The sequence below is a fragment of the Dipodomys spectabilis genome, unplaced genomic scaffold (genome assembly GCF_019054845.1).
Source record: "Dipodomys spectabilis isolate Male_0828 unplaced genomic scaffold, ASM1905484v1 ptg000003l, whole genome shotgun sequence".
NCBI lineage: Eukaryota > Metazoa > Chordata > Mammalia > Rodentia > Heteromyidae > Dipodomys > Dipodomys spectabilis.
This window is the reverse complement of record NW_024870680.1, coordinates 4,092,820-4,215,377: the sequence shown is the minus strand read 5'-3', so window position 1 is coordinate 4,215,377 and position 122,558 is coordinate 4,092,820. Positions and strand designations below refer to the sequence as shown.

General features: G+C 38.1%; 1 protein-coding gene and 2 pseudogenes across 11 annotated transcripts; all 3 read right to left on the bottom strand.

The window, feature by feature from the left end:
* Window positions 1–12,036: 12,036 nt before the first annotated feature.
* Picalm (phosphatidylinositol binding clathrin assembly protein) lies at window positions 12,037–111,104 on the bottom strand. Of its 11 annotated transcripts, none has more exons than XM_042689807.1 (21): window positions 110,612–111,104; window positions 76,668–76,810; window positions 74,824–74,899; window positions 71,473–71,575; window positions 68,185–68,278; window positions 64,604–64,715; window positions 62,511–62,617; window positions 59,874–59,915; window positions 57,509–57,594; window positions 55,114–55,237; window positions 54,725–54,861; window positions 53,658–53,761; window positions 47,087–47,236; window positions 38,599–38,706; window positions 36,474–36,605; window positions 36,350–36,383; window positions 36,096–36,195; window positions 32,979–33,002; window positions 31,286–31,345; window positions 27,349–27,453; window positions 12,037–13,516 (listed from the first exon to the last, which is right to left on the bottom strand). In XM_042689807.1, the coding sequence occupies exons 1-21, from the start codon at window positions 110,739–110,741 to the stop codon at window positions 13,502–13,504; spliced, it is 1,986 nt and encodes a 661-aa protein (XP_042545741.1). In that variant the 5' UTR covers window positions 110,742–111,104; the 3' UTR covers window positions 12,037–13,501. The 11 variants fall into 11 exon arrangements, with proteins under 11 accessions (XP_042545741.1, XP_042545746.1, XP_042545755.1 ...); XM_042689812.1 differs by having other exon boundaries at window positions 36,474–36,590; XM_042689821.1 differs by having other exon boundaries at window positions 47,087–47,215; window positions 110,612–110,829.
* On the bottom strand, window positions 45,125–45,869 carry LOC122116222 (annotated as a pseudogene).
* Window positions 111,105–115,005: 3,901 nt separating the features above from the next.
* On the bottom strand, window positions 115,006–121,665 carry LOC122113622 (annotated as a pseudogene).
* Window positions 121,666–122,558: the final 893 nt, after the last annotated feature.

Genomic DNA, 122,558 nt, shown 5'->3' with positions numbered 1-122,558 from the left:
TCCATTTAACCAGCAAAAAGCTTGAGGTAGAGCTGTGGCTAAAGTGATAGACCACCAGCCTTGAGTGAAAAAGCTAAAGAACAGCACTCAGGCCCCAAGTTCAAGCCCCAGTTCTAGCAGACATAAAAAAGTTTCTAAAGAAAATTTAAGTTTGCCTAGCATTTGCTATACTAATCTTCCCCTTTTATGATACAGAATGGTTTCCTGTTCTTCAACCTAACCCCATTAATAACTAGCAAAAAAAAAAAAAAAAAAACAAATTTAAGATTCTGACTTGTTATATAACTACAACAAAGTGAGGGAGACTCTTCACATCTATGCTCTGAATCCCCTTGTGAGGTACATTTCCCCCTTCCAAGTTGTTGTTGTTCTTTTCTTCTTCGTCATCATCGTTGTCTCTTTTTTGGCCAATCCTGGAGCTTGAACTCAGGGCCTTCTTTTGCTCAGGGCTAGCACTCTACCCTTGAGCCACAGCCCCATTTTTGGCTTTTTATGTGGTACTGAGGAATCAAACCCAGGGTTTCATGCATGCTAGGCAGGCACTCTACCACTAAGCCACATTCCCAGTCCCTTCTAAGTACTCCTTTGGGTCCTTAGGACTAGATCACACACCATTTGTCCTGTTTCTGTAATTCTCAATGATGGTCTTTTGTGTAGGGACAATTCTACAGTACTGTCTTGGGCCTTGTAGGATGTTACCCTTCCTACTCATTCCCTCAAGTCTCAAATGCTGCTAACATCACACTCTCCAGTCACACTCCTTGCCAGAGTAGTGCCACCACTAACTGAACACCTTTCTATTCCTTCCTATTCTCTCCCAAACCTCGCAAGCATGCCCAGGAAACAACCACCCACAAATGCCCCTATTGGGAGTTTCCTTTCCTCTCTAGTTTTGACAGGCACCAGCCTTGATTGGTTCTTCCTCACCTTCTCCTTAGCCCCACCCCCCCACCCCCCTTCAACTGCTTCTCCTGTTTGCAATGTTTTCAAGGGCCCAAATGCCTTCACCACATCAGTGCCTCTTCCAGGTTACTATTACTTCAGAAAACAAATCTCAAAACTACACACTCCTTTGAAGGTTGTACATATGTTACCCTCTACAACAATCATGGGAGTGACCCTCCTTGTCACTGCTCTCTATGAGCTTTCATTTGGTTCCTGGTTCACAAGATTCCTTTCCCCTCCACGCCTGACCATATACACCCAGTGATGTATTGGCAGTACACAAGCAGAAAATTACGGGACATATGAATTTTTTTATTCTACTATTCCAGAACAACTCTAATCCTTTTGCGTCACAAAGGGTCACCTTTATGGACTACATCTATTGCTCGCTCTTGCTTTGACTTCTAATAGGGCTGTGTCTTTTTCCCCAGGGGCAAGGGTTCTCGCAGGAAACCAACAAAAGTGAGAAGAGTGAGATTTTGTTCCCCAACTCCTTTCCTCGCTCGTCATGTGAGCTAGTTGGCTCCCACAACCAAAGGCCATAGGGCTGTTGTGAGGCTCACCTAGAACACCCTTTGTCCATTGGAGTGGAAAGTTTCCATATATTGTTATCCCAAGGGAGTTTCCATCATCTCATTTAGTTTCCCTTAATCCTATCAGTAACTTCTATATATTTCCTTTGTTATAAGTACCTGGTTTGAATGTACCCTTTGTCTCCTATGGGGAGAGGCCTAGACTGGAGATAAAGATCTGGGAATTAACCCACTGAATTTAAAGCCAGGAAAGTTTAGACATTACTTAGAGGCTGAGTGTCAAGAGAGAGAAAAGCCAGGATACACCTGGGATATTCTTTCTATTATTCACTAAAGGGACCTTAAAAAGGCATCAATCTCCATGTAATTAAAAGAGATAGACTAAGTCTAAGTAAAACTGCACACTAGCCCTAGCTCAACTCAATTCCTGATTGGTGTAAGATGTTTTGTTTCTTACCCAATATAATAAAATGTAAAGATAGTAAATTTATTTTAGTGACTATCTTCCCTTTAGATACAATTTTCAGCACACAAAACATACGCATATATAAAAATAAAAGATACAGTAAAACTAAAGATCTGAAGAGCCAAACATAGTAGACCTACAGATGATCTAGGTAGACAAGTCAATAGACTATGACTTTAAAAATACATGACGGAAAATGAAGGAGAAAATTTAAAAAATGGAGAATTTCAACAGAACTAGACTTAATGTATATTATATGATACATTATAATTTATATATGTATGCATGTGCATATATATATATATATATATATATATATATATACATATAAAATCTCAGCGAGGAGTGGGGGAACATGTAGGAAGAAGAGCCATAAATTCAAGACTAGCTTAATCCTATCTCAAAAAATAACACAACCAGAACTACCCTCAAATATCCTCTATGTGGAAATACACAAAATCTGAAAATGTTTTAATAACTGGATGGGTTTAACGCCAGACTGGATACAGAAGCAACAAGGTTTAGTGAAATTTGGAATAAGTCAATATCCCCAAATAGTCAAACACAATTCCAGAGTGAAAAAGAACAGTGTTGGTCTAGGAGTGTGGCTTAGTGGGAGAGTGCTTACCTAGCATGCATGAAGCCCCTGGGTTTGATTCCTCAGTACCACATACACAGAAAAAGTGGGAAGTGGTGCCATGGCTCAGGTGGTAGAGTGCTAGCCTTCAGCAAAAGCATCTCAGGGACAGTGCCCAGACCCTGAGTTCAAGCCCCAGGGGAGAGGGAGAGGGGGAGAGAGAGAGAGAGAGAGAGAGAGGGAGAGAGAGAGAGAGAGAGAACTCTGGGCCTGGGTACTGTCCCTCAGCTCTTCAGCTCAAGGCTAGTGCTCTACCACTTGAGCCACAGCGCCACTTCCGGCTTTTTTTCTTTTTGCTTATGTGGTGCTGAGGAATCAAACCCAGGGCCTCAGGCATGCAAGGCAAGCGCTCTACCACTGAGCCACTTTCCCAGCCCAGAAATGGTAACTTTCAAGGAAGCAACATTAAGACTTTAAGGCAGATCTTTCAGCTGAAATTATGGAAGAAAGAAGGCAATAGAAAATACCTTTGCAAAGCCCGGTGCCCATGGCTCATGCCTGTAATCCTAGCTACTCAGGAGGCTGAGATCTGAGGATTGTGGCTCAAAGCCAGCCCACACAGGAAAGTCCGTGAAAGTCTTATCTCCAAGAAACCATGCAGAAAACCAGAAGTGGCGCTGTGGCTAAAGTGGTATAGCACTCACCTTGATCTGAAGAGCTGAGGAACAATGCCCAGACCCAGAGTTCAAGCCCCACGACCGACAAAAAACAAAAACAAACAAAAAAAACCAACCTTTGCAGCACTGAAAGGGTGGGAAAGCCAACCTAGAATTCACACAGCAAAAAAATATTTTACAAACCATAGTTGAAATGATGGCAAACCTGAACTATACAAAGTATTGAAACATGAAAGAAATGAAGGGCAGAAGAAAAGGAAATATTTTAGTAAATTTTCACAATAATGAATGTTTAAATCTATTAACATATTGTGGAACTGAATACAAGGAAGGAAACTAAAGGGCAGCTGAAAGTGGTTAGAATGTTTGGAAAATAGTAAAAATGCTAGTTGGAGGATGTATGATTGCAGGGTAAGCAATAAAAAATGCAGGTAAAGTTACAAGGTGATGAGGTTAAATGGAATAGTAAAAAAAAAAATTAATTTCATGATTATCCTATCTCAGCCTCCTGATGGCTGGGGTTATAGGCGTACACCACCATGCCGAGCCAACACCACAAGTGGTTTAAAAAGTACTTGCTTTGTGCTTTGGGAAAAGAAGGCGGAGAAGCTGGAGTAAGGGGTCTAACAGAGAACATGAATAGAAAAGTATATAATGCTTGTAATACCAGCACTTGGGAAGCTGAGGCAGAGGGATTAGCATTTGGAGTCAGCCTGAGCTGCAAAGTGAGACCCTGACTCAAAAAGGTCAAAACAAAACCACACAAGAAAAAAAAATTCAAATAACAAGATGGCATTTAAATAGTATCAGTAATTCCACTATGTATAAATAGAGTATACATGTAGCTCCAATTAAAAGACAAAGGTTGTAATGCATATCTCAGTACTGACACACGCGCACGCGTGCACATACACACACACACTATATTTTAAAATAAGCAATATTTATAAAGCTCACAACCATAAAATAAGCCCAGGCAGCCCTGGTACCAGACTATCTGGTAGTACAAGCAACAGGAGAAAGCCACAGTTCTCATTGCCTTTAAACACTGTGGGGATTTGGTCTGACAACGACGCCTCTTACAAGGCAGGCAAAAATGGAGAAGAAATCCATTGCATAGTTAAGTGTTATAACCAAGTGCTACCTTGACATGGGGCCTATTGTTTGAAACTGAGCTACTTTGACCTGAAAACAAAGACCAAACACAAGTGCTGAAGCCTGCAGATACTGGCAGTTGACTGGGCAAGCGATGATCATGAGAAAGTCATAGACATGAGGAGAGTTGAATGCAAACCTGCTGAGAAGTTTGTAAAGCAGTGAACTCAGTGTGCAGAGCAATCAGTGGTCAGTGTACCACCCTCTAGGGCAAAGAGCAAGCCCTGTTGATTTTTGTGGAGACAGAGCTCTGAGCTCAACACTTCCAGAAAGTCTTCCCTCCTGCATGTCTGTTTACTGCAGAGCAGGATCTGAAAGTGCTGAGCCAGGCAGGCAGTGCCAGGTTGTGTCCCTTTTTCCCTTCCAGCTAGAACTTGGTGCTGCTTGGGAAGTCATTCAGGGGGCAGCCCTTGGCTTGGACATTTGTGGCCCCTGGGTGCACAAACAGGGAGGCTTCTCAAGTGAATGGGAACCTGCCTGGCCCACTGGCTGCAAGTTCATTGAGGGCAGCAGTGGCTACCAGTACTTCTACTGGCTACAGGGAACCTCTCAAGTGAGAGCAGGGGCTGGAGCTCTACCACTGGAGCCACATCTCCCATTCCAGCTTTTTGCTGGAATCTCACACATCTGTCTGCCTGGACTGCCTCTGAACCTGGATCCTCAGATCTGTTTCCTGAGTGGCTAGAATTATAGGTATGAGCCACTGGCACCCTGAAAAATAAGCAACAATTCAAACTAGAGGTGAAAAACCTCTAAAAAGAGAAGCCGAAAACGACTTGAAGATATTAGAAGATGGAAGGACCTCTCATATTCATGGATCTGAATTTATATTGCTAAAATGACAAAATTCCAATGATGTGCTTCACAAATAGAAAAACCAATCCAAAAGCTCACTGGGAAGCACAAAAGATACCAAATCACCAAGGCATGTCAGAGGAAAAAGAACAATGTTGGAGGAATCACAATACTTGGTTTCAAACTATACTCAGATGGTAACAAAAACAGTATGGTTCTGGCACAAAAACAGATACCTAGGCCAGTGAAATAAGAGTACCCATAACTAATCTCATGCAATTTCAGCCATGTGATTCTTGACAGATGCCAGAAATATATGCTGTAGATCAGTCTCTTCAATAAATGGTACTGAGAAAACTGAATCCACATGGAGAACTATTGTAAAAACAAGCAAACAAAAAGAACCAAAGTACATAATCCCAGATGATCAAAGACCTTAACGTAAGACACCAAACTTTGAAATGACAGCAGGGAAACACAGAGAAAACAACATACTGGCATAGGCAAGGATTCCATAGTTCCAGAAATAATGAGAACAAACAGATTGCATCACATTGTTTCTGCACAGCAAAGGAAACAGCGTATAGAATGAAAGGAAAGCTTTATGAACTATTCCTCTAACAAGGGATTCATAACAAGAAAATATGAGACAAGGGCTGGGAAGGTGGCTCAGTGGTAGAGTGCTTGCCTTGCATGCATGAGGCCTTGGGTTTGATTCCTCAGCATCACATAAGCAGGAAAAAAAAAGCCGTAAGTGGCGCTGTGGCTCAAGTGGTAGCGGGCTAGCCTTGAGCTGAAGAGCTGAGGGACAGCACCCAGGCCCAGAGTTCAGGCCCCACAACCGGACCCCCAAAAACAAAACAAAACGAAAATATGAATCAAAATATTAAACAATAAAAGAATAAAGAACAAGTAGTTGAACCCAAAGAAAAATGGTCCAATAAATACATGAAAGAACATTCACCATCTGTAGTTTTTGGGCTTCCCGTGGAAGTGCGTTTTAAAAGAGAAGATGGGAGGGAGAACTGGAGGGAGGGATGAAGAAAAGGAGGGAAATACAAAAGGGGATTGTTGAAGAGGAAGGTGTCAGAGGGAGAAGGGGAGGACAAGGGAGGGTAATGAGGGAATATGGCATGCACACACTCACACAGAGTATGAAAGCATGAAACCCAATACTAATGTTTTCATGTGTGTGTATGAATGAGTACTGGGGTTGTAACTCAGGGCCTTAAGCTCTTGCTTAGCATTTGTGCTCAAGGCTAGCACGCTATCATTTGAGCCACACCTCCACTTCAAGCTTCTTACTGGTTAACTGGAGATAACAGTCTCACAGACTTTCCTGCCTGGGCTGGCTTCCAACCTTTATCCTCGGATCTCTGCAGCCTAATGAGCTAGGATTATAGACAGAGCTACCAGCTCTAGAAAGGAGTTTAAAAAAAATTTTTTTTTAATTGTAAACATACTGTACAGAGGGGTTAGTTACATGAGTAAGGTAATGAGTACATTTCCTATTGAGCCCAAAGGAAGTTTTTTTATACCAGCATGGAGGGTGAATTCAGGGCCCAATGCTCTCACTTCTCACTCTCACCACATGAGCCACAGCCTTATGTTTTTCATCAAAGGGTATGTACACACTGGCAGGACCAATTCAGCCCCCACTTGGGGAGGTCACCTGGTTGGTAGCTCTAGGAGGATCCACCAATTTCCTATCCTGGATGTGCTGATGGAGTCTAGTACTAAAGCTAGATCCAAAGTGCTTATGTGTGTGAAGAAACAGGACTCTTAAGCATATTTGTTTCTAAACCCCGCAGTCAAGACACTGGAGTGATTCAGGGAATAGTGAGGTTAGGGCATTTTTGTGGCAATAAAGGATTGTTTGTTAAGTCTCCTTGGTCTCTGCTAATTTCACTAGGCCTCAACAACAGTTCTCTGTGTTCTTGGAATAAACAGGCTTTAGCGCTAAAAGCAAGGAAACATGCCCTCAAGCAGCAGAGGCTTTCTAAATATTAGTGACTTTAACTTGAATAAGTATTTCCATTTCCCACTCGTTAGGGCTTCAGAATCCCAGAAGAAAGGCTACTTTTTTCACCAAGATTTTTACATGGCTACTTTTTGGATCATGCTGTTCTTAATGAGGTAAGTGCTAAAAAAAAAAAAAACCTTTCAGATTCTTAAAAAAATGTCTATAAATGGCAAGATTTTCAGACTTTTAACCTAGCAAATGAGTTTTACAGTGACTGCAAATTCAGATTCTGCCACCGATTGTTACAAGGTTTTGTCAGCATTTCCTTCCTCTAATCCTGTAGTGAACTTGCTGACCTCTTGCCTTCTTGAGTTAGTGCCATCTTTTTTGTTTTTTTTGTAGTCTCAGCTATAAAAACATGTTAGCTCTGGCCACCTTCTCCTCCTAAGAGGGGTGGAAATTAACTGTGTTAGAATTGCCTCTCCACAGCTATTCCAAGTATGGTGAGGCACTTCACCTTAAAATTCTGACACCAAGGATTGTACATTCCAGGCACACCTGCTGCCCTAGTTCAAAGGCATAATTAACTTTGGACCTATGATACTCTGTTACACTCGATTTTTACATGTCGTTTTCTCCTAGCCACTTGAAAAAGGGTCTTATGTAAAAATATCAATGAGGGATACAACTTCCAGCTGGATCTAAAATCTGGTGAAAAGATACCTACCCAGTCCTAATAGTTAAACCAGGCACCACTGGCTCACACACGTAATCCTAGCTACTCAGGAGGCTGAGATCAGAGGATCACAATTTGAAGCCAACTCGGGAAATAAAAGATCAAGACTGTATCTCCAATTAACTGGCAAAGAGCTGTACTGAAGGGATGGCTCAAGTGGTAGGGGGCCAACAGGGAAAGCCCTGGTACCAGAGTTGAAAAAAAAATCAATTAATAAAAAGCTAAAAGCTCCAAACCACAAACCCGGCAAGCCTCCCAACAAAAATTGCCCCTTGTTCTGTACCAATACATTCATTTAGCTGTCTCAGCTCATTATGTGGTCATCCAACCCTCTCAAAAAAAAAAAAAAAAAAAAAAAGCAAGGAAGGGCTAGGGTGTGGCTCAAGAGGCAGAGCTCTTGATTCCCTGGCATGTGAGGCCGTGAGTTCAATTTGGGGAGGGGCCCAATACTACTCCCCCACTGAAGGCTTGAACTAAATTCAAAAGTATCTCTGGGTTTTTAAAAACTACTGTCTTAAACATAAGTGTTGGCCTGGTAGGCGCTTTTTTTGTTTTTGGTCTGGTTGTGGGGCCTGAACTCTGGGCCTGGGCGCTGTCCCTCAGCTCTTCAGCTCAAGGCGAGCGATCTACTGCTTGAGCCACAGTGCTACTCTGGTAGGTGCTTTTTACTCTTTTAAAAGTAACCAAAGTACAGTTCGCAAGTTTGCTCAGAGGTTGGGAATGTAGGGGATGTAGCAGCCTTGCCTAGCATGTACAAAACCTGGGTCCCATTCCCAGCACCAAAAAACCCAAGTTGGAAAAAACAAAAACAAAACAAAAAACACCAAAGTTGTCTTAGGACCAGGGGCTTAGGTGGCACAGGGCATATGAAATCTGGGATTCTGTGTAGAAGCCAACTGTTATATGTGCCAAGAGAAGGGGGTTCCAAAGAACTTTGAAAAGATTCTTGGTACTAACAGTAAACCCTTAAATGTGCCTTCTAGCAGGCCTTTCTCAATCCTATTATGTAATCCTCTGAAGAAATGTCTACCACTCTCCCCACTTTAGATAAACAGACTGAAGGAAATCGAGACACTTTCCCAATACCGTCCAGCTAGTCAGTGGAGCCAGGATTTGAACACAGGTTGTGAATCACTCTTCTATATCCCTCTTAAATGCAATGATGTCCTGAAGCTTTCTTGTGCATCAGGCTGTTTGTTTCCATTTATTAAATCTTTCTAACATTCCTATGTGGTGGGCTTCTCATGTCCTCTTTATAGTTGGAAGAAAAGTCCATGATGCTTTACGTTCTGTACTGTCATAAAGCAGTTGCTTCTGTCTGTGTGATATCCTGTCAACTGTCCCCTCTGTATTCCAGGCTCTCCATTTGCCTTTCTTCAATCTCTTCCAGCTCTAACCACTTAAGTATTTCCTTGTCTCACTGACACAGACTATCTGATCCACTTCTATCTCTAACCAGTACTTCCCACACAAGGGACATTCTGAAACCTGACTATTGTCAATGTTCATCCAAAAAGAACTTCCCTTTCTCTCCGATCAACCTTAGATAAAATTAAAATTTGGTACATTTCTGTGTACCAACTTTCACATTCACCCACAAAAGCACTCGTGGTATTCTGTATACCAGTATGCTATAGGGTGATTATGAGTTAGACCATCCGTTAAGTCCCAAAGTTCAACAAGTAAGACCACATATGATAGTGCACACTTGTGTTGGTTGTCACACCTGTAATCTCAGCTACTTTAGAGACAGTGTGGAAAGATTGTGGTCTGAGGACAGCATACCTAACAGTGGAACAGTCTCAAAAAATAAAAATAAAAAAACCCCACCCAGTCAGTTGTTAAAGGTCAACAACATAATCTAAGGCTGTTTTCTCAACCATAAAAAAATGCATTAGCAACGTGTCTTTTGCTTTATGAAAAGGTTGGAGTGGAAATAAGAACAGACTGGCAACTCCTGAAAACATTAACGTAGGGATTCAGAAATTACTTCAGCCAGGCACTGGTGGCTCACACCTGTAATCCTAGCTACTCAGATCTAAGGATTGCTGTTCAAAGCCAGCCCTGAGAGGAAAGATGGTAAAACTCTTACCTCCAATAAACTACTCAAAAATGCCAGAAGTGGTGCTGTCACTCAAGCGGTAGAGTTAGCCTTGAGCAAAAAAAGCTCAGGGACAGCACCCAGGCCGAGTTCAAGCTCCAGGACCAACAAAAGTTAAGATTATGTTTGCATAGTTTATTAAATGAAGAGTATGTATAAGGTGTTACGAATGGAACACAGGACTTTAGGCACTACTGAACTACAATGCTCAGCCTGTATGCTTCCCTAACACATATTTTAACACCTGTAAATTAGGTTTACTGTCCTATAATGTTCCTGATTTAGGTCTGTTACAAGTTTCAATTCACTGTGCTTTTCTGATAAGACAAAGGACTCTCATTCTTTAATTTCTATTTTTGACACATTTGCAATGTAAATCCTGCCCACAATGGATTTAAAGTTCAGTAGTTGTGCTACAAGATTAGTTCCTGATGACAACTGACAGAAGAAAAACCAAACAATTCTGGGGAGGCAGGCCACACCTGGAATTCTAACAGGAGATTGAGACCTGATGATCAAGGATGGAAGCCAGCCTAGGCAAGAAAAGCCTGTGATATTTTATCTCCAATAAATTACAAAAAAAAAAAAAAAAAAGCCAGGCTGTGGCTTGTAGAAGATGCAGTGAGCGAAGGCAACTCAGGTCCCCAGTTCAAGCTCCAATTACCCTCCTCCCCCCCCCCAATGATACAGCTGTCCTAATCAGACCAGACTCCTAGTTCCTGATGCTGTTGCTCTTCAGTAAGTCCTTAAATGGGAATGAAGAGCTGTTCAGTTTCTATTTTACCAAGATGAAGATCAGAGATGAGATTTCATTTTGTGCCATCTAAGACAGACACACCTGTAAGACAGACACTAAGCTAGCAGTGCCGGTGTGGCATGCTTGATGCTTCCAGTAGTGTTCTTGAAAGGCTAAGGAGACCAATCTCCTGAACAGCTTTGAGTCCAGATGAATGTTGAGTAGGAGGAGAAGACTTACACCTGGATCCTTCCTTACCTGTACCTTCCTTTGAGGGCGGAATTCAAGGCCTACCACTAAGAGCCCCAGGCTAAAAGGGAGGGAGGCAGGAAAAGTGCCAGACAGGGAAAGGATCAATGTGTCCAGTGTTAATTTGACAAGTTAATCTCAGTCCTTTCAAAATTAACATTAAAAAATTAGCTTCTGGGGGTAGGAGGTATGGCTCAGGTGGTAAAGCACCAGCCAATGAGTAAAAGAATCAGATATAGAGGTCCAGGTCCCAATCTGAGCTAGGAGTGTACCTCAGTAGTAAAAAACATATCATAATGAATTTTTATCATGCCTAAAGCCCTAGGTTTGATCCCCTATACCAACCAAAATTTTAAACGCCAGAGAACAATGGCACCTCACTCTCCCACCTGGCTTGTTTGGGCAGGATCCTTTTCCGATTTCTATCTATCTGTAAAGTAGAATGTAGGTAATTCCTACCCAACAGAGTCCAAAAGATGCTTGAATAATAAAGGGCAAGCACTCAGAGGCTTACCATATCAAAAGAAGTAAAAAGCAAATCACAATCCTTAAAACAGCCCAAACACTGGAAGACACAAATCAAAATTTACATTAAAGAAGCTAACTTATAAAAAAAAGTACAATGTTCCAATTTATATGAAAATGGTTTAATGGTACTGAAACTTAAATCAGAAAAATTATTTTTAATAAAAAGTAAAAAAGACAGAGCAGTAAAATGAAACAAAGCACACTGGCTAATAGTTATTCAGACTTATCAATGCCAAACTTCAAATTTCTTTATCACATACTCCAAATTCTACTGATTATTCAACATGCAATATGGTACACAGATTTCTTTTTGTGGCTGCTGTTTGTTTTAGGACAGGATCTCTCATGTACCCAGACTAGCCTGCAACTCACACTCTTACTGCCTCCCAAGTGGAAATACCATATGTACCAGAAAGCCTTACACTTACCTTTATGAAGGCATCTGAACAGAAAACCAAAAAAATAAATAAAAAATAAAAAAGAAGAAAAAAAAGGACAATTATGTAGTTCACTTCGTCAGTAAGAGTCTAGAAAGTAACAAAACTCGCAAAGATAAAGCTTTTTGGAAATTTAAATAAAGCAAATTTTACATTTTATTAAATCAGCAAATATAATCACCTGGGTATAATTTTATTAGAAAAAATGATTAAAAAAGAAAAAGAAAAAACAAAATGCACCTCAGACTAGAATACCATAACAAAAGTTTTGTGGAAGCTGCATTTTATTTGAAAATCCACCCATTTTGCTAACATACATTTTAATATTGTAAACAAAAATATAATCTGCAGAGACAATGCAACAAGTATGCTTAAACTCATGTACAGAATTGCTTTCCTACAATGAACTGTCCTCCTTAAGGCCCCTCTCAACCCAAACGTATGATGTATTTACACAAAGCACCGATCAACAGTGCAGTTTAATTCTTCAATAACTAAACTCTTGGCTAGACATTAACTTTAAAGATACTATTTCCCCTTATTTAAAAGGTACATGATCATAACATGGCACAAGCCAAATAAAAAGTTCAAGAATTTTGTTTCCCTCCCCTCCCCAATAACATCTCCTAGAGTTTTACTGAAAAGAAGGAAAGTCTTGAAGTGAAAGCAATTCCTCACATTCATTTTGGAAAGGCCCTAATGTCAAATGGAAAATAATGACATGCCAAGCACAAAGCAGTAAAGATCCTTCCCAATGCACTAATGCTGAATTTTATATGTAGTGCTTTTCTTAGTCAGTGAACTGTTCCCTTGCAAAATCCCAGGCACAGAATTGACTATAAGGATTAATGCATTTATAATGCTTCCCTAAATCCCATAGAGACTGAGAATTCTTAGGATATCCAGGTCTATGGATTTGCCTTAAAATATTTAGTGCTCTGTATGTCAGCTAAAAAGCATTCTGAATCAGATTCATTCTTGTGGATAAAAATCAAACATACTGTGTACATCCATACTCATTTTCATAAGGAGGTTTGATACAATATTAATGTTACGTAAAACTGATAATCATAAATAAATACAAATACTTAAGGAATGTCTACTGCAAACTGAATATAAAATTTTTAAAGGAAATGTTAATTTCAGTTATGGTTTCGGTGTCTGTGAGGACTTGAGAAAACAAAGATAATGCATAATTAAGAATTATGATTTTGATCCCCCAACAAGTCCTGTTGAATACAGTAAAGGACACAGCTCTTCTCTCCAGGCAGCATTTCCAAATACAAATTTCACACTTTCCAAATAAGGGCTTTTCTTGGTAGGTTACTGGTTATGGGTATTAATAGGAGTTGAAAGAACTGAAAGGTTAGTCACCAAAAAGACAGATCTTAGTCTTAAATCATGGCAATTCTTGGCTTTATAAATTGTATTGATAACTTTCTCCTATAAACTAGTCCCAATTTCCTTCATGGGCCTTCACTGGGTACTGTAGCATTCTAATGGAAGAAGAATTTAAGAGACAGCAGTTTAAATTTTGCTGGAAGTAAGGATTCGCCACTTGAGCACTTGTCTTTTTGGAATAACTCCATTCTCTTCCATCTAGTTACATAAATTGTATCTGGAAAAAAAAAAGTATGTGTTTAATTAATTCACGGTACTGTAGGATGTGTTCTCACAAATAAAAACGCCTTGTAGCCATATAACTGGACCGGAAGTATGAGCAACATGCTTATCACAAACCCTGATTACAAGTCAGTATTATCAGCTTCTTACATGCCACAACTCAGTACTGTGAAGCAGTTATAGAAACTTCCTTAAAATGTTTTTATTATTGTCTTTAAGTAGTTGTACAAGGGAGTTGCCATTTAACAAAGTAGTTTATGAACACAATTCATCTTGCTCAATGTCAGAACTTTCAATACTTTTCTAAGGACTAAAAACCAACAAGTAGCTTAGGGATAAGTGAAGAAAGATTTATTTTTTTCCATGAGAGGTTCAAAACATCTATTCCGAAACAGAAATATTCCATGTGACATTTCATTTGGAAAAACAAAATGCAGACTATTATTTCCATATGATATAAAATTAGAGGTAACAGAAGAGTAATCTTAACATGGACTAATTTCTTTACTAATAAAAATTAAAAATCTGAAAGATCTACGAAGAAAAACTGTACAGTTGGGAGTCACTATATTCTTCACTCATGATTCCTCTTCAAATGCCTATCTAAAGATTAATTACTGAGCCAGATGTGTTAACAAATAAGAAGAGTTGTTGCCCAATAAGAAGAGTACATACTCCCAAAGATCTAGAAGGCAAATGTAAATTGGGAACTAGAGCATCAAGAAGAACAAATTATAGTGATTCTAAGCAAACAAAGGCAGCATGGATCATATGCAGAATCCTTCAAGCCAAAGTCTTAAGTATTCATTTCCCTTAACTAAAAAACAAAAAACAACAAAAAAAAAAACTTTCTTAAAATGTTAACTATTTTAAATGAAAAGAAACGCAAAAACATTTCTTTCCCAATCAGGCTCTGATGCAGTGAGTAAAACTGGGGAGCTCTCTACAATTCTTTGAAGAATGACTCAAACAGTTTTCACGGGTGGTATTTTTTTCATCCACCTGTTGTAAACAGTGGATGCCATGCTTTTATATGTAAGATGATCCTATAATTTCACACTTCTATTTCTGCCTTACAAAAGTTATTTCTCCCTATGTCCTAGCTTAACCTGTTTTTATTCCTCACCCAAAGAACAAAGGAGGAGAAGCGGAGGGAAACCAGACTCCTTTAAAGAAACAAAGAAGAGTGAATTTTGCTTAATAATGCCCAGTAATTTTAAAGTAAGTATTTAGTCCCCATATTCCCCAACAAGCAGCAATACCTAAAGTGATTTATAAGAAATCCTCCAAAGAAATCTCTGCAAAAGGATCCTTTCCTGAAGCTCTGTGAGGACTGTGACTGGAGGGGCTGGATGCTGCCGACAGCTGGGGGAAAAGAAGACAGAGAGAGGGAAAGAAAAAAGATCTCAGAATGACAGAACATGAAAGCAGAAAATGTAATGAAAAGAAGAAGTGGTTTTTGTTTTGTCACCTTTAATAAATATAAAGGCAGCCTTTGTAGGAATGAAATTATTAAAACAAATGTGTTATTACATGTCAAGTTTATTCAAAGGCATATGTTTTTCAGAAAACAAATCTGTGTTTCTGAAACTCAAAAGGAAGTCTTTTATCCAAAAAGGTCGCTATAAGCTGACCCTTGGTTAAGACTTTTGGTATGTCAGATAGAAAAAAGGGGTGGGAGAGAATGCATAATTTTTGAAAAAAACTGGTGAAAATGGCTGTGTCCAAGCTATTGGCCAACAATTGTGCAAATTGATCTCAGTTCAGATCCCAAATAATCTAGATGTAATTTTCTTTCCTTCCTGCTTCCTAAGGGGTATCGAGTCCTATCTTTAGTTCCCACGCTCTTCATGCAGAGTTGCCTAACTGTCCACGTGGCACATGCAGAAGCTGCTGCATATACTGTAGGAAGAAAAAGAACACAGGGATCACTTAGTCTAACTATCCACAGAATGCTTTGGGATCTCTTATTCTATTTCCTCTGAATGTATTTGTTTATATTTTACAATCTGCGCCTATAATTTAATTTGAATATAAGGTCGGTAAACCACTGAACTCAATAACGTATCCTTGAGAGTAGTCTCCCAAGGAAAGAAAATTTTAATGAACCAAGATGTCAGTTTTTATATATATTATTCTATGGCACTAAGCTAACTTATGAACTTTAAAATCTCACAAAAGCTATTTTGCTTAGAACAAACTTTATTCTCCCTCAGTACAGGATTATAAATCATGCAAGCATGGCCATTATGAGATATTCTGTTTAGGGATGTTCAACTAAGAGCATATCAAAGTCTGACTAAGTGGAAACAGTTCAATTCATGCTTCCAACATACTATTTGAAGTCCCCTCCCCCCCAAAAAACATCCTCTGCTAATGTAATCTCATTTTTCCTATTATTTTTATTGACTTATTAGATCCATGAGTTTCAGCAAATATTTTATTACTAGTGTAAACAATTAGTTATCCGGGATACTTAAGATTAATATAAAAGCTTAGAAATTACCATCAGTCATATTGGTGGTCAAGTATACTGTTTAAGAAATATATGCCCCTCCAAAAAAATATATGCCCAAAGACAATAGGAAGAGACAATGAAAAAGATCATGGAACTACATAGGTAGCTCTAACGGAAAGAACAGGGGAGCACATGTCAGGTCTTTAAACACAATTCATGAAACAGATGAAGGTGTAGCTCCACCACGAAGATGCTCTACACCCCTGTTCAGCCCAAACAGGGCATGCAGAAGTAGGATGATTTAGATTAATAATTAGTCACCTCACTGGAAAGAATCCAACATTTGCACTTATCTTCACTATTAACTGGGCTTCTCTCGCACACAGCTTTTGTACTCAAAGTTAAAACAATAATTTGGATGATACATAGACTGCATCCAAAATGGTGAGTTTCTATGAAAGCCCCAAGCTTTCCACAAGGACAGTAGCCTGTCAACCCAATTACCCTCACCCCCTCCCAAAGATGCTTATGAAGACAAAGAAAGCACTATTATTTCCCTAAGACATAAGCATGCTGCTACATAATCCAAAAGCCTTATGGTGTTAAAAAGGACCAATTTCCCTTGGGGGAAAAAAAGTAGTTTAGCTAAAACTTCTACCAGCCTCTTAAACTTGTCACTTCTGTCACATCTATAAATAATTAGCAAACTAGAATATATTTGATGCCACCAATGAGAAAACTGTACCTGCAATTAAGTTTCTTATCCTATGGATATGCAGTGCGTGCAACCACAGCTCATGTGGCTGCTACAAAGCTCCCAGGACTGAGCCAGCCAGTACTCTTTACCACCTGGTCCTATCTATTCTCGGCACCATTACCAAACATGAACATACACACACTGATGAAAATGCAGCCAGCTGAGAGGAAGGAAGGAAAGATAAGGAAAATTTGCTGTCCATGTTACTGTTTAAGGAAAGCAGACGGAGACCTGATGGGATCCTGATGAATGAATGAAGCAGTAGGAATTTTTTGGGGTAGTGGTGAGGGGCCAGTATTGGGCCTTGAACTCAGGGACCTTAGACTTTCACTCGGCTTTTTTTTTTTTTTGGGGTCCGGTCGTGGAGCCTGAACTCTGGGCCTGGGTGCTGTCCTTCACCGCTGGAGCTCAAGCCTACCGCTTGAGCTACAGTGCCACTTCTGGCTTTTTTCTTTTTGCTTATGTGGTGCTGAGGAATTGAACCCAGGGCCTCAGGCATGCAAGGCAAGCGCTCTACCACTGAGCCACTTTCCCAGCCCCTCTCTCAGCTTTTTTGCTCAGATCTAGTGCTCTACAACTAGAACTGTATTTCCACTTCCAGGTTTTTGCAAAGTCTTGGGTTTACCTGCTGAGGCTGGCTTGTAACTGATTCTCAGCCTCCAAAGTAACAGGGTTACAAGCGTGAACCACTGATTTCAGCCTGAAAATGTCTCCTGAAATAAGAGTGCCACCCCTCCTTTACTTTTTATTCCATTGAGTAAATTAAAGAACATGGCATAATAGTAGAAAGCAAAGATGTTGGGTACTGGGGGTTTATGACTGTCATCTTAGCTACTCAGAAGATGAGATCTGCAAGATGCATTCTGAGGCCAGCCAGGGCAGAAAAGTTCACTAAACTCTACTGCCAAAAGAACCAGCAAAAAATTTTGCTGGGCAGGAAGTTTAAGGCCTGAGTTCAAATCCCATTACAGACAGAAGAAAATGAAAAGAAAAAAAAGAGGGAAAGAGAGGGAGAGAGAAGGAAGGATGGAAGGAGGGAGGGAGAGAGGAAGGGAGGAAAGGAAAGGAGGGGGAGGGAGGGAGAGAGAAAGTAAGTTTATGAGAAAATAAAAACAAAGGAAATTTTGTTTTTGCAGAGTGTGTGGCGTAATACTAGGGCTTGAACTCAGGGCCTTGCACTTACTATATGCGTGCTCTATCATTAGCCCTTTCCAGGGTAAATGTTCTAATTTGATTTTGTATTTAAGATTTGTAGCAACACAACTGTGCCCTATCTTTACATTTAAATTCTTCAATCACCCAAAAGACCAACTAGCAAATAGCAATGCTATAAATTCACTTCACCATCACTGAAGAAGCGAATACAGTATCTTGACAGTTTTATGGAATGATAGAACTGAATAGAATCCTGACTCTAGGAGTGACATATAAACATTCTAAACTGTGTTAAATTAAATGTTTCTGGTGATTAAACAAGCACTGTATAAGAATGACCTCTGAGCTGGGCACCAGTGGCTCATGCCTGTAATCTTAGCTACTCAGGAGACTGAGATCTGAGATCATGGTTCTAAGTCAACCCAGGCGGAAAAAGTCCATGAGACTCGTATCTCCAATAAAGTACCCAGAAAACCAGAAGTGATGCTGTGGCTCCTCAAGTGATAAAATGCTAGCCTTGTGCACAAAGAGGCTCAGGAACTGTGCCCAGGCTGAGTTCAAAAGCCTTAGGACAACAACAAAAAAAAAAAAAGGAAAAAGAAAGAAAGAAGAAAGAAGCAAAGGGGGAAAAAGAAAAGGAGAGGGGTGAGGAAGAATGTCTGATCTCTTATTTCAAATTTTTAAATTTTAATATTAACTATTTTAAAAACTTATGTTTTTTAATATACTTAATGTTACTTACAATGTTTATAACTTTGCCCTTGGCTGTGTCCTTTCCTACTCTGGGCTGTTCTGTTCTTGCAGAACAAACAAACTACATACAGCAATGCTTAAAACATGTTTTCCTAATGCTGCTATGGAATCAAAGTATCTAGACACACAGTGCTACTTAACAGGAGTCCACAGATAGCAGATTTCAAGGTTGGTCACAGAAAAAGTAAATTCTTTTGGGGGTAATGTTTAGTACACAGCCAGGCCACCAGAGGTAAGTCTCTTGTACAGAAACATAAATACAGTGTTCCAGTCCACTTGTTTTATATTAAAGATAATGCTATTATGCTCACACTCTGTGAGCAGCAAAAGGCAAAAACACACCCTCTTCTAGAAGGTGATTGAGAGTGAGGATGGCCTTGCTGACTGCTTCATTTCAAATGTGCAGCCTCTAGAACTGATAGCAACTTAACTTCAGCCTGTGATACTATATTACAGCCTTAGGAAACTAGTAGATTCTTATGTATGCCTGCTGACTTGAAGGCTATATATATATTTTTTTCCTCTTTAAAATGTGCTATTCCTATTATTTTAAACTTAGGTAAAATTTGTGGCTATATTTAACTTATAGGAAGAAGTTAAAGTAATATTAGAAAAGTCTTTTCTTTTTAGAGCTGGTCATCCAGGGCTGAATTTAGGGCCTGAGCTTTTTTGCTCAGTTAGTCATCTTGAGCAATAGCTACACTTCTGGTCTTCTGTGATTAATTGGAGATAAAAGTTTCATTTCCTGCCTGGGCTGGCTTGAACCTAGATCCTCAGATCTCAGCCTTCTGAGTAGCTGGATTACGGGTGTGAGCCACTGGTGCTTGGCAGAAGTCAATTTCTAAAAGGGATGTTTGTAGTAAACACAGTCAATAATTTGTGTGCTCTTGATACACACTAATCTTCATTATGAAGATTACATAGAACTTCAGTCATCCAAGGTTTTATGGACACTTTCCGGTTTTGTTTATTGGGACGGGAAATTTAATTGTTACCTTTCTGGAAGGATTTGAAACACAACCGCTTCCTCTACTTGCTGTCTTAGTTAACAACAGCTGACAGAGGAAGGGATGCCTGACCTTTTTGTCACTGCTGACTCAGGTCCACAGTGAGACCCAGAGAGCCAGTTTTTCATCTAGGGCACTAAACCCCAATTGTCAGTGTAAATTTTCTCATGAGCACAACACACGACTTGCTGGCAAGGCAAAAAGCGTTCTTTACAAAAATTCAGCTGGACAGATCAGCTGATAGAAGCTGTACTACCAACATCCCCAATTAATACATCCAGTTTTTGAAAAAAAAAAAAATCACTAAGCCTAAAAGTAACAGGCCATTAGTTCTTGCACACAAAAAAGTCATTAAAAAGGCCATTTTTTTGTAAGACTTGAATTATTCCAATATCTAAAGCCAACAAGGTCCCTATTTAGAAGAGCACAAAGCACCCACAACAAGCCAGTGTTTCCTTTCAGACAATTAACTGATGTCAGACTTACTTAAAACTGGCTAGTGCAAACAAATACCAGCAACCACTTTGTATCTTTAGCCATATCGTCCGTAAGCAAAACTGTAAGCAGAAAGAATGCACAATACCACAAACTTTTACTATGCTTATTTTAAAATTAAATGATCACACTACAGTTTTCATACAGTTTTTGCTAAAGCAGACAGGAAAGTTAATATGAGTTTTTCATCAATAAAGTAAAAAGAACATGATAAACATAACAACCTTCCCCACACCCAAAGAGCTTCAAACAATACCTAAAACAGACACAAACATTCATTGAGTTACTTCATATTACAGTTGCTTTCAGAAGAAAACTGAAACTAAGTCAACTGCCTTCACACTTAACCCAATAGCTATATACTGCAAACACGGAGTTCTCAAAGGACATTCCAATTTATATTAAACATATGTAATATTTATACATTAGTAGCAGAGCACCAGTGGCTCAAGCCTGTAATCCTAGCTACTCAGGAGGCTGAGATCTGAGGATTGTGGTTCAAAGCCAGCCTGGCCAAGAAAGTCCATGAGACTCTTATCTCCAATAAACCACTCAGAAAAATGGAAGTGGCACTGTGGCTCAAGCACTAGCCTTGAGCTAAAGAGCTGAGGGACAGCGCCCAAGCCCAGAGTTCAAGCCCCATGACTGACACCCCTTCCCCCTTACTCTTTCTCCCAATTTGTCCCAGCTCTCCCTACTCACAAATTGTAAAGTTAATTTTCAACACAATGTCTACCAATGCTGCATTTGTTCACCCTTTCTCCCACCATTTCTGTGCTCCATTCTTATACTTCCAAAGATAAATAAATGAACAAACAAGACAAAAAGAAAAAAAACCTAATTTCCATTTCCTGTAGTTCCTTATGATAAATATTATTTATTTTATTTTTTTGGTTGGTTGAGGGGCTTGAACTCTGGGCCTGGGTGCTGTCCCTCAGCTCTTCAGCTCAAGGTAAGCACTCTACCACTTGAGCCACAGTGGCACTTCCAGTTTTCTTGTGGTTAATTGGAAATAAGAGTCTCACAGATTTTGCTGCCCAGGTTGGCTCTGAATCATGATCCTCAGATCTCAGCCTCCTGAATAGTTAGGATTACAGGTATGAGCCACCGGTGCCCAGCGATAAATATTATTTTATCTGATCAGAGGCAATGCACCTTTGTGTTCTCTTCTTGGGTAGCCTTCCTTTGGTCTCACTGTGTGTGGATACCTAGAGTCCTGTAAAGTTATCATGGCCCGATGTATTTTAGATCTAGTTTCCAAATATGAGAAAAAACATGAATTTGTCTCTCTGAGCTTGGCTTACCTCGCACCTCACTTAACATGATTTGTTCTAAGTCCATCCATTTCTCAGAATAAGCACTAGCTCTGAGCTGAAGAGCTGAGGGAAGTGCCCAGGCCCAGAGTTCAGGCCCCCCCAAAAGACAAACAAACAAACAAACAAAAAACCCCACCACAACCATTTCTCAGAATATAACAATGCTCTTCTAAAGTCTGTGTAAAATTTCCTTGTGTATAGGTGCCACATTTTTGGGGATCCACTCATGCTGTTTCCGTAACTTGGTTATTATGAACAGTGCAGGAATGAACATAGATGTGCAAGTATCTTTATGGTATTGTAGCTTGTGATTGTTCTTGGTTGATGCCCAGGTGTGGAATGGCTAGATCATAGGGAAGATCTATGTTTGAGGACCTCTAGACTGCTGTCCTGAATTTTTGTTGGTAGTTTAGTTGGGATAAGAGTCTCAAGAGATTTTCAAATCATGATTCTCAGATCTCAGACTCTCGAGTAGCTAGAATTACAGGCAGTGAGCCACCAGAGCCTGGCTAAAATATCTTTAGAAAAATAGCCAGTGCCAAAACAAAGTTTGTGGGAGTGAAGTGGGAGCACCGGGACTAGGGATGTATTCTAGTAGAAACCAAGAAGAGGATGCTCATTATGGCAGAAGGAATATGTATTGGGAGGTATAATCTCAAAGCTATAGCACAGCCTACCTGTTGTTAAGCTGTCATGAGGACAAAAAACCCAACAAACAAAAAACAACAAAGTCTGAGCTTATAGTCAAATGGAATTAGCTGCTTTTTCACTGTCAAGCACTAATGCAAAACTTAAGAGTAAGAGAAATATAATGTAAAACACATTGTTTGGCTGTCTTACCTAACAGCCAAATAAGAAAACATTATCTGTAAAAATAGGATGCTCAAGGGATTAATTTGATTTGATAGTAATCAGAAAAAAGACCATGAGCTCAGAAGTATACTTGGGATGGTTAATGACTCCCCAAAGAAATATTTAAAAAAAACAAGGAAGGCTTTTAGGTAACAGCTGTGGAATGTGATTTAATTAAAAGATTCTATTATGATTAAAATTTCACTTTTCATTTAAACTATTTACAAACATACAGAAATAAGTCAAAGACCTTTGTATCCTCATTTGAAAAAAAGGAGAACAAACAAAGGAATACAATACAAAGGAATGGATGAGAACCATTAAACATTAAAGCAAGAGAGAAATCTCACCTATTTCAAAGATGAGTAGCTTAAAATTTATATTATCCAATTTATTTATTTATTTATTTTTACTTATTTATTTTGGTCAGTCATGGGGCTTGAACTCTGGGCCAGGGCCCTATCCTTGAGCTCTTCAGCTCAAGGTGAGTGCTCTACCACTAGAGCCACAGCATTCCAGTTTTCTAAAATTATTTTTTATATTATTAAAATATGGTCTGAAGTATAAGCCAAAAAAATCAAATTAGTTGGGGCTGGGAAGGTGGCTCAGTGGTAGAGCGCTTGCCTTGCATGCCTGAGGCCCTGGGTTTGATTCCTCAGCACCACATAAGCAAAAAGAAAAAAGCCAGAAGTGGCACTGTGGCTCAAGTGGTAGAGCGCTAGCCTTGAGCTGAAGAGCTGAGGGACAGTGCCCAGGCCCAGAGTTCAGGCCCCATGACTGGACCCCCCCCCCAAAAAAAAATCAAATTAGTTTTGAACATTACCATAAACTACCAATGTAATAATCACATGAAATGAGAGACTAAAGAGGCATATGTAGATACATAATAAAAAAGGTTTTATAAGATTCATTTGATAATTAATAGCTCCAAACAATTACATGTCAGGCACTATCCTAGGAATAGGAATGGGAGATACTGAGGTAAGAGTGCAGTTTATGGCATACTACCCAGTAAATGGAATCTTGTTAGACTGGGTAGATGAATGGATAGATGGATGTTAAGTAGTCATAAAGGTCCATATGAAAAATAATAATAGAACTGCAGATTTCATAAGGACTCGAAAGAGATGACCCAAAAAATGGGGTAAATATCCACACTATGAGGGACTAAAGATTTTTTTGGAAAGGACAAGCAGTAACAGAACTCGGCACTATATACTTACTGAAAGTTATAAGTGCATGGGAATTAAGTTAAATATTATGTTTACTCATTAGTACTTGTACAAAAAGGGAGTCTTCAAGAAGTAGAGTTAAGAAAAAGAAAGCCAAAAGGATCCCTTAAATGCTCAAAAATATTTAGATTCATCTGTTTAGACTTTTGAGTATGAAAATAAGATACTAAAATAAGATACTACCTAGTATCACCATAATGGATTACATCAGACAAAAAAACCGGAAAACAAGGTAAGCTCTAAGCTGGCAAAGGCTATAGAATACAAGAGTAGATGGTTAATAGTAAAGAACAATTAGTGCCACTTTTGAGATTGGACAACTGGAAAACAAATTGGGGAAATAAAGAGTCACATTAAGCTGGGGCTGGGTGAAGTGGCTCATGTCTGAGATTCTAGCTTCTTGAGAGGCTGAGATCAGGAGGATTATGATCCATGATGGTCCAGGGGAAAAAATGGAGACCCTACTTTAAAAATAACAAAAGCACAAAGGGTTGGGGGGTATTGTTCAAGGGATACAGTGCCTGCCTAGCAAGCCATGACGCCCACAGTTCAAAACCCTGATACTACCAGAATAACAGCAGCAACAACAATAATGTTAATCTGGGCATGGTGGTGCAGGCATGTAGTCCCAGCACTTGGGAGGCTGAAGCAGAAGATAGAAAATTCACCATCACCTTAGGATATAAAATGAGAACCTGTCTCAGGGAAAAAGATTCTGACTTTCAAATGACCTAGGAGGAGATAATAGTTTCCTTGAGCAACTTCACAACTGTTCAGTTTTCTCTTTGAGTTCCTGATTTGTTTCCTTCAGGTGATTTTATCAGTCAAGTACTTACTTTTTAATTAGAAATCTATTACCCTAATAATCTCTCACTCACTTCTTTTCTGACATAAAGTAGTTATAAACAAAAAATGTGGCACTTTTTTGGTGTTCAGTGAAAAGGTTATCGGGTTTTAGTGTGTAACAAGATATAAAACCTAGGTTAAGAGGGGATAGTAGAGGACTAGAAATTTTTAAAATTTTTACTTTCTTCCCCTAACATAAAGATATGTATATCCAATGTTTTAGCTTGAAAGTATTGTCCAAAATTGCAGAGGGTATTCTTGACAACTACAGTAGCCCAAATGTAAAAATGTGATTTATAATCTAAACAAACAAGAAAATCCAAGGGATTTTTTTTGTCAGGGTGAGTAACTGTTGACAGAGAAATTAGGGTTACTTCTGTGGTGGAAGTAGAAGTATGGTAAAAATGAACAGTGACTCAAGGACACCTGGGGATAAGTTGTATTAGACCACATACAAAACTGAAACTTTCCAAAACTGAAAACCTTTCCAAGTCTCTCTCTCCTTCATCAATGAAATATGAGGTCATGAGACAGGGAAATCACCTATCTTAAATATATTATTTTGAGAAGTGGTAAAAGCCACTATCCAAGCTTGATTTACTCTAACATTAGCCCACAAGACAAGATGTCCACTGTGATGTGCACATCAAGGAAAAATTTCTGTAGACTAGGTTCCTAATAAACTTGAGCTACAGCCTTTCAAATACACAAACACACACACACACACACACACACACACACACACTCTCTCTCTCTCTTAAAATATACTTAGGTTCTTATTACTTAGATCTTTACATGACTAAGAAAACTAAATTACTTATTTTAAATAAATGCTAATATATTTGAGGTTAAAACTATGACTAACAAAGGAAGGAAAAAACCCTTAAGTAATAGTATAACCTAAGCAAATGTCTCCATAAAAGGTAAGAAAATTATTAATATACTTTTTTAAAAGTTATCAAAATCTTGAATGTTTCTTTAAAAAGTTAAGCCAACAGTTAAAACTACCTAGTAAAATACATAATATAGTCATAGTACATGTCATAAATGCATAAAATGACTTCTAAAGGTAGTAACTGCATATATCAATTACTCTGGTCCAAAGCTATCTTCACTGTAAAAAATTAACTGATTAAGAAATAGGACAGAAAAAAAATCACCATAATATGGACAAGGGAGGAGGGCGGGTGGAGACAGGAAGTGGAGATATAGAATGCTTGTTTAGGATACATTAAGTCTAGGTTTAATCCCAGCATTGCAAACCACTCCTCAACCTCCACCCCACAAACAGAAAACAACCTTACAAGAGGTAAATATATAAATACATTATAGCCAACAGAATTTTATCAGAACTCTGTATACCACCCATTTCCAGTTATCATTTGATAAATGTCGTTTTCGACATAAATGATTTCAACACTCAAAAAGGTTAAATAGGGGCTGGGAAGGTTGCTCAGTTGGTAGAGTGCTTGCCTTATATGCATGGAACCTTGGGTTCAATTCCTCAGTACCATATAAATAGAAAAAGCTGGAAGTGGTAGGGTACTATGGCTCAAGTGGTAGAGTGCTAGCCTTGAGCAAAAAAAGAAGCTCAGAGACAGTGCCTAGTCCCTGAGTTCAAGCCCCAGGACAGACAAAAAAAAAAAAAAAGCTAAATATATCATCTCATACTTCACCACTGTATGAAATACAAAGGAGAATTTCAAAGTGGATCAGTGTAAACTAATTTTAGCAACACAAGATGTATGTTTTGGCAAATGTAACAGGTATATTCATTCAAGTCTACTACCAGTATTTATTTTCAAATAAGCGAGAAGTAATATGTCATTCCATTGGAATGGAAATCATTTAAAGAAATGAGAAAGCATGGCCAAGCATTGGTAGCTCACACCTACAAGTCTACACAGGAGGCTGAGATCTAAGATCAAGTTCAAAGCCAGCCCAGGCAGGAAAGTCAGGAGATTCTTAGCTACAATGAACCAACAAAAAGCTGGAAATGACCTGTGGCTCAAGTGCTAGAGCCTTGAGCACAAAAGCTCAGCAACAGTGACTAGGCCCTGAGTTGAAGCTCCAGGACCCGCATGAAAAAAAAACAAACGAATAGAGTACTTAAATATTTCATATGATGAATTATTTCTACTGTTAAACAAACACCATGAGCAGAACCACAGAACACAGAATAAGCCACCCTTACCAACTCATAAAGGATTTATTCATGTATGCCACCCTCAAAGAAAGTAAATAGCAAGAAAATTTTCTTCCCCTCTCAGAATAATAAGTACAATTTTTAGGGGGAAAATGTTCAGATTTCTCTAAAAGGTACCAACAATAATGGGATGAATAATAAAGGCTGAATAGTTGAGTAAATTTTCAGAAAGGGGAAGCAGCACAATAAATATTTGAAGAAGAAAGTGTTGCACTAAAAAAATTAATGAACTGCATGGGATTTCAAAAGTTTCTTCACCCATCTGGGTTTGTTTTTTAATACAATCTTCAGTGCCAAAGGGTTATCTGATAAAAAATAAAATTCTAAACATTTCAAAGATTGGTCAAAAGTTTTATCTGCCTCTCAAGGGCATCACTATGGAAGCACCAATCACATCAACAGCTAAGATGTGTACTCTGAGTTAAGGGTTTCAAAAGTTCATAATGGACAGAATTAAAAAAATCACCAAGAAAAATAAGTCCTAAACCTTAGAAAAATGGGCATCTAGATCTACCAACTATAAGTTATAAAAATTTTCATCTTTGGTATTTATAATCTACTTGTCCTTTATATCTAAATAATCAGCATTCTTAAAAGCTTTTATATGAAAAATATAAAGCAAGTGACATCCATCACAAAGGGTAAAAACACAAATACCTATTTATTTCTTAAGCCACATGACAGGATTTTTAAGTGTTATACAGTTCTTCCCACTCAAGAATATTACAAGATACATATAGAATATAATACCTGTGCTCCTGATACAGGGCCAAAGGGGTTTGGTGGTCTCATGACAGGCTGGCTGTATATTAAGGTTGGCTGTGTCATTACAGGTACATTTCCCATTTGAGGAGGCTACATAACAGAAGAATATCAAGTTAAGGTTTTCCTTATTATTAATAAGTTAACAAGAATGATAATAATAAAAGGTATCACTAAATTTTTGAACTAGAAGGGCAAGTTACTTTGCACATAACTCATTCTAACTATAAATTTTTAGAAAGTATTTTCTGTATGGAAAGTACCATGTTCATTAAAAAAAGGTAGTAAAGAAAGACATGTTTTTCTATTCAATGAAGTTGGGAAATTTAAACTTTTAAGTAAATACCTTTGTTCATGAAGCCACAGTTTTTTATATTATGAAAGTAATCACCAGGGAAGACAGTTTGTTTTTTTTTTTAATGAAGTTTACTTTCTATAGTTCTTAAATTTTATTTTAGACAAAAAATCAAGACAGGCTTAACTTACATACAAAAAAATTAATTAAACTTGTAAGTAAATGAAAAGCAGAATCTTCACAGGGCTTAGGAGACTAAGGTAGGAAGAATGACAGTTTGATATCAGCCTATGTTATATAGCAGAAACCCACCTCAAGACTTTCCATCACCTTGTTCTTGTTGTTGTTATTTAATAATGCATACACACCACTCTCTTATTTTGGTTAAAATGTAATGATTTCCAATCTTCAATTTCAAAAAGTTCTATTTAACCTTCCAAACAGATTACTGCTTACATCCAGAGCTTCATTTCAAGTTTATGGCTACCACACTTTTTCAAACATATAAAGGGAGCTAATTTCTTTTTTTTTTTTTTTTATTGTGAAAATACTGTTCAGAGGGGTTACAATTACATGAGCAAGATAATGAGTACATTTCTTATCAAGCATTGTAGCCTCCTCCTTTGTTTCCCCTTCCCATCCCATCCTCCCCTCACTCCCCAACCTACCCCCCCCCCACCAAAGTTGTAAAGTTCGTTTTCGACATAACGACTTGTACGTCTCATTGTTGCAATGGGTTCACCTATATCCCTATTTAAATAATTTGTTTTTTCCCTTCCCCTCCACAAATGATAACAACATCAAATACAGTGAAAGCAGGGGTTATACCGTGGGGGAGGGACATACAAAGCAACAAAGAAATAATCTTATAAATGTGTTAGAAACAATCGCATGAAAGAAAAAAATCTGAATATATATCTTAGGGTTCATATCACTAACATCAACTTATCTGACCTTTTCTGCTTGTCTCAGACACATACTAGTTATTGCAAATGAGGGAAACCATAGGGAAACCTATGTTTCTTTGGGCCTGGCTTACTTCACTTAATATAATCTTTTCCAAGTCTTTCCATTTCCTAACAAATGAGGCAATGTCATTCTTTCTGATGGAGGCATAGAATTCCATTGTGTATATATACCACATTTTCTTGATCCATTCATCTACTGAGGAGCATCTGGGTTGGTTCCATACCTTAGCTATGGTAAATAATGCTGCAATAAACATAGTCGTGTGGTAGCTTTAGTGTGGTCTTGTTTGTGAACATTTGGGTAAATGCCCAAAAGTGGGATTGCTGGGTCATAGGGGAGCTCTATGTGGAGTCTTTTGAGGAACCTCCATACTATTTTCCAAAGTGGTTGAACAAGTTTACACTCCCACCAACAATGCAGTAAGGTTCCCTTCTGTCCACATCCCCTCCAGCATCTGTTGTTATTAGAGTTCTTTTTTTTTGGGGGGGGGGGGGGGGGGGGGGGAGGGTCCGGTCGTGGACTTGAACTCTGGGCCTGGGCACTGTCTCTCAGCTCTTCAGCTCAAAGCTAGCACTCTACCAGTTGAGCCACAGCGCCACTTCCGGCTTTTTGCTTATGTGGTGCTGAGGAATCGAACCCAGGGCCTCATGCGTGCAAGGCAAGCGCTCTACCACTGAGCCACCTTCCCAGCCCATTGAGTTCTTGATTATAGCCATTCTAACTGGGGTGAGGTGGTATCTGAATGTTGTTTTGATTTGCATTTCTTTTATGGCTAGGGAGGTTGAGCATTTCTTCATGTGTCTATTGGCCATCCTTATTTTCTCTTCAAAGAAGTTTCTCTTTAAGTCTTTAGCCCACTTATTTATTGGGCAGTTGTTTCTTTGAAGATTTGTTGTTAGGGGATTTAATTTTTTGAGTTCCAAGTATATTTTAGATATGAGACCCTTGTCCGTTGTATGGCTAGTGAAGATCTTCTCTAAATTCATGGGCTTTCTATGGATCTTGCTAGTTATGTCCTTTGCCATGCAGAAGCTCTGCAATTTCATGCAATCCCATTTGTCCAACCTTTCTTTGATTTGTTGTGTTTCTGGGTCTCTATTAAGAAAATTTCGGCCTGTGCCAAGGAGACCTAGGGTTTCTCCTATTCCATCCTGTAATGTTTTCAGAGTGTCTGCTTTGACTACGAGGTCTTTGATCCATTTGGAGTTGATTCTGGTGCAGGGTGATATATAAGGATCTAGCTTTAGTTTTCTACAAGTAGTTAACCAATTTTGCCAGTACATTTACTGAAGAGGCTGTCTTTCTTCCACTCTATTTTTTTAGCTTGCTTATCGAAGATTAGATGGCTATAGGTCTGTAGGTTCATTTCTGGGTTTTCAATTCTATTCCATTGTTCCTGAGGTCTGTTCTTATGCCAGTACCAAGCTGTTTTGATTACTATGGCTTTGTAGTAGTTTGAAATTTGGTATTGATATTCTTCCAGCACTGTTCTTCCTGTTCAGGATTGCTTTTGCTATTCGGGGTCTTTCATTGTTCCATATGAATTTTTGGATTGCCTCTTCTATTTCCTTGAAGAATGAGGTTGGAATATTGATAGGTATCACATTGAATTTGTAGACAGCTTTAGGAAGTATTGCCATTTTCACGATGTTGATCTTTCCAATCCAGGAGCATGGGAGTTTTTGCCACTTTCTGAGTTCTGTTTTGATTTCCTTTTTCAAGTTTTTAAAGTTTTCATCATAGAGGTCCTTCACTTCTTTGGTTAATTCCTAGGTATTTTATTTTTGTGGGGCTATTATGAATGGAGTTGCTTTTCTAATTTCAGCCACACTTTTCTTATTGTTGGCATACAGAAAACCATTGATTTTTGAGGGTTAATTTTATAAAGGGAGCTAATTTCATACCATACACATGCTTTAGCACAGTGTTAACAATGAGAGACACAATGCTGCCACCTATCAGCATCAGTTTCTCAAAAATATGAGAGTGAGTTAAAGTTACAATTGACAATCCTTATTTAAGTCTATACTGAGAGGGTTAGAGGAGGAAGGGTGACATGACATATAGATTATAGAGAGTTTAAAGACTTTTTGTGCTTTAACAATCTTTTTTTATAGGAAAATCTCTCTGGTCTATACCAGACAAAATTTATCCTATGCAATTAAAAAAATATTAATTACAGCTGGGCACTGGTGGCTCACAACTAATCCTAGCTACTCAGGAGGCTGAGCTCTGAGGATTGTGGTTCAAAAACCGACTGGGAAGGAAAGTCTGTGAGACTCTTATCTCCAATTAATCACTCAAAAGCTGGAAGTGGGGCTGTGGCTCAAGTGGCAAAGCCCTAGCTTTGAGCAAAAAAGTTCCGGGACAGTGCCCAAACCCTGACTTCAGCACTAAACAAATAAATATTGATTCCCTTCCTTCCTCTACAATATGAGAGGCAATATGCTAGGTAAGTACAAGGCCCTGCTTAAAAAACAAACAAAAAACAAGCAAGCAAACCACACAGTCTGTAATAAAAAAACATGATCAGAAGAGTTAAGAGGGGGAAAAATAATACTCTAACAAAGCTATATTAGGGTATCACTGTGTTAGGCACTAGACCTAGGAATGAACAAGGCACTATTCTTCTAGTTTAGTTGTATCTGCAAATATACTTACGATTCCATATCCTATCATGCCTGTTGGTGTAGTAGCAGGATAGGCCATTACTGGGGGTGCCTAACATGGTGAAAGGAAAAAATAAGGAAATATAACTCATGTTTATCCAAGAATAGGTATAGTTCCACTAAGAGAAAAAGAATTGTTAAGACAGCTGTAATTAAGTGACATTTTGATCAATAACTGTCAATTAATGCTCAGTGAAAAAGTGAAAAAGCAAAATTGTTAAAAAGAAAAAAATCATTTAAACTTAAGACAAAACCGTGTTTTCAGATTTCAACATACTTTTATAGCTTTAAAATCTTTGCTAGAGCACATGCCTAGTATGTGTAATACCTTGGGTTTCATCCCCATCATATCCTCAAAAAAGTTTCAAAAGCTTAAAAATATTAAACTAAAATTTAGTCATTCACTTTATAAAAATGTCTGCCAAAACAAGTTTATTTCTTAAGAACTGGAAGAAAAAATTTCTAAAGATTTCTAATCAACTAATAAATTGATCTTCAAAAAATATTTATTTTCTAAGGACCTCATTCATTGTTATTGAAGAACTCCAATAAAAGATTACAAATCACTACTAAGTATGATTATCTCTACAAAACACAGTTCTTACATAAAGAGTATGTACGCTAACTTTCTAATTTATTCCAAACATTATTAAAAATTATTCCTTCAAGGAATGAACTTTTTTTTTTTTTGGTCAGTTGTGGGGCTTGAACTCTAGGCCTGGGTGCTGTCCCTCAGCTCTTCAGCTCAAGGCTAGCACTCTACCACTTGAGCCACAGTACCAGTTCCGGTTTCTGGTAGTTTATTGGAGATAAGAGTCTCAAGGACATTACTGCCTGGGCTGGCTTTGAACTGTGATCCTAAGATCTCAGCCTCCTGAGAAGCTAGGATTACAGGTGTGAGCCTCTGCCACCCAGCTTAGAAATAAACATTTTTAACTCAGTTTATATTTTAATAATTAAAGAATCATTGACAACTAAGATATTTAAGTTCTTGTAAATAAACAATTGGTAACAGAATTATTATTGATACAATGGCTGTCTTAACATTCCCTGTGTGTTTCTTACAATAAAGACTAAAACTGAGTACTGGAGAAAGACCAATAACACTGCTGAAACAAACAAACAAACAAAAAAAAAAGGTGGGGGCGTGGAATTATATGGCAATTGGAACATATGCATGGAGAAGTTAAATGAAGCAAACATTTTTTAAAAAGTAATATTAAAGTGAATAGTTAAAAGTTAGGGTTTGGGTAAGCATGTAGGGCTTATTGGTCTCTCCCTACTGAAAAATCAAAATCTACAAGAGCAGTGAGACAAACTGCCAAGTATAGCAGAAGCCTGTAAGATTACATGCAGTTGTTATCTTAAACATTACCACAATCAACATTTCCCTTCATTCAGAAGTCATCAAGTGCAGAGTGGCAGCACAGACACACAGACACCCAGCCATCTGGCAGCAAATGGCGGAATATTAAGCAAGAAAAGAAAAATTGGTGGTTCCCATGCCATCATCAGAATCAATTCTGCAACACACCCATGAAATCAGTAGATGCTAGGAGGAATTTTTGAAACATTGAAAATCTGAATGTGAAAACAATAGCTGGAAGGTTATGAGATTCTGCTGCAGCAGTGGTTAATAGCATGCCAATTTATTGCAAAAAAAAGTCTAGTTTTTGGTCACTTACGTATTGTGGAAAATGCATGCCATTCTGTTTTTCCCAGGGAGAACAATTACATAATGCAATAACATTGGATTAGAACAAGTACTTACACAACAAAATACACAGAGCATTTTAGTTAACATGTACATTCACTAATTACCTAAAACCCCTTGCATCTCCAATATCTAATGAAAGGACATCTTTACCAAAACAATATCAAGGTTGACAAGGGAAGCTGAAAATTTTACTTCATTTTTCTGTATATAGATACAATAGGTCAATGATGACAAAGGTCATTAAGACAACATGGGTAACTACAGTCAATAGTGCAGAATTCAGCACATCCCATAAAGGGCTGCATCAGATGTCTACCACAAAAGGTTTTTAAATGCACCATTGAAAAGAATTTGTAGTGTAACATAGACTTTAATAAATTTCTAATTTGTTTTAAATTTATTTATAAACCTTGACAGTGCTTTTTAAGGATTAAAAGGTTAGAAATATAAACAAACATCATGAGCAGCAGTTTATCTTAAAGTTGTAAATCACAACATTATTAGTTCTATATGTTAGCCTAAAAAGAAACTATAAAACCCATCAATATTGAACAAAACTTCTGTAAGAGATTACATATAATCCCACACACCCGACAGCAACATAAGCATTCCTATGGAATTATAACTGGCAAATTCTGAATGGTTAATACCTCTAATTCTACTGACCAATCCTAAAAGCCAAAGTGCTATCTAAACACAAAATATTTTAGTTTTATATGGATTTAATATAACGTAAGCAAATACTCACTGCACTTTAATATAAGGGTTAATATTTATATGATTTAAAATATGTGGAAGTGAAACTGTGGTGCAAAGCGGTAGTGCCCTATCCTTGAGCACAAAAAGCTCAGGGATAGCATCCAGGTCCTAAGTTCAAGCCCTGGACTGACAAAAAAAATAAAGTAAAAATTAAAAATATTGTGTATAACTCATACCTGACTATAAAACCCACTAGCTAGTAAAGCCTGTGGTAGTGAGAGAAACATGGATTCTGAATCAAGAGTTCGATTTAAATTTACACCCCTGGTTCAAGTGCTTTGAAGGTGAAAGAAAATCATAGTTTTATACTTAAGATAGGGACAATGCTCAAACTTTCCAAAGAGAATATTACTTAAAAGATAAAGTTAAACCATGTACACATGTGCATGTAAAAAATAATGAAAATGAAAGGTTTTACTATTAGTGATGGCAGTGATAAGTACCTATAGGAAAATGTCATCTTAAAAAGGTGGCTAAAACTGTGAGCCAGTGGATCATGTCTATCATCTTAGTTACTCAAAAGACTAAGACAGGAGGATCATGGTTTGAAGCCAGCTTGGGAAGGTTAGTCCATGAGACTCTTATTCCAATTAACCACAAAAAAGCCAGAAGTGGAGTTGTGGTTCAAATGGTTGAGTACCATCCTTGAACAAAAAAAGCTCAAAGATAGCACTTAGGTCCTGAGTTCATGTCCCAGTATCAGCAACCCCAACTCTTGCCTCCCCCCAAAAAAGTAGCTAAATTTCAGTGCTATTTTCATGTTATTTTTACTTCAGCCCTATTGTGTTGTGTGTGTGTGTGTGTGTGTATGTGTGTGATTCTAAATAAAGAGGACAATATCCCAGAAGGGACTTGATGATGAGAATTTGCTCCATCAAAGATAGTCAAAATCTCTAATTGCCTATGTAATCAAAGCCCACTGACCCATTGTTAGAAAACAAGAACTCAAAATTTTCAACTAGGACTATCTTTTTTCTCTTATTGGCAAGGCAGCAGCAGGCCAAGGACAGGGAAATAACCACAAAGCTATTCTGGACCTAACAAGTTAAGAGTAATTAAAACACTGCTAGAACCTTCTTCAGTACTAGATGCTATTTAATATGTACTGAGGATTAATAGCTGATCCCGATTATTTTGGATTTCCTATTTGCAAATCTATCTATGTGCTAAATCTTATAACCTCAATATCACTACTTGTGGTCATTGATGCACATGTGCAGAGGAGTAAAAACACTGAGTTACCAAATACAGCTCACTTCCAGCTAAGGTATAACAGGGAAAGTTGGGGAGGAGGGAGGTATTATAGTGATTTGCAAGAAGTTCTGGGGCCAGATAATCCAGGTTAAAATTCAAATGCTGGCATTGGTTAGTGGAATGGCCTTATTTTCTTTTGTAAAATAAGGAAATCAGAATCTAGTGGAATGAAGTTAAGGATTTAAAATACAGTATGTGAGATATATGAATATATGTACATATTTTCCCTAGTAATGGGTTAGTTACTAGTCTCCTGTGAGTTTAAATTATTACTATCAGAATAAAGCTCAACTCATTAAAAAAAAATCATATTAACAAGAACTAAGAAAATACAAAGACTAAAAAAATAATAATGGTACCAGAGCTGGTGGCTCATGCCAATTATCCTTGCTACTCAGAAGGCTGATATCTGAGGATCATGGTTCAAAGCCAGCCAGCGCAGCAAAGTCCATGAGACTCCTATCTCCAAAAAAGCTGGAAGTGGATTATGGCTCAAGTGATAGAGCACTAGCCTTGAGCAAAAGAAGTTCAAGGGCAAAGGCCAGACCCAGAATACAAGCCACAGGACCAGGCAAAAAAAGTGTGATATGAACAAAACTCAGATTTTATATTACAACAAGTAATACATTTGGAGCAACGATATATAGTAGTGATTAAGAGCACAGCTCCCAACATCCTGAGTTCTAAAACAGCACAGTCACCTAAGAGCTTTGTGATGTAGGGCATACTTCTTAACTGTGCCTCTATTTCCTCATCTATAAATTCCAGAGATTAATAGTTCCTACCCCACAGGGTTCACTCCTATAAGGATTATACCAAATAAGATCGTATATTATTTATTAAAATGATGCAAAAAATGCTCAGCATTAAGTATGTTTTAAATATGTTAGGTACTGAAATGTACCTGGAAAACAGTCAACAACTTAAAAAAAGGAATTAACAATTCAATGCTAAAACTCTCAATGGTCTTTCTATTTTGTGATTACTTTACATTTTTCAAGCTATATACATGATTAAATATTCAGGTGTTACTATATATCAAGTAGTATATAATTAGCATATACCAACTCACCATTGTCGCAGCATTCCAAGCAGTTGTTGGAGCAACCTTTGGTTGCCAGTTAGACCCTCCAGTTAACTTCTTTTCACCTGGCTGGCTCCAATTTACATCACTTTAAATAAACATAAGTAAGGATATTAAAAGACACATCATAAAATTTTGTATAGTACTTAGAGTAAACAGAACATTTATGATGTAGACTCAGAGATAAAAGCCAAATCAACTTCAAAACAACACATAGGAAAGAATACAAAGAAAATACTTACTTCTTAGTAGTGGTTCCATTTCCAATGCCAAGATCTAGGAAAGGAGAAAAAGAAAACATTTTAAAACTAGATTCAATTTAATAAAACAACTTAAAGATGAGCAAAGAATCCAAACTCTACTTACTTCCCACAAGGTTGGCTAAAGACGAATCCAAGTCATCAGACACTAATTTGTTAGGTGGAAGTTTGGCAACAGGAAGACTCTGATTCTGAGAGGCCACTGTTGGTTTGAGAAGTCCACCTAGTTCATCAAAGCCTTAAAGTTACAAACAGACGAAATAGGATTTGTAAGGAACTTTATAGTGCTACAGCTTTCTAAAAGAGGTCCTTCCTTTTCTCCTTGTTTACTGGAAAAGTTCTCCCCAAAAAACCAACATAACAAAACCAGGGCATTAGTAAATATCCTTGATGGACACTTTACCCCTCAAAGTGAACTGATTGAGAAAGCTGCACTTGCTTTGACAGACCATTTAACAAAATTATAGTAAGGGGAAGGAAATGAAACCGAATTCTTCCCCTGGCCTCAGAATACTCCGTTATGCATAAAGCAATGTAAGTAGAAAATAGGTATCTGCAAATTTGCAAAGTTTGTTTTGAGAAATCATATTTGTGGAACTGTTTCATACTCTTCAAAGTACAAAGTATATAAATTAACCTCAATAATAGAACTAATAGCATAAACTCACCTAAAAGTATTTCTTGAAAATGGAAATCAAATTCTTAAGGTTCTTAACCAAAGGGTAAATGATAAATGCAAATTCCACCAAATAAAAGTACTCAGGCACTTAATGGTATAATAAAATGTTATGTGGTAAAATAAAAAATATATGATTAGCAGGGTGCCGGTGGCTCAAGCCTGTAATCCTAGCTACTCAGGAGGCTGAGATCTGAGGATCACGGTTCAAAGCCAGCCCGGGCAGCAAAGTCCATGAGACTCTTATCTCCAATAAAAAACACTAGAAAACCAGAAGTGGCACTCTAGCTCAAGCGTTAGAGCGCTCGCCTTGAGCTGAAGAGCCGAGGGATAGTGCCCAAGCCCAGAGGTCAAGACTCCTCCCCCACAAAAAAAGATTATAAAACAATTATAGTGAATAAAAATAAGTTCTTGGGCTAGAGAGGTGACTGAAGTAGTACAGTACTAACAAGTACAAACCCCAGTACCACCAAAAGAACCTATATATACATTTAACACATATTCTACACATTTAAATGTGTTTCTTCTATGGACAACTATATGTCATACAAGTAAGAATATAAGTTATTATTTTTTTTGAGAAGTTCGGGGCCTCAAACTTGTAGGCAGGCACTTATACCAGCCAACATCCCTAATTCATAAGCTAAATTTTAATTACCAGGCCAAAGTCAATGGTCGTCTCATAAGAAGTATGTGGTCTAAAAAATTTGATAAAAACTTTATAAATTTTAAATTACTAGAAGCACAAAGTACAAATTTTTCCCTACAGTCAAGACGTTCTTTTAAGACAAATGAATAAACACGATATAGTAACAATCACTCTTAACAATAAGAGCTCCTACAAGTGGTAGAGCGCTAGCTTTGAGCTGAAGAGCTGAGGGACAGCACCCAGGCCCAGAGTTCAGGCCCCACGACCGGACCCAGAAAAAACCCAAAACACAATAAGAGCTCCTATACCCACAGACCTTGTATATTCTAGCTATATACAGATTATCAAATAAGCCACGATATACATTTATATCTACCAGCTCAAAAGCAGCCAATTTCATACAGTAAGACATACAAATTATTATTCATTATGACTAAGAAGGCACAGCATTCTATAGTCATTAGCTACTTAGCATACTATTAAAATCTGTTTTGCTCTCTTACTTTTTTGTGGTACAAAATCTTTCCCAATCTAAAACTATCACCAAGAATACATCCTTGCCAGGTGCTAGTGGCTCACACCTGTCATCCTAGCTTCTCAAGAGGCTAAGATTTGAGGATCATGGTTCAAAGCCAGTCTGCTAAGAATATGATCTCTAATTAACTTAAAAAAAAAAAAAAAGCCAAAAACAGAGCTGTGACTCAGGAATAGCATCTACTCTCTAGTTCAAACCTCAGCAATGGCAGAAAAATAAGTCCTTGAGGTTCTAATCTAGTAGCCTGGGGAAAGGTAGCCAATTTCATTGGCTACTTCAATTTAATCTACTTAGAAATGCTAAAAGTAGCTCTACCTGTCCTTATACAGAATGTACACTATGGTACATTTCATAAAAAATTGTTTTCTTACCGCCAGAATCCACAATAATGTTTGTAGACTTATTTCCAAACACAGATTCAAAGTCAACATTAAGGCCAGTTGAAGGATGTGGCTGTGCAACTGGAGAAGGAGTAAATCCTGAAAAAAATCAAAATGTAAAAAAGCTCAATTCTTTACTCATTAAATGTATATATATATTTAATAATTGGCTAACAGGTGAAAAAGTAAATTCTCTAGTCAAAAAAAATCAATGCCATATTTTTATGGTGATTACTTTTTTCCTAACAAAATCATCTACCAAGAAAACAACAAACTGACATCAAATTACTGGTTTGCTTCATTATAGGAATAAACTTTTGCCTATCTTTTACCTTAATTTTGTATGTTGTAATCTTTTATAAATCAAAGCTATCTGAACTCTAGGATTTCCCATGAAGCAAAACATATATGCAATGCAAGTAAATCAATCGAGAATAAAAAATAAGTATTCTCTATAATACTTAAAAAATATGAATCTTAGTGTTCTCAAGATATTTTAATTCCTCCTGTCTACACTCTTATCTTCTTTTTTCCCTTCTTTTTCCTGGAGAGTTAACTAAACACCACACAGTTTAAATTCATTGGAGAAGCTGTGGGATTCTACCACTGAGCCACCTTCCCAGACCTGAAGCTGTGGGATTCTAAAAGTTGCAGTCCACTAATCTCAACGTCTGTCTGTGTCCAACTGCTTTTAGAACAGTAGAACAAAAACTCCAAACCACTCTCTAATTTCCAAGAACTGGGCCAAGAAATATATAATCTAATGTGCTTTTACTTAGTCTGATTTGAAACATCAACTCATAAGCAGTACACTTATATATCTTTTCTTGCTATGGTAATTATACTGGCACCAGTAGTATGAGGCAAGCAAACACCAAGCTAAAGTCTTTGAGACTCATTCATCCTGGGCTAAAAAGCTTTTTCACATGTGAGGTACATTACTGAAAGTGAGGTTCTCAAATTATAGAAGCTAACAAGAACAATAAAAACCAACTAAAACTATTAGGTTTGTCATATGACTATATACCAGCTAACTTTTCAGATAAGTACCAGTCTATCTAACCAAAAGTTCTTTCACCTGGCAGAAGGTTGTTAAATAGCTCACTAAGGTCTTTTTCATCTAAAAGTTCTATTTCTGCTGAATTACCTTTAATCAGAACTTCACTGTAAATTCTACATGTAATTTACTAGGATATATATAAGTACAAGGATAAAATAACTGTACTAGAAAAGACAGATTTTAAAGAAAATTGTAAGACGACTTGTTAGAAAGTCCAAGAAAGGTCTTCAAAGACACAAAAAGCCAGAAAATGATCATTATTACCAGTAGTGTCTAAATGTGAACAACAAGTAAGCCAGTAACTGTGGTTCAAGACTGTAATATTAGCTATTAAGGAAGCTGAGATCCGAAGATTTGTCTTTTGAAGCTATCTCACAAAGGAGAAGTCTAAGAGACTCTTATCTCCAATAACCAGAAGAGCCAAAAGTGGAGCCGTGGTTCAAGTGGTAGAGCAAAAAAGGTAAAAGGACAGCACCCAGGACCTGAGTTAAACCCACAGTACTAGCACAAACAAACAAACAATGACTAATAACACAATGGTATTACTTTAAAGGTAGCATTTTGGATCATAAAATGAATATTCTGTAGAGCGGTAGGGTACATTTTAAAAACTAACATACAAGAATAATCATGGTCCAATCCTACTTTATGTTTGTGTTGGTACTGGGGCTTCAACTCAAGAGGCTGGGTGCTGTCTGTCCCTTACCTTTAAAAAAAATTTTTCCTTAAAGATTTGTTTATTTTTATTTTTTGCCAGTCCTGGGGCCTGAATTCAGGGTCTGGGCACTGTCCCTGATGTTCTTTTCCTCAAAGCTAGCTTCTACCACTTGAACTACAGTGCCACTTCCAGCTTTTTCTGTGGTACTGAGGAAATCAACCCAGGGCTTCATGCATGCTAAGCAAGCACTCTACCATTAAGCCATATTCCCTTACCTTTTCTGATCAAGACTGGTGTTCTACTACCAGAGTCACACAGCTTCACTTTCAGCCTTTTTGGTGGTTAGCTAGGGGTAAGTCTCACAGACTTTTCTTCCTCAGTTGGCTTCAAATCAAGATCCTTAGATCTCTGCCTTCTTAGCTAAGATTACAATGAGCCACCAGTGCCTGGCTCTTAAACTACTCTTAATTCAAAGATACTGCCTTTATGAAGAGAACAGAAACATTACCAAAACACAAAATTATTTCATACATAAATCTCTTGATCATCAAAAGTATTTGGAAGAGCAAATACTGGCATTATATTCAACAGAAAAATGAAATAAGGTATTAGCTGGACTCTGGTGTCATATCCGTAATCCCAGCCAGTTAGGATTATAGTTTGAAGCCAGTCTGAGTAAGAAACTTTGTAAGACTCTTACCTCCAATTAAACACAATGAAGCTGGAAGCAGAACTGTTACTCAAGTAGAATACTACCCTTGAGCAAAAAAAAAAAAAAAACCCAAAAAACAAAAAAACACAACAACAACAACAGCAACAACTATTTAGGGACAGTGCCCACAAGCTTGAGTTCAAGCCCCAGGACCAACACCAAAAACAAAGAAAGAACAGGGGTATGGGGGGAAAGGGGGAAGCATGGAGGGAAGAAAGAAAGGAAAAGGGAGGGAGGGAGAAAGAAAAGAAAGGAAGAAAGAGAGAAGGGGAGGGAGGGAAGGACAGAGAGAAAGAAAAGGAGAGAGAGAGAAGGAAAGGGGAAGAAAAATGATATTTAAAAATTCTAAGCTAGGCACTGGTGGCGCATGATTGTAATACTAACTACTCAGGAGGCTAAGATCTGAGGATCACAGTTTGAAGCAAGCCTGGGCAGGAAAGTCCCTGGAACTCTTATCTTCAATTCTGCCAGACAGTTGGAAGTGGTGTTGTGTCTCAAAATGGTAGAGCACTAGTCTTGAGCAAAAGAGCTTAAGGATAGTGACCAGGCCCTTAAGTTCAAGCCCCATGACTGACAAAAAATAAAAAATAAAAATAAATAAAAAATTCTAGATTTATCAATTTACTAACATTAAGTGTACAATTTTTAATTACATCACAGACTTTGGTTCTCACAGCTCCTTAAATTAAGATCCAATGATAAAGATTTATCTTATTTATGTGCCCATTCTACTACCAACACAGAAGATGTATCTAATACTGTTCTTCAGCTGGGCTCTGGTGGCTCACACCTGTAATTCTAGTTCCTCAGAAGGCTAAGATCTGAAGATCAAAGTGCAAATACAGCCTGGGTAGTAAAGTCCTTAAGATTCTTATTGCCAATTTTCCTTCCCCTTCTCCCTCCCACAGACAAAGCATATATACTGATCTTTAAAGATTTCTGGAGATTATATTACAAACTGAATCTTGCATTACACATGAAACAACTTGTAATTAGACCAAATACATCAAATTCTTATCTTTTCCTGCTATATATCATCTCAGCCAGCCTATTAAAATCACTAGTTCCTATTTACCTGCATGGGGAGAAGGAAATGTTCTCTTTTTCTATTTCTCCCTAATTTAATTCTTTTTTGGGGGGGGGGGGGGGTCCAGTTGTGAGGCCTGAACTCTGGGCCTGGGCGCTGTCCCTCAGCTCTTCAGCTCAAGGCTAGCGCTCTACCACTTGAGCCACAGCTCCACTTCCGGCTTTTTTCTTTTTTTTGCTTATGTGGTGCTGAGGAATTGAACCCAGGGCCTCAGGCATGCAAGGCAAGCGCTCTACCACCGAGCCACCTTCCCAGCCCCTCCCTAATTTAATTCTATTATACTAAAATCCTTAAAGAAAGAAAGAGAATAAGAAGCAAGCAAGCAAAGAAAGAAGGAAGGAATCCTACTTATTGTAATACAAAACAACTTTTATTTACTTAAAGAGGGGAGATTTCTCTTAAGTCCCCCAAGGTGTCAATTGATGAAATTAAAGTATTACCTAACAGTAGGTTAAAAAAGATACATAAGTGCAAAGCATGTACTTCAAGTCTGAACAATCTGTGTGGACAGGGGAAAAAGTGAAATTTTAAATAAATTGTACTAGCTATTGCAGAAGCAAGCAGTGTATGTCTAAGGGAACAATCCTGTGTGTTGTATGTGTGTTAAAAAGTCATATTTGTAACTGACAATTTGCAAGATAATCTATTTTTAAATGGTACTTGTTTAAAAAATCATACAGCTTACAAAGGACTGAAATTCAAACTCAAATTTACTAGATTTCAAACATATTTTCTTCTCTCAAATGCACTCACAATTCTATTTTAAAATATATTTAGCCATGCCCAATTCTTACTACCAGCCAATAACCTTATTTCTTCTGTTGTACTGTATACTTAAAAAATAATTTATTGTTATTATAAAGGTAATGTCATCCCTTCCCTCACTCTCTCCCAGTATATACACTTTGTTTCTCCCCATCGGTGGTGGGGCTTGAACTCTGGGTCTGGGTGCTGTCCCTTCGCTCTAACACTTGAGCCACAGCACCACTTCGGGTTTTCTGTGGTTAATTGGAGATAAGAGTCTCAGGGACTTTTCTGCCCGACTGGCTTTGAACCACAATCCTTAGATCTCAGCCTCTTGAGCAGCTAGGCTTACAGGCGTGAGCCACCAGCACCCAGCTAAGTACATACCCTTTTAATTGTTAACTTAAACCAAGAAAATCTAGTAACAAACTTTAACAAAGTTAAGTATCAACTGGACATTGATGTTTTACTACTTCTGCAATGGCAATGACTGTATTTGGAAAGAGATACATGAATGCAAAAAGAGCTTTAAACTTCACAAGCTTATGACATTTAAATGTCATATACTCCAGAATATTTACAAGTCCAGAGTATGTACTAAAGTGAAAACATAACAGGCATGTATTCACAAAATCAGTGTGTTTAACTAAGTAAAGCAAAATCAGACATCTTGTTCTCCCTAAGCAAAGTCGTTTTCCTCAAAAAAAAATTGAGAAAATTTTAAGAAAACTTTCCTGTATAAATCAGTAAATTTAAAGAGATTATTGTTAATATACATTCAAATAAGTAACTACTATAGAAAGACACATGACATATAAGAGTAATATTAGGATAAATTTGAGTGCTAAGAAAATTCTGACAAGAAGGGCAGAGAGAGGAAGAGAAAGGGAGGGAGAAAAAAAAAGAAAAGAGACAGTGAAGGGTGTAATGAACTGAAAAGAATTACTTAAAAAATATGTGGGTCCAAAAGCACTTAGTATTCTTCAAGTTACAGTTCACCAAAAAAGAACATAAAGCTCTAATAAGTGTTCCATTAAGTGATATATAGATATATATATACTACATATATCATATTTTAAAGGAATACAAAAAGCTGTCATTAAGAAAAGAAATAAAAGCAGTTGGCTTTTCAGATAATACTAACCTGTCTTCTAATGTCTAGCTTTACTAGTTCACACAGTCAATTCATGGCATAAGAACTACAACAGACTCTTTTTGACTTAAATTAGAGCTCTTATAGCTTTAATGAGGAAAATTACATAAAAGATTGAACATTTATTATGACACAAGCATCTTCCTCTGGCAGGGTAGAGGATATGTAGACACACAGCTCTTCTCGAATCATCCTGGATTAAATCTACAGAACAGGGCTGATAAATCTGTATTACAATCACAAGAAGGAATCATTTAAATCAACAATTGGACTTTGGATATACTAGAATGTCTGACTTGGGACTTTCTCTAATTAATGTCTTCAATACACTTGTTTTCTAGTTCCTTTCCTTTCTTCCTTTCTTTCAAATTTACCTAAGAAGACTAGATGTAGCTACATGATCTGTTTAGGATATACAAAGAACATTCTGCTTGTTGTTTTAACCAAAACTTAAGTTCATGGGGTGCCAGTGACTCTTATCTGTAATCCTAGCTACTCTAGAGGATGAAATCTGAGGATCTCAATTTGAAGCCAGTCCAAGCAGGAAAAGCAATGAGACTCTTATTTCCAACAAACTATCAAAAACGCTGAAAGCAGAGCTGTGGCTCAAGTGGCAAAGTGCTACCCTTGAGCAAAAAAAACCCTCTGAGATAGTGCCTAGGCCCTGAGTTTAAGCCCTAGGACCAGCACCAAAAGAACAAAGAAAAACAAACCAAAAAACCCTTAAATTTGCAGTACCTCAAGCTGTTTTTCTGAACAAAATGAAAGCAGTTCTACATTTTTATTTTATTTCATTTTATTTTTTTAGTCATGGTACTTGAACTCTGGACCTGGGTGCTGTCCTTCAGCTCAAAGCTAGCACTCCACCACTTGAGCCACAGAGCCACTTCCTGTTTTCTGGTGCTTTATTGGAGATAAGAGTTTCACAGACTTTCCTGCCTGGCTGGCTTTGAACTGCAATCCTCAAGATCTCAGCCTCCTGAATAGCTAGGAATACAGGCATGAGCCACCAGCACCCAGCAAGTAGTTCTACATTGAAAAAAAAAAAAAAGATTTTTAATTGTAAAAGGTGACATAGAGGGACTGCAGTGATATAAGTCAGTTGCAGATATGTAAGTACATTTCTTTTTTTAATATATGTATTTTTCACACATTAAAAAATCCTTTATTTACAATAGAAAATTTACACAGATAATACTGGTTCTAGTTTGTGCACTTCCACGGTCTCTTTATCAAATGAAGTGGTAGCAGGTGGGGAAGCAAAGACCAAGAGCCAAAACATCATCCAGGGCAAGGGACGACCTGAATCAGTCTTCATCAAGACTGCATCTCCCCACACTGTGAGATTACCACAGGCAACTTGTTGAGGCCTGTGGGAACACTCTTAATCTTTCTCATCACTAGAAGTCCATCAATGATTTTGCCAAATACCACATGCTTCCCATCCAGCCAATCACGCTTAGAGCAGGTGATAAAGAACTGACAGCCATTTGTACTAGGACCACTACTTGCCAGAGAAAGTGGGCCTGGAGCAGAGTGTCTAAGTTTAGAATTTTTCATCTGCAAATGGCCCCCGGTAAATACTGGCAACTCCTGTACCATATCCATTAACAAAATCTCCACACTGAATCATGAAATCCTTTATAATCCTGTGGAAAGTGCTCCCTCGGTATCCTATTGGAACTCCATCTTTTCTGAATTCTCCAGTGCAGAACTGCCTTAAGTTCTCAGCTGTCTTAGGCACAACATCTGCAAATAGCTCAATCTTACACATCCAACCTCTTGACCACCAATGCTAACATCAAAGAACACAATGGGGTTGACGGGGCTTGAATTTGCCACCACCATGGCTCCAACCTGAAATATATATTTTTTTATTGTAAAGATACTGTACAGAGGGATTACAGTTACATGAGTATGGCAATGAGTCCATTTCCTATGGAGCACTGTTAATCCCTCCTTTGTTTTTCCCTATCACCCCTTCGCTCCCCACCTCCCCAACTCCTCCCTGCACACTACGTTTCTTTTTTAGTAGTGCCACCTCTTCCCTTGGTTTTACACTTTTTAAGGAGGTAAGAGCTGAATGAGAGGTGAAGACTTAGCATTCCTGGTCTTGAGTTCTAGGTCAACCTAGGCTACAGAGTGACGTCTCAAAAAGGGGAAGCGGTTATGCTATTAGCATAGACTAAGAACATATTGCTTTGCTTAAGTATATACTAATATACTAGAATTGTACAGTGCTGATGTACAATTTTGCCTTTTATATTCCAGTGGTAGGTTAGTTACGCTAAACTGCTTTTCAACTTCACTAATTAAAATAGGACGCATACTTCCTAATTAGCACAATAAAGTGAAACCCTTAAGAATGAGAGTACTTAAAGAATATTAGACAATATAAAGTTAAAAAAATAAAAACAGATTAAGATTCACTACTAAGAATGACAACCAATGTTTTGCCCAAACACAGTGGAAAATAATATAAGCACCTGTAAACATCTAAGTTTAAAAGTATGTTACTTTGTGTGTGTGCACACATGCATCCATGCACACATGAATGGGTCCTAGGGGTTGAACTCAGGGCCTGGGTACTGTCCTTGAGTTTTTGAGCCACAGCTCCACTTCCATTTCTATTTATTTTGATATTCTGAGATTAGAGTCTCATGAACTTTCCTGCCCTGACTGGCTTCAAACCAAGATACACAGCTTCCTGAGTGGCTAGGATTATAGGCTGAGCCACCAGTACCAGGCTTAAGAATGTCACTTTTTAACCAACTTTGTAAACTAATAAACACTAAATAACAGAGGAGTACCACATTAGATACTAATAAAACACTAAAAAGTTGAACATTAAAGGAAATTTTCTGTCTTAAATCTGTTTTAAATAAGGAATATTAGTTATCAATTTAAAAATCTCACTACATGACTAATCTTTCCAATTTATTTCTAAGTTTGATGCTCAAATACAAATTAATTAACGAACTACTTTAAAAGTAATTAATGGGTATGTAAGAAATACTTAGGCAGTATAAATAGTAATTGGAAAAAAATGTTAAATGGTACTTTACCAACAAACATTTCATGAGTAGGTGTCCTAGTAGTAAAAGTGGATACATCTGAAGAAATGGGAAGGTGAACATCACCACTACTTTTTGTGAGGAAAGGATTTAAGCTTGGAATGGCATCATCAACAGCATCTATAGTAGCAGAGAAAGGATCTGTGCGGTCCGAGTGAATTACAGCAGAATGAAGAAAGAAGTAAATAAATTAGTATGGTAATTAGTCAAAAGATGTAAAGTGAAAAGTAGTAGTTATATTATTGTTTATTATAAGTGCAAATACATCTAATACATTTAATCGTTGGGGTAGGGGAACCATTGGGTTCATTAACAACAATAGCATGTTAAGGAGAGATTTTTCTCTCCAACATTAGAAAGCTAACAGTTAGTTAAAAAAGAGAAAAATAACCAAGATGTTTTTATAAAAGATCACTCACCTTATGCCCATCCTCCCTGACCTAGATGGGAGTGTAATGACTGATGACACAGCTGTGTTTACTCAAATAAAGGGTGGAGGGGGGGAAAAACACTTGACAAATGTTCACTACAAGTAAACTGGCAAAGAAGAGGGGTAATCTCAAATTAGAAGAGACTGTGTGTAGCTACCCCCTACTTAGGTTCAAAGGCAGTAAATACAAAATAAAGATGAAGGAAAGATTTAAGGATAGGCAAAGGGAACTTAAGACATTTAAGAAGAGAGATGAAAGACTATTCTTTAGTACACTGAAATGACCGAAAGGTTAAGATTAAGTCTCTGAGTGATTCTTCTGAAGAATAACAAAAATTAATTCCCTATTATAAAATTACCATATGCTTTTCATCAATGCCTACATCTAAAGTTACCTTAGAACCAGATACACACTGACCCCACATGTCAGTCAAGATAAAGTAATACTAAAAGCCATTTCTTGAGATTCAGAGTTAGCAGAATACAGGAAGAAATAAAAATAAGAGTAGCAAAAACACAGCATCATATTTTCTTTTCTTTGTAACACAATCAAAAGAAGATAGCCAGCCATCATGGCACAAACCTGTAATTCCAGCACTCAGAAGGTAGAGGCAGCAAGGGAAGTCTGAGGTCAGCTTAGTTCACATAGTTGAGGTAGTTCTTAATTTTTGTGTTTTTGTTTTTCTGCCTGCCCTTGGGTTTTTAACTCTGGGCCTGGGCACTGTCCCTGAGCTTCTTTTGATCAAGGCAAGCCATAGCGCCACTTCCAATTTTTTTTAGTACTTTATTGGAGATGAGTCTTATGGACTTTCCTGACTGGGCTGGTTTAGAACCTCGATCTTTACATCTCAGCCTCTTGAATAGCTAGGATTATAGGTGTGAGCCACTGGCACCCAGCTATAGTGAGTTTTTGAGATTTTTGTCTCAAAAAAAACAAAAAAATCCCCCCCCCCCCCCCGAAACCAAACCCCAAAAAGAAAAGTTCAAGAGATACCTTTATACTTCCAATCAGCAGTCTCTTGTCTAGTTCTATCTTTAACGAAGTATACTACAGTACCATTAGTATTAGGTACACTGTTGTACTTTTAAGACTGTATAACTGAACAATAAGAGTAGCAATGACCTAAAGGACTAGCTCATTTGCTATGTAATAGGCAAGGTTCACATAAAGTCGATAAACTCAAAGCAAGGGCTCTCTAATCCCAAACACTGTTTGAAAATGGGAAGTATAAAGAAAATAATAAACCAGGGGTTTAAGTATAGCTTTGCTGTTGTTGTTTTCCTGGGACTAGAGATTTAACTAGCCTCAAACTCAATGGGCTTGTGCTTGATTGTGGCTAGAGCTCTACCACTTGATCGATATACCTCTAGCCTACCATTTCGCTAGTTAAATGAAGATGGAGTTTTAGGGACTTCCTTCCCCAGGCTGGCTTTGAACCCTGATGCTCCAGGTATTAGCCACCTAGATAGCATTACAGAAATGAACCACAGGTGGCTGGTTTCACAATAATTCTTTTAGTAAAACTCTAACTTTCGTATCATGAGTATTTTTCTAGGAATTATTAAGCATTCCTATGGAACATCACACTTGAAAATAAAGTCCTATAAAATGATCGTAATATCCTGATTATAATACTCAAACCCAAAAAACTTTTTCCTCTTATGCATTCTTACCAAATGGAATGAGAAAAAAAAAGAATCAGAAAACAGTGACTCAGAAATAAACTATAGAAGGGCTGGGAAGATGGCTCAGTGGTAGAGGGCTTGCCTTGCATGCATGAAGCCCTGGGTTCGATTCCACAGCACCACATAAGCAAAAAGAAAAAAAGCCGGAAGTGGTGCTGGGGCTCAAGTGGTAGAGCGCTAGCCTTGAGCTGAAGGGCTGAGGGACAGCTCCCAGGCCCCACAACCGGACCCAGAAAAAAAAAAAAAAGAAAGAAAGAAACTATAGAAAACAGAGCTGGGAATGTGGCTTAGTGGTAGAGTGCTTGCCTCCCATGTATGAAGCCCTGGGTTTGATTCCTCAGTACCACGTATACAGAAAAGGCTAGAACTGTGGTGATGTGGCTCAAGTAGTAGAGTGCTAGCCTTGAGCAAAAGAAGCTCAGAGACAATACCCAGGCCCAGAGTCAAGCCCCAGGATTGGCAAAAAAAAAAAAAATTGGAATTTTTTTTGAACTGGAAAAAGATATCATGTTATCTACTCCAACTCTATGTGTATGAAAGAAACTGCATTAAGGTTAGAGTTCACTAATGGGTCAAAATATTCTTAGAACTTGACAGTAGAAAGAACCTTAAAATTATATTATACTTCATCTTATAACCAAAAAAAACCTACTCTAGCCATCTATGACAAAAAACCAAAACAAACAGAACAAGAAATAAAAGGGGGGAAAAAAGCCATGAGAGAAAGAGTAAGAAAAAAAGACATTTTTTAGTAGATCCCTAGGCTCTGGGAAAAAGACATTCAAGAATGATTGCTACTCATCTGCTATACTGCTGACATTTTTATCCAAGTGAAACTAATTTCAATCACATCCCATTAAATGACACAGCCTTGTGAAGAATACACAAACTCATGTGGAAAATGTACTTTCTTTATATCGATATGATAATAAAGAAAAACAACTTCTAAACCATGATAAATCACAAGACAGCTGATTAATATGTTAATCTATTAACAGATATTATATCATAATAACACCAACTCATCAAAATAAGGTGATGTTCTAAACATTCCACTAGAATTTACTAGACTGATAATTTTCTTAAACTTGTAAAAAACAATTTGTCCATGATTTTTATTGTTAATGTAAGATTTTATTTCATTCTGCATATTTAATTTTCTCATTCTAGAGTTATAAAAAAGTCCAAAAATAATTACAAGTACTAAAATAACACCAGTCTTATAAGTCTTCATATTTAAACAAATGACATTATTTAAACACAGAAAACTAAATTTTTTCAGGTTGTATTTCATCCCAGCTAAGGGTAAAGCAAATTTAAATTTCAAATGGTCTTACATTTAAATTTTGAAATCTTGCTTCAAATAATATTGGGTCTGTACTAATAATAGTATTTATTTTTCAGATAGGTGTAACTAAGTTTTCAAGGTAATAAAAACCTACGTCTTCTCACAAATCAATATTTAACATCAAGGGCTCAGACTCCAGACAATTTCCTAAAGAAACCAGAGGTTCAAAAATAATGAAATGAGAGGAACAGAAGAGCTTATGTGTTTCCTCTTGTGTCTCCTTTCCTTTCCCTCTTCTCTTTCTCTTACTCTCCCACATTTTTTAGAATCTTAAATACCTTTTATGTAAACACACGAATACCTTATCACTAATCTTTCACTAGGAATACCAGTCATTCTTTGATGTTAATTTAAAAACCAAATTAAATACTAGGTCTCTTATTAGCATCCATATCTAGCTAACAAAAGGAAAAGAAATAATAAGAGACTAAAACAAGATGCCAGAGACCCATGCCTATAATCAGGAGACTGAGATCTGAAGATCACAGTTCAAAGCCAATTGGGGCAGGCAAGTCCATGAGCCTTTTATGTCCAATGAACCACCAAAACATGAAGTGGAGCTGTGGCTCAAGCACTAGCCTTTAGCAAAAAAAGTTCAGTGACAGTGCCCAGTCTTTGAGTTCAAGTCACAAAACCAGCACAAAAAAGTCCAAATATATGTAAAAAAAAAAAAATACATTTAAAGTGTCTAGAGGTAAAGTTACTTTCAAAAGCTATAGGCTGAAGAAGCAGTTCAGCTGTACAGCAATTGACTTAGCATATGGAAGGCTCTGGACTTGAATCCTAGCACTGAAAAATAAACACAAAAAAACAGTTTTAACAAAACTAATTTACTGCCATGATGAAAATTTTTCCTATCTTATACTTAAGTCTGAATTTTAAAAATAAAATGCATATAAATAGTGACTGGATAATGAAGTATTAAAAGTTGAGCTCAGTGTTGCCTAGTAAGTACATGGGCCTGAGTATAAATCCAATCCAATTACGCCCCCCCTCAAAAAAATACATGCACTGTAACTCTTAAAATAATGTTCAGCTTTCTAATCACTCAGACATAACCCTGAAATTATCACCAACTCAGAAGCCAAACATCTCTCAATATGAAAAGGTTTTAATTTTGCTGCAATTGAAGGGCCCTTTACCAACTTAAAAAAAAAAAATAGCTCAATTTCTATGACCCCTGCTCTTACTGCACGTGACTGCACTTGATTTGTACTTTTAATGGTCTCACTACTTATATATAGCAAAGCTAGATGTTAGAATGAGTGGGAATTTTATGAAAATAGCAAAATAATCCAACAGAAAAATAAGACATAAATATATTATAACATTGTATCTACATGCATACTGTTAGGGAATAATCTGTCCTAAGAACACAGAACACAAATAATACAGAATGAAATTACTTAAAATTATTTTCCAACAGTAATGGTTCTACTTGCTTTCATAGCAGTTCAACCACTTCAAGCAGATTAGCTTCTCATTATTAAAAGAATTAACTAAACATGATAAGCCCAATTAAGAATTCTGTAGTTCTATTTCTTTTATTATTTTTTTTTTGGGGGGGGGGGGGGTCAGTCATAGGGCCTGAACTCTGGGCCTGGGTGCTGTCCCTCAGCTCTTCAGCTCAAGGCTAGCACTCTACCAACTTGAGCACCACTTCCGGTTTTTTCTGTTTATGTGGTGCTGAGGAATCCAACTGAGGACCTCATGCATGCAAGGCACTCTACCACTGAGCCACCTTCCCAGCCCTGTAGTTCTATTTCTTTGAAATGTTATATATACTATAGAGAATGCATACTAAAGAAAGTAAATTTTAAAAAAACAAAGTAAATGTTATATGAACCTTCTATCTCAAAAGTGCTCAGTCACTGGGGATACAGCTTTGAGCAGATCATTTAAGAACACTTGAACCTGGTATACTCATTTGTAAACCTGACAAACTATTTACTGTAAAGCTCAGGTCTTTTTCTAACTAATAATCCTGATCAGTATCCCATTTCAGAAATGTGAATGCATTTATCCAACACCTCTCTGAACTTCATTGATATTATATATTACTTCCCTAATAATTAAAAAAATCCTTAGTTCTAAAGCAAAAAAAGAGAAAAGGAAAAAAAAGAATGCTTTGACTTCACAGAGTTTATATTCCAGTAGGCATTAAAGAAATGGATATTTTTTTAAAAAATCCAAAATCTAGCTGGGTGTCAGTGGCTCATACTTGTAATCTTAGCTACTGAGAAGGCTGAGATCTGAGTATCAAGGTTTGAAGCCAGCCCACGCAGGAAAGTCCATGAGACTCTTATTTCCAATCAACTACTAAAAAAGCTAGAAGCAGGGAGAGCTAGCCTTGAGCAAAAGAAGTTCATGGACAGCACCTACACCCTGAGTTCAAGCCCCAGGACCAGCACACACAAAAAGTCCAAAAATCATTCTTAATTCACACCATTAAATAAAAAAAGTACTAGTTTGTATGTTTTAAAACTAGAATAATTTATCTTTCCTTTTAGAGATAGGACTACCAATTCAGATATTACATCTGAGCCAAATTTTAAGGTATCTTGCCATTCTCTATTTAGTATTCTTTCTCAAATTTTATTTTCCCTTCCAAGTGATGTTTTAGCAACTGTTATATAAAATATCTATTTTTTAATCTAAAAAAAGCTAAAGTAAATGATTTAAAAACTGTATGTACACACTATAAAAACTGACCTGGACCAGCATTTTGCTTCAAAGACCATAGTCCTAGGTCACAATCCTTACGTGATCACCTTATAATCAAGGCTGCCACACCATACTTCACTGCCTGATATAATACTGAGTTTTTCTAGAACCTTACCCATACTTACACAAATGGGAGCCTTTATCCCCTGTAGGTAGAAATTTTCTATACCAAATACGATTACTATATATTTTCTAATAATGGAATTAAAATTCACATTACAAGAATGGTCCTTCCTTTTATATTTAATTTTACCTTCCTTAACCCTTATAATTTAAACACAAATTCTAAAACTGCATTTATAATAAATGAAAATGTGGAGACGTAATGGAAAGACACGTATACAACATCTAAAACAGAATTTATTAATGCTTACCTCCCCATGTACTTGCTACCTGAGAAGCAGTTGACATAGAATGTACAGATGGATGGAAAGTTGGCTGTTGCAAATCAAGCAGGTCATTTGGCAGCTTTGATGTGCTAAAAAAATTTTTGGAAATATGTTTAATGAATTTTGCTACATTACATACCTCTCACATAGCATAAAAAAATTAAGAAGACAAGTAAAAATAAAAATTTCAATAATTTCAATTTCAAAAGAAGGAACAGTTTCAGCAAGGTAACAGCTGCATATTAACAGCAAATTCCTGGAAAAATAATTCTAACACAGCATAGTCAGCTCATATAGGATTCAAGTAACAAATTATTTTCTAGAAAGACTTAGTGACTTCCCAGGAAAATACTTGTTTCTGTAAACTAATTCCATAAAATATAAATTAGTAATTTGGCCATCATACCTTTCTCATATGCAAAATAAACTTTCACTTTATATTAAAACATTATACCAATTATATCATTTACTACCACCTCTACTGTAAGAATTTATGAATAACCCTTAAAAGATCTGCAAAACTCGGGCTGGGAAGGTGGCTCAGTGGTAGAGCACTTGCCTTGCAAGCATGAGGCCCTGGGTTCGATTCCTCAGCACCACATAAACAAAAAGAAAAAAGCCGGAAAGTGGCACTGTGGCTCAAGTGGTAGAGCGCTTAGCCTTGAGCTGAAGAGCTGAGGGACAGTGCCCAGACCCAGAGTTCAGGCCCCACAACCAGACCCAAAAAAGAGCTGCAAAACTTCTATTAAGACGTTTATTTAAAAGTTACCCAAAAATGCCAGGCATCAATGGTTCACGCTTGTAATCCTAGCTACTCAGGAAGTGAGATCTAAGATTCGTAGTTCAAAGTCAGCCCAGGCAAAAACTCCCTGTGACACCCTTATCTCCAATTAACCACTCAAAATCTGGAAGTGGCACTGTGGCTCAAGTGGTAGAGCACTAGCCTTGAGCACAAAGAGGTTCAGGGACAACACCCAGGCCCTGAGTTCAAGCCCCACAACCAACAGAAAAAATAAGAGTTATGTAAAAGTAACTTTAATCTCTCTCCATACCTGTTAGAAGAACTAGGGGTAGAAAATATGTCGATGGCTGGTGCAGTCATTAACCCCCCTGTTGAGGTGGACACAGGAGAGGCTGCAGTTGTTAAAGAGGTATGAGGTTTCTTTGCAAGTTCTTTTAGGCGCTGTTCCTGTTAAGAAAGGGAAATATAAGGAATCTAGAAACTAGTTCTATGTGTAAGGCCTCTGAAAAAAAGCACTTTCTAATTTTTTTCAGTAGCTAAAAGGCATTCTCTTACTCTTTTCACTAGCTACTATGTCAAGATGAAAATCCATACTGAGTTATCAGTGTATTTAGTAATTACATATGAAAAACTGAAGTCTGTGCAGAGGTCTCATTTATTTTATGATCACCTTACTTGATGTGAAGTAAATGCACTTACCTTTAAAGCTTTTAAACGAGCCTGTTCTTCTTCTAATGCTGCTTGCTTTTCCCTTTCATCCACTTTGGTCAGAGATAGGCCAGTGCTTGCCAAGGAGGAAACTGCATTGGAAAGTGTTGTGGCTCTAGGATAATTAGACAAAGGTAATTTGGCTTTGTGTCAATAACTTTATATCCAACTCACAAAGTGATCTGTCAACTCTGCCACCAATAGGGTGTAACTGCAAACTTAACTTCTGACTCAAACTAGTACATATGAAATATTCTCATCAATGACCTAGATGATTATAGCAATTATAACACTGTTGATTGACATACATATTCACTGCAGGCTCACAAGAGTGGCATGGAGAGAGGGTAGGTGAGGAGGTGGTGGGAGGGAAGGGATGGTAGGGGAACAACAGAGGCGGCGGCAACAATGCTGAATCAGAAATGTACTCGTGGGCTGGGAAGGTGGCTCAGTGGTAGAGTGCTTGCCTTGCATGCATGAGGCCCTGGGTTTGATTCCTCAGCACCACATAAGCAAAAAGAAAAAAGATGGAAGTGGCGCTGTGGCTCAAGTGGTAGAGCGCTAGCCTTGAGCTGAAGAGCTGAGGGACAGCGCGCAGGCCCAGAGTTCAGGCCCCACGACCGGACCCAAAAAAATAAATAAATAAATGTACTCATTACCTTGCTCATGTAATTGTAACCCTCTGTACAGTATTTTCACAATAGAAAATTTTTTAAAAATAGAGACTGGATTGAATTTTTTTTTTCTCAAATAACCTAAAGTCTTCCAGTCATAAGTCCACATGACTCCTTACTGTAAAAGTTTCTCTTTGGTGAAAGTATTATTTTTTTTTCAATATTATACATGCAAATACACCCTCTCTTACTAGCCTCCTCCTTTCCATAATACCAGGTTTTTATCCATACCAGACCATAAACTTCATCATTAAATTCTAGGATGAATATAAACATGCTAAAGAATTGTAACAAGAACTATGCTGACCTTTATTAATTTTTCTTTATACCATAAACTAAACATCATCAATTTCTACTGTTAGTACATAAACTGGCAAAAACTAAAAATACAATCTGGAAGATCAAGAGTTAATATGTGTTTGTGTGTCTGTTGTGTGTGTTAGAAATTTAAGAAGCCCAACAGATTTTTATGATAAATATTTGAGGCAAACAGATTTTTATGATAAATATTTGTTCCAATCTATGGAACAATAATTGTTCATTATTTTCTCAATCAACTGAGCCATAACATTTTGGTTATTATAGTACTAAGAAACTTAAGTTCCAGTATGAAATTAAAAATAAGTACTAAAATTAGTCAAAGGTTTTCTTGTTTGGAAATTGTTACATTTTTTGTTTCTTTATGATAGAGTCTCACTATGTAACCCAGGTTGGCCTCAAATGTGAAATCCTCCTGCCTCAGCTTCCTAGAGTACTGGGACTGTAGGTATGTATCACAAATACCTACAGGGTTTAAATTTTTATTATTAAAGAAAAAAAAAGAAAAAAGATGGGGCTGGGAATGTGGCTCAGTAGTAGAGTGCTTGCCTTTCATGCATGAGGCCCTGGGTTCGAGTCCTCAGCACCACATAAGCAGAAAAAGCCAGAAGTGGTGCTGTAGTTCAAGCGGTAGACCACTAGCCTTGAGCTGAAGAGCTGAGGGACAGCACCCAGGCCCAGAGTTCAGTCTACACGACTGACAAAAAAAAATAAATGAAAGATCAACAGGAGATGATTTTGTGCTATTGCTAGATTAACTGCAACATTAGATCAATAGACTGTAATTAAAATAGAACATATCATGGGCTGGGAATGTGGTTTAGTGATAAAGTGCTTGCCTCATATGCATAAAGCCCTGGGTTCCATTCCTCAGTACCACATAAACAGAAAAAAAACACAAGTGGCACTGTGGCTCAAGTGGTAGAGTACTAGCCTTGAGCAAAAGAAGGTCAGGACAGTGCCCAGGCCCTGAGTTCAAGCCCAGGAATGGCAGAAAATAAAAAATAAATAAAAGAACATATCAAAAGTCAACCTCACAAACTGTCACTAGAAAAAGACTGAAATTTGATGGTAGAAACTGAGTTCTAACATTATTATAACATATTTTATAGGGCTACTATGAAGACTGTGATGATCAAGTACCACATAAACCAATGTATTATCTCTTTATGGGAAAGTTGAACATTATAGACAGAATTCTGATTCATTACGATTATCACTCAGGAATTATTCTAATAATTTATATGTATTAACGCATTTCATCCATAAGACTAACACTATAATTAAACTCATCTTAAATCAAGGTAGAGAAAAGCTAACCAACTTGTCACTTGAGTTGGATTCTTAATGCTCCCTTACAAAATTCATACTGTCATTACCCTACATATATGTACCTGCTTGCAGCTGTAGAATCTTTGATTTTCTTTCCTTCCAAGGAAGCTAAATGTTGTTCCAAAGCATCAAGAAGACTGCTGGGGGCCTGAAATTATACATAAATATTGAAAATTTCATGATAATTAGGCCACTGGCCAAAATAAGTCAAAAAAATTATGTAATTTTTTTGGCTATTTTTTTCAACTGAAGACTAGTTTAAAACTTATGGGCTACAGGTCAAATGTCCCTTTAATATAAAGAATTACTTGCGTTAAAAATGAAAACTTTCCAGTGTGAAGAACTTCTGTTCTTTTTTAAATGATGTAAATGCATCGGTGACATTTAGTTACCCCAAATATGCTTTTGTGTACATGTGTGTGTGCTCACAGTCTGAACCTTGTTGTCCTTTAGCTTTTGTGCACAAGGACAGTGAGCTATCATTTGAGCCAAAGCTCCACTTCAGGATTTTGGTGGTCAACTGGAGAAAAGAGTCTCATGGCTTTCATTCCAGCAAAGGTTTGACCTGCAATAGTCAGATCTCAGTTTCCTTAGTCAGGATTACAGGCACTGAGTCACTAGTATTCAGCTTCTTCTTTCCATGGTTCTGCAGCACTGAAGTTCTGCACGCTTGAGTGGCTCTACCACTTGAGCCATATCTCCAGTCCTTTTGCTTTTTTTAATTTGCTTTTAATTTTTTAAATTTGCTTTACAGACAGGGCGTCTGTTAAGTTTATCCAGATTGCCTTTGAATGGATTTCTGACATTCATCTGCCCACCTCTCAAATATCCCTTAAGATGTGAGACATAGTCTTAGATTACAAAATCTAAAAACATAAAACGTAACACCTACTTTCCCTATTATGATTTTAACAATTTCATTCATATGCTCAATCTTAAGCAAATCAACTTATCTTAAGTAGAACTACACATAAGTACTTCACTTACATATAACCCATAACTAGATCATTTGTATAGTTTTAAGAGTAGCTTTGATATCAGAGGGATAAACCAGAACACTTACGATTAATACAAAAGGAAAGCATTAACCAAAAAGTGCTATTAAAAAAAACCAAAAACACAAGAAAAACAAAAAAATCTGGGTTAGGTGCTGGTGGCTCACACTTATAATCCTAGCTTCCTAAGCAAACTAAGATCTGAGGTTCATGGCTCAAAGCCAGCCCAGGAAAGAAAGTCTGTGAGACTCTTATCTCTAATCTAATCTCTGTCAGACTCTAATCTCTAATCTTCCAAAAGGTTGGAAATGGAGTTATGGCTCAAGTGACACTGCATTAGCCATGAGCAAAAAAGCTCAGGTACAGTGCTCAGAGTTCAAGTCTCCCAAGTGACACACACACACAAAAAAATAACCTAGAAAGTTCAAAACAAGATAAAAGAGACTGCCTATTAGCCAGCCCGGGCAGGAAAGTCCAATAAACTCCCCCACTCCCCCCCCCCCCCCCCCCCCCCCCGCTAGAAAACCAGAAGTGGTGCTGTGGCTGGCTCAAGCGGTAGAGCACTTGCCTTGAGCTGAAAAGCACAAGGACAGTACCCAAGCCCAGAGTTCAAGCCCCACGACAAAAAAAAAAAAAAAGAGACTGCCTATTAAGGAAAAAGCTGACACAAGCTTTGCAAGAAAGTCTTTCCAAACAATGTTTTGAAGATGGTGATAAAGAGCTATTTTAATTGAATGCTGAATGCTATATATTTTATTGCCTCATTTAATCATCAAAATACCATATTAAGTAGCTATTGTGCTACCCTTATTTTACAGATGACCAAAGTGAAGCACATCACAGGGCCAGCTGACTGAAGCAAGAGCCCCAAACTTAGTACTACCCTGAAGCTTGTTCTCTTAACTCTACATTTTCAGGTTTATTCCTATTTATGAGTCCCATCTCAGTCAAATAGCCAAAGGGAAAGGTTTAAATAAATCCTGCCTAAAACAATTCTCTATAGCTAGTAAAGTGAAAATTTTATATATCATTCAGCTCCCAGACTTGTTCTTCTATTGTTTGTTTGCTTTTTGTTGTTGTTGTTTGGTTATGACAATGGGAGAGGAGAAAGAAATGATACAGTAGTGAGTAGGGTCACGAAAAGTTGAATATTTGGAAGTGGAGATGTGGCTCAAGTGGTAGAGTGCTAGCCTTGAGCTGAAGAGTTGAGGGACAGCACCCAGACCAGTGTTCAAGCCCCATATTGACAAAGAACAAAAAACAAAAAAAGAAAAGTTGAATATTTTATGCAATCATAATGGTACAAAAAATTTTAGCAATATATGAAAATGTGAAAATCTGCCAAAACATTATATGGACCTTCACACTAGTGGTGACAGTTACTCAACTTCAATATACAAAAGATGAATTGATATTTTAATGGTATACTTACCTGTGAAAGATCTGGTATATCACCTCTGTCAATTCCAACTTGCTGTAAGAAGAAATATTGAATAAAGATTTTTTTGTAAATAAAAACATGGAAAATAATATTGTAAATAGTTTTTTAAAATCAGAAAATATTAGATCCCAAAAGGTATTATTAGATAGCTGTAATAGAATAACAGTTTAGAAACTAGAGTTGGAAATTCAATGTCTATGCAAAGCTATACTTTCATATCTTCTAAATACCTACATCAGCTACCTTGCCATAACCTGAAAAATTCATTTCTTCATTTGACACATGACACAATCATTTGACACCTGAAAAAATCATTTTTTCAGGTGTCAAATGTTAATAATACTGGCAAGAATGAGAAAATGCTAACCATGAACAAGTTCCTTGGGGTATAAAAAGAAGAAACAACCCTGAGGACATCTTTGTTTTTTTTGTCTTTCTCTGTGAAATAGGCTTTTCCATAAACATTGCTTTTCTTTTAAAGCCATCTATGTTCATTTGTGTAGGCTAGTTTTTTGTTTTGGCCAGGCCTGGGTGCTGTTCCTGAGTCTCTGTTCTCAGGGCTAGCGTTCAACCACTTAAGCCACAGTGCCATGTCCAGCTACTTCTGAGTGGTTTATTGGAGATAAGAGCCTCACTTTTCTGCCTGGGCTGGCTTCGAACCTCGATCCTTGGATCTCAGCCTCCTAAGTAGCTAGCATGAGCCACCAGCAACCAGCTTGAATTTTTTTTTAAAAAAAGAAATGTCAAATGATAGCTAATCAGGATATCACTGCATCCAATAAAAAAAAAATCCCAATACACTTTTCATGATGTTCAAGCATTAACCAATTTCCAGCAAAAACCAAAAAGGTAATTAATTCCTTTAACACCCCAAACTATATTCTCAATGGTAGCTATTCTTCATCTTATAATCACCCTTTTATTTTTCTCAATCTCTCTGGTTCTCAGAATAGAATATACAAATAGAAATATATAATAGAAATATACAATAGAAAATACAAAAATTTAACTCATCCTAAGATATTAATAGTTAATTAGTGCCTAAGATCTATTCCCTTTAAATATAGTCCAAGAAGCTACTCTTGCCTTTACTCCAAAAAGTAAGGTCTCCTAACACATTGCAAGCCCAAAGACAGTATCATGACAGAATTGTTTTAGATTGAGAAATTTACATTTCTTAGGTCAAATATCCTATTCAGTCAAACCAATAGTTCAGAGATAAAGAGATAAAATTTATGTTAGTAACTGTAACTACCAAATACAAAGAACATAGGAGGCCAAAGCCTAATGTCAATAGACATTTTTTTGACATAGAGTGAGTCTAGCTATGAAGACAAGGCTGGCCTTGCTGAAATCACAATTCCGCTTCAGCATCCTGAGTACTGGAATAATAAGTATGAGCCACTGCACCTGGCTTAATAAGTTAAAATTTATTCAAAAATTTTACTGGAATCAAAGCATAAATCGTACCTTATAGTTTTAGTATGTGACTGATCCTAAAGAAATGGAAAAGTAATCACTATTTTTTTCCTTAAAAAAAAAAATCTTTAAATCCAAAACAAATTTTCAGTGGGCATCATAGAATACCTTATTAACAAGGATATTTTTTCCCCAATGTCTTATCATCCTGTTTACCCTTTTGAATCTGATACAGAACAAAATATCACTACAGAAATAAAGCCTAAAATCACTAACTTGCTAAAGAGTAATGACTTTGACAAAACTGATCAAAATATCCTAGGGACACATTTCTTACAGTGAGGGATACAGTATTAAAAAAAAATAAACAGAAAACCTTAAAAAAAAAAGGAGCTCTTTGTTAAGGAGATAATTACTGCAATCATTACCACACTGCCTTCTATGACAATTTCAGAAAATTATTTTTAAGGTCATTTTACAAAATTACAAAATTCTGTCTCTATCTCTCCCCTTTTCTTCTCTTTCTCCTCTCTCTCTCTTTGTGCTAGTCCTCTGGTTTAAACTCAAGGTGCTGTCCCTGAACTTTTTTGCCCAAGGCTAGTGTCTACCACTTAAGCCACAACTCCACTTCCAGCTTTGCGGTGACTAACTGGAGGTAAGAGTTTCAGACTTTCCTGCACCAGCTGGTTTCAAACAGAGATCCTCAAATCTCAGCCTCCTGAGAAGCTAGAATTACAGATATGAGCAACTAGCAACTTATTCATGATTTTGTTTTGTTGTTTTTAAATCAATTATTAGTATACAAAATTTACTTCTGTAGAAAAACAAAAACATTTTGAAGCATGTGACTCAGCTGCAGGTCTCCTTGAAAAAAAAGAACGTGCACTGACATTGAATACTTACTACCATCATTACACTAAAATAAGCCTTCTAAAATGAATGGCCAATTCCAAATATAACAATATAACATCTGTCTTATTTTGTAGAGTAAGAAAACTATTTTTCAATATTCTGTAGTAAACAATATATAATTTATTCAGTATTTTAACATTCTTACCATATTACAGAATCCAATATAGCATATTAGCATAATTGGACATGTCCTTTACTATACGGAATATTCAGTTGGATAATCATTTCTTTACAATCTATACACAGGGACAAAAATAAAAGCAAGTTAAGAGACATAGAACCTTACAGACAACTTACCTCTGCAACTTTGAGGAACTCTGAGATTCTTGTCATCCTAGTCAAGAATTTTTTATAGATATCTAGACCTTCTTTGCACTGGTTCTTTTTCATATCAAAATATTTTTCTGCAAAAAACATTAAAATACTTTTAGTCACAACAAAATGGCACAAACAAGCAATAATATTAATGGTTACAAAAATACTGCAATAGTTCTCTCAAAAGACATACAAAACATTTGCATTAAATTTAGATATTTGAAGCAAATTAGAATTGAGGTATTAAAAATAATTGTTTGACTTTATTCATTTACAAATTTGCTCCACAATATTCCTTCACAATTTCCTTAAATATATACATATGTTTGCATGAACACACCTCGTACTAGGGGAAAGAGGGTAGGGAGACTGGTAAGAGGGGATGATATTGATTGGAATACATTGTAAAATGTGTGGAACGATAACAATAAAATGTAAGTTAAAAAAACAGCTCTTCCCCCCAAAACCCATTTAATACATACTTTAATCCTATTAAAGCATGCTAGAGGTATGGCTCTGTACTGAGTCGAAACTCTAGTATTGGCAATAAACAACACAACATCTACTTTGTAGTAATATTCACTAAATACATTAGCCTGTCAATGACAACCCTGTTCAAATGTTACTTGGAGCACTCATTTAAATTTAATATGTCAACAGCAGCAAACTGTTTAGTTTATAACAATCATAGGGTGGAAGACTATGCTTTTCACAACTTTACAGGAAACACAACCTCTCATTTTTCACTGAACCCAATTTCCCAATCCTCATGAAATAAAGCATTTCTAAATAAATTTGACATAGTGTTATTTAAAAAATCAATTTAAATGAATAATTTCTAAGTGGGTAAAGTGGAGAAAAGAGGTATACTGGAATAAAAATACTTCACATCTGATACCTGATATGCCAGCACCCTTTGTAGTTACTTTTCTACTCCATGCAGGTCCCATTAAATTGAGTATTTTTATGTGAAATTAACTTCATCCCAAATATACTGAATCTACACCACCACAAATTCCTAAAAGCCTCAAAGTAAAAGTCACCCATAAAAATTAATGTTTAGCCAGGCACTGGTAGCTCACGCCTATAATCCTAACTACTCAGGTGGCTGAGATCTGAGGATTGCAGTTCAAAGGCAGCCCCGACAGTAAAGTCTTTGAGACTCTTGTCCACTTAAAACACCAGAAAACCAGAAGTGGCCCTGTGGCTCAAGTGGTAGAGCAAAGAACTAAGGGACGGCGCCCAGGCCCAGAGCTCAAGACCCACAACCGACAAAAAAAAAAAGTTTAATAGGTTAAAAATGATTGGGCTTAAAAGTAAATTTCAGGGGGCTGGGAATGTGGCTTAGTGGTGGAGTGTTTGCCTAGCATGCATAAGCCCTGGGTTCAATTTCTCAGTACCATATAAACAGAGAAAGCCTCAAGTGTCACTGTGGCTCAAGTGGTAGAGTGCTAGCACTGAGCCAAAAAAAAAAAAAAAAAAAAAGAAGCTCAGGGACAGTGCCCAGGCTCCTGAGTTCAAGCCCCAGGACTGGCAAAAAAAAAGGTAAATTTAAGCATGAGTGTACAATTCAGTAGCACATTCTCAGTATTCAAGAAGCTCTCTGTCGGTTAAATCCCCAATAAACCAATTCCCTAAAATAAATAAATAAATAAATTTAGGAAAAAAAATAGTTGTACAAAGTTTACTGTGGAACACATTGAGGAAATAAGACATTTTCCCTACGAGAAAAATATTTTAGGGTTTTTGCCCCACTAAGTCTTTGTAAAATTTACTGCCTTACGCCAACTTAATTTTGAGTTTATTAGTTCTAAAAATCAGTAACATAGATAGAAAATTAATTATATTCCAAAGTATAAATGTCATCTGGCAGGCATCCAAGTTATAAAAATGAGAATTTAATTACTTGTATATATAATCAGGTATAAAAATTTTTCCATATAAATTATTATAATAAATGAACATATATCAATGACTTTTGGCAGCTTTAAATAACAACTTAGTCAATATTACTTATCCACAGCTAAGAGACACAGGTAAGAGAAAAAATATAATTAGGTTACAGCAGAATTTACCCAACAAATTAATAATTCCTTCATTGTATGCTGCAAATAGTCTAATGGCATCTTTGAATAGAAGCATGAAGGCAGCATTTATTACCCCATTTGTAAGTTCATTGCTATTAACCTAGAAGAAAATGAAAGAAAACAAATTAGCTAATCTTATGTTTCAAATGACACTGACAGAAAGATTTCCTTCCTTCCTATTTAAACATATAGGCATATTTTTCAAATGTATTTTCTTTAATACAAATTATATCTAAATTTTCTAATTTACAAGTTTTATTTCTTGCAATCAGTTAACAAGCAAATATTGCAAAAATCTTACCAAAAGTGTTCACTTACTCATATGAAAACAACAAGCAAACAATAACCCGATTTTTAAATATTGAGTTTAGTTCAGAATTATGAGGAAAGTAATGTTTGAAAAATCTAGAATTTAGCTCAACTTTTAATTATAAATTGATCACAATAGTGTTTCCAAGAGCAAAATGATGTCAACTTCTTTAACCTCTTCTTTTTTATACAATATAGCAAACTCTATATCCCCAATCCAAAATGTAGCTCCTTTCTAGATACAAGTTCATATTAACTCATTAAAGGTTTACTAAACTTTTTTTAAAATCATTACATGACCCACTACAATCACTAAGGCACTGAGCTCAGTTAAGCAGAAGACATTTTTTGTGGGGGAGGGGGGTCCGGTCGTGGGGCCTGAACTCTGGGCTTGGGCACTGTCCCTCAGCTCTTCAGCTCAAGGCTAGCACTCTACCACTTGAGCCACAGCACCACTTCCAGTTTTCTTCTTTTTTGTTTATGTGGTGCTGAGGAATCGAACTCAGGGCCTCACGCCTGCAAGGCAAGCGCTCTACCACTGAGTCACCTTCCCAGACCCAAGACATATATTTTTTAAGTATACTTTTCCCTAGTACTATATAAACTAAGTTATTTCATAAGGTCACTGGGAGAATTAAATGACAATGAAAAGTCTCGGTATAATAGCTGACACATACTTATGGATAATATTTTTATAATTCTTATAATTTTATAATTATAATAATTATGTTAAGCAAATAACAGCACTCATTTATCCATCAAATATATTTGAGGGCTAGCGATAGACTACTTGCCTAGAATGCATGAGGACCTGGTTCCAATCACCAGTCCCATTTAAAAAAACAAAGAAGCTGGGCGCTGGTGGCTCACGCCTGTAATCCTAGCTACTCAGGAGGCTGAGATCTGAGGATTGCGGTTCAAAGCCAGCCCGGGCAGGAGAGACGGTGAGACTCCTATCTCCAATAAACCACCAGAAAACCGGAAGTGGCGCTGTAGCTCAAGTGGTAGAGCGCTCGCCTTGAGCTGAAGAGCTGAGGGACAGCGCCCAGGCCCAGAGTTCAAGCCCCATGACCCACCAAAAAAAAAAAAAAAAAAAAGAAGCTGTGCCCAGTGACTCATGCCTATAATCCCACCTACACAGGACTGCTTTGAAGCTAGCCCTGTCAGGAAAGTCCAGGAGACTCCAATAAACTACCAAAAAGCCAGAAGTGGAGCTTTGGCTCAAAACATAAAGAAGTAGCCGTGAGCAAAGCAGCTCAGGGACAGCACCCATGCCCTGAGTTCAAGCCTCAGGACACACACGCACGCACGCACGCACGCACGCACGCACGCACGCACGCACGCACGCACGCACGCACGCACACGAAAAAAGAATGGGTAAAGCAAAATTATTCTAAGTCTACTTCACATAATATTTAGTACATAAAAATTATTTTAATTTTCTGTGATCTTATCTCTGTAGCTGTTCACATGTGAGTATGCCCATGTGTCCTATAGCTATGTACACATATGTGCCCAAGGAGGAAGGTTTAACATAGGCAGAGTTGATAAAGGACAACAAGCTGGACAAAAAATAATTATCTGTAGATTACCATCTGATTACATTCCCACAGGAAGAATCCTAGCAAGAAAGGTAATTTACAAGAAAGAACACCAAAAAAAAACCCCAAAACAACAGATAGCTAAAAACATACAAAGAGGTTTAACTTTACATATCAGATAAAATGTAATAATCAAATTCTATTACTACAATATTCTTTGTTAAATAATATCTATCTGAAAGATAGATATTACTCACTGAAGACAGCCTGGCAAGCTGCCATACGCATAAAATCAGAGCATTTGCTGAGGCATGAGGATGGCCAGTTCAAGGCCAAACAGGACTACACAGCAAGGTTCAGGCCAGCTTGGGCTTCACAGCAAGTTCTCTCCAAATACAAAAAAACAAACAAAAAAGCTGGGTGCTGGTGGCACATGCCTGCAATCCTAGCTGAGACCTGGAGCCAGAAGTCAATGACAATCTCTAATTAACCAGTAAAATGCCAGACTGAATGTGTGGCTCAAATAGTAGCTCACCAGTGAAGGACTGACCCCCATCTTATTGTTCCAGGCCCACATAGAAGACAGGCAAAATCCCAGTATGTGTGAATGTGTTTGAAGTGCAGGCAGGGTAATCCACCTAAACCCAGCTGTAAACATCCCATTGTGGGCAGAACTGAAAGGCCCCCCCAACCTTCTTTGACCTAGTGGCTTTTTCATTAACCTCTGCCTCCTTATGTGGACCTCCTCTAAAAACCCAGCTCCTGTCCCAACTCATGGGCACAACCTCCAAACCCACGGAAATGTCTGTGCCCCTCGCTGTTCCTCAATAAACAGTTCTCGCCTGTTGATTGAGTCCAGCTTATTCCTTTTCCATTCTCCTCCATTTTCCTAACAACCAGCAGAAAGCAAGAAGCCCCAAGGCCTTAGTTCAAGACCCAGTACTGGCATACACACAGAGGAAAAAAAAAAAAAAAGACCAAGAAGGAAAACAAGCTCATTGACCTGTTGACAGTGGCAACATTTTCAAGTGCATGTCAGCAATATTTACTACAAACTTACACGTTTATGTCCTTTGAAACATCAAATTCTTTTCAGACAAAGCAATAATACTACACAAGGTTACAGACTTATCTCTTTGACATAGTATTTAGTACTGAGTTTTAAAAAAATCTTACTTTAAGAAAACAACTTAGTATCAATAGAAGGAACTGGTAGTAAATCATTATAAACAATGAGGTATAATATAGACATTAAAATGAATAATTTTACATAGATACAACAGTTTATTAAGTGAAAAAAATACAGTAGGAACTTCTGAATCTACTGATTTGTGTTGTAGAAAAGGAATCTGAAAGCTACTTTGACTCAATCCTATGCCTAGCAGAAAAGGAGTGTGAAGCTTTTCTTTGTTTGTAAAGGACATTTGAAGCACTGTAGACTGTGACCTCTACTGCTACTATTCAACTCTACTACTCAAACACAAAAACAACCGTGGACAGTAAGCAAATCACTGTTTCTGTACTCCTATAACAATTGTGAACACTGAAATTTGAATTTCATATAATTTTTACCTGTCACATCTTAATTATTCTTTCAATGATTTAAAAATGGTAATACTTAGCTCAGTTACACAAAAAAGGCATTAAGCTTTATAGTCTGATAACATCACTCTAGGCAATGAAATACAACATTCATTTACAAATGCATAAGCAACTTACATTAAAATCAAGAAGTGCATCCATTTGATTCTGGATAATTGGTACAGTTTTTAAGAGTTTTTCTGTGTTCATTGTTCTCATAACTCCATCAGCCCTATTTAAAAAACAAAAGTAAGTAAATTTGCTATTAAATCTCTTTGACTCCAATTTTGCTTAATCAAGGGCTATTCTCATACAATTAAAAAAGGTTGTTCCAAGGTTGAGCACAGTGAATCATTCCTACAATCCCAGCAAATTGGGAGGTAAAGACTGGGATCATGGTTTGAGGCTAGCCTAGACAAATAGTAACCCTATTCAACAAAAGTCAGGCATAGTAATATGTATCTATAATCCCAGCTATGCTGAAATCATATGTAGGAAGCCAGTGTGGACAAAAGTACAATATCCTCTCTGAAAAATAACTAACGCAAAATAAATGGAGTTGTGGCTCAAAGCTTTCTGTATTTGATATAGAAATTCATCAACTATTCTCAATCTGAAGACTGGCCCTTTCAAATCAGGGTTGAGTAGGGAAGGAGAGTTCCTATTTTTATACTTGAAATCTACAAATACCTTCACGATCTGGATTACTGAAAACACATTACAGTTAAGTATTAACATAAGCACAAGTGGAAAATAGTTTAATCAACTGATTAATTTGGAAAGGTAACATAAAACATTTGAGTTCAGTTTTAACTTTTCTTGGATGATTAAATTACTTCTGAGCAGGGCGCCAGCTACTCAGAAGGCTGAGATCTGAGGATCACAGTTCAAAGCCCGCCTGGGCAGGAAAGTCCTTGAGACTCTTATCTCCAATTAACCACCAGAAAACCAGAAGTGGTGCTGTGGCTCAAGTGGTAGAGTACTAGCCTTGCGCTGAGGGACAGCGCCCAGGCCCAGAGTTCAAGACCCAAGAGAGACAAAAAAAAAAAAAACTTACTTCTGTAACTATTTTTGTTTGTTTGTTTCAATTGAATAATTTAGACTTTCAAAAGATCAACTGTTGAGGGGCTGGGAAGATGGCTCAGTGGTAGAGCGCTTGCCTTGCATGCCTGAGGCCCTGGGTTCAATTCCTCAGCACCACATAAGCAAAATGAAAAAAAAAAAGCCAGAAGTGGCGCTGTGGCTCAAGTGGTAGAGCGCTAGCCTTGAGCTGAAGAGCTGAGGGACAGCACCCAGGCCCAGAGTTCAGGCCCCATGACTGGACCCCCCCCCCCCAAAAAAAAAAAGATCAACTGTTGAGATCTCAGGTGAGTTCAGGGAAGGCATTTGTCAGAGTATTTCTGCAGCTGCTCAACCTCCCAAACGGGTGTCAAAACTAAGAGGCTATCCCTGTCCTTCAGTAATAAAGTTTCACCTGGTATCAGCCTAATTACTAGGGAAAAAAAATCTGCAGATCAGATATTATCAGGCACTGAAGTACTGATCATATATCATTCCTGTGATAAGCTCACGTGCTAACATGACTATATTGAGGATGCAGCAAAAAAATAAATTTACCTTCTGCACTAAAATTTTGGAATCTTAAGTACAAAAGACAGAAAGAGAATGAAAGATCAATTACTCTTCATAACATACATAAAAATTATTTCATACATGTAACCAAAGTAAAAAATAGAAGAATAAATCAATTTTTTCAGTATTATAAAGTTTTTTTCTTCACAAAATATCATCAATGAAAAAGATAAGCTACAGGAGGAGACAAAGTATTTGCAAATTATGTATGTCACTAGATAGCTGTTATCCAAAATTCACAGTAGTTAATTCACCCTTATGTGTGAGGAGATAATTTCAAAATGCTCAGTGAATGTACTAATATTAAACACTACACAATAAAAAACCAAAACATGTGAGTAAAAGTGCAGTAATAGATACTCTATTCGAAAACATGGTTCATGCTCCAGGACAGAGCAAGACAGCATGAGATTATACAAAGCAACTCAGAACAGTGCACAATTTAAAACATAAATTATTTCAGAAATTTTCCACTTAATATTTTCAGAGCACAGTTCAGAAGGTAACTAAAACTGCAGAAGAGTAGAGGAGAATACTTTGCAATTTAGCAAGGAAAATATTTAACTTAATTTTAACAAAGCGCAAGGGATTTGAAAATCATTTTTCCAAACAAGATATACAAATGGCTAATAATACTCGCTATCATTTTCCACTCAAGAAAGGTAAAACAAAAAATCAGAATATATCTTATTTCACTCGTTATCATGGCTACAATTAGACAACAAACAAAAAAAAGAAAATTAAGTTTAGTAAAGATTATGGAGAAACTGAATACTAATGCATTTCTGAGAGAAATGTAAAATGGTTTTAAATGCTTTGAAAAACAACTCTAAAACTAAGAGTCAGCATATCATCTAGCAATTCCTCTCCTGTATATGCAAGTGAAGTGGATATTCTACATCGTGTACATTAATGCTGAGAGTAACATTTTTCCCTAATATCAAGATACCTCACTCAATTGTCCATCTGTTGATCAGGTAAGAATATAGTTTAGGGATGGGAAGGTGGCTCAGTGGTAGAGTGCTTGCCTTGCATGCCCGAGGCCCTGGGTTCCATTCCTCAGCACCACATAAGCAAAAAGAAAAAAGCCGGGGGGCTGGGAAGGTGGCTCAGTGGTAGAGCGCATGCCTTGCATGCCAGAGGCCCTGGGTTCGATTCCTCAGCACCATATAAGCAAAAAGAAAAAAAAGAAAAAAGCCAGAAGTGGCCCTGTGGCTCAAGTGGTAGAGTGCTAGCCTTGAGCTGAAGAGCTGAGGGACAGCGCCCAGGCCCAGAGTATAGGCCCCACAACCGGACCCCCCAAAAAAAAAAAAAAGAATATAGTTTATGTTGGCTATAAGAATATACATCTTAACATATACATAAATGGATACCTTGGTTTTAATACATTATGTTAAATAAAAGAAATTAAACTCAAAACAGAACATTTGGTTCTAATTATATCAAGTGTCTCTCAATAGGCAAAAACCTGAAGCAGACAGCATTTTCATGATTGCTGGGTTCTGGAGGAAAAAAGGAACAGGAAATGACTACTAATAGGTAGGAGATGACGAAAATGTTCTGGACTTACATAAATGAATAATCACTGAATTATAGGCTTTAAAGGGGTGAATTTTACATTATATGAATATTTCACTAAAGTTATAAAAATAAGAACTTTTAAAATCTCACTTCAAAAAGTATCTGATATACTTCTTTAAAAAAAATGAATTTCACCTTTCAAAACAGGCTAAAACTCCATTAATTTACAATGTAGTTTAAATTAGATATCAAAGAAAGAGAATATTAACTCACCCTCTCTTCACTTTTGTGAAATCAAATGCAACTTGTCTGTATGAAACTGCTTTTTCATTTAGATATCTGCTATATCGCCTAATAAATGTAGACATATCATATCCTGAAGAAACAGAAAAGTTTTCATAAATGATTAAAATCTCACTTTGCCTATAAAACAACTTTTATTCAATAGTTTCATCTTGCTATGCCAAGCCCACTAAGTGATATAAATTAACTGAGAAAAAATTTCATATTAAATTCAGTTTTAGAAAAACTTCAAAGCAGGTTATATATAGCTTAAAAAAAAATATTCTGGGGGTGGGGGGGGGTGGGGGGAGGATGGGAAGGGATGGGAAGGGAAAACAAAGGAGGAGGCTACAATGCTTGATAAGAAATGTATTCATTATCTTGCCCATGTAATTATAACCCCTCTGGTACTGTATTTTCACAATAAAAAATAAAGTAAAATAAAATTTTAAAAGAAAATCTATTCTCCATAAAATTTCACCAAAGTACTTTTATTTTGCTTCTTGATTAACACTGAACCCAGGGCCTTGCACTTGTAAGGCAAGCACTCTACTACTTGAACTATGCCTCTCGTCCTTTTGTCTTTGTGAAGTAGAAGGAGCAAAAAGTTAGACTCAATTACCAAAATATAAGGTATTTGGGGGGGGGGGGGGGGGGGGGGGAGGGGAATGGTGTTTGTTTTTAATGCTGGTATACTGGGACTTTAACTTGGCCTCTGTTTTTGTGCCCATGGATGGTGCACTACCACTTGAACCACATCTTCAATTCCAGTTTTTATTACTATTTAAAATGAAATTGAACTGGGCACTGATGGCTCATGCTTATAACCTTAGATGATCAGGAAGTTAAGACTGATCCCAAGGATCTCAGTTTGAAGCCAGCCCAAGCAGCAAAGTCTGAGAGACTCTTCTCCAATTAACACGCAAAGAAACAGGATGGAGGCATGGCACAAATGGTAGGGCACTGGCCAAGCTAATTTTGACTTATTAGAATGAACTTTACATCCTATGTCCCTTCCCTATTTTATGGAACAGTTTGAGGCATACTGGTGTTAATTAATCCTTAAAGAATTCGTAGAAATTGGCTGTGAATCTATCAGGTCTTAGTCTTTGTTGGGAAGATATTACTCCTTCAATTCAGTGCTTGTTATAAATCTCTCCTAATGTGGAAACTTTTTTTTTTTTTTTTTTGGGGGGGGGGGGGGTGGGTCCGGTCATGGGGCCTGAACTCTGGGCTTGGGTGCTGTCCCTCAGCTCTTCAGCTCAAGGCTAGTGCTCTACCACTTGAGCCACAGCACCACTTCCGGCTTTTTTCTTTTTGCTTATGTGGTGCTGAGGAATCAAACCCAGGGCCTCAGGCATGCAAGGCAAGCACTCTACCACTGAGCCACCTTCCCAGCCCCAATGTGGAAACTTTTGAAGCTGTCCTTTTAAGGATAAATTTTAAAAAAATTCTGTGTTCAATAAACCTTAAAGGAATTTATGACCACTAAATTAGCACTCTAAAAGATACTTATAGGAATCCTCCAAGTGTTTTTTTTTCCCCTATGGGCAAGTGGGGTACTAAAGTCACCCTTTATTATTAAACTTGGGAGTTCTATCTGTGCATTTATGTCCAGTAGTGTTTGTTTTATTGAAACTGTGTGAGTCAACATATTATCCTCTTGATGGGCTGTTCCTCTTACCAATATGATAAGAAATTCTTCTGACTAATCTCTTGGCAAATTTTGATTTGAAATCTACCTTGCCAGATATTCCTATTCCTGCTTGATTTCATATTCCATTTGTTTGGAATAGCCTTTCCTATCCTTCCACTTTTAGCTCCTGTGTTTTTGTCTTTATAATACTGTTGTTTTTTTTTTTTTTTTTCTCTTTGCCAGTCCTAAAGCTTGAACTCAGGGCCTGGGTACAGTCCTTGAGCCTTTCAGTACTCAAGGCTATAGCACTCTACTACTTGAGTCACAGCACCATTTCCGGCTTTTTCCATTTATGTGGTACTGAGGAATCAAACACAGGGCTTCATGTACGCTAGCCAAGCACTCTACCTCTAAGTCACATTCCCAGCTCATAGTGTGTTTCTTACAGGCAACGAATAGTCTTGCCTTTTAATCCAGCCCATCAACCTTTGCTTTTGATTGAAGAATTGAGACCCCTAATATTCAGATTACTTAAAGTTATGTAGCAATTCCTATAGTTTTGTTGCATTTTATAATGCTTGATTCTTGCTTAACCCTCATTTCTTTATCTACTGGTATAGAGAGATTCTTTCCCATATTTTCATGGTAGAATTTATCTTCTTCTATGTGTAGGATTCTTTTAAGTATCTTCTGAAGTGCTAGCCTAGTTCATGAATCCTCCTCAGTTTTTATCAGTTTTTCTCAAATATGAAGGACAGCTGTGCTGCTTATAGTAATCTTCTGAAATAAGATCATTCCATGTTCCTCCTTGCTTTCAGAGTTTCTGCCTAATAGTATTTTTTAAAAGTTTATACACACACTCCTTAGCTGATTGATTTGTATTATTCCCGTTAATCTACTTTTGTCCTTGTTTCCTGTGTGCCATACTTTACAGTTATTCATTAAACCTCATCACAACCCTTCTTAGAAAAGGACTATCATTATTCCTGATTTTACAGAAGCAGAGGTAAAGTAACTTATTCAAGTTCATGAACTGTAATTGGTGAAGAAAAATTCAAACCTAAATAGTTTATCCAATTAGAGGCATGTTCAAATGGTAGAACACCTGCCTAATCAAGAGAAAATCCTGAATACAAATCCCAGGACCATTTAAACAGAAAAATGTATGTGTACATACACACACACACAGAGTACACAAACAAACCCAAACAGTCCAAATCTAGAATCAATGCTTCCAACTAATGTGTAATGCCTCTCCAACTTCAGGATGTTAGGTACAAAATCAAAATCAAGGGATGGGAATGTGGCTTAGTGGTAGAGTGCTTGCCTAGCATGCATGAAGCCCTGGGTTCGATTCCTCAGTACCACATAAACAGAAAAAGTTGAAGTGGCGCTGTGGCTCAAGTGATAGAGTACTAGCGGTAGAGTACTAGCCATGAGCAAAAAAAGAGCTCAGGGTCAGTGCCCAGGCCCTGGGTTCAAACCCCAGGACTGCCAAAATAAAAAATAAAAAGTGAAAAATAAAAATCAATCATAATATCCAAATTTATTCCCCACTATAACACTCACTGAAACAAAAAGTTTATAACAGTAACATGCTAAGAGTTCAATTCTGCAACGATCATTATATGGGGATACTCTTGACTTTCTGTGCAACTATTTTTATATGGGAATACTCTTAATTTTCTGTAGTAAGTTGTCTTTACCTTGCAGTCCACTTTTATCCAAAAAATTGCTTAGGTTAAACAATGTGTTTCTTGAAGCCAAATACTGAATAAAACGCTGGAAAACAAATAAACATCAAATTAAGATACTGCCATCTCACAAACTGATTTAAAAAGTATGAGGTTAAAAGTGATAGTTAACATGTTTATTTACTTTAAATTTATCATCTTCACTTTTTATTAAGTAGTTGACAAGTCTAAAAATAATACATGATTTTTACTAGTACATAAGAATCTATCAAACCTTAATCCCCAAACGCTACTAATTAAAGTCAAGATAATATAAGGAAATAGGCACCACAACCAGTAATTTTAGTTTTACTATCGCATACTAGGGCTATTGCTAATCATATTCAGATTGCATCTGTATTTTATTTATTTTGAGACAAAGTCTTATATGTTACTTAGCCAGTTGACTTTGAACTCCTGGGTTCAAAAGGTCCACCTGCTTAGCCTCTCAAGTGTCTGGGATTATAGGCCATGTCACCATGCCTGTATGGCACTTAATTTTACTTTCTATTTCAAATTAACAAAAACATACTTGTCTTTTCCAATGTGCATTTTTAACTCCATTTTCTCCAAGGGATTACCTATTTAATAAATGTAGATCTAGTTTATTTTAAATGATGTTCTAGTATTCCAATGACGATTACATCATTATGCATCCATTGCATTTATGGTATTAAAGTTCTTTCCAATTTTTACTATTAGAACAATGCTGCATTGACATTTTTTTTAACTGGGTCTCCAATTATAAATATTTAGAGCTTCTCAGGAGATATAATAGCATATCGTTTTAGCTAGACATTTGGGGCTCATGCTATAATCCTAGCTACCCAGGAGGCTGAGATCTGAGGATTGAGTTTCAAAGGCAGTGCAGGCAGAAAAGTCCACAAATTTATCTTTTAACAGCAAAAGCTGGAAGTCAAAGTGTGACTCAAGTGGCAGAGTGGCAGCCTTGAGCAAAAAAAGCTCAGCAAGAGCAAAAGGACTGAGTTCAAGTCCCAGAAGTAGCATGTGCGTGCATACATATACAGAGCACATCTTTTGCAAATTTACAGTAAAAATGCTTTTCTTAGGGTTTACTTACCATGGAATATGACCTTAACTTTCCTTCATAACCTCAAAACAGATAACTAAAGAAATGCCTTTCAAGTTTACTTCTTATTAGGATTCCCTTTTTAAAAAAATATTTGTAGTGTCTTAATACCAGCTTAACATCCCAATTCATTATTGTTTACCTGAGATCACCCCAAATTAACAAGCCAGGATTCTGAAGAACTAGAAAATCAAAGACTCTCATTTCAGCATATCCTAAAAGAATCGGCTTAAAATGTATTACAATATTAAGATCTAAGAGAGTAATGGTATTTTTCATATAATTTTATTGCTACTATTAAGGTATTGTATAGAGGGGTAAAAATTTCACAGTTCAGATAGTGTATACATTTCTCTTTTGGACAATATCATCCCTTCCTTTGATTTTCCTCAGTTTCTCCCTCTCTTATCCCTGCTAATAAATTGCATTTTCCGTATACAAACCAGAACTGCAAAGATCAGTACCACCTTCAGAACCACATTTTGAAATTATCTTTGTTTCTTGATCCCATTATTGAAATCCTCTGTGCTCTGGCCCACTTTCTATTTTTTAGTTCACAGGCCATCTTTCCTCAATTTCAGGATATACAATTATATTCCTGGCTAGTCATCTAGCCCTTTTTATCTGTATTATTCAGTGGCAAAGTTACTAAAGTTTTGTTTGAAGAAAAGTAAATTGAATAATCAAACATCACACTAACATACTTGCTAACAAAAACTATTCTTACCTCATTCCCATATACCATCAAATGATGAGTTGTAATGAGAGATTTGAAGACCACCACCCAACTACTGTTAGTAGTTCTTTCAAATAAACTGTCTGCCAATTGTGGGATGTTCACATTCATCTCATTTGTGCACTGAATTAAGTCTGCAATAAAAAAAAGATGGTCAGTTACTCTGATTTTAATTTATTATTAGTATCAGATTTGTATACAAACAGGTGGGAAAAAAATCTAACAAAGAGGAGCAACATTGGACAGTTTGAAGAATTCATTGAAACTCTTTTGGGGGAGCAACTGAAACAATTATGAACAATTAAGATACTGAGTAGGATTGATCAATAATAACAGAAAGAAAATAAACTCCTTTATAGCATAATTCACCCTCAAGATCTTTAATCATCTTAAAAGGTATTGTTTTGGGCAGGTGCAGGAGGCTCACACCTGTAATCCTAGCTACTCAGAAGGCTGAGTTATGAGGATCGAGGTTCAAAGGCAGGCCGGGCAGGAAAGTCCGTGAGACTCTTATCTCCAAAAGACTCTTATCTACTTGAGCACTGTGGCTCAAGTAGTAGAGCGCTCCCTTGAGCTGAAGAGCTCAGGGACAGCACCCAGGCCCAGAATTCAAGCCCCTTGACTCCCCTCCCCCAAAAGGGAATTGCTTCAAGGCCTTAAGGAACTTTTAGTTATCTTACCAATATTAACATTATTCATTCCTTTAAATTTCTACCCTGGGCTATGGTGACTCATGCGTGTAATCCTAACTACTTGGGAGGACTCTGATATTGTTAAGTTTGTGATTCAAGGTCAGCTGGGCAGGAAAAGATTTCTGAGATTCTTCTCAACAAACAGTTGGGCTTGGTAAAACATGTCAGTTATCCTAGCTACCAGGAAGCTTAACTTGTGTTAGGCACCAATGCAGGAAGCAAAGAGCATAGCTCAAAAACATACAGTAAAAATCAGAGGTGAAGATATGAATCCAATCCTGCTTAGCAACCAAGGCCCTGAGTTCAAAACTTAAGCAAAACAAATAAATAAAAGAAAGCTAGAGTATAGTCTATGACTGCATAAGACTGTAGTTGGTTTATCCAAAATATTTTCATTTTTCTTTCCCTCAATTCTATGGCACTAACTCAGATTACCATATCTAGCTAATTATGATAAAACAAAATGGATGAAGTTTTTTTCTGCATAAATATCCAAGTCAGAAACGACTTAGAGACTATAATTTAATATTACTGTGAATACTGTTAAAGCAACATTAAGTTCTCATCTTGTTTTTCAAATTCAAAAGCATTACTATAAAATAATCTATCACACAATATGGTCACCCAAAGTGAGGAGACAAAAGCTATAGACCTCAGATTTTATCTAGAATATGCTTAATGGACATATTCAATAAACACCAAATACAATCCAGTTTAAGGAAATAATAGGAAGACCAAGACATGAATCATTTTAAACATATGTATCAAATACAATGAACAAATATCTAAGCTTAACTACCATCAAGGGAAATGAGTTATTGATGATTCATTAGTAATTTTTCCGCTTTCAGTCTTTAGCTCTTAATGATTAGATATAAATTTATTTTTTAAATTACAATTAACTAGCCAGGCGCTGACGGCTCATGCCTGTAATCCTAGCTACTCAAGAGGCTGAGATCTGAGGATCCAGGTTCAAAGCCAGCCCGGGCAGAAAAGTCCATGAGACTCTTATCTCCAATAAACCACAAGAAAACTGAAGTGGCGCTGTGGCTCAAGCGGTACAGCACTCGCCTCGCCTTGAGCTGAAGAGCGCAGGGACAGTGCCCAAGCCCAGAGTACAAGTCTCACGACCAACAAAAAAAAAATTACAATCAACTGTACAAAGGAGTTTCACTGCATATGCACATATATGCCTATGTTGTTTTTATAAAATTTACCTCACATATTACTTTCTTTATCCTCCCTTTTTCTCCCTAAATATGAATTCAAAAGACCTAACTTGGCCTTGATTGCTTATAAGGGCAATATAATCAACATTACAGCTTACAATTTTCAAATGCTTGCTTTAGAAAGCCCAATTATTTGTATAAACAAAGTATCATTTGTTAAATATATTTAGATACAGAGCTACTCTGGCCAACACAGCTTGAAGAACAAAGCACAACAGAATGCCCACAAAATAGCAGAATGACAAAAGTCTTTTATAATTCACACCAAAATTAAACTAGTAAATTCAATTTGGGATTGCGTGGTTCAGCTTCTGAAATAAAAAAAGGGGGGGGGGTATTTTATCATTGTCTTCTCTGAATTTCATACTACCTTAATACTTGTCCTGTAGCACTTATTCCAAATATAACACACTGAGGGTACAGCCTATTTGCCACTTTTTATGTAATCCAGGCTGGCCTCAAACTTAATACTCCTCCTTCCTCAGCCACCCAAGTGTTGTGACCACAGGTTTATGTGATCTAAGCTCTGACTTGATTTCTTAACTATGGTTAGTTTTCATTTATGATAAGAGAGTAAAACAGGTTTTGTTGGGGAGGCTATTATCAGTGGGAGAGGCTATCTAAATAGTAAATATAGTAAAAAAAAAAAAAACAAACAAACTCTGTATGGAAAGTGATGGAGAGGATGCGGTTGATATGGTATACTGTACAGTAACCACCCCATATAACCAATGTATGCTAAGGATGGAGGAAGAGAGGAAAGGTGAGAGAAAGGAAACAAAGGAACAAAGGAAAGAAGGGAGGGAGGGAGGAAAAGAGAGAGAAAGAAAGGGAAAGGGAGAGGGAGGAGAGGGCAAGAGAGAGAGAGAGAGAGAGAGAGAGAGAGAGAGAGAGAGAGAGAGAGAGAGAGAGAGGCAGGCAGGGGGGCAAACAGGAAGGCAGGTTTCCTGGGCATGGTGATTCTCACAGGTAATTGGAGGTGATACATAGAGCTACTTAAGAGGAGGAAGCAAGAGGATCTCAATTTGAAGCCAGCCATAAGCAAAGGTAGAAGACTGTTCCCAAAATAGATTTGGACGAGTAGCTCAAGTAGTAGAGTACTTGTCTAACAAGTATAAGGTCCTGAATTCAATCTCTGGTACTACTCTCCTCCCCTAAAAAACCCAAATGAAGTTCCCTCCCACATATATTTAACTTTATATTCCTAGATTTTCTTCTATATCCTTCTAGAAACTATCTTGATATACTACACAGGTCTTAAATGTAGTAATAACTGCTTTCTTACAATGGCATCAACAGTAATTGTGCTTCTTAGACTCTTAGTTTTCAACACTAAAGCCAAAGATACTTCTCTACTTCTGTGTTAATACACAGTTAAAATCACATCAATGACTATCCTAAACCTCAGAAAACCCTACTTCTCTCCCAGCAGCCATTCCAAAGTCTATATGCAGCTATTGTTTAGAGAAATGTCTCTCTCCTAGACATTTGGGAAGATGATCACTGCCCTAAGAGGTTTGGCAAACATTACTACAAAAGAGGAAAATTAACTGTTCTGCAATGTGCAATAGTCAATACTCCATAATTGTGACTGCCAACAATGAAACACGTTAATCTGACTCTGCTGTTAACATGTGATGTAGGCGTCTCACTCATCCCGTATCTCTAACCATTCTCTAAATGAGCCTCCAAATTCTCTATAACACAACACTACCACAGCTAAACCTACAGCATTCAGGGTAGAGAAAATATATTCCATAGTTGTCAAAATCCTTTTATCTTTAGCCTCCCTCACAGAAACATTTTTCAATGTTCTATGATACACCTTGCCTCTTACCTGACTTTCCACATTTCCTGCTCATTATTGAAGTAATTTCCTTAGTGAATTCTTCTACTCTACAGTTACTAAAACTGAAATTTGATTACTTTCATTTTTTCCACTTGACATGTTAGTATGTAAACATTTATTATTTCTTATCGCAGAGGTCAACTGCTAGGATTAGTCAAATAGAACCTTACTTATGGATTTCAGTATTCACTCATATGGCATGTTTATACAAAAGACTGTGTATGTATATATACTATACTATATAAACTACAGAATGTCTGTTTGTATACTCTCACATTATTCTCTTTGTGTCCTCCCTGTGTAGGTCTTTACTTCAGCTACAAAAAAGTCTTCCTTTGAAATTCCTCATGCCAAACATTGTGACCTCAAGTGCTCCACACTGATGTTCCTCTTGCCTAGAATATCCAGATATTTGGCCTCATCTTTGCTGAAATGTCTCCTTACCAAATGAACTTCCCTGAATAATTAAAATTACAAATCCTTAAGAAACTTCACCTCCAAACCATTCTTATAGCCTTTTACTACTTTATAATCTCATCATTCTGCTCTATTTCTCTCCAAAGTATTTATTACCACCTAATATATCTTAAATTATTTAATGTCTGTCTCTAAACTAAAAGAGTGGGCAGAGTTGTTTTATTCTTTTTTTTCTTTTTCTTTTTCTTCTTTTTTTTCCTTTTTTTATTGCGAAAATACTGTACAGAGGGGTTACAATTACATGGGCAAGATAATGAGTACATTTCTTATCAAGCATTGTAGCCTCCTCCTTTGTTTCCCCTTCCTTCCTATCCCTTCCCATCTTCCCCCTGCCCCCCCCCAATCCTCCCTGTTTTATTCTTTATTATATCCTCAACAGCTTAAAAACAATCCCTCACATACAGTGGTGACACCATGTATTTTGAATAAAAGCATTCATTTTAGTATGTATGACATTAAACATTTCAAGAAAGCATCTGAAATGTATTTCTTATATGAACTAAATCAACATTCTAAAGCTATCTACTCAAAAAGTTCAAATATAAGTCCAGGCCATGTAAAAAGTCTCAAGTTAAAAGATATGTAATAAAAGTTTTAATTGTAACGCTAATTATAAACTACTACATGCTTACAAATGGCCACATATAAACAGAAGGGTAATTACATAGACTAAAAATAACACTTCACTTATAATGGGAAAAAGACGAATTCATACTTAAGACTATGAAGCAGGGTAGAACAAATTCAAAACCAAAGTTATACTAATTCTAAAGCATATTTTTCTTCAGTCTCCTAACTCAGAAAGTCATTCTCTTCTTGAAGTAATTTTCCCTCTGCACATTTCTACTGTAAAAGTAACTCAGTAATTCTTCTAACAACTCAGGAAGGAAAATGTTTTTTCCACCTCTGGCTAACTCAAAGCAAGTTGCTACAAATAAAAGTCACGCAGACTGGAATCTCTATAGCCAATCCTGTCCTACTTTCAATCCAAGAGAGATTTCTTAGAAAGCAAAATCTCTGTACAGTGAATAGTACTTTCTTGGCAAAGTAAAAGGAACCAACACTGACCACACAAACAAAATGTTCTTTTATCATTTAACATTTTCCAACACAGAATGTCTAAGGTAGCAAAAATAGGTTAATTATATTTATATGACAAGATCACACATACGAGCTTAGAATTGATAAGATTTATAACCAAAATTTTATAAAGAATATCAGTAAACATACATCAAATGAGTGCTGAACTATCCAGTCATTTGTTCTTTCCATTAATTATTTACTTAGAGACAAGGCCACTCTGTGTGCCTTAGGTTGGCTTCCAATTGAAAATCCTCCTCCCTCAGCCACCAGAATGCTAGGATTTACAGGCATGAACCTCTATGCTCCACTCCAACTGAGTAATTTAAAACAAGTCCTAAGTTGGGTTTTTTAAAAATACTTTTTATTGAGGTTAAATGATCACATAAATTTCAGTATAGTGATACTTAAAGTCACAAACACATTTTAACCTTCACAAGGTCATTATCATGGTCTATAATGTTTATGAATGCTGAGCTTTGACAATACAACTATTTATTCCACATCAGGTGATACATTTCTTTCCTTTTGCTTAGTGTAAGCTGTTCCCTCTTTCCCTCGCATCCCCTCCCTTCCCTCCCATCACTGACCTTGAATTTGCTTAGTTCATTTTCATCAATGTTCAGTGCAGCTGATGAGCCCCTCTGTTGTATATCTTCCCATTTCCCTCGGTTTCTGTGCCCCTCTCCTAGCTTCCCTCAGATGTGTACATATATATTCCATTTATGTGGTCAAGAACATGGAGTCATTTAGAAATGATACAAATTGAGTGGAGGTCCTTTGTTTCTTGAGTCCTGTTTACTCTGTCATATCTCCTTGCATTTTAGGTTTAACATCCACATATCAGGGAGAAATGTGCCGTTTGTCTCTGATCTTGGCTTACCTGCTTAAAATGATTTGTTCTAGTTCCATCAATTTCCCTGCAAATGCCATTATCTTGTCCTTTCTAATGGCTGCATAATATTCCATTGTATATATGTACCAAAATTTTTGGATTCATTCATCTGTAGTGGGGCATCTGGGTTGTTTCCGTATCTTGGCTATTGTGAACAGTACAGCAATGAACATGGAGGTGCATGTGTCCTTGTACTCTAGGTTCCTGTTGCTCAGGGTAGATGCCTAGGAGTGGTATGGCTGGGGTCATAAGGGAGGTCTATATTTAGCTTTCTGAGGTACCTCCAGACTGCTTTCCAAAATGGTTGTATTAATGTATATTCCCACCAGCAGTGCAGTAGAGTTCCTATTTCTCTGGCTGAATTTAGGATGCAGGCCATTCTGAGTGCGGTAAGGCAGTATCTCAGGGTTGTTTTTATTTGCATTTCCTTTATAGCCAGGGATGATGAACATTTCCTTGTGTGTTTTTTGCCATTTTTATCTTTTTCTGAGATGTCTTTTTTTTTTTGTATTTTTTTTTTTTGTCGGTCGTGGGGCTTGAACTTTGGACTTGGGCGCTATCCCTGCACTCTTCAGCTCAAGGCGAGCGCTCTACTGCTTGAGCCACAGCGTCACTTCCTGAGAAGTCTCTCTGTAGCTCTCTTACACATTTAATGATTGGTTTGTTAGATTTGGGAAGGATTATTTTCTTGAGTTCCCAGAATATAATGGATACTAAGCCCTGGTCTGATATAGTGTTGGCAAATTTTTTTTTCCCAATTAGTTGGTTGTCTTTCTAAAGTCCTAAGTTTTGAACTACTTAAAAACAGCAAGCCTGAAGTGGCAGAGTACCTGAACAAGTATGAGCTCCTGACCTCAAAACCCTAGTATTTCCAAAGAAAATAAAGAAAAGATCACCAATAAAGAAAGTGGTAGAAACACAAAACAACATTGCTGTAATGCAGGGAAAATTACTGCAGTTAAAAAATTAAGATATGCCGGGTGCCAGTGGCTCACACCTATAATCCTAGCTACTCAGGAGGCTGAGATCTGAGGATCACGGTTTAAAGCCAGCCCAGGCAGGAAAGTCCGTGAGACTCATCTCTAATAAACCACTAGAAAACTGGAAGTGGCACTGTGGCTCAAGTGGTAGAGCTCTCGCCTTGAGCTGAAGAGCTCAGAGATAGCGCCCAAGCCCAGAATTCAAGCCCCACGGCCAACAACAACAAAAAAAGTTAAGACAGATGATTTTATTAATGCTGTAAGTATATCCCTAGAAGGCCACCAGCCTATATAAACTTCCCTTGGCTAAATTCACCAACTTCTAAAAATTTAAGGACATTTAGGGTTTAGCTCTACTAAACAAACCAGCCAGTGGCATGCACTTATTATCCAGTTACAGCCAGCTGCAAGAGAAGCATGACTGGGTGCAATGGCAGGCCCACTTGTCATCCCTAGTGATATGGAGAGGCACAAGTAGGAGAATCATAGCCCAGGTCAGCCTAGACATAAAGCAAGATCCCACATAGAAAACAACCAACTTGAAAAGGGGCTGGAGGTATGATTCAAGTGATAGCTCCAGGCTGAGTTCAATTCCCAGCAGCGCCACACAAAAGGAAACCAAATAACAGCTGTTAGGAAAAAAAAAAATCAGTCTAATAACACAAGTAAAAATACTATTTCCATTACTCTAGTCTCTGAAAAATGGAATAAAACATGTAATAATTTATAAAAGTAAAAATAATTCCACAATTTGATCACAGTATGTTTATTTTCATTCCTTTAGCTGAGAAATGTTTTTATGGCTATATAAAAAGAGACCCCCACTGCCCTAAAATATATTCAACAGAAAACTGCTGTTAAGGATTGACAAAGTTTGTAATTTAAACAGTGATTTAAATATATATAGATATATATATACACATACACACACACGTGTATGTGTGTGTGTGTGTATGTGTGTGTGTGAACCTAGAAAGGACTCCACAAAATGCTAAAGTTTCAGCTGCTTATAAATGATAGCAACAAAACTAATTTTTTTTTTTGGGTCCGGTCGTGGGGCCTGAACTCTGGGCACTGTCCCTCAGCTCTTCAGCTCAAGGCTAGCGCTCTACCACTTGAGCCACAGAACCACTTCCGGCTTTTCTTTTTGCTTATGTGGCGCTGAGGAATCGAACCCAGGGCCTCAGGCATGCAAGGCAAGCATTCTACCACTGAGCCACCTTCCTAGCCCAACAAAAAAAAAAGTTTTTTTTTTTTGGGTCCAGTCGTGGGGCCTGAACTCTGGCCTTGGGCGCTGTCCCTCAGCTCTTCAGCTCAAGGCTAGCGCTCTACCACTTGAGCCACAGCGCCACTTCCGGCTTTTTTCTTTTTGCTTATGTGGTGCTGAGGAATCAAACCCAGGGCCTCAGGCATACAAGGCAAGCACTCTATCACTGAGCCACCTTCCCAGCCCCTTGAATTTTTTTTTTTTTTTTGGGGGGGTCCGGTCTTGGGGCCTGAACTCTGGACCTGGGCGCTGTCCCTGGGCTCTTCAGCTCAAGGTTATCGCTCTACCAATTGAGCCACAGTGCCACTTCCGGCTTTTTTTTTCTTTTTGCTTATGTGGTGCTGAGGAATGGAACCCAGGGCCTCAAGCACGCAAGGCAAGCGCTCTACCACTGAGCCACCTTCTCAGCCCCAGAATTAACAAAGACACAATAATTCCAAGTGCAGTCTCTTCAGAACATTTAAAAAGCAACAAAACTTTTAGTGCACAGATCAATATCTAAAATAAATTAGAAGGGCTGGGAAGGTAGTTCAGTGGTAGAGAGCTTGCCTTGCATGCATGAGGCCCTGGGTTCGATTCCTCAGCACCACGTAAGCAGAAAATAAAAAAAGCCGGAAGTGGTGCTATGGCTCAAGTGGTAGCACGCTAGCCTTGAGCTGAAGAGCTGAGGGACAGCGCCCAGGCCCAGAGTTCAGGCCCCACGAGACCCCCCACCCCCCAAAAAATTAGAAAATGCTTCACCTGACAGAACTTATGAAGTTGTTGTATTACTGAAAAGGAAGTTCTAGATGACCAAAAATCACTTATTACCTAAGATGTCAATAAATGTATAATGAATCAAATATGAGTTATAGCTGAGGAATGTTTGTGTGTATTTTAACTTAAGAATTTCAATATTATGACAATAATTACTGCATCTATATCCCTAATTATTGTATATTTGAATAAGCAAAATAAACAAAACTTACTTGAAGATTTGGCATAGAAAAAAAATTCGGAAGAACTTCATTAATAACCTTGAGAAAGCAATTTATTTTTAACATTCATACTATCCCATATTCCTGTCTAAACACTAACATGAAATAGCATAAATTGTCTTAAAGCCCTGTGCAGTTTTACACACCTGTAATGTTAGCTGCCTGAGAGGAAGTAGGAGGCAGGACTGTGGATTTTAACACAGTCAGAGCAGACCCTCTCTCAAAAATAAAAGAATGAGGGTGTGGCTCCCTAGGTTCAATCACAGTAGTCCAACTCCCTCACCAAAACTTTAAAAAAAAAACAAACAACAGCTTAAAATGTGAAGTATTCCAAGAAGCATTTCAAAACACAGGGGGAGGATTATTCTGGCTAAAGAGGAAGGAATGAGCTGAAAAATGAATACTGAAGAAAGAGTTGAGATGAAGTTAGGTACACAAAGCCAACTTGTAAGATATTTCACATTATTTGTATAAAATGTAGCTTCTTAAAAGTCAAAGCTGAACGTAAGTCAAACTTACTGAATTGTTCATACTTCCATTTTATAAGGACAAAATAACTGTTTTAGTTTATACGCATTATGCAATTGCTTTAAAAATTTAATCAACACACAAAGTACCATTCTCAAACAGTATTTACAGTAGTTTGCTGTAAATACTAAAAGAAAACCTCTTCACCAATAAGAATTTCAAGAAAATTCTCTACAGAAAAACATACCTTGTATGAAAGCATTATCAATACAAAATAACCTAAAAACCTAGAGCTTCTAGACAATGTGGTAGATTCTGCATTTTTATCACTAGATGGCATACTAAACAGTGAAACATAATAGGTAGGACTGACAAGAACAGTACTGTTCAGTCTCATCTATAAAACAGTTCCTTAACTTTTTGAGTTTATTTAGGATTCCATTTTAGCATGCTAACATGATTATTTCCAAACCTACAGACCCTCATCTTATCCAAAATTACAAAGAGCTCAGGAATAAGGAAATAAATATTCTGGTACACACTTATCTCAAAGATTATTTCTATACTAATTTTCTATTCATCAGAAAATGCAAGATACTAAAAAACAAAAAATTCATCACTTAATGTAAGAATCTAAGATATTTATTTAAGCTATTGAATAAGGAAACAATAAAAGCATTACAATTCTCTAAAATAAGAAAAATAATAGCCGGGTACTAGTGACTCACCCCTGTAATCCTAGCTGCTCAGGAGACTGAGAGTTGAGGATCACAGTTCAAAGCCAGCCCAGGCAGAAACACCTATGAGACTCTTATCTCTAATTAATTATCAAAAAAAGAGCCAGAAGTGGAGCTGTGGCTCAAGTGCTAGAGTGCCAGCCTTGAGCAAAAGAACTCAGGAACAGTGCCCAGGCCCTGAGATCAAACCCTAGGAAAGAAAGGGGGTTGGGGGGGAAAGGGAGAAAGAGGGGGTGGGGGGGGAAGGGAGGGAAGGGAGGAAGACGGAGAAGGGAAGAGAGGAGGGAGGAAGGAAAGGAGGGAGGGAAAACAATGGATCCATGTACCAAACACAAGGTATTTTCATTTTTTCTCTTCTTTGCAGATTTGAAGTTTCAGAATCACAACCTCACCATATAGGAAAGAAAACATTAAACGTCAGGTAATTTAAGAGCAAAGTTTATATGCTAAAATACAGGAGGTTTTGTATTAGTATCTAAGAATTTGCTAGCAGCTCATTATTAGCCCAATTAGGAGTATTACCAGGATTCTCAGGACTATCTATAGTACTACATGGGGGGGGGGGGGGGGGGGGGGGGGAACTTGACTTCCTAAGCAAAGTGAAAGATTAACTAGTAATTCACTGTGAGTAACTTCGCTTACCTCTACTGAAACTGTAAATCACTACACTCCCAAAAAGTTGGGGACAGAAAAAAATAATCCCAACAAGATCAGGAAAAAGAAACCAAAGTTTGAGAGATAACCTACAACAAATGTAGATTAAGAGTATTACAAAGAAGGAGGGAAAAAATTACCTTGGAAAGATTAAAGAAATTGGTACACTAAGTCTGAAGAAAAGTATATAGTGGTTATAAACAGTTAGGTGTGCTGGGTTGTTCTGAATTGTTGACCCAATATAGAATTCTTCCTTAAAAATGAACCCAATTTAAACAATAAACTGTATGTCACTGTAGTAAAAGTGACCTAATAAAAATTTACTACCACTAAGCAACCATGGTGGTAGCTTACTTCTGTAATCCCAGTACTAAAGTAACAAGGCAAGAAAGCTACATAGGCCCTGTCTCTAAATTCATCCCCCAAAAAAATGCAAAAAAAAAAAAAATGCAAAATTTAAAAATGTTTAAGGTCGATCACATCTATAATCCTATCTACTAAGGAGGCTAAGTTATACGGATCATGATTTGAAGCCAGTCCAGGCAAGAAAAGTCCATGAGACTTTTAGCTCAATTAACCACCAAAGAGCTGTGAGTAGAGATGTGGCTCAAGTGACAGAGCATTAGTTTTGAGCAAAAAGTCAGGGACAGCATCCAAGCCCTAAGTGCAAGCACCAGGCACAGCACACACACAAAAATTTAAGGTAAAATTCTTAAGAATCTGTTTTTCTACTTTTATCTTGCACAATATATGCTACATTGTCTGGCTCATGTGCTCATATGATAAGTGTAAATATTTGTGGATTCTGATCTGAAACAAAAGGCTATTTCTCCACTTGTAAGATACAATGGGGAAGAAGGGAAAAGAGTATCAGGCAAAAACTCCTTCCTGTAGTTAGGTTGGTGTTGTTCACTAACAGCCATGCATATATCTTAAAAGGCAAGTAAGAATTCAAAGTAGTTTTCATGTATTATCTTAACAATTTATTGTCTGTCTAGCCAGAGAGAATAATGGGTTGCACTTAGTTTCCCTGACAGTCTTTTTCACTCAGAAAAGTTCTTTTCCATGTCCACAGTATAATTAGAGTAATTAGAATCTTTGAATCTTTATATTTACCTTGTAAATTTCAGTTAAGAAACAAAAAAATCCTGTTTACATATATTAACCCAAAAGGGTCTTAGGAGACAGGAATATAATGCATTGAACAAAGATCCTGCTGTCATGGAGTTTATGTAGTAGTAAACAAGCAAATACATGCCAGATGGAAGAAATTGCTAAAGACTTCTTAGCAGTTAGGAGAGGTAGAATGTGTTTGGAGGTCTATATTTATACATAATACAGGTGGACCCATTGCAACAATGAGATGTACAAGTCGTTATGTTGAAAAATGAACTTTACAACTTTGGCTGGGGAGGGGAGAGGGAGATGAGAAGGGGAAAGAAAAAAGGAGGAGGCAACAATGCTTGATAAGAAATGTACTCATTACCTTGCTCATGTAATTGTAACCCCTCTGTACGGCATTTTCACAATAAAAACAAAAACAAAAACAGAAAATGAGTCCCGGAGGAGGAGACTTAAGAATTTTAACAACAGCATCAGTGTGTCACCAGTGGTCAAGAACCCTATGGCACTAAACTGGTGTTCAACTACCACTTCCACACAGAAGCGAAGTGTGGTATCATCTCATTCACTCTACATCTGTCTGTTTCCTCAACCTTGCCAAACCAGTCACATCACACAGGATCTTCTCTAACTTTACACAGCTTCTAGTTTTAGGCAGACAGTAGTGAAGAGAAGAACTCTCAATGTTCACCACACAATTCAAAACAATATGAAATTAGACATGCTGGCATATACACCTATAATCCTAGCATCGAGAGGCTGATAGAGAGGATGTGGTTACATATTAAAACCTTGACCCAAAAAAAGGGAAAAGGGGCTGAGAATGTGGCTTAGTGGTACAGTACTTAACTAGAATGCATGAAGACCAGGGTTCAATTCCTCAGTACCACATACACAGAAAAAAAGCCAGAAGTGGTGCTGTGGCTCAAGTGGTAGAGTGCTAGCCTTAAGTAAAAAAGGCTCAGGGACAGTGCCCAAGCCCTGAGTTCAAGCCCTAGGACTGGAAAAAAGAGGGGGAGGGGAAGAAAGGGAAGAGGAGAGGAAGGGAATGACAGACGTAACTAGAAACACTTAAGTGCAGCTAATGATCTATCAACATGGTTTTCAGTTTTGAAATAATATAATTTTAATACAATAACTAAAAGCTAGTCAAAGAACTCCATGAGACTCCATCTCCACAACTAACTAGGAGCAAAAAAAAGTCTGACTAGAAGCATGGCTCAAATGGAAGAGCATTAGGTGGCCCTGAGTTCAAGCTAGCATGCACATACAAATCACTATAAAATAAAGTCTGAGTATTTTTCCTTGTAAGTTTAAATGTGAGCCTTTAATTTCTATAAGGAATAGTCACTATCATTATTCTACAAAAGGGAATAACACAAAAAAAAAACACCATCTTCCCACATTTCATAATCATATTGCTGATTATGCAGTCCATAGTCAACTATTTTTTCAGCAAAAAAAAATTTCATTTCCCCAAATACTGTCTACATACTGTAGACATAAATACTTTCTTTTTTCTCTTTTTGTCGGTCATGGGGCTTGAACTCTGGGGTCTGGTCCAGAGCTCAGCTCTTCAGCTCAAGGCAAGCACTCTACTACTTTGAGCCACAGCACCACTTCCAGTTTTCTGGTGGTTTATTGCAGATAAGAGGCTCACAGACTTGACTGCTCGGGGTGGCTTTGAACAACAATCCTCAGATCTCAACCTCCTGAGTAGCTAGGATTACAGGTGTGAGCCACCGGTGACTGACTACAAAAATACTAACACAGAAATCTATCTTAAAAGATGTCAAAATTAAACTAAATATACTATTTTTTTGTGCTGCCAGTCCTGGTGCTTGAACTCAGAGCCTGGACACTATCACTCACTAAACTTTTTTGATCAAAGCTAGCACTCCAGCACTTGAACCATACCTCTACTTTTGCCTTTTTGGTAAGTTTATTGGAGGTAAGAGTCTCATGGACTTCCCTGATAGGAATGGCTTCAAACCATGATCTTCAGATCTCACCCTCCTTACTAGCTAGAATTATAAGCGTGAGCTACCAGTGTCCGGCAGACGTTTCTTTTTTAAGCATAGAAATCCCATATTATTTATACACCAATAACTCAAATCAAAAACAAAAACTATCAATCTAAATATAAACATACAAGCTTTGGCTATACAGTCCTTTGTCTTTATGCACATAGGTTGCTATAAGTTAAAAAAAGAAAAATCAGCCATATATAAACAAATCAAGCAAGCATGGGGCCCTGAGTTCAAGTCCCATTACTAGAAGAAGAGAAAAGAAGGGAAGGGAGAGGGGAGGAGACAAGAGAGGGGAGACAGGAGCGCTGCAGAGAAATGGGACTAATTACATGTCAGGTATACCCTGGGGCTGGCTGATTAGGAAGGGGGACAGAACGGGAGATCTTTCCTCTCTTCTAGAACAAGGTCAACCTGGATAAGTAAAGTAATAAACAAGACAGAAGAAAACTCTCTTTTTTTGGATACACAAACCCAAGCCAACTGTCCCTGCCAATGACAGGAATGCAGACAGTTCAAATTGTTTTTCCAGTAATGATAATATAGAGAACACTGATGGAGAAGACACAAAAGCTCAGAGAAATTATTTCAGTCATGATTTCCAAAGCCAACAACTAAAGGGCAAAAGGAGCAAAAATACAGTGCCACAAAACAGTTGAGAAAGGAGACAATTAGAAAATAGTGATTTGAATAATGGATTTTCCTCTAGTCATACAGAGCTAGGCCAACACCCGGGTTTCTTTCTTCAAGCCTTTCAACAATTTCCTCAAAAAATGCAGGTAGTTTTTTCCAAAAGCAATATATTTACAGAAAATATTATTTCCCTAATTTTCCCAACTATGTGTTATTCTCTATTAGTTCTCTTTGGGATAAAAGTTCTCCAAATTGCCTGATTTCTAGTCAGGGTTCTTCATAACTACCTGAAATTTTAAAGTACTTTAACTTAAACAAAAGGGAAGAGGGGAATGGAGATGAATCTCAATAATAAAGTACTTAACTAGTATTATGTGAGTCTCCAGGTTTGTTCCCCAGCACTGCAAAATAAATGCTACTGTAATCTCTATCAGTATCATCTCCATTTACCTATAACCTAAATGATGTAGTATTATTACTTGTTTTCTGTTTGTCTGTACAGGTCCTGGGGCTTGAATCCAAAGTCTAAAAGCACTATCCCTGAGCTTTGATCCTCAAGGGTAGCACTCTACCACTTGAGCCACACAGCTCCAGTTCTAGCTTTTGGGGGTTAACTGTAAATAAGAGTCTCACAGACTTTCCTGCCTGTCTGACTTGGTACCTTGTTCCTCAGATCTCAGCTTCCTGAGTAGCTAGGATTACAAAACTGAGCCACTGATGCCTGGCTTTCCCCCTTCCTCCCCCCTCAGGGTCTCAGACAGGAACTCTGCCATTTTTGCTCACTGGCTTAGCATTCTATAAACTCAACCACATCTCCAACCTGACCTTTTCCCATTTTCATACTTGGAACAGAAAATAAAGAGATAGTGAATTTAATTACTGTCTCATTTTACCTATAGTAGCCAGTTTCCAGGCAATAAGCTACATCTGAAAGGTCAACTGGTTAAAATTCATACTCCCTTCACAAACAGGCCCCAGTCAATTGCTCCCATTACACTCAGATATGACCTTCTCATAGCACTGAAGAATCTTATTTACAAGTAGATTCATTCATTACTAAAATACAATTCTAGCCTTCTTCTTACCTGCAAGTGTTTTGCACATACCTTTTCCCCCATATGCAGTGACTATTGTTCCCAATTATTTTATCACTAGAAGTCTGTGTCATTTGATCTGTACTTATCTCACACTGCCTGGTAATATAGCTTTCTGTATGCCATCTTCCCTCCTAAACTGAGAACATAAAGACCAATTCACTTTTAAATTTCTCAATCTCAACACAGTAACTTGAATGTAAGACTCAATATGTTATTATTAATGAATACATATATTAGTTCTCACATACCATCAGTCTTACCTAGTAGAAAACCAGCCTTAAAAATGTTAAGAATGACTGAAAAGTATCATCATTTACAGATAAGTAGATCTCAATAGTTACATCACACGAATCAAACACGTCTTGCAAAAATCTTCAGATCTGTCCATCAACACTTTCTTCATACTGATCATTTGTTAATGTTAAGTCTATGTTCATTCAGAAACTTGGAACTAAAAAAAATTTTAACAAAGCTGGGCACCAGTAGCTCATACCTGTAATACTAGCTACTCAGGTGGCTGAGATCTGAGGATTGCAGTTCAAAGCCAGCCCTGGAAGCAAAGGCCATGAGACTCTAATCTCCAATAAACCACCAAAAACCAGATGTGGTACTATGGCTCAAGTGGTAGAGCACTAGCCTTGAGCTCAAGAGCTCAGGGACAGTGTCCAGGCCCAGAGTTCAAGCCTCACGACTGACAAAAAGGTTAACAGAAACAAACAAAAAACACCATCCCTTGATTTCCTGATGAGCCCACAAAAAAAAAAAAAAAACCATGATATCAGTGTCTGATTTTATTTGTTTTGATACCCCAACCGTTCTGTACAACAAATTTCAAGTGTATTAAAGAACATCAGGCTCCTGAACACCTGGCAATAGCATTCTATGTTCCTTCCTGTCTTTCTCAACAACTACTACAAATTACCTGGGAAAAGAAAAAAGCACCTCACTAGTTTCTTGGCACTGATACTTATAAGGAAGCAACTAATATATCAGGGAAAAAAAGAGGGGTTTCTAAAATGAACACATAGGGAGGGAGGTTGAAGAAGTTAAAATCTTCAAAGTAATTCCCCTTGGAACAAGCCTTTCCTTAAGGGCTCCCTATACAGCTAGACCTCTTTTTTCCATTAACGTTCTACATTCTACTATACTTAGAACTATTAAGCTCTAAACACGCTATGAAGGTCTATCCAGCTACCATGTTGCTGCATATGCTCTTTAGAAGAAATGTTTATCCATCTGCTAATCACTATACATCCTTAAAATTCCTTTTACCTCTTCTGTCAACACTTCACTAACCTCCTTCAAAGTCAATTACTCCCTAACACTTTATGTAAAAAAAGTATTACATATTTATTTCAGTGCAACTCAATTATTTTATTATATATTTGGCATTATTTTGCACTCACACTCCTAGATCAATTACATTCATCTTTATAATTTTTTCTGGACATTGATCATTTTCACTCAGCCCCCCACTTACTGCTTCTGGTCCAGGATTTGCATAGGTCTTGCTCAATATTAAACTGTTTAATCTCAAGGTATCTGCTCTACCTTCTTACACATATAGAAAGCAAAAGATTATAACATGAAATTTTCTAGAAAATTTCATAAAAATACTATGAAATAAGAAATTCACACTTTTCTCTCAGGCCTTCTCCACGAAAAATAAGTCTCACAAAACAATAAACTGATGACTCTTAGTAAGCTTTCTATATACTGCCTGGAAACCAGGGGGAAACAGCATGGATGGGCAGGAGGAAAAAGCCCTTCTCCACTCATTACAGTTTAGGCATTAGCTTTATTTCCTATCATTATTTACACATTAATGTCTGGTCAGTTCTATAGCAAAACATACTTATCTAACAAGGCCTTATATGGCACTATGAGATATATAATAAAGTCTAAAACCAAAAACTGTTTGTGATACACTTTTAACAAACATACACAACTGAATTCATAGTGAAAATTCCTCATATGCTCAATCAATATAGAAAAAAAATTACATAATCAGGGGACAAACCACTAATCTAGCCAATACTAATATTGCTACAGCAATCCTCCCCTCCATTTAGGTGAGAGATCCTAAAGCACGGAAACACCTGAGGAATTTATCCTTCAATTCATTCAACATTGTTTTATTGCATAGTTGTATATGCTCTACGTAGTACAGTAAAAAGAAGATACATAGCAGGTCTACATAAACAATTATAGGAGCTATAAAAAGTTCAATATATAAAATATGCCACAGGGAAGTATAGCTACTATGTGGAATCTGGGGGGGGGGGGGCGGTCATGGGGCTTGAACTTTGGGCTTGGGCACTGTCTCTGTGCTCTTCAGGTCAAGGCAAGCACTCTACCGCTTGAACCATAGCACCATTTCCGGTTTTCTAGTGGTTTATTGGAGATAAGAATCTCATGGCCTTTCCTGCCTGGGGTTGGCTTTGAACTGCGATCCTCAGATCTCAGCCTCCTGAGTAGCTAGGATTACAGGCGTGAGCCACCAGTGCCCGGCTAGTATAGCTACTATGGAAAGGATACAGTGACACGTTTTCCTGTCTGGACAAAAACAACCGCTTGCTGGGTGCCGATGGTTCACACCTATAACCTAGCTACTCAGGAGGCTGAGATCTCAGGATCACAGTTCAAAGCCAGCGCAGGCAGCAAAGTCCAACTCTTATCCCCAACTAACGAACAAAAAAACAGAAGTGGCACTGTGGCTCAAAGTGGTAGAGTACTAGCCTTGAGCACAAAAGCTCAGGGACAGTAACCCATCCCTGAGATTCAAGCCCAACTGACAAAAAAAAAAAAGTGGGACAAAGGGTAAACCAATTCAGCAGTGATACTCACTAGGCATTATGTTGGAAATGAACTATACAACTTGGGGATAGGGGAGTCAGGAGGGGAAAAACTAAGAGAGAATGAGGGAGGAGGTGAAATGTACTTACTATCTTACTTGTGTAACTGTAACCCCTCTGTACATTACAATAAAGTAACAACTGTCTACTTAATATCTCTTTGCTCATTTAAAGAAATTCATACACTGAGAATCTAAAAATACAGTGGATCGGCTTAAGTGGTTCATGTAGCTGAAAGAATTGTAGACCCAAATAATTCTAATCATCAATGCCCAATACTAGAGATAAGCAAGAATAAAACTTCTCTTGCACACAGGTTATTTCCATGTTGCACAGAGAGAGAGTACAGTTACTGTACAGCAACTTCAAAAGACAAGAAGAAGTTCAAATATCCTTAATTTCCTTTAGCTTGACCTCCTGCTTTCTTTTCAGTGGCCCCTCTGAAACCCATGTTGAAACTCACATCCATAACTGCAGCTACTCAAAAGGGCAGCAATAGGGGTACAGTTCAAGGCCATTCCAGGCAAAAGTAAGATTCCCATCTCAACCAGGTATACATAACATCGGTAGAAGAATTGAGGTCAAAAGCCAACCCTGTGCAAAAGAGAACCTATCTGAAAAATAACAAGTAAAAAAAGGGCTAAGGTATAACTCAAGTGGTAGAGTACCTGCCTAGCAAGTATGAGGCCCTGAGTTCAAACTGTAATACCACCAAAGTAATTATTTTTTTTTAAACTGCTCTCTCCAGGCTGGGAAGGTAGCTTAGCAGTAGAGTGCTTGTCTAACATGCATGAAGCCCTGGGTTCAATTCCTCAGTACCACATACACAAAAAGGACAGAAATGGTGCTGTGGCTGAAGTGGCAGAGTGCCAGTAGCCTTAAGCTAAAGAAGCTGAGACAGCGCCTAGACCCCGAAGCTCAGGGACAGCACCCAGACCCTCTGGTTCAAGCCCCAGGACTGGCCAAAAAAAAAAAGCTGCTTTCTCGGGCAGTTTTGCTGTTGTATCTAAGAAACCAGAGGAAATAAAACAGATCTTCATCAGAATAAAATACTTTGGCATATCAAAAGGCAAAAGGCACTGTCAGGAAAATGGAAGGAAAAGGCTAAATACAGAATGAGAAATTAAGTGGCAAACCGTGCAATAATCTAATATCCAAACTACATATAGTATTCCTCTACCAGTATTTCCAAGGTATATAAAGAACCAAGTTTAACAGAAAGAATATGAACAAACATTTCCCAAAGATATACAAATGTTCAATAAGCACATACAGAGATGCTAAGAACCAAACACAAAGGTTCTGTAATCTCAGCACCAGGGATCAAGAAGAATCAAGAGTTTGAGGCCAACCTGAGATATACATAATGAGACCCAGTCTCAAAACAAACAGATGCTAAATACCATTAATTATTAGAGAACTACAAACCAAAATCACATTGAGATATTCTTCATGACCACCAGGATGACTATTTAGATAGAAAAACTTTGAAAAATAACAAGCATTAAGAATATGGAAAAACAGGGCTGGGAAGGTGGCTCAGTGGTAGAGTGAATGCCTTGCATGCCTGAGGCCCTGGGTTCGATTCCTCAGCACCACATAAGCAAAAAGAAAAAAGCGGGAAAGTGGCGCTGTGGCTCAAGTGGTAGAGCGCTAACCTTGAGCTGAAGAGCTGAGGGACAGCGCCCAGGCCCAGAGTTCAGGCCCCACGACCCGAACCAAAAAAAAAAAGAATATGGAAAAACAAAAGCTTCATACATTGCTAGTAGGGATGTAAAATAGAAAATAGTACAGCTACTATGGGAAAGTTTGGTATTTCTTCTAAAAGTTTACAACCCAACAGCTACTGACAGGCAGGCATATACATAAGAGAAATGAACATGGTCACAGTAAGTTTTGTGTATACAAATGGTCACAGTACTATTGTTCTTAGCCAAAAAGAAATGTGATCTATCCATATGGAAATACTACTCAGCTATACAAAAAAAAAAGGAAAAAGAATAATTAAGCATTATTACATGCTACAGCAAGGATAAACTTAAAAAATATAAGTTAAAAAATCCAGAAATAGGCATGCATTGTAGGATTTTATTTTTAGGAATATCCAGAATAGGAAAATTACAGACAAAAAAATAGATTCATAGTTGCAGGAAGGGGAGAGAGAAGATTGGAAATAACTATTCACAGATACAGAATATTTTAGGAAAAGGAAAAGTTATAGTACAAACAATGTTACAAATATAGTAAACTCCAATGAACTACATATATTTAGTAAGAGTTAAGTTTTACATGAGTTATGTTTCAATTTACAGACTGTAGTCAGGCATGTGGTACAAAGGAGGAGGAGGCAGAAAGATCCTGGGTTTCAACATCATTTGGTGAAATAGTGTGTCTCAAAAAAAAAAAAAGTAAAAAAAAAAAAAAGTAAATTTTAAACATACATAAAGTATGTGGTTGAGGCACACTGGCTCCTACACACAAGTCCCTGCGCACCCCCCACCCCCAATCACATCACAGAAGTTATGTCTTGGTTTCATATTGGTTAACTGCTGTTTCAAATTATATAATATAATGTACAAACCAAATTTTTGCAAACAATTCTTTTAAGTAAATCAAAAGGGCTTGACAATCTTCTCCAGGGGAAATATCATCATTTCCTTTTTGACATACACTTAAATTACATTTTTTTTTACATTTTATTTTTTCATGTTAGATGTTTTAAAATACAGTACACTTTTATTTATATATCCACAGTAGCTAATTCTATTCCCTTATTCTTAGAGCTTAGTCACATGAGATCTATAAGCAGCGGAAACATACAATAGAGTAAGAGATAGTGCAAATGAGTATACTGTGTGAAGTTGCCTGCAGAATAGACAGACCTGCATGCCCAGCCACTATTTGGAAGAAATGCCCTTGAGTGACAGTATTCAGACGCTGTTAAGTGTACTTTATCCTTTTACACATCAAAAGTGAACCTACCACAGAGTCACACCCTTTGGAATGGCTGAAGAAGTTCCTCTGCTAAACACCTCAACTCTTTCTAGTCTGGCTAATTTTTCCTTTTGGTGCTAGTACTAGGACTTGCACTCAAGGCCTTACATTCCTGCTTAATTTTTGCCACTCTAAGCTGATGCTCCTACCTCCTGAGTTACACCTCCATTTGTGTAGCTTTTTGCTGATTAATTGGAGATACAAGCCTGGTTTGAACAACAATCCTCAAATCTCAGTCTCCTAAATTATAAGGATTATAGTCATGATCCACTGGTACCGGGCTCAACTTTTAAAATTGCATTTCTATTTTCAAAACATGTCTCAAAAGTGTCTATTTTAATATAGTGTTCAAATTGAGCTTTATAATGGAAACTTTTACTCTAGCAATGTTTTGGAAAACACTATTCAATATCCACAGAAAACTATGATACACGTCATTATGTCTTACCAATGTTATTGACTGATTTCACATTTTTTTGGTTGTTGTTGTTGTTGATGTTGTTTTTTTTTCTGAGACAGGGACTCAAACTTGGTATCTGTCGCTTCCACTTACTGGCTGATGCCCTACCACCTGAGCCACTTCTCCAACTTCTAATTTCACATTTGAATGTATATTAGCTAATTATGATTTACAACTAAGGGAACTGCTAGGAAAATAATCTTAAACAGGCTCAAGCCTATAATCCTAACTAATCAGGAGGTTGAGATCTGAGGATTGCAGTTTAAAGCCAGCCCAGGCAGGAAAGTCTGTGAAACTCTTATCTCCAGTTAACCACCAGAAAACCGGAAGTAGCATTGTGGCTCAAGGGGTAGAGCTCTCACCTTGAGCTGAAGAGCTGAGGGTCAGCACCCAGGCCCAGACTTCAAGCCCCATGACCGACAAAAATAAATCATAATCATCATCATCATCATCTTACTATCTGCTGAAATGTATCTCTATATTGTTTCTATAAATTGTTGATGGGGTACACTGAACTGTGAAGGCACATTAGGTATACTCATTACTTACTGAGCAGCCAGAGACAAACAGTACAGAAACACAAAACAAAACCCCAAACAATCAAGTTGCTATATAGCAAGAAGAAAACGAACTGTATGTGACCCTAACCACAACTTAACAAAATTGGAAATGTTATACTGGTGATAATGCTAGATTGACAGACATAGGAAAATTAGTAACATTTTTAAATGAGGCTACTTTTTAACATGAATGCCAATGAAAACAAAATAATTTAAAGAAGACTTAAAAGCAATGCAATTTATAGAAGACTTAAAAGAAAGGAGGGAAAATATATATCTAAAAAAAGAAAAAGAGGAAGGCTAGCAGTATACCTCAATGTTTGCTAGCATGTGCAAAAGAGCAGACATAAAAAAGTATGAGAGAGGGGGGCTGGGAAGGTGGCTCAGTGGTAGAGCGCTTGCCTTGCATGCATAAGGCCCTGGGTTGGATTCCTCAGCACCACATAAGCAAAAACAAAAAAGCCAGAAGTGGCGCTGTGGCTCAAGTGGTAGAGTGCTAGCCTTGAGCTGAAGAGCTGAGGGACAGCGCCCAGGCCCAGAATTCAGGTCCCACAAATGGACCAAAAAAAAAAAGTATGAGAGAAAAAGAATAGGGAGCAGAAAAAGTAAGGGAATAATCTATTTTGACAAAGTAACCAAGAAGATAAATTGTGGACAAAGGCATACACTCTTTTAGCAGTAAACATTATTTTCATAATTGGTATCTAACATCTGCCTAGTCTTCATGAAAAGGAATAGCTTTGGAAGAAATGGAGGGAAGAGGAAAGTCAGAGATTAAGAGTTCAAATTAATGACAGATTGTGTTAAGGCCTTTAGAAAATAAATTTTTGGTTATCATCTCAGTTTTCACTGTTCCAAGTAACATTCTACATTCCTTACAATCTTCTTAACAATTTGATGACACAATCAAAGGGATTCTGCCACATCTTTTGCTTACAATGGTTCTCTTCAAATGGTGAGTCACTGTTAACTACCAAAGCCAACTCAAGGCCAGGTGTGGTGGCACTTGCCTGAAATGTCAGCTACTAGAGAACCAAAGGCAAGATGATTTAAAGTTAAGGAGATCCTATCTCAAAAGAAAAGTATAAACAAAAGGGCTACAGCTGTGATGCAAAGGAAGAAATCACACAGGACACCAAATACTTTGAGTCTTCAGAGGATTTAAGTTAAGGTCCTCTCTTCTGAACTATAGTGTATATAGTTTTATATAGTGTATATAGTGTATATATATATAGTGTGTATATATATAGTGTATATAGTGTGTATAATTTTTGGGCTCAGGAAAAAAAACTCAAAAACAAAAGGCCGATAAAGGAAATGCAAACAACACTGAGACTGTTTCATCCCAGTAAGAGTGGCCATCATAGAGAATTCAAACAGTAACAAATGCTGGTAGGTATATGGGAAGGAAAGGAACCCTATTACCCTGTTGGTGGGAATGTAAAACTAGTAGTACAACCACTCTGGAAGGCAGTTTGGAGATTCCTCAAAAAATTAAACATAGAACTTAAACTACAATCCAGCAACACCACTTTTGGTCATAAACCCAGAGCATTATAAGTCAGGATACAATAAAGATACTTGCACACTAAGTTCATTGCTGCACTATTCACAATAACCAGTTCACAATAACAAAGTTATAGGAACAGTCAAATGCCTTACTATGGATAAAAGAAAATGTGGTACATACATACAATGGAATTTTACTCATACACTAAGTGAAGTAAGCCATGCTCAGAGAGACAAATGGCACATGTTTTCTCTCATATAAGAAAGCCAGACCTAAAATACAACCATTTGTGATAATATACACTGGGTTCAATATCTTTACACACAAATAAACTGACTAAAGGAGGGTATACTCAGGGGAGGAATCCAAAGGCATAACTTCTCTGACTAACTCAATGAACTGTTTATCAAACAAATACCAGGAAGTGGAAACATGTTTTGAGGGATGGGTAAAGGGGGCTGGGACATAAGACTGGAGGGAGAGGGAGCAAACATAGTCATTTATATTCATAAAATGAAAAATGAACTACATAACTTGTAGGGCTGGGACTCCAGAGAGAAAATGGGATGACACTGACCAAGAAATATTGACTTAAAGCATTGTAACCCCTTTGTACAACAACTTAAGGAAGGAAGGAAGGAAGGAAGGAAGGAAGGAAGGAAGGCAAAAAAGCCTACTTACAACTATGAAAAAATAAATACATGAGGGACTGACGGGTACCAGTGGCTATCTATAATCCTAGCTACTTAAAAGGCTGAAATCTGGAGGACTGAAATTCAAAGTCATCCCCAGAAGGAAAGCTCATGAGACTGCATCTCCAAAATAACTAGCAAAAAGCTGGGCTGGAGGCACTGGTCAAGGGGCAGAGTGCCAAAGAGCAAGCATGCCAAGCAAGCATGAGGCACTGAGTACATTACCTCATCTTGAGGGGGGAAAAAAAACTATAAAGGCCCCAAAACGCTGTGTTATGATTTTTCTGTATTTACTATAGGAAATTTAAATTTTATTCATTTTAAAGCAGTTAACTGTTTCACAACAAATAACTGTACTTTCTGAAAAAAGTTAAGAGTGATATTATTTTACCTATCTTGCAACACTTCACTAACTGGCTTAGTAGAAAACTATTCAGGGGGCTTTGAATGGTGGCTCAGTGGTAGAGTGCTTGCCTAACATGCATGAAGCCTGGGTTTGATTCTTCACATAAACAGAAAAGGCTAGAAGTGGTGCTGTGGCTCAAGTGGTAGAATGCTAGCCTTGGGAACAAAAAAGACTCAGGGACAGAGGCCAGGCCCTTGGTTCAAGCCCCAAGACTGGCAAAAGAAAAACAAAAACAAAACCACATACGCACAAAAAAAAAAAAAAAAACCACAACTGTTCAGTAATGCAAATAACAGTTCCAGTTCCAGAATCACATATCTCTTAGGCCCTAGAAATCTCCAGTGTGCAATGATAAAAACAAAAATGGGAAAGGCAAATTTTATCTTAGTTCAAATACCATTTTGACCTCATGAAGTTGCAGCAAGTCTTGGGACTCCTTGGAATCCCTGGCTCTTATCTGAAGAACCGATGAGAGGTTTGGTGCAATGGTTTACTATAATCCCAGCTACTCTGGACTCCAGTATCCAGAGGATAGGAGGGGGTTGGCCCCGAGCAAAACTTGAGACCCTCTCTGAAAAATAACCTAAAGCAAGAAGGACTTCAGGCTACAAAGCGTAGCTTAAGTAGAAAAGCCACCACAAGATACTGAATTCAAACCCAACATTCAGGACACTGAGATACAAATTTTAGGCAAGCCTGGGCTATGCAACAAGTTCTAGGCTAGCCTAGGCTACAGTAAGAACCTGTCTCGAAGAAACAAAAAGCCAGTAAGAGTAAAGGCAATACAGTGAAGCAAAGACAGTCCTCTGTCTTTGGTACTGAACAAATAAACAAATAGTATTTTTTTTAAAAGCAATCTATATAGACCCTACACTTTTCACAAAATAAAACAGATCACAAAACTAAATACAAAATACAAAACAATAAAGCTCTTGGAAGATAACACAGAAAATCTAGATGACCTTGAGATTGGTCATTACTTTTTAGACACAACACTGAAAAGTGATAAGCTACTTTTCACTAAAGTTAGAAATTTCTGTTCTGTAAAGACACTGTCAAGGAACAAAAAGACAAGCAACAGACTGGGAGAAAATATCTGCAAAAGCTATGTCTGATGTTTAAAATATAGATACAACTCTTAAACAAAAGAAAAAAAATGATTTTGACTATTAGAAAGGATCAAAGGCGGGGCTGGGAAGGTGGCTCAGTGGTAGAGTGAATGCCTTGCATGCCTGAGGCCCTGGGTTCGATTCCTCAGCACCACAAAAGCAGAAAGAAAAAAAGCTGGAAGTGGCGCTGTGGCTCAGGTGGTAGAGTGCTAGCCTTGAGCTGAAGAGCTGAGGGACAGCGCCCAGGCCCAGAGTTCAGGCCCCACGACTGGACCCAAAAAAAAAAAAAAAAAAAGAAAGGATCAAAGGCCTTAACAAAAACCTCATTAGAGATAACAAGTAAGCACTGGAAAGATGCTCTACATCATTAAGACAATGCAAACCAAGACCCCCCCCCTCCAAAAAAAAAAAATACCAGCAAAATACTTCTATGAGAATGGTCAAAATCCAGAAGTGACGATACCAAAAGCTGTAGAGTATGTGAACAGGAACCCCAGTTCATGATACAAATAAAAAAAAAAAAAAAAAAAAAAACGATGCAATGGCAGTAACATTGGAAGAGTTTGGCAGTATGTTATAAAACCAAATATATTCTCTCTCTCTCTTTTTTTGTCAGTCATGGGGTTTGAAGTCTGGGCCTGGGTGCTGTCCCTCAGCTCTTCAGCTCAAGGCAAGTGCTGTGCCACTTGAGCCACAGCACCACTTCCGGGCTTTCTGGTGGTTAATTGGAGATAAGAGTTACTCAGACTTTCCTGCCTGGGCTGGCTTTGAATCGCAAGGCTCAGATCTCAACCTCCTGAGTAGCTAGGAATACAGGTGTTAGCTACTAGCACCCAGCTCCAAACATATTCTTATAACACACAAACCCATGGTTAACCGTTCAGCTTAACTCATAACTGCCAAAACTTGGAAATATCCATTCAATAGAATATTATCAAAACCAAACAGAAATGAGCTATTGTCATGAAGTCATTGAAAAATCTTAAAAGAACCCAATCTGGAAAGGTTGCATACTACATCATTCCAACCATAAGACATCTGGAAAGGGCAAAACTATGAAGATAGTTAAAAAAAAAAAATCAGTGGTTTCCAGGGATTTGGGAAAACAGAACATTTTTAGGGCAACTAACACACACATATACATATACTCACACATATAACATATACATACACATATATACACATATACACATATATAACACTGTAATAGAGATATGTATCATACATTTGCCTATACCCATGGAATGTGAACCCTAATGTGACCTATGGACTCTGGGTAGCAATAAAATGTCAATACAGGTCACCAGTTATATAACTGACAAAAAGTCACACTGAGATGACAGAACAGGTGTCAATACTTGGGTTTAAATCTTCATTCACCTTTTCTTAGATGAGTGACCTTGGGAGAGTAAAGCCTCCATCACTCAGCTGTTAAGAAGAATGAACTTGTTAATAAAGTATTCTGTATGCAAGCATACAAATAACTGCCAAAAAATAAAATTATAGGCATAAGCATAAAGAACACATACACTATATCTACGGACGTAACTTGAGAAGTCCTTAGCAATTGGACAATCTGGCAAATCACAAACCTCTGAACTTTTAGTATGAAGTCTTATTAGATTCCCCTTTAAATGGAGTACTGGCATTTCACGACTATAATCGTAGCTCTTTTCAGGAGACTGAAAATCAGTTTGAAACCATTCTGGGCAAACAAATTTGAGACTCTTAAAAAATAAAACAAAATCAGAAGGCTGGAAGTAGAGGTGGGCTTAAGCGGCAGAGTGCCAGCCAAGAGTGGAAAGCAGAAAAACCAAGCAAAGAAAGAGGCCTGGAGTTCAAGCCCTGGTAGGGGAAGGGGGGGAGGTGTGAGGGGAGAATTCCTTTTTTAAAAGCCAGGTACGATTGGTTCACATGTAATACTAGCTATTAAGAAAGCTAAGGTAAGATGTGAAAGGTCAGCCCCAGTAGAAATGTTCCCTACACTCTATCTCCAAAACTAAGGAGCAAAACACAGGGGTGGAGTCATGGCTTCAAGTAGTAGAATGCCAGCTAACAAGCTCAAGGCCTTGACTTCAAACCTCAGTCCATAACACACACACACACACACACACACACACACACACACACACACACACACGCTTTCCTTTTAAATTGGTATCAGACAAATCTAACTGTACAGAACAATTTTCTATAAAAAAAATTACAATATCAACAATGAACATGAAAAATTCTAAAAGGTCAAATCCAAACCTTTGATTCTCTAAGAACAGGGAAACAGAATACAAAGTAACGGAAATGCCAGCTTGGCCACCAAAAGAACAGGAAGAGCAAATACTGAGCCTTCATTTTGAAAGTTTATAAAGTTCTAGCCCCTGGCCAACAAGCCTTTACATTGAGTTTTCTAACTTCTTTTATTTTTTTAAGTCCTTTTGAACAAGAAAGAAACAAAGGTGATTTTCTACACATTATGATGTACTTTCACATTCTACCTTTTTTCACATTATACCATGTGTACCACTATGCCATATTTAAAGTGGCTTTCACATTAAATTTTCTAATTGATGATTAAGGTCAAAATAAAGAATTTGCCGGGGGTCAAGCTCACTGCCTGTAATCCTAGCTACTCAGGAGGCTGAGAGAGATCTAAGGATCTTGATTCAAAGCCAGCCCAGGCAGGAAAGTCTGAGACACTTATCTCTCGAATAAACCACTCAGAAAATCGGAAGTGGCATTGTGGCTCAAGTGGTAGAGCCCTAGACTTGAGCTGAAAACCTGAGGGACAGTGCCCAGGCCCAGAGTTCAAGTCCCACAACCAACAAAAATAAAAAATAAATAAACAATTTTTCCGGGAACCAGTGGCTCAAGGCCTGTTATCCTAGCTATTCCTGAGTTTGAGATCTGAGGATCAGGGCTCAAAGCCAGCCTACCCAGGAAAGTCTATGAGACTCCAAAGAACTGGAAGTAGCATCATGGGTCAAGTGATAGGGCATCTTCACCAAAAAAGCTCACAGACAGCACCCAGGCACTGAGTTCAAACCCCAGGACTGGCACCAAAAAAATATATTTAATCTAAATAATTTCATTTACATTAAAACTATTCTGGTGATTATATTATTTTTAAACAAAGTATAGTTTTGGACAGCTAAGTATTTCATACAAATGCTTTGAGAATCATATGAAAGAAACTACTCAGGTTAACTATAGTACTATACTTTTCCTGCACTCTAAATTCAAACCACTTAGAAATTATCTATATATGACATATAATTAACATAAAAAGCATAGCTCAACATATGATATTAAGCATTTCCTAAAATAAGCATACTAGTGTTGTGTTATTACTTTACCAGGATGTTTTACAATTCATCTTAATTACAAACATAACAGCTACAAAAATGACTGTCAGTTGTAGGAAAAGTTTCTCTTACAGTACAAACTACAGTTGGCTCTCTGTTTCCGTGGGATCCACATCCCGGAATTCACCCAATCTCAGGTCAAAATACTTTGAGGAAAGAAAACATGTGTCTGTACTGGACTTTCTTCTTGTCATTTTCTAAACAATGCAACTATTTACATAGCATTTACACTGTATCAGATGTAAGCAATGTAGACATGATTTCAAGGGTACAGGAGGATGTGCATGGTTTATATGCAAACGTTATGCATGCCATTTTATATAAGGAATAGAGCATCTATAGATTTAGCTACTTGGAGATGGGGTATTTGGGGCCAAACTAAAATCCTTCAAATACAAGGACTGACTGCTACTCTTCTTGATTATGAATGGCCATTAGATACCTCAAACTGAACATAATCTTGTTTGTTTTTACACATCTTTCAAGTTTAACCACTCTTTTCATGCCACTAAGGACAATAGTTAACATTTTTATCCCGAACAACTAGAAGCAAAGAAAAAAGATTCTTCTTCCACAGGCATTTAATATAGTATGAATTAAGCTATAATTCATGGATTATAGTCACTTCCTAATTTGGAGGGTTCTTGGCAAGAACACAAAACCCACCACCAGTCTTAAGGGTTTACAAGGAAAATAACAATCTTCAGCGTGTTTTTGTAAAATGCTGCCAGTTAAAAAAATAAAATTAGCTTCTACTCAGTCTGAAGCAGTAGGCATTAGGTGTTGGAGACATTAAAAGATGCAAAAAAATTAATCTCTTGCTATTAAAAAAAGTTCCCAATGATAAATGATACTGTTCTGTTTTAAAACCTTAAATTCATTGTGATGACACCAAGAACTGCTTGTGGAAGTCTTTTCCATTCTCTCAAAGCATGTGCAAATGTGAGAGAGGAAAGGTTTGTAAACCTTTTTTATTGGTGAGATTTACTTAATTTGTTAATTATAGTTTCAAGGACATTTGAAAAGGTGAAAGGGAAAACAGTATCACTGTTTTAGGACCTCACTGAGAATAAATGGAGACACCTTATTTACATAGTACTTTAAAAAACCACCAGGTAGATTCAAGCTCTACAAAAACAGACATCTGGGGCTCAGTGGTAGAGCGTTTGCCTTGCATGCTTGAGGCCCTGTGTTCGATTCCTCAGCACCACATAAGCAAAAAGAAAAAAAAAGCTGGAAGTGGCACTGTGGCTCAAGTGGTAGAGTGCTAGCCTTGAGCTGAAGAGCTGAGGGACAGCACTCAGGCCCAGAGTTCAGGCCCCACGACCAGACCCAAAAAAAAAAAGCAAAAACAGACATCTGAAAACATGACAGCACTAGAGAGAAAAGAACTACAAATGAGATTATACCTATACCCAGTGACCATATGCAATAGTAGCTATTACAAGAGAAAAGGCCATTAACATTGATTAAAAAAAAACTCTCATACATTGACATGTTAAAATGAAACTCCTATGTACAACTACTTGAATTTTTTAAAGAAGAAAACCGATAAAAACCCCAAGCAAATAAATTTTCTCTAAACAACCTATCTGCCATGGTGTCTAGTAACGTGTAAAAAGAATCACACAGGGGTGGGAATGTAGCTTAGTGGTAGAGTGCTTGCCTAGCATGCATGAAGCCCTGGGTTCAATTCCTCAGTACCACATAAACAGAAAAAGCCAGAAGTGGTTCTGTGGCTCAATTGGTAAAGTGCTAGCCTTGAGCAAAAGCAGCTCAGGGACAGTGCCCAGCCCCTGAGTTCAAGCCCCAGAACTTGACCAAAAAAAAAAAAGAAAGAAAAGAATCACACTGCTACATCTAAAGTAAAATATGCCTTTATAAACTTTTAGGAGCTATAGCTACTGTTACAATCATTTTTTGAGTCAAGGAAAATAGTTCATCTAGTCACAGTTAATTCTTCTTCTCCCTCCACAGTAATAAGCAAAACTAAACAACAAAAACAAAATAAAAAAAGAATAATTAACACAATGTTAGGACAAACAGATTTGATAAAGAAAAATCAAGTAATTTTCTGAAGGGATGTAAACAAGTAGGAATGTCGATGTGGAATATTAGATAAAAGAATATTAGACAGTCGAAATGCATTTAAAAGAATGTTTTGTTTATCACAGTGTTGCCCTATAAATACATTCTCCAACAGGCTAAAACTAATCATTGAAAAGCACCTTGCTTGAATGTCAGAAGCACACAAACAGTAATGATTTTCACAAACCCTTTCCATAGGGAAGAAACAAATCACAAAGAATAATGGGCATGTCTGCAGCATTATCTGTTCTAACGGCACTTCATGAGCGAACCATCTCAGAAGAATTCACATTTAGCACTTTTTTTTTTTTAAAGTACAAACCTCACAGCCAAAGTCAAAATGAAAACAGAATTCCTGTCTGTGAATTGCCTTTCAGGACATGCTCACTCTTGCTTCACAAGGTAAAGCAAATTAATTTTCATGTATGATGAAAGTCGGGCGGGCTAATGTGTCTTTAGCCATTTAAAAAGGGAACTAACAACTGTGACTATACTTCCCCCCCTCTCCCCGCCCCAAGAGTTTCAGGTCGAAGTTCCTTTGACTGAGGGCTTCAGTAATCCATTGAGCTTTGTACCCTGAGATGAAAGAATGTAAAGAAAAAGGAGGCAGAGGCTTACAGGTGGCTTCCAGGTTTGGAAGAAAAAAAAAAATGGGGGGTGAGGGGGAGAGTTGGTTCTGTTAACTGTAGCAAGTTAGTGAAAGGAGTCATAAAACACAAAGAAAACTCCGTTTCTCGAAAGACAGCTTCAATGAAAAGATAGCCAAACTTCAGTATCAAACGTTCTTCCGCCAAGGTATTTAACTAGATGGTTATTTGTAGTTTATTAATCCATTTAGAATCCCAACCGTCTATGTTTCGCCCTCAAGCTTCGAAGTTCAAACGGCCAGGGTAACCGACTCAGGAACTATTAGGATCTGCAGTCCCTTCTCCCGACCCTCATCTGAATGTTTAAAAAAAAAAAAAAAAAAAAAAGGAAGGGAGGCTGACATTCACAACTCATCCCCCTCCAAAGCCAGGGCGACACAGCGATTGCATTCCAACGGAGAGAAACAGAAATGCTAACTTGCCACAAAGCTTTTCCCAGACCAAACCCAATCCTTTGACTGCTGCTCCCCCACCAAGATGATGGGGGGGGGGGGGGAATAAGAACTGGAAAACGGGGTAAAACTGACAAGAAAATGAGTCGAGGGAACTTAACGGAAGGCGCTCGAGGTAAAGAAAGATAAGCCAGAAGTGGAGAAGACGGTGATGGAAAAGAAAAGCGAGAAAAGGAAGGGAGATTTTTTTTTTTAATCCAGGAGAAGAAAAGGAAGTGGGAACGGCTTCGAGGGCTGCGGCCTAAGAGGGACCTGGGTGCCACTGGATGTCTACGGAACCCCGAAAAAGGCTAATGGGAAGACAATGGGGAGGTGAGTCCCGGAGCGGCGGGGCGACGCTCCAGCGAGGGCGACCAGGCGGCCTGGAACGGCCGACACCGAAGGGCAGAGGCTGCAGCAAAGCAGAGCTGGGGTGAGGCGGGGGGTCCCCGGCCGCCCTGGAGGAGTGGCCAGTCCGATCTGGAGACGCGGGGTGGAGGAGACCGAGGCCGCGAAGGCAGGTGTGATGGAGGCAAAAAAAAAAAGAAGCAAAGCCCAGAGGCTCGCCCGGCCGCAGGGAGGGGGGCGGAGGGCGGGGAGGGAACGGGCGGCGGGGCCGGGGGGGGGGGGTCGCACTCACAGTCCAGGTGCTTCTTCTTGGGCCCCATGATCTCGTGGGTCGTGGCCTTGCATACTGTCTTGGACACCGCGGAGCCGGTGACACTGTGCTGGGCGGCGGTGATCCGGTCCGTCAGGCTCTGGCCGGACATCTCTGCGGCTCCTCCGCCCCGCGTCCGCTCGGCAGCCGCCGGGGACCGGGACCCCCAAGCGCCCGAGAGCCCCCGCCCCCCGCTGCACCCCGACCCCCACCGGCCTCCCCGCCCGCCCGCCCGCCCGCCGGCCTGGGGCGGGGCTCAGGGCCGCGCGCCGCCGCTCGGCCCCCGAGAGAAGCGGCTCGCGTCCCCCACGGGGTCCGACCCGCTGTCGGGCACGGCCTGGCCCCCCCCGCCGCAGCTCAGCCCACCCCGCCTCTGGTCAGCTGGAGCCGGGCAGGGGAAGAGGGACAGGCAGCCGCAGGAAAATGGCGGCGCCAGGCTCCTCCTCGGAGCTTTCCGGGCTGCCCCGGGTCACGTGACTCGGGCGCCGCCCCTTCTTCCTTCTCCCGCCCCTTTTCCCTCCGCTGGGCTCGGCGGGGGGGGGGGGGGGGGGGGGGGAGAGCGGGGCGGCGCCCGCTCCTTACGCGGAGGAACCCGCCGGGCGGGCGCAACAGGAGGCCCGCCCGGGGGCCGTGCGCGGCGGGCCGCGTCACGTGACCCCGCTGCCAACAGGTCGCCCAAGGCTGGCGGGGGTCACAGAGGGGGGCGGGGCGGGCCGCAGGGGCGGGGCGGGGCGGGACGGGCCGGCCCTGGGGGCGGCGCTGCTCCCGCGCCCCTCTGGGACCCCCACTCGCACCCCCATCCTCGGAGCGCCTCCGTGTCTGCCTTTCCAGCCGGAGGCCTGACAAAGAGGACGTGCAGCTGCCTGCTGCCTGCTGCCTGCGGGGCGTCGGGGCCCCAGCTCCCGGGGCTTTCCTAGCCATCGAGAATGCGCTTGCGGACGCCCCCAGAGCCGTCCTCCGGGCTTAAAGGAAAAGGCTCCGTCCGCCTATTTTCTGAACCTAACAGCAGGCCTGGCTCGTTTGGGGGGGGAACTATTGAAGCTCCCCCACTTCATTTACCACCGATGGGGTTTTGGGGGTCCCCCTCCCCTACTTTTTTTTCCTTGACAGGCTTGGAAATGTCGCCTGGTTTTGTTTATCTCTACTATAAAAACTCGACTGTGTTCTGGCAGTCTAAATTTAGATACAAAGCCAGGCAGTATTCATTCTCCGGGTGTCAAAGGGGACAGGAAACACATAGCTTCTCTGGAATTTGAAAGGGGAAGTAGTAGGATGATGTCAACCGCGATTAGCTTGACCCTACAAGGCTGACTGCTGTGGAGATTAAAAGGTCCAGGCCATAGAAGGAAGTGAGGGGTGGTAAATGGAGAAGTCCCATTCAAAGAGTCAGACATCAGTTCTGCCCTCTCCCCTGATTCAGTCGCTCTTCCCTTTGGCTTCTTTTCCTGGGTGAACCAGATTTCCACGGAAAGACATTGATAGAGCACCCTAGGCATTTTTAGAGGAACTATTACATCTTGAGAAACTGCTGTCACGGTATTCAGATCTATTAACACAGCTTTTTAAAATGTTATTAGGGCTGTACATTTAACTCAAGGTTAAAGAAACTTTCAATCTCTTTGAATGTTAAATTACCATCATAGTCATATGTAATCCTGATAGTTTCAAACGAAATGCTAACATACTCAGAAAATCTGTGTACACCATCTGCCAAACAAATCCAAAATACTGTGCTTCAATATGGTGACTCTCAAAAGATGCAAAACTAATAGATAGTTCACATTTTATGTATCATGTCAGGAATTTTGTAGTCCCACTCCTACACACATACACACTCTATATACACACATACACTCACTTTTTCTTCTACTATACCTGGTGAAACTGCAACACCATAGCTTTTGCCAAGAACTTACAGCTCTTAAACCAGCAGGCTTCATCCTTGTCAAACCAGCCTCAAATTTCACAAAACTCTAATGACTTTCCCTCAGTGTATCTGCAACCCATTGGTAGTTTGTGCCCAGTTTGCCACCCAAAGTCTTATCAGACAATGGAATTACCCATCAGATAATTACCCATCATTGCTGTTCATTTATGGATTCATTGTTCTAGGTACTGGTGTCCTGAACCTCTGTGCTGATAAACCTCATTCTGAGGTTCAATACTAGCATAGTCACCAAAAATATACTCCATTTGGGAAATGGAAAAGCTATTACTAAGCACACAGCTGGAAACATATTTTTATACACTTAGATATTGTAGGAAAGTATTACACTGTTAACAAAGAAGTTCTTTGTAATCATCTCCATGCAAATAATTGAGAACTTGTCCAACTTTTAACAAAACACCTTCTTAGCCAGCCATGTGGCTCAAGCTAGCCACTCAATAACCTGAGTATCAGGATGATCTGAGGATCTGAGTTCAAAGCCATCCCAGACAGAAAAGTCTTATTTCCAATTATCCAGCAAAAAGCTGAAGTGGAGGTGTGCCTTTAGTGGTAGAATGCAGGCCTTGATCAGAAAAGTTAAGGGACAGCACTCATGCCCTGAGTTCAAGCTCCAGTACCAGCATAAATAAAGAGATATAAATCAATAAAAGTAGCTTCTTGTTAGAAAGATTATTTTACTTACTATTTTCTGAGCTACATGTTATAAATGCCTAATATGTAAACACTTAGCAATTATTGTAGAGGTCTATATACAGTTTAGAACTGAAAAATAGAAAATACAGAGAAATATGGAAGATAGAAGATTGTTGAGAGGATAGGAATCATTTGTCTACATTATTTGCTTACATTTTCACTATGTTCCAAAATAGAATTAACTAGTTCTAATCAAATTTCCTCTGTCAATTCAAGAAGTATCTCTGCTTGAAATCCTGTATATTCATCAAACTGTGTATGAATAAAACTTGTCTCATTCTCTTCCACCATCCTACACCTTTAATCCATATGACCCTCTCCTTTATTTACTTATTTATTTTTTGATCAGTCTTGGGGTCTGAACTCAGGGCCTGGGCACTGTGCCTGAGCTTCTTTTGCTCAAGGCTAGCACTCTACCACTTGAGCCACAGCGCCACTTCTGGCCTTTTCTGTGTATGTGGTACTGAGCAATCGAACCCAGGACTTCATGCATGCTAGACAAACACTACCACTAAGGCACATTCCCAGCCCTTTATTTTCTGTTTCTATTAGTGACCTCACCACCAGCAGAGAATCCCCAGTTAGAAACTTGCAATGCATTCTGAGTCCTCTCATTTTCTTCATCGAGCTGTCTAACCAATCCTGTCAACCCTTTCTCTCATAACACTAGTTTTATTGCCTTAGTTCAGCATCAATCATCCCTCTTATTCCTACTTCATAACTTGGTAACCAATTTATCTCATGCTTTAACCCTCTAATTGAGGTCTTCCCCCTTCCCCCCCCCCCCCCCCCCCGTGTTTGTGTGTGTGTGTGTGTGTGTGTGTGTGTGTAAGCATGTGCACATATGCTAGTACTAGGGAGGAGGAATGGACTCAGGGCTTGGGCACTGTTTCTTAACTCTTTTCCAGTGTTTTTTTTTCTTTCTTTCTTTCTTTCTTTTCTTTTTTTTTTGGTTGTGGGGCTTGAACTCTGGGCTTGGGCGCTGCCCCTGCGCTCTTCAGCTCAAGGCAAGCGCTCTACTGCATGAGCCACAGCGCCACTTCCTGTTTCTTAACTCTTTTGCTCAAGGCTAGTGTTCTACCACTTAAACTACATTTCCACTTCTGGCTATTTGCTAGTTAATTGTAAATAAGAGCCTCATGGGCTTTCATGCCCAGGCTGGCTTTGAACCGTAATCCTCAGATCTCAGCCCCCTGAGTAGCTACATTACAGGAGTAAGACACTGGTGCCAAGCTAATTGAGATCTTTCTAAATCTAAAATCTTCTTTGCACTAAAATCTTTCAATAAGCATTTGGTTTGTGTCTCTAAAATGTGGTTTCCCAATTAATGTCTTGAAAGCTTAACCCCCAATGCAACAGTGTTGAGAGGTAGGACCTAAGGGGAAATATCTAGGCCATGAGGGTTGTACCCTCACAAATGGATTCATGCTGTTTATAAAAGGGCTTGAGTCCTCAAGTTATACATAGCAAGAAGGCACTTGCCAGATTCCAATCTCTTGATCGTGGACATTTCAGCCTCCAAAACATGAGTCAATACATTACTAGGCATTATCTAGTCTATCTATGGCTACAGCAACCATGAAGTGGACTAAGACTGGCTCTACCCTAAAAGATTAAACTCAGGACTCAGCCTGGGATGCAAACTACTGGTGACCTAGTGCTTACCTAACAACTCATTCAGCATGTACTCAGCTAACATTGTACTACTTATCTTACTTGTATGTAGCATGTGGTTTCACATCCCAATGGACGGGCCATGGTCTTCTTTTGTTATTCCTGTAATACTTTGTCTTTCTGATATTGGCTCCTGTACTAACCTGGAGGACGGAGAAATCCCAATTGCAGCAGACATAGCAAAATGATGGCTGAATAAATGAATAAAAATACTTAAGTCACCCATTTGGTATCCTACCAGTACTAAATCTTTCATTTGATAAAAAAAAAAAAATCTATCCCCTTATTCACAAATATAGTGTGTCCATCCTATAATTATCTATAGCACCATGCTTCGGTATTTTATTAACTCACACTTTCAAAAATATATGTGAATAAGGTGTGCACATAGTATTGTCAACTGTATGTCAGGCACCATCCTAGATGCTCAATTTAGTGAGCCAGTGTTGAGAATTAATCAATTTTCTATTTCAATTATTAACTTGAAGGTCTATTTGCTTTTGCAAATGAACAGTACAAGAACAACAGGAAACAAATAACATGTTATTTTCTTTTTTTTTTTTTTTTTTGTCGGTCGTGGGGCTTGAACTCTGGGCCTTGGAGCTGTCCCTCAGCTCTGCAGCTCAAGGCGAGTGCTCTACCACTTGAGCTACAGCGCCACTTCCGGTTTTCTGGTGGTTTATTGGAGATAAGAGTCTCACAGTCTCTCCTGCCCGGGCTGGCTTTGAACTGCGATCCTCAGATCTCAGCCTCCTGAGTAGCTAGGATTACAGGCGTGAGCCACCAGCGCCCGGCAGCATGTTATTTTCTAAGCCCTTTGTAAGTTAAAAAAAAAAAAGAGTATGTTTTATAGATATGAGGTGCAGGGAGAAAGAACCCTAAGTTTTTCCCTCATAGGTGCTAGGACTACTCCTGAAGTTTTTCATTTAATTCTCCTTACAATAACTCTAGAAAGTGCTCTTAAGTATGTTAATACAGGTATACAAATAAGCCCTACATATTAGGTGATTGCCCTAAATCCCAGCCCCACTCAGAAAAGTCCCCATAAGACTCTTATCTCCAATTATGATGCACCACCCCATTTCCCCCTCTCCCAGCCCTCAAAAACCGGAAGTGGCCCTGTGGCTCAAGGGGTAGAGCATTAACCTTGAGCACAAAGAGGCTCAGGGACAGCACCCTAAATTCAAGCCCCACAACCAACAATTACAACAACAACAAGAAAAATACCACACTATGCAAAAAACAAACTATGTAACTGTGTGGGCAGGGATCAGAGGCTGAAAATGAGGGTTAACGAAGGAGAGGCATTGTCAAGAAGCATAACTTATGGAATTGTAACCTCTTTACACAACTACTTAATAACAATAAAAATATTATTTACTCCATTAACAGAACACAGTGATTGAAAAAAAAATGTCAAGTAAGAAAAAAATAAGAGAAAAAAAAAAACATGGAAGAGAAACATGGCCAAAGTTTTTCACTTGTTTTTTACTTAAATTTGTTCTCAGGTCCAAAGAGAGCCTAGTAGTTTCCTATTCTACTGTTCTCAGGCAGTGACAGTTAACTCTTGACACTCTGTTAACTAAGCTGATAGGAATACCTAGCAACTCATCCTTCCTTTGCCTGTACATGTTTACACTTCCTGATGCAGCTGAAGCAGTAAAAGATTACCTTATAGCATCTTACAAGAAAGTAAGGACTTTTACTAGTTCTCTTAGAACTCAATCAAGTACTCCACTTCCAAATGTGGGAAATTTATTCAAGTTCTCAGCATACACACTTATGATAACAATGACAACATGTAACTTTGTTGGTTACTTACCCTGAGCCAAGCACATTGCATGTATTATCTGTTTTACCCTAAAAAAGCAACTTCATGACCTTAAGTGACAGAGACAGCTTGTGTTCACCAAACTGTTTCTTTTTCCTTCTTAGCACTCAGACTGTTTCCCAGGCACCGTTGTAATTCATTGAAGTCATGTGGTTGATTTCATCTAAGGAGAAGGTGGAAATGATGAAAGCCACTTCTTAAGGCTGTGCTCATAAAACAATGAAATCCTCCAACATGTGTTCCATATGCTCTTCTTTCCTTGAGTAAAGGCTGAATAAAGATTTCAAAAAAATCAAGAAGTGATGCAGAAACTGCACCTAAGATACACAGGTACATGATAAATTATACAAGACACTAGGCGTTCACACACAGTGAGATCAAATGAGGTTACTCTTAAGGGAGGAACACAAAGGTGCAATACCTATGTGCATCTGATCATATAAAATAATATCTATTGAAATTAACTCCAGTAAATGGAAACAAGAGGTCTTTTCTTTGTTGCTATTTTTGTTTGCTTTTCCTTTTGTCTTGTTTGTCCATTTAGCTATCTTTGAAAAGGAAAGGAAGGACATAGAAATGGAGGGACAAAAGTTGAACAAATGCAGCAGTGGTACTCACTAGACACTTTTGAAATGAACTTTACTACTTATGGGTGGGGACAGGAGGGGAAAACTGGAAGAGAACATAGAATGGGGTAACATTGTCCAAAAAGAAATGTACTTTTTTTTTTTTTTTTGGCCAGTCCTGGGGCTTGAACTCAGGACCTAGGTACTGTCCCTGAGCCTCTTTTGCTCAAGGCTAGCACTCTACCACTTGAGCCACAGTGCCACTTCTGGCTTTTTCTGTTTATGTAGTACAGAGGAATTGAACCCCAGACTCCATACATACTAAGCAAGCACTCTACCACTAAAGCCATATTCTCAGCCCAAGAAATGTACACTTTACCTGACTTATGTAACTGTAACTCATTTGTACACCACTTTTCTTTTTTTTTTTCTTTTTTTTGGGGGTGGTCCGGTCGTGGGGCCTGAACTCTGGGCCTGGGCGCTGTCCCTCAGCTCTTCAGCTCAAGGCTAGCGTTCTACCACTTGAGCCACAGCGCCACTTCTGGCTTTTTTTCATTTTACTTATGTGGTGCTGAGGAATCGAACCCAGGGCCTCAAGCATGCAAGGCAAGCGCTCTACCACTGAGCCAACTTCCCAGCCCCTGTACACGACTTTTATAATAATAATAATTTTTTAAAATCTAGACGTGCCAGGCACTGATGGCTCACTTCTATAATCCTAGCTACTCAGGAGGCTGAGATCTTAGGATCTCAACAGCATCATGATCTGAGAATTGAAGCCAGCATGGCAGGAAAATCTGTGAGACTCTCATCTCCAATTAACAGCCCAAAAGCTAGAAGTAGAGCTCTGGCTCAAGTGGTAGAGAGCTAGCCGTAATAAAAAAAATGCTCAGACAGTGCCCAGGGCTCTGAGTTCAAGTCCCAGGTAAGGTATCAAAAAAAATATATATACATATATATAGAAATTAAAAGCCATAAAATAGAAGAATCCTGGGCTTATAGATGAACTCTTGGAAGGATACTACCCTGGATAATTACATAACCAGGAATACTTATCTACAAAAGTTTTATTTGCTTTATTAAATTATGACTCTGAAATTGCAGTATTCTTTGTTATAAAATTAGTTATCTTGTTGAAACATTTTATTTTGTTCATGCAGATATTGAGACTTAAGAAAAATGAAGTCTCATGGTTAATCTGCTCAGGTATTAGGTGGATGTGTTACTTATTTTTCATCTCTATGATGAATATTGAAGGGAAACAATTTACAGGACAATAATTTATTTGGGGTGAGTTTAAAAGGTTTCGGTCCATGGTCAACTGGGTTCTCTTGCTTTTAGGCCCATTCACTATGAGCTTTACAATGAGCCTAAATAATTGATTGAGTTATTGCCTTCATGATCCATTTTCTTCTCAATAATATTACCATCTGGGGATAAAGCCTTCAACATAGGAGCCTTTGGGGGACCACTTTATATCTAGACATTAACAATAGTGGAATCAGTATTAGATTTCAGGTCTATCAGAAGCTTGCTTGAAGTCCTCATGGAAGTATTTCATAAACTTTTAAAACTGTTACAGACATTCCCTATTGCCTTTAATACACACTGCTTTACCTAGTGTGGCCGCAACAAACAGCAGTCATGGCAGTCTCCAGCTTCTCTCAGATATCCTACACTTTGCTTTCTTTCAGATTCTTATGATTTGAATATGAAGTATTACCCTCCCCCCCCCCCATCCCTGCCAAAGGCACATGCATTAAAGAGCAAGTATCTGACTGGTAGCACTAGTTGGTAAGGTCTGGAAACTTCAGGGAGTGGAGCTTCCCTAGAGGAAGTAGGTTAATAGACTAGGCTTGTCTCTGTTTCCTGTCTGCCATGAGGTAAGCAGACCTTTCCTTCCACATGCTTCCATCACTATGATGTTCTGTCTCACCACAAGCCCAGAATTGATGTACTAGGGATGGAAACCTCATCCTTTTGAGTTGTTGATGCCAAGCATTCTGTCACAGTGACTAGAAAGCTCACCTTCAGGAATATGATGTTTTCAGTGTGACTTATCACAGTTCTGCCTTACCACAGGCCCAGAATCAATGGAGCTAAGGACTATGTCTTGAAAACTCTGACAGCATGAACTAAAGTAAATCCTTCTTCCTTTTTGAGTTGATGATGCCAAGAATTCTATCATAGTGATAAGAAAAGGACATTAATTTTCAAAGTGCCTGACTTATGATGTATTTAGGCCTTTTATAGCTTATAGAGATGATGCAAAAGTAGTTGTTAAATACAATCCTTCCCTTAAAATGGAAGGTTAGCAGACCTTGACCTTAACTGTCATCACAACCTCTCTAACCATGGAGCAAAATGGAAATAGTTTTTAAGAAACATTAAGCTATTTGAGATCCAAGGGCTGAAGATGTACCTTAGTGTGAGAACATTTACCTAGCATAGATAAGGCCCTAGGTTTAATCATTGGGAAAAGTCCTCTGCTAGGTTTAGAATTCAGAGATGCATTAGACATATCACAACTTATTAAGCAATATAAGTATTGCACTGAATACGATAATAACAGACAAAAATAACTAATTCTTCTGGGATGGGTTGATGGGAGCTTCACAGGAACATAGATATTTGAGCTGTGTCTTAAAGCACAATCAAGATTTGCAAGGAAACCATAGAGAGTCATTTCAAGTAGAAGGACCATACATTCCAAAAAAGCAAACACTTGAGAGTCAAAACTGGTTAAATGTGAGTATAGAACAGTGCATGTGTATTTCGGAGAGGGAGGTGTTAATCATTCAGCAGCTGTATATTATGGATAGTACTTTAGACCCTGAAAGCATTTAATTGAACAACAAGAGTTTCTTGCCTTCATGGATCTTGTTTTCAAAACAGCTGTATAATAATGAAGAAATAAATATAAGAGTGACATGAAGGGAAAAGAATCAAGAATGACAGGGAAAAAGAGTATAAACTGGGTGATAAAGGAAAATGTGACATTGGACTAGAAGAGATAGTGGGGGCAATGAAAGTTTTGGGGGGAAGATTAGTTCACATAAAAGCAATATTGACTACCATGACTCTTAGGTGGAAACAAGATTAATTTGTTTACAATTGGCAATAAGGCCAATTTGGCCAGAGAGAATGAAGAAGAAACAGAGGCTTAAGAGGTGATGTCAGTTATAGCTAGATTGTGCAAGGCTTTTAAGGCATGCTGAGAAGTCTAGATAATATCCAGAGGGAGATAACCTATAAGAATAGACAGCTAGATCAAGAGCCTTGGAACAAGTTAAACACCACATGAAGTAGGCTGTTTCTACCCAAGAAAACTGGAACAAAACCTCTCTGAGTGTCATAGTCTATTTTGGATATTTATCCTCTTGGTTTTGTGTCTTTATCTTCTTGGCTTTTTCATTCTCCTGGTTTAAAGTGCTTGATTTTTTTTTTTTATTTTTTTGTCAGTCGTGGGGCTTGAACTCTGGGCTTGGGTGTTGTCCTTGCGCTCTTCAGCTCAAGGCGAGCATTCTACTGCTTGAGCCACAGTGCCACTTCCAGTTTTCTAGTGGTTTATTGGAGATACGAGTCTCACGGACTTTCCTGCCAGGGCTGGCTTTGAAACACGATCCTCAGATCTCAGCCTTCTAAGTAGCTAGGATTACTGGCATGAGCCACCGGCACCCGGCTAAGTGCTTGATTGTTAATGGACAACTTTGTCCTTTACTCATGGTATTCTCAATATCTGTATTCTTTTTTCTTTCTTTTTTTTTTTTTTACGTTTATAGTCCAGCAGTCTTTTATTTTTTTACATGTCTTGGCCATGAATTCATAGGGAATAGGTTCCAATTGCTCAGGCTCTTTTCCATTGGTTCTTACAAAGTGTGCTTCTCTGGGTAGAGCAGGCTAGCACTTCAGTTGAACCCAGGACCCTTTCTCTTTGGCTTCCTTCTTTTTCTAGTGATTTTCCTTCACTAGAAAGCTATCTCCGCTCTTAGAGTGTTTAATATGCTCAATATGCACATTAATCCTCTTGGCAAGGATCTTGTCCTTAACCTGCTTGTTTACAACAATGCCAATAGCATGTTGGGTAACATTGTAGACCCTACCAGTTTTGCCATGGTAACATTTGTGGGACATTTCTTTTTAAACCACACCCATTCCCTTGATGTCTACACTATCACTCTTCTTGTAGATTCTCATGTATGTAGCCAAAGGAACAACTCCATGTTTCCTGAAGGGCCTAGAGAACATGTATCGGGTACCTCTCCTCTTTCCCTTTGTGTTAGTCATTTTGGCAAATTACTGGAAGATAGTGGTTCCAGCCAACAGGAAGATCTGTATTCTTTTTCCTTTTCTTCTTCCTTTTTTTTAATGCCAGTATTGCTTGAACTCAGGGCCTTAGCATTATCCCTTAGGTTTTTCCACTCAAGACTAGTGCTTTACCACTTGAGCTACAGCTCTATTACTTTCATCTTTTTTGTTGATTAATTGGAGATAAAGTTTCACAGACTTTCCTGCTAGGGTCAGCTCGGAACCATGATCCTCAGATCTCAGTGTTCTGAATAGGGTTACAGGCATGATTTGCCCACACCCATCTACCTTAACCTATATTCTTGATCGTTACCAGAATTAATGCTTCACATCCTGGTAAGGTTTAACAAGCCCTACTCTGGTTAACAGGGGGAAAAAGACACTTAATTTCAAGATCCAAATAAAGTATGGGACATACTTTTATTGTCTAGTTTTGAAAATCTAGGAATATGTCCTTGAAATGTCTTGAAAACGCCAATAATTTTTATTTTAGTACCAATCTACATTACATTTACCAGACATATGATCTTTGGTCTTAAATGCTGCTACCGAGCCACAGTGACACAGCCAGTCACACTGGATCATTTACAAATAATCAGCCAACAAAGACAACAAAAAGGCTTGGTACTTTCAGAGGTCAAATGGCCATGACAAGCCTAGTAGCAAATGCAACTTATTAAATAGCAATGCAGATCTAGATAGATGATGTATCAGCCCAAGTTGGGCTGAAGATTGTCCAAAAGAATAATGTTTTAAGCTGGGTGCCGATGGCTCACACCTGTAATCCTAGCTACTCAGGAGGCTGAGATCTGAGGATTGTGGTTCAAAGCCAGCCCGGGCAGGAAAGACCATGAGACTCCTATCTCCAAACCACTAGAAAACCGGAAGTGGTGCTGTAGCTCAAGTGGT

Coding starts and splice junctions, on each gene's coding strand:
- Picalm (XM_042689807.1), bottom strand. CDS start 110,741: ATGTCCGGCCAGAGCCTGACGGACCGGATCACCGCCGCCCAGCACAGT. Junction 68,279..71,472: donor TTCACAAAAGTGAAGAGAGG/GTGAGTTAATAT, acceptor TTTTTTAAATAG/GGCTGATGGAGTTATGAGAA. Junction 31,346..32,978: donor GCATGCATTTTCCACAATAC/GTAAGTGACCAA, acceptor TCACCATGTTAG/GCACCCCCAGTAATGGCCTA.